Source organism: Cuculus canorus, chromosome 3, assembly GCF_017976375.1.
Source record: "Cuculus canorus isolate bCucCan1 chromosome 3, bCucCan1.pri, whole genome shotgun sequence".
Lineage (NCBI taxonomy): Eukaryota > Metazoa > Chordata > Aves > Cuculiformes > Cuculidae > Cuculus > Cuculus canorus.
The window spans coordinates 114,271,027-114,415,205 of record NC_071403.1 but is presented as its reverse complement, the minus strand read 5'-3'; the positions used below and the strand labels follow the sequence as shown (position 1 = coordinate 114,415,205).

The following is a 144,179-nucleotide window of genomic DNA, read 5'->3' as shown; positions in this document are numbered from 1 at the left end:
CCTTCAATGAAGAGTTTTCATGTCCCTCATGCAGAATATTTTGATTGATTTCTCATGTAAACAATAAAATATTTAAGGTATTAAAAAACTTCCTATTGTTCATAAACTAAATGGTAAATACAGATGAAATGAAGACAAAAAAGGGAAATAACAGTCCCATCGTGTGCTTGTGCTGTCATTTAATGTTTGCATTTATCTGCCTTTGGATAATAATAATAATATATTTCAGGTAAACTGTATGTTTTGGTGAGATAAAACAATACTGACACTATAAAAATCACAAATATTTTTTTTTTTAAATGGAGGAGGATACGTAAATAAGCATGGAGTAGAGATTTCATTTTTTAAAAGGATTGACATCCCTATTGAATGCTTCATCGCATCTTCCATTAACATTTGCACTTTTTCATTTTGTACAGTCTGCTGTGTAGGGTAAAACAGTGGTAACTCCTGATTTCTACCCAGAGCTCAGATATATTTTTCTCCATTTGTGCTGCCGCCGTCTGTCATTAGTTTGGCAGGCTCTGCCTCGGTGCCCTTTTCCCTTCCTGTTTTGTCTCTGACAGCAGCTGCAGCAAGGAGTCAAATCTGGCAGCTGCCCATTCCAGAGGCTAAATTCTTGGCTATTCAGCTCACTGGCAGTTTTTCTTTTTGAAATTGGCCTCACATGCAGGTCGATTTCTCGGCAAAATAGCTGTGGAGGTCCGATTGGTAGCTATGAGACTGTTAAGTTTTACCTTTTGAGTTATCACAGTTGAAACTGGATATTCAATGACTCTCCAGTACCTTTGGGTTACTTCACAACACAGAAGACCTGAAAGTGAATATAGCTGTTTGTCAAGATAAATGTGAAAATATTCAAGTCCATAAGAGAGTTCTCTTACAGATAAAATTAAAGTTTTAATGAAGACTTTCTTCAGAGACGGTCAATGACAATTTTTACAGTCCTTCCTTTGAAATTAGTGAGAGCAGACATGATAATACTACTCTAAACAATGCATGCAATAAACAAAATTAACTCTGTACGTTTTTGCCCATTCTCGAAGTGAGAAGGGAAAAAAAAAATTACAAAAACGATGAGAAGAAGCCACAGAAGTAATGATCAAACTGTTGCTGTTGAATATCACCGAGGATAACAGCCTAACAGAATGGTTATTATATTTACATTGATAATGATCACATGCACAATTAAAAGAGAAAGGCCCATATAGCAAAGGAATCAAAACCTTTCTGCTTCGGAGACTTAATCTGTACTGATTAAAAGAAAATTTACATTTGGACAAGCTATTCTGTAAGTACTCACTACAATCTTTCTTTCATCTGATTCTTGCATTGGAATTCGTCTCCTGTTTTGGATATTAAATCTCCTGGTTGAAGTAGTAGAACTATGTGAATGAGCTCCTGCTGAATTTTACAGTTGCTCCCCGTTGTCAGCATTAGGAATGATGTTTTCCTTTCTCTGGAAGGAAGCGGATCTCATATACATTCTTTTCTATAATTCATGTATATGAAAATCTTCATAACAGACTGTGTTACTAGACAAGAATTGCTGCATTTTGCTTTAGATAAATACATTTTCTCCTTATCTCTGAAAATATACTTTCTTGTGACTTTCTTTTTGGACTATGAATCCATATTCCTGAAAGCAATTTTTGTCTAAAAGCTGTAGCTTTCTTTGAATGAAAATAAGGGTGTACAACAGTCAAAGGAATAAATAGAAAAAAAAAAAAAAAGATTATTTTAAATGGCAGGTACAAATTCTCTCTGAAATTCATGTTCAGAGATTATCACCAGATGATAACTGACAATGCAAGATACCCCAGAACTGGGATATAGGAACATTGTGCATTTATAGGAACAGAGAATTTTCTAGGTTGTTTATTAACACCCGTGTTTTTCTATATGTCTATTTCTGTTATGTGGATGCACATTCAGTTACATAATGAACATATATCTTGGACCATAGGGAAGGATCTTGACAGAAAACAGACTATTCTTCTATATGTTATACTTCCCTCAAAATTTATTTACAAAGATAACAGTTACGGAATGCTGACAGATTCTATAGATAGTCGAAGATGAACAATATAAATTCAGATATAGATTAAGGTAGTCAATAACATATAGCTGAACACAATCCTGAAAACTGGATCTATAGTGAAAAGTACATCAAGCTCTTTTGAATAATATTTCCCTTCTTTTGAAGTAAGGGTGTGAAAAATAAAACAGGCAAAATTCAGTATAATGATTGTAACTGCTAAAAATTCAATAGGGCAGTAGCAAAACTGAAAACTGTTTAAATAACTGATCATGATGAAATGTGACCCAGTAATTATAATAATTACCTTCAAATCACAACTTGTGTCAGACAAATTCTGCTCTCAATTGGGAATGATGAACTCAGATAAGACCATTTGACCCATATGTGAAATCAACTGAAATGGAAAAGGAAGAGGGGGGAGGCTGTCAAAGCATTCATCAAACCTCATTAATTTAGGGAAAAAGTCAAATAGTATCAGCAGGTGAAACAGCAGAGTCAGAGGATTTTTCTTACTGGGAATGTGAGGATGAATAATACAAAGGCTGAGCCTGGAATCTGTGGAAACACATTCAGATGAAGCTGCCCCATAAATAAAACCATTTCATCATAATTTCACAGTTTCAATAAACCTAATTTGTTTTTCATTTATTTGATTGGTTGTTTGGCTATTTTGAGGCAGGAAAAAGTCTTAGAAAAGTTATTCCCCTCTTTCCCAGTTGGATGATGATGCACGTCCTTCCTTTTGAGGACTCTCTGGCTGCTTCTGTGGTCCTATTTTAAGTGACACAGAAACCACTCTTTGGTCCTGGGACTGAATAGGAAATGTCACTGGGCTTATGCTGCTACCCTCTTGTAGTCTCCAAAAGAATGTAACTGCACCCGAGGTGCTCACAGTGACCTGTCCTGTGGCCGTATCAGCTGCTGAGCTGTGTCAGGAACCACTCAGGGCAGTACATGTCAGTCTCTGGTGACAGCACTGAGGACAGGGCTGAAACACTCCTTGCTCCCATTCTATTCTTTGAAGACTTCTTTGTGACAAGGGTACAACAAGGCATCCACCAGCGAGAGCCTTATCAGACTGAGGAAGAGATGCTTGTCTGCAAAATTACAGCAAAAGTCCTGCAAAATAAAATGCTCCACAACCTGCTCTATGCCTCGTGGGAACTGCATCCTAAACGGGTGATACGTTCAGTGGATTTTGTTACACATAACAAGTAATTACTGGAAATGCTACTTTTTCTTGAATAGAGCTGTTTTGTATTTTATTGAGAAAAAAATGATGAGACTCAAATATAGGTTTCTAACTTCTTAAGAAAATGCATACCCATGAAGTGTGTCCTGACTTGATGGCTAAGATACAAGTAGAAGACTGAATGAGATGTACAGAGCTTTCAGAAGGTGAGGTTACACAGATCAAAAAGGAAAGTCTGTTTAATTTTTCTATTTTTTTTTAATTTTTTTAAAAAAAATTAAGAATAAATTATGTCCTCAATTTCAGAACAAAATGAAAAAATAGAAATATTCTTAAATTTAAGTTTACTTTCATTTATGAAACCTCATATGAGGGAAAAAAAAATCTCATAAGGCCTTGAAGTTACAATACAGCCATTGCACTTTATTTATTTGCATGTTTGCTTGCTTAATTATTTATTTATTTTTATTGAGGGTGGATTGCTACATACTTCAGGGAACCAACAATTTAATTAAAAAAGAAGAGCACGAGATAAACAGAATGAAGGGGAAGATTCCTCAATTATATGAGAGCTGGATAAGTGACTGGGTGGGTAGATGCATAAATTAGAAAAACCTGTGTGTTCACTGATGTTGCCACCAAAGTTTAGAAAACCTTGCTGTTGAAGCTGAAAATAATATCAGCACTGGAAAAGAAAATTATCTCTGCTTTTTCATTGTCCTGAAGCTATAAAGGACGTGTTTTTGTAAGGAAAAGAGTGACTTGTCTTTCGATTACACAGAGTGGAAGGAATGTAGCCAGCAGGAAGGTGAGCCTTCCCCTCTATTTGGCAATGATGAGGACAAATCTGTAGTGCTGCATTTAGATTTGGGATCTTTAGTAAAAGATAGATATTGATATTCTGCAAGGAGTGCAGCTGCGGCCACCACGCTGATCAGGAAGCTGCAAGGAGCATACTGAAAACAAGGAGAGACTGAAAGAGCTGGTTTAGTTAATCCTGGAGAAGAGAAGGCTCAGGGGAGACTTGAGCTCTTGATGACTACCTGCTGGGAGGACACAAAGAAAAAGGCTTGTGGAGAGGAGGGAGCTGGCCTCTTCTCCCAAGTGACTGAGGACAGGACAAGGGGGAATGGCCTGAAGCTAAGCCAGGGGAGGTTCAGGCTGGATATCAGAAAAAAATTCTTCACAGAAAGAGTCATTGAGCACTGGCAGAGGCTGCCCAGGGAGGTGGTCGAGTCACCTTCCATGGAGGTGTTTAAGGAATGGGTGGATGAAGTGCTTAGGGACATGGTTTAGGGAGTGTTAGGAATGGTTGGACTCGATGATCCAGTGGGTCCTTTCCAACCTGGTGATTCTATGATTCCATGATTCTGCTTAGACAGAAAAAAGAATATATTTACCATGAAGAGTGACCATGTTGGAAGGGAAACTCCCTGGGAGGTGTTCGAGTCTCTGAGAAATAGACTTGAAAAAACTTCTGGTTACTTCTGTTTTGAGTGTTGGGTGTGACTTGGTGACTTTTAGAGGTTTCTCTCTGCCTAAATTATTTCATGGTTGCAATATAAGTAAAATCAGAGCGCACTTGGTAGCAATGCAAGGTGGTACTCACAGTGCCACAGCAGATAAAAGTGCTGAAAGAGGGGGGAAATAAAACAAGAAGCATCTGAGACCTGAGAATTCCTACCATGCAAAGAGACAAGCTGTCCCATGTAAAACAACAGCTTACTCCCATTTACAGAGCTGAGTGATATTTGGGTCTGGTCACCTCGTGCAGCAGGAAATTGAGCCAAGATTCCATACAAAGGAACATCTGGCGTCTTCTGCTGCAGGGCAGATTGCCTGTGGCAGCAACAAGCACCTTGCTCCATGCGAGCAGGAACTGCTGAGCCAGCCTGCTCCGCAGCACCCACCGGACACAGGATTGCCTCCCTTGATGAAAACCATGGCGTTTTTACCAGGCAGTGGCTTCTGCTGAGGAATACATCCGCAGGTCACCAAAATGTCTCAGCCCAATAATATACAAGGGCATATATGTTATAAAGTGTCAGCTGGCTTTGGGTACTCCATTTCAGACAGATGTGAAGTGGAATTCACATAATCTTAGAAAATCATAAGGTACTGATTTATTGCTTAATTAATCATTTGTATGCCTTTTATATTCAATGAGAAGAAATAAGGGTAGGGGTTTTTTGGTTATATTTCCTATTGTACAGATTTTCCTCACTCATTTTAATATCAGCTTCACCATAGAATGAATTTCCCATTCTAGTGTTATTTCTCTTCATTGATAGGTGACTAAGTCAGTAGGTCTCTGTGCTGTAGCTGTTTAGATACGGCCAGAAAAATCTCACAAAATATGCTATAAAGTGCCCACAGTTCAAAGGGAATGCCTAGGAGTTACTGGTGTCTGATGCCCCCAAAAATCAAAGCTCCAAGTGTCACAACAGGACATTATTAGCGATTGGACAACTTACACTACAGCAAATAAAGAACAGGTGTTACAGCAGGAATGGGTACATGTGTGGATAAAATACACGAAGGATATCTTGATTCTGTGTACCACTTTACCATCTCTGTGCTCCTGCCTCGTATGGGAGAAGTGTTAGACTAATTTGTACTATACTTAAAAAGTGCAGGGGAAGAATTAGAGTTTCTTTTCTTCTGTTTTATTTTAAAGTACATATTTTTATCCTACAACAGCAGGGCACAGGACATCGTGCTACAGAGGATTGAATGAGGTCTGCGTCCCACTATTGCTGCTGCTGGCTTCACAGTACTGAAAGGTTCCCTGTGATTCTGACAGCTCTGCAGATTGGTGCAGTGTTCTCCGTGGCCTGTATGTAAAACACTGCTGCAAAAAAAAAAAATCTCTCCAATAAGAAAGAATTTCTTTTAACAGGTGTGGCAAAGCTTTTCACACTAACTGCACTGCTCCTTTATTATTTTTTGGTAGGAGTTGAACAGATACCTGAGAGGCTGTTTCAGCCTATAGGTTTCAAAAATCCTTAAAGCATTGTGTCCTTGAAAAGTCCTCAGTCTTGCCTATCCAATGGAAAACTTACAACTTATGAAAGCAGTTAGTGGTGTAGTACATCTGCAAATAAACATCTAGGCTGGTTGTCAGCCAACAGTCTGCGCTAGCAAGGTGCTGGGTGTCCTTTGATCCCATTTAGTTTCTATGGGAACTGAAGGTACTTAGCACTTTGCAAGATGTACCCAGCACCCTTCAAGATAAAATTATACGATTCTTAATTGTAAATTCTTACATCTTCACAGCTGGTGCAAGAAGAAGTTGCCAGAAATGCTTCCTTTCCATCCGTTTGAACATAGAAACTCATGCATGTTCGGGGTTAAAAAATAAAGAAGCTGGATGTTATTTTAAGATATGTTTTTTTTTCATACCCCATCATGATTGCGAAGCAAAGACAAATTGTCACGACTAACTTTAGTCTTGAACCATGGGCTGGATACTTCCATGGAAGGCAATAATAATTAACCCTTAAGATCCTAAATCAATACAGGTCTTTTGATACATTTCAGCAAGACTGGACTTTATTCGTAAAATAAACAACAATGAAGGCAATAAAAACCCCAATCTGCTGTTATGAAGCTGTCTTGACTGTCAGGGCATTAAATGCCAATGCAATATGCTATAGAAAACATTCAATATGAAGACCAGCACTCTGTTAAGAAATGACAGACCAGTTTAGAGTAATATAAGAACAATATCCTAATCGTCTTCCCATACTGCAACACCCAAACTCTTTTCTGAAAATTAAGCGTGTTGAGTATCTAATTGGAAACATCAAAACATTTATTAACACCTTATGGCAATCCTCAAACCAGCATGACATGCAATTCTCATAACAGTCCTTTCTTACTAGAATTTTGGGAAACTCACTGTTGCTTGATTTTGTTGCTTGATTATAGGGATTTGGGACAGTTCTTTGCCTTCCAGAAGGCGAAAGTGGCATGTGCCTTTGTGCACACAATCTCTCACAAACCCTATTTTGATAAAGTATGTTGTAATGTTATTTCTGGGGAAAAAAATGCAACAGAAAATCCTCAAGTCTCTTCCAAAAGGACATATTAAACTGTATAAGAAATCTCACAGGAACAAATGGTCTTTAGTCTAATCTTTACATTAAGAGATTTAGTGGAAACATTAATGTCCAGTTTTCAGTCAGCGCTTGTGTTCATTTTATTTTCATTATTCCTCGGTGAGTTCTTTTTGTATCCAAAACTTACTGCTTCATGAGGAAACCACCAGAAATGGAAGTGCAGACAGGAGCTATTAGTCAGGTATGGAAATTCAATTCCTCGGAGTGTGATCCTCCAGCTTAAATCAGATAATCGCAGACATTATGAAATTGCAGAAAAGGCAATTTCCAGAGATGCACTTTTTTTTTTTTTTGCAGGGTGAGCTGCCAAATAATTTCAAGAGGGAATTACAGTACCTGCAAGAATTAACTGCAGAGTCATGCAGGCTGCTAAGAGCGACGCAGTAGGCTGAGATAGAAACAGACTCTTACATAATTTAAATGCAGCAAAGGAGTGAGAAACAGCAAATGGTGAAGCTTTCCCACATTATCACCACACTGCGGGTGTTTTCTCCTTACCAGAGCTGCCAAAGCAACACAATTCAAGAACATAAATCCATTTTTCTATTAAAAGGATTCTCCTGTCTCTTGGCAGCTAAACTATTCGTACAAAAGGGGATGTTTGGGGTGAAACAGAGAGCCAAGCCAAATAACCTACCACAGATATGAAAGCATCTACAGTAATTGTTAGCAATAAAAAGCAATGGAGAAGTTGAATTAAGGCAGTTTGAGGACACTCACTAGATTTTTTTGGAATAGTTTTAAGGACTGGTGGCAGATTGTCTGGTGCATGAACACTGAGGCCCGAAGAGAAACACTTGACCAAAGCCAGAGCAGCTCCTGTCAGCTGATCAAAGCTGAAAGGCCGGCCTCTATTTCCCAAATCAAATAAACCAAGCCATGTACAACACCAGTGCCTTGGAAGAGGGAAAGAGAAAAGGCAAAGGCAAACATGAGAGTTCACTGCTGTTTTCCACTCTTGTTCATGGAAAGAAAATAACAGAAATTTATCCAAATCAAATACCACAACCACCTTAAAGGTGGGATGTAGATAGTCTGATCGGTGGTTGTTGTCTTGTGTTGTGTGACAGTTTGTTCTGCCTGAACAACCCAGTGGCCTTCTAAGATGGACTGTCTACATGAGCGGGCAAGGGAAGAGCTATGAATGTCATCTAGCTGGACTTCTCTAAGGCCTTTGACATGATCTCCCACTACATCCTCTCTAAATTAGAGAACTATGGATTTGATGGGTGGACTGTTTGGTGAATGAGGAACTGCCCTGAGGATTGCATCTGAAGAATAGTTGTCAGCACTCAATGTCTAGATGGAGAAGTGGTATCCCTCAGGCGTCCACACTGGGACCAGTACAGTTTAATATCTTCATCAATGACATAGACAGCAGGATCTAGTGCACCCTCCGCAATTTTGCAGATAATACCAAGCTGAGTGGTACAATTGACCCACCTGCAAGATGGGATGTGCTCTAGGTGTCCTTGCTCACTGCAGCTTTAGAGTAGATGATCTCTTAAGGTCCATTCCAACCCAAGATATTCTATGAATCTATGATTTTATGAAACACACCTTGACAAACTGTAGCTAACAGCACTTTTCGCAAGGTTGGTAGAATAAATTTTCTGTTTCCGTTCTGTGTTAAGAGATTTACATGACATTTTTATATAGGGTTAATGCAGCTGTGTTCTTAAGTCTAGTGTTGCCGTGCTCCATATCTTCTAAAGAGAGGCAGAGCAAATATCATCAACATGACCTGCTCTTCAAGTGTCACCCTTAGGGGTATCACTTAGTAACTAACAATTTCAGTAATAACAGTCACTCTCTGTATACAGGGGAGGTGACAGCAGTGAAGGACAATGAACACCCAGTAAGCTCCTCTACTCGAAAGCAGATGGAGGTGACACTACCACTTTTATCGCCACGTCTCAGTTCCCAACTTCCTAACACAGTTTCTGGCAGAGGGATATGCACGTTGCTTCTGCCTGCTCTCCTCCCACTACTTCCTCAGCAATATGTTGAATGATATTTTTAGGGTGAATGTGAATGGACTGCAACCATCCCACTCTGAATATCAGCATATGTTCCCCTAGGTGTAAGCTGACTTTTGTGTAATACTGTAGTCTCTCTGCTTCTCATATTTCTTCATTTTAAGGAGAGCCATTTTCACATATGGTACATTAGATAATTCCCCAGAAATCAGCAAAATTTTGTTTTGCTTTCACTTTTTAGGAAGCCCTCTGTGTAGATGAAGGATTGTGTCTTACAACTATGTCTGTAAGTAATCCTCTCTGTGCACATGGCAGCTTTCTAGGAGAAAAATGAAGTGAAGTGAGAGTGAATCCACAAAACAAAAGTTGTTTCTAAATTATGTAGATTTCAAAACACAAATGCACATCATATAATGCCAGTAGAAATCTTGATTAGGGGTTTATGTATCATTCAACAGAAGAAAAGAAAAAATATTTCATTTGTGTATAGAGAAGCATATTCCTGCCACAGGATAAATCTGGATTTTTAGAGGATCTTGAGTGATAGATTGGGGCATAATCTGATTTATTTTGAAATCTGGTCATCTTCCTGTCAGTCAAGCAGTTGACCAGTATTTTAGCGTGTTATGGATATTTTCCATTAATACTTTCTGCTCTTTTTCCTCCATTAAATTTTCCTTGAGGACCTTGAGGGTCCCCTTTTTGTTAATTAGCTGTAGTTTTTTATCTGTCACCACGAGTAGGCCACGTGGAGGTTGGTCAAAAGTTACAATGACAAAAGTACCTGAGCTAAAGTCTTTGAAAAACAGCTCTGGAAATGAGTCAGTTCCTTCTTAATGGGAATCCATATGTGGATAATCAAACCCATTGATGAATATGGTGTTCATCCATGTAAAGTAAGGACACAAATCGTGAACATGAGAGGAAGGCTCTGAATAGTTTACTGAAAGAGGGCAAATGCACTCTGGAGAACCAGCATGGAAGGAAACCGCATCATCAGTCACGGATGTTACGGGAGAGAGGTCACAGGAGCCAGCTAAAACGAGTTTTAAAATACAGTTTGATTAATTCCCATGCTATTACCAAAATTTCTGTCTCATCAAATCATGTCAGAAAGAACTGTATGTGGTGAAGACAAAAAGGTTGATGTCTGTGTTAATCACGGATTTGGCTTGTGATCCATTAAGGAATCTATTTAAATATTTTTTAGTATTCCTTAATTGCACATAATATCAAGTGATGGAAAAGACATTTAGGAGATTTTGTCAGAAGCATTACGAAGGTTTTGATAACTTATTAAGGAGGATTTTAATCTATTTTATTTCATATTATAGGCACATTTTTCATCCTTCAAGTGGGGAGGAGGGAAAAATCCTCATTTTTATTTAATTTCATAAAGGTCAGAGTAAAAGGTTGTGCTTCAGAAGATGAATCTTTCAGATGGGAAAGATATGAAAGAGAAGCAGAAAAGGATGTGACATATGGTTGCTTTAGCAATTATTTTATGCTTTATTTATTCTGTTTTCCTACAAGAGTTTGTTGTTCTTTTAAAATACTAGTAACCTTAGAAATCAGCATCAGTCAACCACAAGAAATAGGCTGTGGCAGAGCAAGGCTTTCCAGTACATGATGATACATCACCTATGTGAACCCTCAAATGACTGGTTTGCTTAGTAATTTCTTTCCATCTCTGCTGAATGTATAAAAGCATAAAGGCAGAAAATAAACCTGTGAAAGAGAGGAGGCAATAGCCAAAGCTTGAATTTCATGATACATTTTGTATGTTTTATTTCCATAACACTTATGTGAGCATGGGCTCCTTAAGATTTTTTTACCAAAGGTGATATAAGACCATCTTTGTTTCATCCAAGAAGTTGTAGTGATTTGATTAAATTTTGTATTTAATTTCTCAGAAATATTAATAAAGATGGTAGCTACAGTAGCATTTTCGGTGGCACTTTAATGGTTGTCCTGAGTGAAAGGTTCCTTTTATTTAGTAATATTTACTAATATGACCTCTGTAGCCACAAAAATTTTGTTTCTTAAGCAGTGGTTTCAGTTATAGCAACCTTAAAACTTCTTAATTAAAATGGAACCAACTTTTAGTCTCTATCACATTCTGAAAGGCAGGGAAAAGTGTCCATATTTTTCAGGACTGAGTTATTATTTCAGGAAAATATTAATATTTTTACTAATGCTAGAAAATAGAACCCTTCCTACATTTTCCCACTGTATCTGGCAATATTATTCCAGAGCAATAAATTACAGTAAATGGAAGTTTCATATTAAATTACTCGAAAAAACTGAGAGCAGCCAGTCATCAAGGGGAATATCATGTCTGCACGAGTGAGAATTTCTTCCCATGCAGAAGGAAACCAAGTCAGTATCAAGTTACAAAGTAGGCTATGTAAGAAACCCCGGCTGCAAAACCGTACAACAATTTTTTCTTCAAACAAAATACTTAGTTGACACAAGATGTGATTTCTGTAGCACATCACGACTTGCTACCTTTTTATTATTAACTGCTATTCTGCAGATGGACCCCTAGCCTGCTTCTTCAGTGCAACACCCATTACAAAGTGCAGAAAGTTGATTAAATTACATCTGTGAAATTGGACAGCATCTATGAAACTGGACAACATGAGACATATCATTGGTGTTTTGAACACCTTCAAAATGATAATGGTACAATTCTGTAATGAGATGATATATGTATTAACATCAGGAATACTGAGCTGCAACTGCAATAGAGAGAATGGAGAGAACCAAGCTGGCTGTGCAGATTCTCCATGGCAGAGTTAAAGCAACTCAAACGAGAACAAACTATCACACTGAAATAAAAAAAAAATCCCACTATTGCCCAAGTCCTGGGATGCATTAATAAGAGTTTGGATAGCAGATTGAGGGAGGTTGTCCTCCCCCTTTACTCACCCCTGGTGAGGCTGCATCTGGAGTACTGTGTCCAGTTCTGGGCTCCGCAGCTCAAGAAAAACAATGAACTGGATAAAATCCAGGAGAGGTCCACAAAGATGATTAGGGGACCGGAGCATGTCTCCTATGATGAGGAAAGGCAGAGATATGCTCTGCTTAGCCTGGAAAAGACTGAGAGGGAATCTTATCAACGCTTATAAGTGTTTAAAAGGTGAGTGTCAAGAGGATAGATCCAGACTCTTTTCAGTCATCTCCAGCAACAGGCCAAGAGGCATGGGCTTGGTAAATAAAGGTCCATCAGTTGCAGATCCTATCACCACAATTTCAATATGTTCAACTTGTCTTAGAGTGTCAAAGGTTTGCATCTGAAGAGCTGAAAATGAATCTTTTTTTTTTTTTTTGTCTAGGTTTATTTCCTGACATATTAATTATAGTGTAATTGGGTAGACCTTTAGTGACATTTTTTTTTGTCAGGTTGATAATGACATGAGTTTGTGTTTTAGTTTTATTAAGACTGGCTTGTGATAATCCTGATTAATTCAGTTGCTTCTGCCACTATATTAATATTTGTCACTTTTGATGCAGAAAAAGGTCCAGTTTGAGTCCATTTGAGTTCCGTATGTGCGATAAGGGATCTCAAAGCTTTGCTCTGGACTTGTATCCTCTATTTCTTACTTGCTGTTTGACTCACAAAATCTCAGTAACTTTTTTATTTTTTTAATTAAAAAATTGTTCTTTTTAAGGATGCAAAATCGCTTGAGCCAAAACAGGCAGTAACATTAGCCAAGGTTTTATTTCCAGGCTTCATTCAGCACAAGCACACAGGATAAACTCTGTAAAGATATGCCTCTTGGGAAACGTAAATGGGCAATTGGTTTACAGGACGTCAAGTACATACCTCTTGTGCTTATGGAACTGTGCTAAATTCCAGACCAAATTATGGGGCTCCCATTATGTTGGACTCATCTCATGTTTTTGTGGTTGTGATAACACCGTAGAGAATTGAAAGAGGTCTGCCTGTAACTTTTCCTTTAAGAGCAAAAGTGACAAAACTACTTTCCAGCAGCAAAGCTAAGTTTCATTAAAACAAGGTCATTTTCAAACTGAAAAAAATATTCTGTGTGAAAGAATACATTCAATCTTAAAAAGCACCTCATGCTTTCCTGGAGCTGTATTACCTAAAGTACTTCCCTCTGTACAGTCCTCTTCCCTTTAAGTAGCCACAAAATTTGCCTGTTTGATTCTAGATTCAAGTAAAATCTTCTTTATACAGATTTGGCTCAGTTTTATCTGGTTATCAAATCTGCTCTTCTCAAGCATCTCCCAGTGTCTCCTTGTGTTCCAGGTTCCAATTGCTCTGATTCTCTCTCTACAACTTGCCTTCTCTTAGAGGTTTTTCTAATGGAAGATGCAATCTCAACTTCTCTCTGCAGGTTTCTGCATGGCACAACGAAACATTCAGACCGATGTATCTCCTTGCTACCTGGACAGCCTTCAGCAACAGCATTAAACAAATGGTGAACAAACCAAAGAAACAGATTACAGGCATAATAACTGTGAATGCCCCCTGTAATAATTCAGGATATATTTTTAGGAGGAAAACTTACTAGGGTTTGTAGTCAGAACTAGGTTCTTTCTTACATTCCACAAACTTTCACTCACAGTTACTTCAATGTTGGCCATAATAGGTTCCAGTGTCCTGGAATACACTGATAAGAAATAATGATAATGATAATGGTAATGATAATGATACTACTACTACTACTACTAATAATAATAATAATGATGAATAAAAAGCTCTGTAGCAGCATGTTATTTTTTATTAACCATCCACCCTGAAAAGGTGCCCCAAGTATAAGATAAGGATTCCAACTTCAACCCATCACAAAGAGAATTTTCTGGTTCCTTCTAAAATACTAAGTTTTGATAATACGTCTGTTAGTTTGAGCTCTACTAATTTCAAGCACCGGAGTCTTTTCTTTCATATGGCTTGTATTAGTCTCCTGAAAGAGTTGCATATTCCATATTTTCCCTACCAAGTGGTGGATTCACTGTGCATATGCAATAAGATGGGTTTTGAGCAAAGTAATATGGGCCTCTGACTTTCACAGATAACTGTGGGCTTAATGTATGTATAAGACAGAACTCCAGTGCAAGCGTGCATCCAGTGTCTTCAAGAAGTAGACTTACAATGCCTGTTTAGCATTCAACTACTGTAGAGAAAATCTGGTGCACAGAAGTGGCAGATCTCCTTCCCACAGCCAGACTGATACATTCTTCTCATGTTTGTGCAGTGTGCGGCAGGGAAAGGGCACCAAGGAGGAAGACAACAAAAAAGAGATGCTGCTGTTCTTAAGGCAACTCCTCTGGACGTTGTATTTCACAAGCATTTCTGTGTTGCATCCAGAAAGAAGGTTGCCAGGGTAAGACAAGAGGTGATGCACACTGCTTCAGTGAATAGTAGACAGGTGTTCGACCACAGGCTCAGACTCTATCCTAAACTATCAGATAAAAAAAGTCACATAAAGCCATTGGAACTTCTTTCCTTTTTTTGACTGTTTTTGGATGAAACTTGACGGAAGTGATTCAGTAGTAATACTGCCAGATGCAATAAGAGAAGCTGTGATAATGGCCCATTTTTTTCTCTTGAGGAAAATTCCAAGTACTCAAAAGTCTGTGAAAATGAACCTCATGGCAGTAATAACTGAGATGTGCCACCATACCAAGAGCAACTCTGAGAAGCAATCACTCTACATCACATTCAGTAAAATTCCAACCTACAGCAGCTTTGTATTTGGATAGAAAAAGACCCAAATAAATGACTGCAGAAGTCAGAAGAAAACAGTATGAGATGGATAGATTTCTGGAAGTTTCCTAATACTCCTTAAAACTGGTATGAATACCACTAATCAGGCTGAATCAATCTACTAAGGAAGTGATGGTCCCACTGCACTTGGCACTGGCAAAACCACAACTCGAATTCTGTGTTCAGTATTGGGTCCCTCACTACGAGAAGAAAGACATCATGCTGCTGGAATGTTGCACAGAAGGGCTACAAAGCTGGTGAAGGGTCTGGAGAACAAGTCCTATGAGGAGAAGCTGAGAGAACTGGGCTTGTTTAGCCTGGAGTAAAGGAGACTGAGGGGAGACTTTATCAGTCTCTATAACTACCTGGAAGGAGGTTTTAGAGAGGTGAGTGTTGGTCTTTTCTCCCAAGTACCAAATGATAGGACAAGAGGAAACAGCCTCAAGTTGCAGCAGAGATTTATGCTAGATATTAGGGAAAATTTCTTTGCTGAAATCATTGTCAAGCATTGGAACAGGCTGCCCAGAGAAGTGGTTGAGTCACCATCCCTGAAGGTATTTAATAGATCTGTAGATGTAATACTTAGGGACACGGTTTGGTGGTAGAGGAGGTAATGCTATTTGAGTTTGATGATTTTAAAGGTCTTTTCCAATGTAAAGAATTAAATGTTTTGATGATTCTATTATTTGTCATGTTTAGTTGGGCCAGGACACAGAGCTCTTCCTCGATGTCCAGTTTGTCATGCTAATGTACTTCACTGAAGTTTGGAGACTGAATACCGTATGTTGCATAAAATTTTAATTTCCCTTTTTCTAATTGCATTTCTCTGTTTTTGCTTCTCAGACTATTTCCTATCTCTTACTCCCTAGCTTTTTCGTCTGTGATGATGTATGCAAAGATAAAGTTAGGTGATCTCGTAAGACATTCAAACTCAGAAAAGAAATTACGAAACTCTGCAAATGAGTTACTTAAAATAGCAATCCAAACTCATAACTTTGTATCTACATCGAGACTGCAAAGATATTGAGCATTATGCCATATGATCAGTTGATGTGACAGAATGTTGAAATTATTTCATCCAATTTTGTCAAAAGACAAAAATCCTTGAACCTACATGAAGCATAACACCTAAAGCATTTTGAGGCTATAAAGCTCAATAATAACATTTTAGTTTTGTCAGGGTTTTTTTTATTTTTAAAAATGTAGCTGTGGCCTAATTTTGCAAGCTGAACATTCTGAGTCTTGAGATGATTTCTCGTCTTTGACAAATGCATAATTCTTACTCACTTCATTGATTTTCAAAGAAATGTTTACCTATCATTTATTGATTTTTAACAAAACATTACTTTATGTTCATAGGGATTTTAAAATAAACAAAAAAGAATGCTTTTAGTCCTTGAGAAATGAATTGTAGTCACAACTAGTTTTATTATAGAAACTAGTATAACTTACCTGTAACTAATTACTGTCTGTGCTAAACAATAGTTAAAATTTTGTGACAAAAAGAAATTATTCTTCTCAAAACAATCCATAATGCTCTTGTGGAGATATTATTTCATTATTGCCAAGAGAGGGAGAGAAGGAAGGAAGGAAGGAAGGAAGGAAGGAAGGAAGGAAGGAAGGAAGGAAGGAAGGAAGGAAGGAAGGAAGGAAGGAAGGAAGGAAGGAAGGAAGGAAGGAAGGAAGGAAGGAAGGAAGACTGGTAGAATTTGTACGCTATTTGATTGCATAAACTTCATCAGATCACACCACGCTGACCTCCCTTGGAAACTCTAAGCAGACTCCTGTCCGACCAGCCGGTTCTCGGTGTTTTTTTACTGAAGCTGTAGCACTGAGCCAGATCTGGAGTAAAGAAATTAATAGATCCCTCTCTTCAAATATTCCTAAATTATGGGCTAAATAGAAACTGCAATTTTCTAATTTTTCTTCTTGCATCTTTATTTGAAACTGCCACATACTGTTAGGGATTGCTGAATCTGACAGCCTGATAGATGTGAAAAGCTCTATGCTCCTGCTTCAAACCAGCAGTGAGGGTGAGCTTCTATTCCTACACAAACACGTTTTTACGGCACATATAGACATACGTATACATACACAGATGAGCAGATAGAAACACTCTTTCAAACACAGATAGCACCAGTGGCCTTGTAGACTCCATGCACTGGTCACCCTCCTGTCACAGCCTTGGGTATTAGGATTTCCCTAATTTTTATTGCTCCTTTGTGCGTCTCTGTCTGTGTGGAGATAAGTTTTCAGTCACAAACCCAAACTGACTAAAACATTTTACATGGTAGAGAATCCACTGTAGAAATTGTGAAACTGGTGTTTATGCCTCTTATGTCATTTATACTCACAGGTAACACTGACATATTGTTTCTATATTAAACCTGTTTATATACTAAACTTACCTAGTGTGAATTTCCAGCCACTGGGTATATTAACTTGGTGAATTATACAATAGAAACTTCTGCTTTCACATGACTCATCCACAAGCAGCTACTTACAAAGACATCAAGCTGTGTCATATTTCCTGTTTCTTTAAATATACCAAATGTGTTTTAATGGAGTTTAAGCAATGTTTTGAAGGAAATCTCCTGTCATCCCCACTTATGACTCCTTGCTTCTCCTCATGAGAAGAGTCTAGATGAGCTGAAATCTGAACGAATATGTGCGTCAAAAGACTTTTCCATGTGGTCCTGACACTTATAAGCATGCAAACAACAGGATCAGACTAGAAGTAGTATTAGATAAAACTTTCATTCATTCATAGCATGGAAGTTTGGGGCTCAGCACTCACTGTATTATGTTACAAATTGTGTGTTAATATTCACCAGCACAATTCTGTCTCAATTTAAGACATTGTTACCTCATCATCATTGAGCTCTTCTGAATTAATTTCCAGTTTTCACTGTCCATGAAATGAGCACAACCATTTTTCTTAGTGGTATGTGCATCAAGTAAAATGCATTGTGCCTAAGAAGGACCTCACTGTCTCTTTCAGTCCAAAATGTAGTCCTGACTGATTGTATGCAAATGCTGGTTACTTGAGCTTTTAAATCATTCTCTAGAGCTTTCTTTCCAGAATAGTTTTCCATCCTTTAAAATAACTGGTTTTACAGGTAAGCAATAGAAATTGAACATTCTCTGTGCCTGTACTGAATAAAGCATACAATTTAGCTGCTGATCCTGATATGCTGTTTCTTCAGTAATACATTATCTTCATTGCTAATTAAAGCCTCGCCCTATGTGTCACCTCCAACTCTTTCACAGAATCACAGAATCACAGCATTACCAGGTTGGAAAGGACCCACTGGATCATCGAGTCCAACCATTCCTAACACTCCCTAAACCATGTCCCTCAGCACTTCATCAACCCGTTCCTTAAACACCTCCAGGGAAGGCGACTCGACCACCTCCCTGGGCAGCCTCTGCCAGTGCCCAATGACTCTTTCTGTGAAGAATTTTTTTCTGATATCCAACCTGAACCTCCCCTGACGGAGCTTCAGGCCATTCCCTCTTGTCCTGTCCCCTGTCACTTGGGAGAAGAGCCCAGCTCCCTCCTCTCCACAACCTCCTTTCAGGTAGTTGTAGAGAGTAATAAGGTCTCCCCTCAGCCTCCTCTTCTCAAGGCTAAACAACCCCAGCTCTCTCAGCCGCTCCTCATAAGACTTGTTCTCCAGCCCCCTCACCAGCTTCGTTGCTCTTCTCTGGACACGCTCCAGAGCCTCAACATCCTTCTTGTGGTGAGGGGTCCAGAACTGAACACAGTATTCGAGGTGCGGTCTCACCAGTGCAGAGTACAGAGGGAAAATAACCTCCCTGGACCTGCTGGTGACCCCATTTCTGATACAAGCCAAGATTCCATTGGCCTTCTTGGCCCCCTGGGCACACTGCTGGCTCATGTTCAGTTGGCTGTCAACCAGCACCCCCAGGTCCTTCTCTTCCGTGCAGCTCTCCAGCCATTCTTCCCCCAGTCTGTAGCGCTGCATAGGGTTGTTGTGCCCCAAGTGCAGGACCCGGCATTTGGCCTTGTTGAACCTCATGCCATTGGTCTCGGCCCAGCGGTCCAGCCTGTTCAGATCCCTTTGCAGAGCCTCCCTACCCTCCAGCAGATCCACACTTCCTCCCAGCTTAGTGTCATCTGCAAAATCATCACTTTACCAAAAGTGCTTTTCCACTCTAGTCCAAATCACTAGTAGACATACCAGACAGCACAGAATGAGGAACTGACTGCTAAAGGACACTATCGGAAAGAGATTTTATAAGAAAAAGCAAAAACAGATTCCCAGATTCCCTTCCCCCTCATAACACACTATTAATTAATCATTTGCCATTTATTGCGTACTGTATTTGTACAGTTTTATTCTGGCTTTTAAATTAAACAGCATGTAGTGCAATCCAGATGCCTCATAGAAGTCTGTTAATAGTTCTATTTCCTGTATGGTCAATAATTTACACTTTGCCTACTCTAATTCTTGTCAGACACTTGCTAAGTGCCTTGTGCAAAGAGTCCTGGCTCTGGACTGAGATGTTTCATGGTAGAAGTTTGGGAAGTCATGAACTTTCCATCCCATCCTTTTCATCATGGCTGCATATCCCTAAAGAACTGAGAACGAAATGTGTACTAACTGTAGTTGATTGCCAGAGTAAGGATAAAACTTAAGTGTTTATGTGTTGGACACTAGGTAATTCTAGGTTTTTTTCTCAGTGTTATATGAATTGTTAACACGAGAGTGCTTTTAATTCATCTATAAGGAAACACCTGTGCAGGTAGCACTTGTATCTGTGTCGCAGTTCAGAACTACTTCATGGGACAAATAGCAGAATATTCTGTCTGTGGGTAATGATTTTTTAAGAGTGATGGAGCTTTGCATTTTTTTTGTTCGAAAATAAACATTTTGGAGATCCTTAGGGCCTCTGCCCTTTGTTTTAAGCTTGTTATTCAAAATTTGCAGAAATCTATCAGGTTTTCCATTAAGAAGAAGGGCTTGACTGGCTTGTGAAATCCTAACAAGATATTAGAAGGTTAATAAATTTTTTTTTTGTTTGAAATTATTTGTAATTTTTGCAAGAGTGGCCGTGTATGTACACAGTTTTATTTTCCTTTTGGGCTTAATAGCATACAAACACACAAAACCATTTGACAGGAGGATTGGGAGCTGTTGCTTGGTTACAGTTTGTCCATGATGATACAGGATCATTTCTCCTCCATGGTTGGATGTATCTCCCCACCACTACTTCCCACTGAAAGTAATAGAAAGGTGAATCCACTTTTTAATGAGTCATCATGTCAAAAGCCCTACTTGGGATCAGAAAGAAATGGAAGAGAAAACAAATAAAGGAATTTTCCATTCCTTTTCTGGGTTTAGTAGTATTTAATCAGCCTGAAAATATTTTGTACTAGGTACAGAAATAACTCAATATTTAGGTTTTGTGGGGTTTGGGCTTTTTGTAGCATTGAAAAAATTAATTGCAAGAGAGGCCCAAGTTATGAAGGACCCAATCCATCCTGCTCGATTCTCTGCCAGTGGGTTGCTATAGGAACTTGGGAATGTGATCCGTTGGCATAACAATAAAATCCTATCCATATAAAACCTGTCATTACTGCTTGGTTTCTATGAACATTCAGGGAGCTAAAACAAAAGTTTCTTGGAGACTGAACACAAAAACCCAGACATCACAAAATTGAAGCAAAGACTTTTATATGATTTATTTAATTTTCTTTAGTTTTCATCCATGTCCATTCTTCAGATATACAGAGACTGAAGTGTTGAGGTTTCAAAACATAAGCACAGAAATATTGACTTGGCTTTCTGCCATGTTGCGTGAAAGTGAAATTCATGCTACCTAATTTCAATGATCTAAAAGACATACTGTGTAAGCAAGTGATCTAGCAAAAAGTGATAAGCACATTCAAAGGCAATTCATCCCACTCTTAAGATACGTGACCAAGACAGATGGGATGATTCATCCTCTGGTTTACCCTTTTTTCTCTGCTTACTTCAGTGGGAGCCTCAATAGATAATTGGACACTTGTCTTTATTTAGGTGAGGTGAATTCCATCCCAAATTTATGAATCATGATATGGAATTATATTTTCAAGTTTGTGTTAAAATAAGTTAAATCTATAAGATTTACATTATAAAAATTTATGTTATATCTAATGTTTACATTATAAAGTTTACAATTCTGGAAATCCATGTCTATGGTGCTGCAGAAATTACCGTCGACAGCCTGCAATGAGGAAAATGAGACTTTATTCTCGGTTCCTATCATTATCCCTAGGGAAATAAAGCCCATCTTAAAAGCTTTCCCTGAGATATGATGAAGAAATGCAGAAGTTAAAAATTGTTTACATTTAAGCTTCTTCACTTGCTTAGTAAGATCGAAAGGATTTTAAAGTAGATGTTTTAACAACAAATCTGATTTTTTTTAATTTTTTTTTTTTTTAATTGAAAAGGCCATGTTTGACTCTGGGTATTAGGTGGGACCCCAGTATCTCTAACAGTGTTGATAAAATAATGAATAAATAATTTGATTAACGTTTAGTTCAGGCTTGACGGTATTAATATCAGGAGATCAGGAGATTACATATATTGAAATTGGAGAAGGGAAATAAAGAGTAATGACAGTATATTCAATGAAGGAATTAAGTAAATCGAGATTAAGCACACATACAAATAGCAAAGGTGGTGAAATGTTATTACATGGGAAATAACAGACTCATAATTCATTTATACATGTACTTTCTTTTCATATCTATTTCTCTGAAGAGATTATGTAAGGATAGTACAGCTGAGTAACAACTAGTATCAGTTTTCTCATAGAGCTAGAAAAAAAACAATTTCAGAAACACGAAGCAAGCACATCTTTAGGTAAAGACTGATTTATGTTAGTGGTTAAGTTGAATGAGTTTTCACTGTTTCTACTTCTGCTGTGTTGATTCTGTTGATGAACAAAACAGCCTCATCTTCGTTTCACTTATTCCATGAATACTAACTTCATAGGAAATTTTTTTATACCTCTCATAAACAAATACTTTACAAAATAGTATGTTCATATTTTTCCCTTAGATTATAAGACCAATCTTAGTTGCATGATATAAAGATAATTTTCCAGAATGATAATGACAAAACTAGAGAAACCGTGGCAAATTCCGAAAAAACTGGCATTTTGCATTAAACTCTATGAGAGAAGAGACTGGCAGGAGAATAGATGCAGACTATGGCATTTCCAAGTACTGACTCATGCAAAATATCCCTTCTGCTCAGTTAATCAATCATATTCTGTTAGATGAACATATTATCCTTCCAAGGAACGAATGCAAATAACAGATGCCAAGGAGAAGGCTGAAATGCTTAATAAGATATTTTTCTGTGATCTTCTTTCTCGCTCTGTATATATATATAGACATATACCTGTTAAAAGAGTCGTAGAACACTTTGTGTAACAATTCCTTAGAAAGCTTAAAAGAAAAGGGAATGGCCATGATAGAGGAAAGTGAAGGTAAAGAATAAGATCATTGTTATGAATAACACTGAATGATGAACATTGTACAACTATAAGGGATACCGTTATTTTTCCAAAAATTCTCTGAGAAGTTACTGTAACACAAGAAGGAACTGTCTAAAGTAGTTCATTAATTGTCAGACATTTTCAGAAAAACATAGGGAAAAATATTCAGTGGAATATTCAGTAGCTATTTTTAAGAAAAAGGAATAGAGAAATAATGGTAGTGTTGGCGTTCCATTGGTTCACTAGGAATAACAGAGTTCATGTAATTAGGCTGAATATAATTATAAGGCAGTGCATTTAAATGTAATACCTTCTAACAGGGCAGAGAGGATTTGTGCATATCAAGGAAAATGAGGAATTAATAAAGCACAGCCAACATTTTAATTTTAAATTACTATGAATCAGTCAAAGCCAACTTAGCTTTGGTAGAAACATTGCTCTTTCCATTTTCATATTTGAATAACCTCTCAGAAAAGATTACACAAAGAGCACACAAAGAGTGTGGGATTGATCTTTGTCAGTTTGCTTCCATATGAAAACTAATGAATATTGGATGCTAAAATAGATCAAAATCCAGAGTATGAAATTATCGTAGTTAATAATTAACATGGCAAATTCTTTCAAGTGCAGTCTTTCAAAAATCAGTATTGAAGATTTCTTCCAATGTTTCAATGACAGTATATAACAATTGTGTGAACTGATATGAAGTCAAAAGAGACAATAAATACTCACCAGATTACAGTCTTGCAAACCTCAATGCATATAGAAATGGTAGAAAATGAGATTCAATGGGGACAAAGTGTTTTACCCAAGGAACAGCTCTACTCAGCTGTTTTTCACATCAGCCTCATTTCTATATATGTATATCCAGATTTCATTCTTATTCATAATTTTAGGCTGATACATTTTTCTAAGGCTGAGCAATTTTACAAAAGATTTACAAGTTTTTGTAAAATAGGCTTTAGGGTATAGATGTAGAAAATGCAAAATGATGAAGCATAAAGCTACGCTTCCACAGCCAATTAAGTTTTCCTCAAAAAATTAGTGATGGTTTCAACATTCATTAATAATCAACATCCTGAAAAAATCAGCAATTTCTCATTTTTGTGATATTTTTTCCTTTTAGACCTAGAATGTAAAATCAGACATATTTCTCAAGATGAAACCAAATGATTTGGCATCTCTGTGGACACTTCAGTTTGTTCAGGTTATCATCTGAATTTTTTAACTCTTTACTGATGCTTCCTACCATCTCATTTTCTATTGAACAGCGTACGTACTGTGCTTAAGTATCAGTAAAGCACAGCTGAGTGGATGTCCTCCAGAGCTGTTGTCAGTTTGAGAATTTGGAAGTGTTATGATGATACTTGTCCAGCCCACTGTATTAGCTTATAGGAGAATTGCAACAGCAATAAGGTGTGAGTAACTTTGGAAAGTGATGAGTTAGCTGAACCTGATCTCCCACCTGCTTGTAACAGCCTTCCTAGGACATTAAGCAAATTTTGTTTCTCCCAACTCATTGTTAGGACCATCACTATTAGCCAGTTTTGCATGTATATGCAAACAAAATCAGAACAAACAGGCAATTCTCAAGAGTAGTTACCTGGGAAGCCACACATCTTAATGGTTCCTTGAAAAAAAGACAGTGAAATGACTGTTCAAATTAGTTTAAGTGTGAAAAAAATGACAATGTGTAATAAAGAAGAATAAAAACTCATATAAATAGAATTCAACACATAATGAACGTTGGCTCTATCTTGCTGGGTTGAGTCCCACCAAAAAAAGTGAGGGGTATTCCTTGACATCCTTAGCGGAATAACTTTTACCATTGTGACTTGCCAGCATACGTTCATGAAATACAAATATGACAACTTCACTCATTCTGCTGTAAAGATCAGGAATAGTCAAGATTCTTTTGATCGTTGGTTCAGAAGTCATGAAAGCATAATAAATATTCAGATCTTTGCACACTTCCATTCGGATTAGCCAAATTTCCTGAAGAAATGTTCTCCAGCTATTACAGCCCTGGTAATAAGAAAGGACTATGTGGGAACCTTATCATTTCTTCCTGCGTGACAGAAGCACAGGCTTCCTAAAGGCCATCTCTGGAGCAAATTCTTTTTAAAAAAATGTAATCTGTATTTGTGTTCTGTACCACAGTCATATAAGGTATAAAATTGATTCATAACAACAGTTAAGCCATCCTAATTGGATCTTTACAGTATACTCCCACCTCCAGATTTTTATGTAAGTCCAGTGCATATGTACAGTACCTTGAAAACAAGAGAAAAGACTAAAATCTCCTACACGTGTAGGAGATGTGAAGGTGGTGTGATTTACGCTAGGTTTCCTGTGTTAACCTCTGTGACTGCAGAGGCTCTGAAAAGTAATGGGAAGAGGTAAAAACTTAACTGCAGTAACTTTGCTCCGCGTACTCTCTCAGACCATCATGCTACAACACTGCAAATCTGTAAGAAATTGGATTACTTAATTTTTTCTGGAAATGTAAGCAAAGAACCTCATATGTTTTCATTTGGTATCTGACCTCGCTTTGAAAGCACATCAGATTATACCTCCTTAGTTACAGCAGACTGTTTTTCTGGGGCTTTCTGTTTTATGAGATTCACTTCTGTATTTACCAATTACAGACTTGGCTTTTATCAAACTTCATTTACCAAAAAGGTTGATAAACCTCAAATGGTTCTACAAAAGTCTGCGGCAGGGGTATTATACTATGCAAAGAGCACCTTAAGTCTTTCTATTCATCATTTCAATTTCTTACATATTATAAAAAAAGATTGTTTTCCAGATCTTTTGCTGAGCTATTGGTCATTTCCTAACCCAATATTCTAATATGTTTTTCTATGTAATTTTTTATGTGTACTATTGCGCTTTGGTAAAGTCTTCAGTGACCGTACTAATAATACATCATTTGTTTCCTTCCCTTTTCAGATGACTCTTCTAGATGGGTTATTGTGCTGCTTCAAGAATGGTTTCTGCTGACACATCATAGAGAAATGCATCAGTATGATGAAGGGATTTAAACCGGTTAATCTGTCTATCTGTACTGCAGAACAGAATTAATTGCTTTCAGTTTGGAAATTCAAAATGCTATGAAAACCACTGAAGCCAAAATATGGCTTTGGGCGGGGGGGGGGGGGGGCCTGCAATCAGCAAATTTTGGAAATGAATTGGAAGTTGAAGGTGCTTTAATTCTTACTAATGCACGAAAGAGCGCAATTCTTGTTTATATGTTTTGATACCTTTGCTGTATCTCATGACAGTACCCCCCATAGCATACTGACATCTAACCTAATTTCTTCTTGTCCTGATGTCAGCGAGCAAGGAGGAAAAGTGTCCATCAGCTTTTATCTAATGATGGTTCATATATGGCATGTTGTGTCAGGTCAGGCTGTTCTTTTATAATCTACAAAGGACAGTCCCTTCAGCATGTTCTTGAGAGTTGTGTCTTCTGTATCTGTTATTCTTGTGGTCCCCTGAACTTTGCCTGATTTGTCTGAATTAATTTAAAAATGCAGCATCCAGACTGAACAGATTTTTTCAGACGAGACTTCCACCAGAGAAACGGAAAAATTGCCTCCTCTATCATATATAGAATACACATTAACATTGCAAATTAAGCAAAGTTAAGGTAATGTTATTTTCTTTACAGCTTAGTGCCCTGGCAGAACAGGTTTTTGACAACATGAAGGACGGTTCCAATCACAGTCCAGTTTTAACATATTTGGAAATAATTTTTAAACTTTTTAAAAAATGCCACTTTACTTCATTTTATTGCTCAGCAATTGTTCAGTCACTTTGAAAGCTGTTAGCTTTCAAACTATAAGCCTGATATGGATGATTTTCAGAAAAAAGAAATATATAAATGTATAAAAAAAAATGTATAATTTTTTGACTAACGACTCTAGCTAGAGGAAAATATTAATCATTAATACACTAAGAAAGAGTATTTGTAAGAGGAAAAAACTTTCAGGATCCCCAAGCTTTCTGTATCTTTAAACTAGTTTGATATAGTTTTTTTAATTCAGTTAAACATGTGTATGCAAACATGACTCAGGGTTCAGAAGTGGGAAGAAACAACATTTATGACCAATAGTGATGATTTGTTATTATCTGAGTTACTGTTCTTTCCTCTGACTCTTGCATCAGTGGAAACAATGGTAGTTTTTAATTCCAAAAAGAGGGGGAAAAAAAGGCAAGTATCATACACCTATATATCTACCCTATATATCTATCCAGTACAGTCACCATGCAGTAGATGGCAAGAACATGGCTACCAAAGAAAATATCAGGGGATTTGTTATTCAGGCATAACAAAACTATTAAAAAAAGTTAATTTTTCCACCTTTCCGCAGATTCAAGCTGTAGTAGGAATATTTCTCTACAGTTGTTTTCTGTAGAAATCACCATGAGCCCGCACAACAGAGAATTGAGGCTGTTCTACCGTGTACTTCAACAATTCAGCCTTTGTATTTATTTCTATTTTGAGATTGTTTTTCTAGAGAAAGAAAGTTTACATGACCTTGCTGGCTGTGTATGTTTGTGTCCTAGATAATTTCTAATCCTTTTTGGCAGTGTTAAAAAAAGTAGCACAGACCTCCAAATAGAAAATTTCCTATGATTTCTGGGAAAAGAGTAACTGGGAAGAAGACAGAGACCTCTTTAATAGCAAGTGTAATGAAAAGGCTGCAGCATGAGCCTGGAAGATTAATGACAGATTAAGTTATTAAATCAATAAGAAACCGCTTTGATTCTTCCCCTGTGCTACAGCCAATTTTTGGGTCTGTGGTTAACATGCACGGCAGCAAGAGGGAAAGGGATGCCGATTTGTCCATATGTAGTAACACAGATCTCTTCTACAGCACTGCAACACCATAAATGTATTTTGGTGAAGATTAGTGCAACAGGCATACGTAACTTGATTAGGACATACCTCTGCACAGCCAGACCCTTACCTGTCTTTGGAAGATACAGATCATTTCTCACAGTGGGTCTCCTTGTGTCTTCATATCCCACTGTGCTACTTAATGGATTATCCGCAATAATACATAGAAGAGCCGTGGTTTCCTGCTATTCAGTTGACTAAATTAGGTAGTAATTACCTTTATAAGGCACTTGCTGAATGAATGATATGAGAAAACACTACACATTTTAAAAGGTTTATCTATTGTTCTTACCTTTAAGAATCTCACATTGGATGTAGTTTTTCACAAGTACCTTATTAAAAAATTATGTTATTTAACTTTAATTTTTTTATCCGTTAATTCCTGTTTCCCATTTTCAGTGAGAAAAAATGCTAAATAATTTAAAAGTTAAAGATAAAGCAATCACAGATGACAAAAAAGTGATCACCTTATTAACTACCAACACAGAGCCTTATCTTTTCTGCTACATCTTATATCACTGCTTATTTGGAAATGTTCTGGTCTTTGAAGGACCAGCTATAAAGACAAGATTAAAATGTCATTCGTATCAATCATTGAGGTGCTGACTCTTTTATTCTGGTAACTATAATGCAAGTTTATTTTAGAAGAAAGGATAACGTGATTTGGGATCTTAAGGATCCCAATACTGCAAGTTAAAGGCAAAGAGAAACACCCAGATGATTCTGAAGGTGTTTGAGATACTAAATAAAAACTGGTCACAGACTATAAACACTAAAATTATAACACATATTAACATTATAAAGCATAGCTGAAAGGAGAAAGAATGACCTCACTTGAAGGGAAAAAAAAACAACAGATCTTGAAGGACTGGAGAAATGATTTACAGAGGCACTGCTCTGGCTTCTATAACAAGGTGAGTATGCTAATTAATTCCTTAGCACATCATACTTGCACTCTGCCTTATCTGCAAGGTAAAAGATGTTAAAGACAATGCTTATGATGTGCAACTGTGCTGTGAAACAAGGTAGTATTTTACATAGAGAAGCAGTACATAGATTAAACTACTTATCTTAATGTAGCAGAGTCAGTGAAACAGATGAGAGCAAACAAACAAACAGATAATTCCTGACTCCAGCTCCTAGGTGGTAATTACTTGGCAAAATAAATTCCCAGCTCTACAAAACTGTGATGAAATTATGTGGCACGTTTGCAACCAAATTATTTCATTATCTATATTTCCCTGATGAAACTTCAAATGCAGGGAACCTCCTACTTTGTAAGCACGTGGTATCTCATCTTTTGTCATCCTTATTTATGGATCCTATTTTTTCATATTAATTCCATATATAGGAAATGGCCTTTAGATGTGAAAGCGAGAAATTCCTAACCATCAAAAGTTCTTCTATAGTGATAAAAAAAATTCTAAGTATATAAAATGGTAGAAAAGTTATTGCATGAAAATGTAAATAAAACTGCATAAATTGTACATAGCTATGTATACATCAGTTATGTTCTCAGTATTTTCCATGATAATCATTGCCATTGGAAGTTCTGCAATGGTTTTCATGAAAATTTAGGGCACACATAGTAAGCACAACACAAGGCTATGTGGAAACATAATCCAAGGCCACAGCACAGTCTTTTCTGTCTGGCAAGATTTGAAAAATCAAACAGGGCAGCAAAGTGTAAATAAAAAAATAAAAAAAGAAAAGAATCATTCATCTTGGGGATTCTTGGTGGCCCCATTTTAGTTTCTAAATACTCCGGTTTACATACACAGTTGTTTCTCTTGGGAACAGCAAAAAAAAATTTGTAACACTATCGTTACACTGCCAGTCCTCTATGATAGTGCTGGGCATTCTTTTACTCCTATTTCTTTTTTTTTTTTCACATTTTCAATAAAAGTATTTTTTTCTCCTTAGGTAGGAATGGGAAGAATGTGTTAAATCTTTATATTGTTCACAAAAAGAAAAAGAAAAAAATATATCCATCAAGTTCTGTTCCCTTCATCAAGATGCTTTATTGCTATCTCTACTTCTTCACAATAAGATAACCTTAATACAATAGTGTAGTAATGACCACTTATTTTCTTTCATGCTTCAGTTCTGCTTGCCTGGCGCAATGCAAAGAAGTGCAGATAACAAAAGCATCTCTAATCAGTTGTCTCATGTTCTCAATGGGTTATTTAGTCAAGATGGATGGAGATGCCAATGCCTCTAATAAGGCTCAACTCAGTTCTGAGCACCTTGTGATGTACCTGGACTAGCCTGTATGAAGATCTGCATTATTACCTTGCTACAAAAGAAACATATTCTTTCTCCATCTCCTCAAATGTTGTTGTTAATGGAATGCAGTCTAAGAAAAATAATGTTTTATTCCCCTACAACTGTAGTTATAACAACTAAAATGTTAAGACTTATCTTGAAAATCTCTATGAGGCTCTGTTTACTTGAATGTTCTTAAAAGCCTTTGCCAGGATCAGGTACCCCTGCCATCCATTCTGAGAATCCACCATGCTCACTTCATCACTTGGCAAGTATTTCCTTTCTTTCCATGGTTATACCTATGAGGGAAGAATTCATAAATTGAACAGCAACTTACCAATGACAATTTTAATAAATTCTGCACCTTTAAGTTTTTCAAAGTAATTTCTTTCAGATGTCCTGCTGCTTTGAATAGATTAAAAATAAATGACAAGCAGCAGCAGAACTCATTTTCTTAACCATGCCAGATATTTTAATGATTTAAACAGGTTCTCTCCGAAGACTTCCCCTCATTAGTGTACTGTGATTTTTGTAGTTGGATCTCTCTGCTCTAGGACTCTGAAAGTAGAATTCTGTGCATTGTGTGTCTCAGAAATTTCATGCTGGCACGGTCAATAAAAATAAATAAATAATAAACTAATAAAAACTTCTCCAGATACTTCTATTGCTCAATCTCCTTCTCCTTTACTCAGAATTATGGCAATGTCACCACTTCTAATGCAAATGCTTGTTTTACTTCTCTTTATGCTTCCTGTCTTTCTTATGTTTTTTACGGCAACCTGTGTTATTCCAGCTCTTGTGAAAAAGGAACTGATTCTCTCTGCCTAAGGCTATGGACTGTAAATAATAGTTCTGTTTATTCCGATGGGCTCAGTTAAAAACAAATCCTAGATTCGACATTCATAGAAACAAGACTCATCCATGGGGGAGTGCTACATGGCAAACTTTCCTCGATGCCTCCATAGACAAGCACGTGCAGCATCTTCCTCCACTTACACTCTGCAGCTGAAGGAAAGAATCATAAAATGCTTTGAGTTGGAAAGCACCTTTATGGGTCATTTAGTCCAATCCCGCTGCAGGAGTAAGGACGTCTTTAACTAGATGATATTGCTCCAAGCCCCATCCAACCTCACCTTGGCTGTTTTCAGCAATGGAGTCTCCACTACCTCTATGGGCGACTTGTTCCAGTGTTTCAAAACCCTCATTGTAAAAAATCTCTTCTTTATATTCAGCCTAAATATACCCTCCCTTCGTTTAAAACCATTACTCCTTGAGAACCCCTTGCACAGCCTTCCCTCTCATGAAGAAAGCCAAGGAGAGATCAAACCTTCCAGCTGGGAGAAGGTCCATTTACACCAGCTTCACTGACTCCAACCTCTCTCCTGCTTCAGCTCTCTGAGATGCATGTCATGCTGTTTCAAAACCATTAAATTTCTTCACAAATCAAAAGACAGTAGCTGTCCCTTAAGACATCATCTCTATGAGTTAACCCCGAAGAAGCTCTAAGAGTCTTCCTCTGTGTGGAAGAAGAAATTTTCAAAAATTACTTTCCAAAAATTACTTTTAGTGCGTAACAAAAGGATTCCCTTTTCTGAAGCTTGTAGTTTTGTTAGCCTTTGTTACTGTTTACCCTGGGGAGTAAAGCCAGCTAATTTTCAGGCTAACCCCCTTCTCAAAATCTTTAGCGGAGTTTAATACTTCATGTCACTACAAGAACTACAGGATCTATGTTCAGAAATGATGTCACCAACCAAGACACTGAATTTCTGAATTGAAATATTTCCAAAGAAGCAGCTGCACAAGGATAAAAGTTATGTGGAACTTTCTTGCAGCATTTTTCATGGGAATCCTTGTAATTCTACATGGATTTAAAATAAACCCATAGAAATACAGCACTGTAACCCGTGAATGGTCAGGCTGTCAAACTTGGGTGGAAAACTTGGTAATGACCCTGAATGTAGGGAAAATGATGGATCTTATTGGAGACTTTGTAACTGCTCAGTGCAAGGGCACATAGATATGAATAAATCATGAATAGATTCACTCTTTCATCCACGTTAGACAGGGAAGTCACTCAATTGAATTTTCTGTCCATCATTTCTTTCCAGAAATGAGCCGAAGCCCTGTCTGGGGAGAGGAAAGCTTCTGCTCATCTGAGGCCTTATGTTGCTTGCTGTTTCACAGGACATCAAAGAAAGAAAAGGAAGGACAAGGGAAAGGTGGACTTCTAATTCATATAGACACTACCATGCACCCCCGTTAGATGATTTTGTACCAGAACTTGAAAGTCAACAGGAATTCAATCATCCATTGAATCTGAAAATAGAAACACTTCAGGACACGTGGAGGGGACTTCAGTTACAGAGAGGGATTTGATCGAGGGGGCGTGCTTAATTTATTTTGCATCAGAGATATTCTGAAATTTTCCATGCAGATTGCTGGAATATTACATCAAAAATGTTTGGTCCAGAGTTTCAGCTTTCAGGTGTAAAAGCCTAGCAGTACACTAGTTCTGAGGTGAAAAGTAATAAGATCAGAGGATGAAAAACATAATTCACTCTTATATGTCTCATAAACACATGAAAACCAGAGTTATTGTGAATACGCAGTCAACTTCAAGCATGATCTGCTTATTTTTTTTTCAGATTATTAACAATGTGTATTAAATTTTGTAAAATCTTCTAAAGATCTCAGTGATTTTTGCACATTAACCAAGAAATAATAAAGCCTCTTTTAGACATAGATGCCATTAAACTTGCACAAATGGAGAAGGACAAGTTATTTCAACAGATTCATCCAGCAATTAGGTAAAAAACGGGAAGATAGAAGCTTGGGCTATTGCTCTCCCTCCTAGGATATTCTAAGTATAAGAAAAAATAAAATACAGTCTTACAAGCAATCTATGTTCCTTTCTATCCTTAAGAAGGATCAAAATTAATGAGTTTCCTTATTGTTTTTGTTTGTTTTGTATAGTAATATCTGCTTTTATTTAGGTAAGATTATGAGATAACAAGTGCATTCTGCTGGGGAGAAAGTCATTGAGATCTCATGGCGAGAATACGAATCCCCATTCCCTACCTAAAAATACTAAACTGATCCTACCTGACAGTATTTCCTACTTAATAAATCCCAGCTTCATCTAGAAGTCTCCTGACTTCTCCTGCTTTTTGAGGTAGGATTTATGGATATTCAACATTAACCTCAGTGGGACCCTGTTTCGACACGCTTAGTTCACCAAAAGAAATCTCAGCTGGAAAACTGGTATAATATACAAATGCTCACCGGGTATAAGTGCAATTTTATTCATCGAGACAATATTATTTCTGGAATGCAGCAACAGAAATCTAAACACAGCAATGTAAACTGAGACAGTCACAACACTGGCAATTTTTGCTTGCTTTCTTTTGTCAAAACTTAACAAAAACCTTTAGCTAGCAGGTTCAACTTCTCTTATCAAACTGGGACACCTACTTAGAGTACTGATGTGGATATTTTATTGGAGGAAATTCCTGTCTCACTGAATGAGCTCAGTCGTGGAATATTGCTGAATGTGAGTCAAATATTTTCTTTCTTTAGTTCTCAGCTACTTTAAGAGCTTTTTTACATACGCTGAATTTGACATGAATTCTGAAAACTATAAGAACAGATTTTTGTTTGGTTAGCTGTTTGTTTTTAACATCAAGGTTAGAAAAATTGAAAGTACACTTTACTTCAGCCACAAAGAATAATACTTTATAGTGCCTTATGTTTTGCTTGTTAGTTATGTTTCTTGCATTCAAGTTATTTGACTGTACTTTCCTAGATTTCAGAAGGAAAGAACACAGCATTGAGAATCCTTTGTTTGATTTCATTTTTAAAATGAATTTCCCTCTGGCAAGACGAAGCTTGTGGCATCTATTCTGCTTATCCCAGCAGTCAGGAACATGGGCGTTCCTGCTTCATGACTGGAATATAAGTTCAGAAATCCTTTCAAAAGCAGCTGCTTTCCTGATGCAAGTTTTCTAAAGGCAGGCTATGAAAATACACAATGTTTTAAAATGACTACTACCATGAAAGAATTTCTGGACTAAAATTATGTGAGATGGATTCACTAAATAGATACTGGATACATTTTGTGGCTTTCATTCTTGTGGATGACACTTTGAAAAAGCAAAATCTGTTTATATTGCTTATGAATTTGGACTGGCTTTTAATAGCTAAATATTTAAGGATGTTAAGTATATTAGAGAAATATTATTGAAATATATGGAGAATAAATAAACTCCAATATGATAAAGATTCAATAATAATGATAAAAATTGCAAGGGCAGCATTGACTAAATATTTCTCTTTTCTGCTCGGAAAAGAATATATTTATGCCATTGTGTCAATCACAAAAGAGGAAAGTCTTAGCTATTGATCACAGATGGTTTGCTAATAACAGCTATAAAATTAAAAAAATATCATTTGATTTGACAAATTTAAAAGTGAGCAGACTAACTTTTTCAAGACTAAACAATATCTTCTTTAATGAAAAATGCATATCATATAGTTAGACTGTTAAGCAGGAAATATGCCTTATTTTTGTGGCACCTTGTGTCTATTTTTAGTCTGAGAGCATTCAGTGAGCAGTAAACAGAACAATTACTCACTGGAACAAATTGTTGGTCACCACATTGTAATAAATATCATGAGATACAGAACTTACTCTTTCACTTGAAGAATTTCGATCAAAATATTTGTTATTAAGAGGTTCCTACCTCAAATCACAGTCCTATGGTTTTGCTTGAAGTTACTTGAGATTGTCACTGTATTTCTGAGCTTTTCTCTATTCACACTCTGTGAATAAATGAACACATATGGCACATATGATGCAATATGGCTAAACTTTCATATGAAAGTAACTCATTGCAAACAAAAGGAATTAAATACTAGCAAGAGTAAAATTAGGAGTTTATGAGTCAGCGCTAACATCTCTCCTCATCTGATATGAGAAGTTATTAATTTTCAGGCTAGATTTATAAATAGAAATTCAATATAATACCATCAAAGAATATTTTGGCATTTTATGTCACAAATTAAAGAAAATTTGAGGATACCTTTATAACCATGGCAGGGTCATAACAACAATATTGTTTTCAATAGAGCAGGTCTTTAAGTTATGTTTTCTGCTCTGTAGTTAGAGAAATGATCCACAACACATCACTTGTTCAATTTTCTATTTCAGATATCTTCAAAATATTCATATCTCTTAAAAAAATCTCTTAAATGTATTTTTTTTAACCTTGGGAAATTATGAATTTCTATCTCCACTTTCACTACAGTACTACTTTCAAAACAATTCAGAAAGTCGGAACTTGAATTCTGAGCTTTATTAAATACTTCTGAATAGAGAAGCAGCAACTGGCATGTCTTCCTGGGGAAATTTGGGTTTATTGTGGATTCTGTCATTCATCTGATCAATGCCCTGGAATATACCTGAGCTTATTCACTTCTTTGCACTGATTATTTTGGCACTTTTAAAGCATATGTTCCTAGCAGCACAAATTTCTGTTTTTATTGTACCTGATGCTGTGCAAACTATTGCTGATATAGGAGAAGAATTACATTTTATCTGAGATTTTGAAAAAATTTCACCTCTCGTCCTTGCTTTAGTTTTCTGGATTAAAACGATATTTGGAAAAACTGGTGCCACAAAGAAAAAAAAAAGAGAAAAGAAAAAGTAGGAGAAAAAAAACCCCTTCTTTGAAGCTAATGCTTAATGCCTTTAAAAATATTGACAATGAGAATCCCAAGACTAACTGATTTTACTTTTTGAGAGACAGTTTGTTTTTGCAGTGTTATAAATCTAAAAAGTCTTTCTTCAGAGTGAAAAGAAATAATTCAAAAAAGCCAGACAAGCTGGTAACAGCACATGCATTCCCAAATGCTATTTCCCACCCTCCCTCCAAAGACATCTGAGAGATTGATTGTCTTCCTTTCTTTCTCCTTTGAGATCAATAACATCAATCACACCAACATGGAAACAAACCGAGAAATTCAAGTCTTTGAGCTGTCTCTCAGCAAATATCCAACATTTTTTAAAATTGGCCAGAAATTAGTTGGCAGAAATTACTGATTAACTCTAGGGCACTGAAAGAGCAGGTGGTTTGTTAAGTATTAAAGAATTCCATGACCTTTTGGAATGATGCAGCACAAAAATCTGTCTTCGATTAAGCTGTAAAATCAAAAAAGATGTACTGCCGAAAGCTTGGAAAAATTCTTGCACCTTCTATGTCACCACTCAAGGTATTTATTAATCAGTAGTTAGCAATCACCTCCACGTTGTAAGGTAAAAATTATGTTTTTTTCCCAGATTTCATTATAAATCTTCATGATTTACACACATAATGAAATTACATAAATACTCTCCTCCGATTTTTTTATTTTTAATTAGTAATCTAGCTTGCATTGCTTTGAAAATATACATGATTTCTGTTTTATAATTAGAATATTAAGGAGTTATTAGCTGGAAAAGGTGGTGAATGAGCTGAAATGAGCTGATTAGGAAATCCCGTTAAAGCTGGAAAATGAAAAGCTGAGTCAGATCTTCTGCAACTGCTCTACTGTGTGAAGGGGAACTCATTTTGTCTAACTGTAGGTAGCTAAAAGTCTGTTGTCTGTATCTGAGTTAATTACTGCAAATCTTATGCTGCATTTAGCAGAAAAAAAAAGAGGAATCTCTAAAATTTTCCTGCTGACCTGCTTTGTATATTCCCCTTAAAAATATCTCTGCTTTCCTTTCAAAGGCTAGAGTGTGAGACAAGTTTATTTGGATTTGGCAGTGGCTTTCTAGATGAATCTTTCTCCATTTATGCATAACAATTTACTAAAGCATCACACAGTTCTCATGGCCAAGGTCAGAGTGAAAACTGAGACATTTCAGTACATTCCATTTCCTGCACTCTGCCAAAAAAATAGTAGCATGTATTTACATTACATTACATGCAATAAGATCCAATTTGTTATGCCACCTGATAGCAAACCATTTTGACCTCTCTTTGTGTCATAAAGCTCCCAGGAGCCCAGCAATGTTTAGTGAATTCACATTTAATAAAAAAAAAACACTGACAAATTCAGATGTCCATGGAAGTCTGTCTTGAGAAAACACTTTACTGGGCTCAATTATATACCTCAGCCACGAGAAGAAAAAAGAAAAATACTCCAAGTTACTCTTAATGCTCAGGACTAGAAATTTTTGGCCAACTATGAAGCATAAACTAAAGAGAAGAGGATACAGGAATCAGGGAAGATTGCAGGGAAGAGATCAGGTCATACACAGAGAACATTAAAAGGAAGAAGCAGAGCTCAAAATCAATCTCATCACTGTTGTAGAAGACAACAAAAAGTGTTTCTACAAATACATTGACAGCAAAAAGAGAGCAAGGAGGTGCTCCATCCTTAATTAGATGGAGAGGAGGTAGGGGGAACACTGCCACCAAGGATGAAGAACAGACTGATGTACTTAATGCCTTCTTTGCATCAGTCTTTAACAGCCAGACCAGTTGTCTCCAGGGTATTCAGCCCCCTGAGCTGGAAGACAGGGATGCAGAGCAGAATAAACTCCCCCATAATCCAAGAGAATTAGTCTGTGGGCCAAATGGGATCCACGTGAGAATACTGAAGAAGCTGACAGAGGAACTTGCCAAGCCAGTCTCCATCATTTATCAACAGTCCTGGTTAGCAAGGGAAGCCCCAGACAACTGGAGGCTTGGCACTGTTACCAAAAAAGGGCTGGAAGCAGGATCCAGGGAATGGCCGGCCAGTCAGTCTGACCTCAGACCAACGAAGATTATTGAGGAGTTCATCTTGAGTGCCCTCATCAAGCACATGCAGGATGACCTGGGGCTCAGACCCAGCCAGTGTGGGTCATGAAAGGCTGGTCCTGCTTGACCAACTTGAGCTCCTTCTATCGCCAGGTGACTCTTCTAGTGGATGAGGGAAAGGCTGTGGGTGTTATCTATGTGGGCTTCAGTAGAGCCTTTGACACTGTCTCCCACAGCATTCTCCTAGAAAAGCTGGCTGCCCATGCCTTGGACAGGTGAAAAAATGGCTGGATATTCAAGCCATAAAATACACTGACCTGGGAGATTTAAATATCATTTTGTTTCTGTACAGAATTTTGAGTCACAGTTATATTTGCGTCTTTGCATCTTGGGATGATTTTTAGGTAGCAGCTGCTTCACTCCTATGCATAAATTGATTTGTGTCAGGAACCTCAAGCCATATAAATGAGAAAACAAATTCTGTGCAGTTTTTTAAAACTTGTAGTTCTCACAGGACTAGATTAATACTTGATATAGAGTTCATTTTTATAAACACTTCAATACATTATGAGAGACTGTATGTAGCAAAATATCTTAATGTGTTCCCTAAATTTCCCATTTGTAAGGCAGAAAATGTTCCAGAGTTATGGGCTTTTTAAGTTGTATGTAGTGTTTATTTAGTTTATTCCCACTTACAATTAACACAAATGAATTTATGTGTCCTTCTTTTTAAAGTTACAGGAACATACATTGATAAAGATTCTGTTTCAAACTTCATTTGAAAAGCAATTAAATCATTTTGCTTTGAATGAACATGACCGGGGCAAAATGGGTTGTGCAATGGAGGAAGCAATAACAGCTATCACAAATGCATTTTAACCATGTTATCGCAACTCACCAGCTCAAAAGGAAGCCCACAGAAACAGAGGTTAACCTGATGTAAATCGCCGACGTAAATACACTCAAGGCATAAAACATTCATACATTCATATCTGTCACTTAACCAGGTCTAATATTTTATTTTGAATTTTTTATTTTGAATTTTAACACACCAAGCTGAAAAAATAAAGGTTAAATTCTGCCCAGGGTGTCTAGAATGTTAAGAAGTTAGATGCCATACCAGGATTTTAGGGTGAGACTGAAAAAGAAATGAATTAGACGACCATAGATATGTGTATCGTATCTATAGACAGCAGCAGCTTCACAGTGAGAATTTCTGGGAGCATTTGCATGGCCGTGAATCCGAGAATGCGTGAAGCAGGGGATTCCTCTGTTTTCAATTTGACCAGTACTGAAAAGAGTGCTCCAAGGTCTAAGGTCACTCTCCAGAGCTAGTGGAAAGTTACCTTTTGTGACCTACGTGAGTAGACACAAAAGATGGTACTTCCAATGGGAATGGGCTTTCTGGCTTTCTGGATTGCTTTCATTTCCCCCATTTGTCCAGGTCAGGGTGTAGATGCAGACATAGTAGGATGCAATCATCATGGGAACACCGATTGCAAAGAGGTTGAGCAATGAAGCTCATGAAGGTTCTAGGGAACAAGTCTTATGAGGAGCAGCTGGGGGAACTGGGGCTCTTCAGTCAGGAGGAAAGAAGTCTGAGGGGAAACCTTATTGCACCTTAAAAGGACCTAAAAGGTAATTGTAGCAGGGTGGGTGTTGGTCTGTTCCCCAAGTAACAAGAGACAGGGTGAGAGGAAGCGCCCTTGAGTTGTGCCAGGGGAGATTTAAACTAGATGCTAAGAAATATTACTTCACTGAAAGGATTGTCAAGCGTTGGAACAGGCTGCCCGGGGATGCGGTTGAGTCACCATCCCTGGAGGTATTTAAAAGACATATAGATGTGGCGCTTAGAGACATGTTTATTGTTGGACTTGATGATCTTAAAAGTCTTTTCCAACCTAAACAATTCTGTAGAAGAAGACAGGCTCTTCTGCCCCTGCTCCGAGTGGGCATGCAGATGTTACCAGAGGGATACTTTATTAACTGGAGTGACCATTACAGGCACTGAATTGCCACCTCGCACTGTACATGTCCGACTTCAAGCAAGCAGATAACTCAGGAGTCATCTGTAGCTGTAATAAGTCGTTGGATTTATATTTCATATTGGCATGTGTAAATTCTAATGATTATAAAGAAAAAGAACGTTTCCCTTTTTCACAGTGCTATGGGCTTCCTGTGTCCCTTTATCAATCTTTCCTCAAAGCAGGAAAACTTCAAAATCTTCACAAGTAAAACATTAAAAAAAAAATATTTTTTTCTTTCATGACTTTTGCGTCCAGTTATTTTTCTTCTTTGGGCAAAATAGTAAAACCAAATCAGAGTGTAAAGGAGAAAGAAAACAAGGAACATATATTGAAAATTGTTTTTTTCAAGCCTCTGATTGGTTATCATGGGAGGAGAAAGATTTTTTACCTTCTATCAAATAAAAGCTGTCATTCTTTGTATTCTTTGAGTGAAGAAACTTAGCCTTGTTCTTTTTTTTTTCTTTTTGACAAAGAAAGAGAAAGAGACAGCTGATATACACACACATTGTCCCTATAGAATTAATGAATTCTCTGATATTGGATATATCATTATTACTTAATTGATTAAACTAACTATTTGAGATGCCCTTCACAGAGTGCTATTAATCGTATGAATAGGTTAAAAATTACATGAATTCTTTTACTCTGATATCTACCAATATCCTTTGTCTTTTGTCTCCATCATTTTAGTTAGAATTTGTGTACTGTTTATTCTCCTGCAGGTAACACAAAACCCCAGGAAGTATAAATCTTTCTCTCATGCAATGTGGTGTCTTACATTGTATGTGCTAAACTTCAGTAAACTCAAAACCTGTTTATCCTTATGAAACAGCTATTTTTTAGTGGCTCCATAGATTTAAGCGTATAGAAAGAGCTTTGTTGTACTTCAAGGACAAAATCCTGTACTGCTTCTCCCTATGACCTGTAGTAAACCAGCTTCCCTGGAGACAGACTGCCCAGGTAGCTTTCAAACACCAATTTAATATTCTGCCTCCTGGGTTATTCTTAAATCCTGTTAATTCCCACAAAACTTTGGGTCAAGTGGACCTGCCAAGAACAAGAGGCTGCCTTATGAGTTGCTTGGAAACTCTGCAATAGTCTGCTCTGCAACTTGTCTGATCCCAGTCAAGAGGCTCTCTGTTCTGGGAGTTGTGAGTTAACCTTAAGAATCGCCTTATTTCCTGCAGTTTTTACTCAGAATCAGTCTTACCCTAGAAAGGTAAATCTCTTACACTTTGGTTAAAAAATAAAAAATAAAAAAATTAAATGCTTGATACATAGAACAAACAAAGAACAATGCACTGTGGATGAGGGACAAGGAACACATGCATGTGATTTTCTTGGTCGTTAAAAAATGCATATACTATAAAGGGAGGTCTTTAGACTCTCTTCTGAAAATGTATTACAGATGATCAAGTCCAGTAGGAGCGAAAACTTTCCTAACCTACAAATTAGCTCAGTTCAGTTGGCCTTTCACAGAGATCATCTAGTGTGCTGAACCTAGTGTCTTGTTGCTCCTCCAGAACACCTTAGGTTTCCAACATGTCCCTTTTTACATCTTTTAGCAGCTTGTGGATATTTTTCAATATCTCAAATCATTTGGGTACCTGTACGTGGGCAGCTGAACGGACCCCTGTGAGAGGGATCCAACTCTGGACAAAGAATATTAAACAAAAGTGTCCAAGTGCCAGAAAAGATCTAAGAAGAGGACATTGTCTAGAAAACAATTAGCTGACTTCCTGCTAAATGCTTAAACTGGTTTCCTAAATATAGATGTCCAGTGCTATTTTTTATGGGTTTTCACACCTGAAAAATTTGCATGAAGCTGATGACACAGGACCTATGAAAGGCCTGAAGCATTCCAAAATAGTCAATGGAAACCACAAACCACACATGTTTCACAGGACACTGAACAGCTGAACTGTGCCTTAGGTGTTATGTGGTGAGTTGAATCCTTCTTTAGTTTCAATTGATTGTATCGATTTAATTGCCTGAGTAACACAATTCATACACCTAGGACATGTGTAGACACTTAAATACATCCTAACGTGGCCCTTCATCCCATGGTAGCAATTCTGTCAAGGTCTTCTGGCTTCTGCAAAGGGAAATGTGATCACAAATTTAATCAATAAGAATGCCATATTTTCAGTATTCCAATACATTATTTTACCTGTTAAGCCTATTTGTTGTAGTACACAAATCTGCTTTCTCCTTTTTGTTTCTGATATCTAATGGTTGTTCAAGTTTTTCTGTTGTTTTACTTCTTGGTAGCCTGAATTTGTCCATCTGCTGCAAAGATCAAACTTATGTGGACTACAATTCTATTCCTTACATATTTCTTTGTGCAAAACTAAGAAAACTTCATGCTCGGGGAACTGTTAGAATAGATCCAAATTTAAAAGGCCTGCGTGTCTAAAGGGAGTTTTTTAAAACTAGCCTCAAACTTGTAAAATGTGTTTCTTTCAAAAGAAAGAATAAGAAGTATTATTTCAGACAACTCAAGGATGTCATGCCCTGAAGCATCTATTAGAAGGCTTATAGAAAAGATGACCTTTGGAGACTTCACAATGTAAAGCTACTCATAGCTTAATGCTATTTCACAGATTCTGCTAAAGCATGAAAAAAGACTAAGAACTGGAGCACTGTAAAAGATGATTGAATGTGAAGAAATTGCTTGATTTCCTAATTGGACTTATTGTCAGGATCATTTCAAACAAAACAATAAGATGACATTTTTTATCTTCCAACATTTCAGATAGGTAATGTTATCAAATCCATGGGAAAAATCCTGTCATCTGAACCATATTCCTAACTCAATGCCATTGGAAGCAAGATTTCATCAGCAGGAAAATGCAGAACAAAACTTTCCCCCTGTTTAAGTCAAATTATTATGAACCAAGTACAGCCTCTTAAACGTCTCTTCAGTGGATCTGTCCAGAATATGCATTAATTGGAAATACAAAGGACATTTTACCAATATATATTTGAGTTTTTGATTGGGTGCAACAGTTCTCTGTAGTCGCGGCCATGCCCTTGAATTACATCATGGAAGGTAATTGCCATAACACAGTGATGCACTTCCTTCTGTAATCAATTAATCAATGAGTTCAATAAGAAAAGCTAACTGATGGCTTTCAACAAAGACAAGTAAACATAAGAAAACATAGGTCCTTGTTGTTGTTTCTTTCCTAACAGGGTTAAAACAAATACAACTAGTATAAGCGCAATGTGGTTATGTTTCACTGGCAGTGGTTGCACAGCAGTATCTCTTTCAATGCCCGTGTGTTGTTTAGGAAAAAATATAGAAACTTCTTTTTCTGATTGTTGCTGTCTTCCTCAAAAAACCAAGAGCTATCAAACAGAAAGTATAGTTGCATACTGACAGATATGAATAAGAGGAGACAAGAGAAGAGCAAAAAGTGTACAAGTGCGACTGAATGTGTGCTTTCTCTTAGATATTTCCATTTAGTCCTGTTGGTATTTTCTTTCTTCAATCACTAAGCAACAGCTCCCTTTCAGTCTTATTCTACTTTTGTTAATTACAGAGTGGTTTGTTACCCCAGTGTAAACTCTTGCTACTTTCATTTTTTGGTACAGTTCCTCTTTTTCTGAAGTTTTTTTTTTTTATACAGACAGTTAAAAGCATAAGTGCAAAAGTAACTTCTCTTTCCTTGCTGTCTAGTAAGTTAGGAAGTTTACCTATTTTCTCATACTTCATGTATCCAAATGAATTCAGTGCCTTGTTTTTCTTTTAAACAATCACCTACCGGATAAGAAATAGTATCTTTTCCATTACAGTACTGCAATGTTATTAAAATATGGCACAGTAGGGCAAACTTTTACGAGTTAGTCTTACAAGTAAGTATTGAGCTTCCTGGAGATCAGTGCTTGTGAATCTCTTCTGTTATCATCAGTGCTAAAAAGAAAGGTGGCACAGAAATAGTGTGAGAAATAAAAGCACTTTTTGTTTCTAGAGATAAGTACAAGATTACCATTTGAGACTCCTCGGAAGTACTCGGAGTAATCAGACACCAAAACCAGCACCGAGACAGTTTCCAATGCAAAAAAATGAAAGGGCCAAACCAGGAGGAAGACGAAGTGTAGAAACGTGTGTTCAGGAATGTTCACCACAGCAAGAGTCTAACTTCTTCTTGGTGACAGGATGCTTATGGTCTGTTTTCATTTACAAACATGGAAACTATTCTAAATGACTATAATTATTATTATAGTTATATAATTATATATTAATATATTTTTATATATTTATATATAATTATATATAATTATTATTATAGTTATATAATTATATATTATAATTATTATTAGAGTATTTGCTTACAAATTATTGTGCAACTGTGTTAAATTTCTTTAATCCCAGAAATCTTTCTGTTGCCATTTCAGATTATATTTTGCATCTGGGGAATTGAGATTAATATTCTCCTGCAAACTGGCAGTTTGCATGCAAGCAGGAAATTGTATTATTGTTTGACCCACTTATCAAATACATGGTAAAGGAAATTAGTGACGGGGAAAGAGAAATGGAAATGTCTAAGAAAAGATATGTAAGGTATAATCTAAAAGAAAATACCGAGAAATTCAGCATAGGACTCAGTGTACCCCAAAAGCAATGAAAAGGAAATTTTTGACATTTTGGGTTATATCCAAGGAATCTGTATTTATTTAGTTTAATGCAGCTGTCTGCACTTGAAAAGCTGAATCTCAATTTTCCCCTCTTGATCCCCGTTAGTTTTGATTCTCAGATTAATCACAGAATCATAGAATGCTTTGGGTTGGAAGGAAACCTTATAGGTCATCTGATCAACATAAAGAATCAGGAAGGACGAGCCTGTTGCAAATATTAAAAGATGTAAAAACCATAGATATATTTCAAGTGCTGAAAAGATAATTCTAACCAAGTGATTAATTAGCAGGGGAAACACCCATGGCAATCACTGGATGAATGGTCCCCAGGGTATCATGTCTCTCCACTGTGAAAAATGTAGAGAGAGATTTTAACAGAAATAAAGATAGACAAAATTGAAGTGGGAATAATAAACTTCTTTGCTCTGCTGTGGGAACAACTGAAGAACTGGAGTGTGATGGAGAAGCATGAGCTGTATGTCTCAAGGAGATCATTGGCCAACTTGGATCAGGGCACTATCCTGAAGATGTCTCAAGTTCTTTTTTCTCCTAACTTGAAGTAATCCACTGTAGGGGCCAAATATTCTTTTATTTAAGTGGATCAGGTTTAAATTCAGTTTTGAAGTACTGAATATGAAACAGCAAAGCCAAAGGGCCTCTCTGCACTTATATTAGGTGACAGACTACTTAAAATTTTGTGTAAACATTCTAAATCCTAAAGTAAGTTTTCCTTCAATCTTCATTTCATTGGCTACCTTCATTTTTCTGTTTTATTTTCTTCCTCTCTTTTTTTTCCAGTTCTGTTTTTATATTATAACAAGAACACAGAATAAGGAGTTTAGTCTTGACTTGCAAATTTACAATATTAAGTAGGATCAAAATCAGACAGCACAATTATTCCCAGCCCTCTCTGAAGTGACCCAACTGTGCAAATAAGGACCATTACTGTAGTGACATGCATTTATTCTTGTTTCTCTTTCTCTTTAGTTTGGAGGATCACTGGTCATGACTTGCAGAGTCATTTCCATTTGAACCTATGTATGATAATCATGCCCCAAATGTGTTTTTGTAGTTTGCAGAAAAATACATTCTGATCTCAGTGTTTCCCAAAATTGTTTTGTTTTTAATTTGTAAGTATTCTGAAAAGCCGATCTGGAGTACACCTCACTGATAATTGTTGCTTTTGGAAAGGACCATGCTTTCCGGTTGTCAGATCTGATTAAAATCATCATAAACTAGGCAAGTCAGAACTAAAAACCCGACATGTTAATACAGTGGACGCTTAAGCTCTTGACTGCAAACTAGAAAACTGAGGTAAGAAATACACACACAAAAAAAGAAACTATATTTCAATGTCTGAACCAAATTTCTGCCACCTGTTGTTTAGGATGTTTCTTAAAAGTACCTTCCTATAGATGCCTTAGTCTGTGCCACCATCATTGTAACTATTGTTGAGGATTATTAGAGTGCTAATGTAGCTTAAATTAACAAAATTTGCAGGTTTAGTAGTGTGTATTTACAATTCTGTACTAAAAAATAATCTAATAAAATAGACTATTCAGTTGAGCACAAATAGACACACAGCAACTCTAATAAGATTTCTTACACCGAGATCCTCTTTCTAGCAGGGAAAGGTGATGCACTTGAAATTCTTCTGACTGTCCTATATGCAGAAATTTTGTCATAACCCACAAGCATATTTAAAGCTTCCTGTTACTGGGCATTATAGCATTAGAAAAAATATCTACTATACAAAATTTTCATGCTTTTGTGATACAAAATAATTGATTTCTAGGAAGATATCATGAAGTAGAATACTACAACTTCAGAAGTGAACTTCACTGTCAGATAAGTACTTCACTTTCCTTCATTCACAATTTGGAGAAGTTAAGGCTCTCACACATTCCCTCTGACATCACACAGCAGTTTGGCTGCACAATGTTCCAAAAGGCCCTGATTTGCCTTCAAGTCCGCTCGACTGTAAGTTGTTGACACTATGTCTTTCTGCTATCCAAGACATTGACAAGATACTCTTCCCTTTGTAAACTCTAATTTATCAAATTTGAATTAGTGGTTTTATTGTTCTATAAGCATTTCAATAGAGAACATGGTTAAACAAATAAAACTTCTATTGCCAATGTCTACAATAGAATAATGTACCCATTACATGACAAAACCTGATGCTTGCAAAAGGTCAATGTTTTCCCTAAAAGCAATGAAAAAGAATACAAACCCCACACCCAATTTTTTTTTCCTTCCCTGTTTGGAATAACCCTTTCTAAACCTGCTGTAAGAAGCATTGACATAAAATTTAAATACATTGTCAGAACTGAATGATCTTCTTTTGCCTATTCAATTTGTTCAGCATGCTTATTTCTTGGCTGTTTGTTTTCTGTTTTGTGGGTTTGGTTTTTTTTTTTTGTTTTGTTTTACTGAATTCTGGAGTAATAGTATGCCAATCCTGTTAAGAAATTCTAGTTCTAGGCACTGGTCAGTTAATGCTGGCATCACCCGTAAGAGACCCTGTTGTGTTCCTCAGTCCTTCCTTTCCAGATATATCTTTAATGAACTGCTTCCCCTGCTCCTGGTTGGTATTATATTTGGAGACTTCACAATCAGACTTAACCTCTCTCAATGTTTCTATAACAAAATTTCCATGGGTCTTCTCTGGTCTTTCCAGATGTTTTTTAAAATAGAAATATTTAATGGAGGCAGGAGTCTACATTCATTTCACCAGTCTCCGGAAAATATTTCCTGTATGAATTAGTTCAAAATGTAAGAAGCTGAATCAGGAAACGCCCTACACTTGTCCTAGATCCTCTCTTAGCTTCTACGTTGTGATCCAAGGGGATGTGGCAGTATTTCTTGCTTATATCCAAGGTTTGTGATATTCAACATGCTAATTAGAGGACAACATCTGTCTTTGAACAACCTTTTAGATATCCCAGCTGACATATATCCAGGTCTCTTTTCCTAGACTTAGAGGCAACACTTAAGCATAGACAAAGTTGGATGAGCTAAATCTCACTTATAGTGGCCACAGGCCTGATACTTTACTGACTCCCTGTGAGATGCTTAGAAGATGAGATTTGCACTGCAGAGCTTCACTGCATTGCAAAATGCTTTATCTATACAGTTTGATAGTTTTAGTATCCCAGGTTTGTTGCTATTTTTCTATTATAAAACAAGCACTACGTACATCACTCCAAAGTCAGTAATTAGGACAACACAGGTTTCTCCTCTTGCCTGTTATCACAGTAGCCCCTAATTAAACCCACGCTGTTTGAACCTACTGAGCGCTGTCCTGTATCATTTGATCATCTAGTCACTTGTGGCTTCTTATCAGTTTTGTGGTCACCCGTTCTCTTGATCTGCTGCTCCTCTTAACCTTTTTTAGTTTTAAAGCGGGCTAAAAGACTCAAGGATAACTAATTTAAGACCCAATTAACTCTAGCTTCCTTCAGTTCCTGTGGAGTACCGATCTCTCATTAATCTCTCTTTCATCTTGACCTTTATTCCTCTCCTAGGTGTTGACCCAGAAAAGGGGTCTTTGGGCAGAGATGTTTAGGCCCGAGTGGATTCTGCAGTGAAAGGTAACAAACACTGTTGCACTGGAAATATAAAGCTAGAACACTATGTCATGCACAGGTACTTGCACAAAAGTCTGAGCTAGTACAATAATAAAGGAGATATTATTTTCTTGAGGAACAGAAACGGTGGGAAGAAAGTTCAGGCACCATAGTAGGAAATGTTCTTTAAGGTAATTTTTGTCCTCTGCGGCCATAGGCTGTCTTAAAAAGCCTTAGAAACTCCATAATCCTGTAACACATTATTGAATCATGTATCATCTGCAATAGAAAAAACTCTATCATATATCTATAACATTTGATTTCTGTGTCAACTGAATAGCAAAACTATGAAGAGCTGTCTCTGCCATGACATGGAGATCATTGGCCAACTTGGATCAGGGCACTATCCTGATGATGTTCACCATCATTAATTCAGATGTAGTAAGATTGTGTGCCAGACCTCAGTAATTGGAATTTAATGGTGAAAGAAAGTGCTGACGGCATGTATAAAAGTATGTATAGCATACAACTTTTTAAACTGCCTATGCACTAGAAAACAGTAAACATTCTGGATGTGCTGACATATCTGCTGACATGTGATATCTTTGCAACATGATCTGGCACCAAACAATTCCTCAAAAATTATTTAATTATTTTGCAACCGTCATCCTAAAACTTCATCTGCCAATCTTCTGACAAAACAAAAAAAATTGAACAAACTAGGCAGTTCCTCTGGGGAAAGGGACGTGTTCTCAGAAAATTCAATTTGCGGTCACACACACCTTTTGACAAACAATTACAGGGAATAATAGATGAAAACACACAGTGGAAGCGTGATAGTAGCTGTGTATGCTGATGATTCAAAGCTATTTTTGATCTGAAAATCACATACTGTCTTTTAAATATAAGTCCTAATGAGAGGGAAGAATTCTCTTATGCGGAGGGTGAGATGATGTTATATAGTCAGTGTTACTAATTAAATAAATTCAATTCTTTTAAAATTTAATTATTCATTTCAAAGGCAAGACACCTGAGGTAAGAAATTAATGTGTGGTTGCACAGAGGAGCTTAAAGTGGATCTGATCACAGACATTTTATAAATGATGCAGGTTTGGAATTAAAAATTACCATACAGTGTGTATGCAGTATTACAGTATGTATATTTAATACTCTTTACATTAGCATTCAGAATGTGATTATTGAGTAGTTGACAAATACTAAGCAACAATAAAGATTATCAACTAATCAATATTGAGGACAGGTTGTACAAATGTGAGATAATTTTCTGTCAACCTCTTATGTCAAATTTAATTTCATACCCCAAACTGTGTTTCAAATTGTTATTCTTGCTCAAGGTTAAGTAATTTTATCACACTAATCCCTCAATTTCAGATGATAGAGTCTACTTCCCAGAAATCAGACAACTTTTTCAGTGTCTTCTTATTAGTTTTCACTAATAGTTAACACTATTAAGGCTTACAGCCTCTGGTTCCGTGATCTGAGCCTGCAGTTAAGATTACAAAACTGTATTTTTAGAAGTAGTGGAATAAAATTATTTCCTAAAGCCTTTATCTATAAAGACTGGAAAAAGCATAGCATCCAGGACCAACAAAATCTGGTTACATTTTCCTGGTTGGGTGAAACTGATCTTAACAAACAAAGAAGCTATGTAGTACAGTACATTATAAAACAAGATATGGGGTTGAGAAAGAACTCTTCACTCACATAAGGTAATGGACATAAAGTTAACGATAATATAGAAAGGCTCACAACACCACGTTACCTTCAGGAAAAGGCAAAGCAGTTAGTAAAGGCAGTTTCACTCTTTCAAGAAGCATAAAGTACTGTTTGGGTGATAACTTAAGTGCACCTCAACAGTGTTCTATAATAATTTCAATAAACTCATTGGGAAATCTTTTTTTGTTATGTGAATATGAAAAAAATACATTTACATTAAGAATGGGCAGCTTAATGAATAAGAAGCAAAATGGAATTTGAGCATTTAGTTGCTAATGACATTTTACTGTGGTAATTATTTTTTCCCAGTGCCCTTGGTTTTGTTTAGCACTGTCGAAGATCTCTCTATACATTTGAAGGTCCTATGGCATAATTAAGAAAGATGTTGTCCATCAATTTTACCAGACAGTATATCATTTCAAAAAGCTGTTCAATTGGTTTAAAAAAAAAAAAACAAAAACTGCTCTGCATGTAAATCTAACAAGTTCTAAACAGATCAAAGGCTATATTGAGAGCATTTTGTTGTGAATGTTTTTATGTTCTTCAGAGACTCAAGAACCTTGAGATCTTCTGGAGAGATACAAAACGTTCTGAAATGAATGTCACTCATTCTCAGTACCTGAAAATTAAACTTCATGTTTGACCAATTAAAAATAAAAGGAAGGGAGTTAATGAAACTGCCTTTTCTGGAGTCATACAAGACTCAAGGTCAGGAGCTGAAGTATGAACAGTTCAGCCACTTCTATTGATTACTAATTGGTGTCTTTATTAGCAAATATTTTTGTAGTTCAATGTCTAATGAGATCTGAAGTTACTATAGAAAATACTAGAGAAATAAAAAGTATTTTCCTTACCATTATGGCTATAATATAGCTTAAATATAGCAAAAATATTTTAATGGTTAACTATGGAATGCTTTAAGGTCATAATTCATCTTTTCTCTCTAGCAGCAGTTTTCCACCTGTCATTCCCTGACTCTTCAATCTCTCTCTTTGTTCATGTTACAAGATAAAACTCTGATTATCTGAGCTAATTGAGTGCCTTTTTCCGGCAATACCTCACATGTGATGTAACATTCACCAACTCAATAGAGTACTATTGTTTCACATTATCATCAAGATATTAATTGGTAGTTTCTATACGCAAGTTGGGACATTGCTATGGGGGACTTCTGTGTTGTAGAGACTTGCATGGCTTAGGTCGCGCAACCTGATGGAGTTGTCTAGATTTCTTTCATTGGTTGCTACTAAAGGTTCCTATGTCACTGGAGGAGAGACTTAGGGATTTTTTTCCGGTGGTCCGATACATCACAAACTTTTCTACAACACCCCATAGATTCCTGAGGTTCTTTTGTGGTCAGCTGATTGCCAGAACCACTTAGACACCTGTTGTAAATTCTCTGGATCTACTGACCTTGTTTGCAGCACAGTGAATTTATCTTCTAAGTTTGTTCTGTTGGCAAATCTTATATATTGATTCCATGTCCATGAAGATTCTCATTTTCTTACAAAAAGTAGATGTTTCCTTTAATGGCAGAAATATGTTGTTTCAGTAATAAACTGGAGACTCATTAAATAGCCTGGAATTTCTAGGTTACTTTCAAATTCAGTATTTGTCTGTAATGACAGACTTACACAGATGGCTTTATTTTCATAGAACTCTTTCAGCTTCTTACCAAATTTAGTCACAGAGCTCGGACTGTTTTAACACTTTTATTTAATCTCTCTCATCATTTTATTTCTCACCTTAGTAATATAATGGGACCTCTAAGACACTGAGAAAGTAAACAATACTGGTTTTATTAGGCACTCAGAAGAGCTTTTGCAGTTCTCCTGGCTTTCGCCTCTCCCAGTTAAAGACTTTCTGAAGGCGCTGAGTAGACTGCAGATAAAATCGCAGATATAGGTTGCTTTGATCGTTCTCACAGTCACTGCATTCCTCCTCAAATCAAAGTCGTAACATGATGGAACTTAACATAAACTTTATGCCTAGGTTTAGTGTTAAATAATATTTCTGAGCTTAAATAAGCTTTTTGAGCTTGAAAATATATTTCAAGATGTTTTCCATGGTTGTCCAGTTGAAAACAATGATTTAGAAAATGTTGAACTCTGTAAAACAAGTCATTCATTGGGTTTAAATATAGCTATGATCACTACATATACAAAGGTTTTGTGATCTAGACAGCTATTCACATTTTACAGTCTTATTCCCAGCATTAGAAAATAACAAGCACAACATCAAGATATGAGCTTATCACCACCTTCTGCAGCTGAAGCGAATAGAAATAAAAGTGAAGGAAGGAGAATGGTCACTGCTGTTGAAGTGCATACAAGATAAAGAAAGCACAAAAACATTCTGAGGAGTAATAACAAGGATTTTAGGAAGGCCTTTGAATTATTTCCCGTTAGAAGAAAATTCTGAAATCCTCAGCAAAGTGTAAAGCTATCAGAACATTTTATTTAAAAATGAAAAAGAATTTATATCAAAACTCCAGAAATAGCTTCCCTAAGAATAAAGGTATAATATCCTATGAAGAAAAGGAGCCCTCGTAAGACAAAAAACAACTCTATGGGTGACAGTCGTCAGAAGTCAGGGGGAAAAACTGGAGAGAGATAAACAAGGTACTGTATTCTCTTCTGCTTTACTACTTACCAGCCATTTCTTGTGGCCTCAGCAGTTGGTTTTAGGCTTTTGTTTATTATAGTTTTGAAGAAATGTTTTTTGAAATAAAATTATTTGAAATCTACTAAATCAACAGAAGTAAAAATGTAAATTCTCCTTCATTAAACTGGAAAATGTAATTAGTTGACTTAATGTTTTTGATCTGAGTAACATTGACTTTGGGTGTCTACAAATGACAGTTACAACAAAGACATAGAAGAGACGTAAGCAGACTCTTGTTTACACTATAAAATATTTCTCACTTGTTTTTATTGAGGAGATTATGGCAAGACACAAAAAGCACATTTGGGACATGTTTTAAGTAGTTGGTATGGTGAACAGTAAGAATAACATTCTTACTGAATATGCAGATAAACTTATATATTCCTTACATGTGTATAAATAAATTGTAAAACGTGATAATTGTAATTTGACACGTAATAAAATCAGCAAAGTATTTTAACAGCCAACAAATTTTAATGTTTCTCACCTGTGTAATAAGCGACTAGCAAGGCTTTCTACAATTTTTTGTCGAATATGAAAATGGATATCCAACTCAAAACCATGAACTGTCATTGAGTGTCAAGGGCTGAAAACTCTAATACAAGGAAATGTGATTTAAAACTAATTATAGCAAATATAAAAATCAAGAGGGACACAAAGAGCTTCTCAATAGATAGAAGGGAAAATATTGTTTGAGAAAGAATAATGTAACAGTCAGAAAGGAATTAATGAATAGGGCAGGTACATGCATGCCTAGAAATAGCTATTAATACCACAGAATTATACACTACTCAGTCATTAACATCATATTGCACCTGGCAGTTTAACAGGCAGATTTTGGTTCTTTGAGGAAAGAAATTAAGGGCTTAATTATGGATCCGAGCCATGCTGAGAAGAGAGGAAGATTAATATTGTTTCATAGCATGCTGGAAAGCCATATGCCCATAGAAAGTACACTAAAAGTAGTGTGTCTCTACACCTGCAAGAAATAATCCATGCTGATGGAACAGCCATGGAAAAATGTGTTTGTGGAAACATATGTTTTTTGGAGAAAGTCATCAAAAATCATTCTGAGTGTAAGGAAATGATCCAAGTGAAGTTGCAGTGTAAATTCACCATGGGAGTGATGAGGCACTGGCACAAGTTGCTCAGGGAAGCTGTGGATGCCCCATTCCTGGAGGTCTTCAAAGCCAGGTTGGATGAAGCCTTGGGGAGCCTGATTTAGTGAGATGATTTTATGATTCTATGAGTCTATGAAATTAAGTGAGGTTGAGAACCAAAGATTCAAGTGAGCATCCCTAGAGTGCTACAGGAGGCAAATATATGTCTGGTTTTAGTCCAGTGGTGTCTGAGCTGGACATTTGGAGGCAGTGGTTTGCCTGGAAGAATAGGCAGATTTGGTGTTTTTATTAGACCACATCATTCATTGTCTTCAAAAAGGTTTTTCTTAGGCTGGTCACACGGAAAATATATCCCTGATTCTAGTAGTCAACTCCACACTATATATCCATATATCCTAACATCTGTGTTATCAAACTTATTTTTCTGTTTACTTCTTATAGATACTTGTACTGATACCATAATGTCAGTTCTTAAACACTAGAATTATTTTTCTTTATTATTACCTATATTATATACGTAATGAAGTGCTATTTAACCAATTCTGTATTATCTGTCTATGTAATTTTTTCTTCCTTTCTTTTACTCACTTTTCCAGCTTTGAGAAATTTACCTTTCTAAAGTACTGAGAACGCATATATTAATTCACAAAACATATTTTTGCACATAATAAATACATTTTTTTCATGATCACATACACTGACCTTATTATTATTATAATTACCTGTTGATTTTATCTGTAGGAAATACAACTTTAGTAAGTAAAAATACTTCAGAAATATCAAATCTTTCTATTTTAATGCTACTACCTATCTGAGATGTTTTAGTCAGGGATGTTTTAGTAGTGATGACACAGGACTTCAGAGTAAATTTTTCATTTTATGCGTTGGAAAGAGCTGCTTCTGATTTTCTTTCCTTGTGACTGATCCATATTAGTCACTTGTGCTATAACTCACCAGCCAGGAAATAAATCTCTAAATATTACAAGATCTAGTTTTCTGAAACATCAATAACTCAGAAAACAAGCTATGACATTTGTGGAGTACATCGTCCCCATTTCCAAAATAGGGAATATCCATAATATAACAAGTGTTGTGAGAGGGTCTGCAAATTATGGTTGATATCTAAACATTATTATATTTCCTGAAGAATAAATTATGTGGCAATCCCAGAGCTAAGTGAAAACAGCGACTTTTACATTTACACCAGAACTATAATTGTGTCTGCATTGCTATTCATAATTAGTATTAGCAATTAAATTTCTTGATTTGGAAAACCTTTCCACTACCAAGCCCTCTATAGTCTTAATTGTAGCATCATCACACTGATTTTTGATTTTGCTTCAATGTATTACTTCTGAATAAGTGAGTTTTCCCTGGTAGAAAACAGGACATACACATTTTATCCTCAGAAAATTTCAGATTTTCCTATGAGTTCACCAGCCCCTCCTTGTAGATATCAAAGTCTATATCCTCAAAACCCTAGTTCAGTAGTGATATAATGCTGGGTGATCCCCCCAAAATAGTAGCAAATGTCTGTAAATTTCCAATATTTGCTTTTTGACATACTGAGAAACGGTCAGAGCTTGACCGCATTGAGCAGTAAGACGTGCTGAACACTCACCTGTGTAGATCCTTCCTTACTGCAATCCTAGGGCACAACCACCGTATCAACCCCTGTGAAGAGGACTCCTATAGGCACACTTTTAATCCAGAAACTCCATGTTATCAGCATTTGCATAGGAGATGAAGACCCACATTTTTCTCCTGCCTTTAGGGGAAAGACAAGCTCCATCTCCCACTTCTCACATGGATGTTACTTAGCAAAGGGGTACTATTTTGGAGTCTTCTAAATTCCAGGCTCAGGATTTGCTAACTTGTTTTTAACACTGCTCCCCTTTACAAAAACACACATGTATATTCTTGAACAAGGGGAAGAAGGGCATAGGTCTATCACCTGGCCGGTATCATATTTAACCTGGAAGACCCACATGCAGTTTCTTTGGCCAACAAAGATTTATATCTGGAGCTCCTAAATGATGGGTATGCTGTGCGACGGGATAGGTGAAAATTGTTATTGTTTGACTTCTGATTTCTTAGAAAAAATGACTTGGACATTCTGTTGCAGAGGAAGATTCAGGGTGATGAACTGAACACAGATTGGATTTTATTTTATTTTATTTTTTTATTTTATTTTATCTTATTTTATTTTTTCATAAAAAGGCACTAAAGTTACAGCAATAGTCACATTTTACCCAAAGTTTTGCTTGAGCATTTTCTATCAGCTAGCTTACGTAGTCCTCTAGTTCCAGTGACTTATTACCCATATACACTGCCTACAAAGTAGAAATCAGCATGAGTTTGGAAGTATCTAAGTACCTTCATAAGAGAAAATGTGTCTGTACAAGATCTAATAGAGATACTAGCTCAGGCTCCCCTACAGCCGTGTAGCCATTCCATATGGTGCTGCTTTCACGCAAACTAACCACATTTACAATTACTTTAGTTTTGGAGCTCAAACATCATTTCATTTCAAAGGAAGAAACTACCGAGAATCACCCTATATATCATTCACAGAGTCCGGGCACCTAATGAGGCCTAAAGCTTACATCAGGCAGAAAACTATCTAAAAATTCTGCACAGCAATTTTGACAAATTAAGGTATCTTTGTCCTTCCATGGGTCTTGCTTCAAAATTTCTTTAGAATGGCAGGTGAGACTGTATGAAATGTAGTTGAGGTGGGTGGGAAGCTGGAGAAAATGGGCTGTTTTTCTCTCAAAGAGTTCAAAAGACAGCCTTATACGTCAGACTACATTGCAGGGATCACAATTTGCAAATTCTTTGCAGAGAAAGAAAAATCTTTCCGAGAATCTGAACAACAAGATTGAATAGATATATAATTTAAAAGCCTCACTGGAGTTTACAAATTCTAAGAAAAATCCCCAAAATCTTGCAAAACTATTTTGGTAACTGAGGAATTCCGTCCCTGTTCACAATTATTTTGACAACAGTCCTTATTTGGGGATATTTTCTAGATCATTTTTTACCAATGACTATAAATACACTGCAAAAACATTTTTAGGAGGCAGTTAAATGAAATGAGAGAATTCATAATCTATATAAAATGATACTGGGTTTAAATTAAACTATTTGAAAATGTCATAAAAGCTTGAAGATAGTGATTTCAATGGTTGAATGCTTTTAACAATTGCCATCAATGTAGTTAACTTGCTGAGACGATTGCTGTTTCTCAACAGTAAAAGAATACTTTGTTGGATTCCTATCCCTGAACTTTTGTTGTACAAGAATTTCTCATTTAAGCTCAGTTACTTGTCTGTTTTTCTTCTCTAGAAAATAGAAAGTTGCCATTGTGGGATGATTTATCTTTTCCTAAAATGACAGTACAGGAAGGTGCATCATCCCCTATAGGATGTGGATTTTTCTTCTTTGACAGGCGGAGGTGTGAGGTCTAAAAGGAAGATTTCAGGCATAGATTTTTCTTCAGCAGTCAAAACAGCAGCATGCAGAACATCACTGTGGGCTTTCAAGTCATCTCACTGATCTGTGTAGAGAGCAAACTTCTGCTGTTTTGGTGTCTAAGTTATCCAACGAGTCTCAGCTTAAGTGGCAAATATGATGCACAAAAAGCAGAACTTTACTAAGTTCAACTGCATTTGCCTGCAGTTTTTTCTGTAAAGTGATTTTCTCTATGTCGCCTTTACTACTTCTGTAAAGGTAGCAGAATCCCTGTTGTGAAAGCATGAGGCAATTATACAGAGTTATGGTATCCCTAAGCTACAGAAACATTAAAATTATTTACCAACACACACGATTTGATTGGTCCAGTCCTAGTCCATGTCATCAATGGGAAAATTGGTAGTGCTATAGATAAATCTTCCTCTGACACGATCAGCAAACATATGAATGAGATGACAAAAGACATTTAAAGACCTGTTTTGACTAAAGCAGCTTTATTTTCTGAGCTTCATTTGAGCCAAAATTAAGTGGACCTACATACACATCTTTAACTGTCTGATGCACTAATTCATTTATTTGACAAATGATTTTATTCCCTGGTTAAAAATGTTGCATGACAGAATTAAAGTCTAATGTACTGAAAACAGAACCGACAGCACAGGAGGTATGCAATTTTTAAGCTAATTTTTTTTTCTGATTTAGCCAACTTCTACACACAGGCATAAATCAACAGGGGTGCATGCAAATGAGGAAATGTCCAATATTTACTGAGTTGAGAGTTCACTTTTGAGGATGATCTAAGAAAGAAAAGCCCATTAATTTCAAATATCCTTTTCATAGGAACCTTTGTTGTCCAATGCCTCCGATCGGCATTTGCAGACGTTGCATGCAGTTGATGAAATAATTGATCATAGCTATTCTGTAGTACCTGCTACTGTCTACCAAATCAGTTGTACATTAAAAGAACAGTATTAGATGAACATCTCTCAAGACTGATACTACTATTTACTTAGAGCCAGACCTAGCGTCAAACCCAGAGCATGGAAAAATTTAAGCTTTCTTACTTAATCAGATCTCTTAGGATAACCTCTGCTTGGGAACAATCTTGTGAGCAAGTTAACATAAGTTATTATACTACTAAGTAATTGTGGGTGAATCTCGGATCCTTTCTTTACTTGTCTATGAATATACTCTATCCCTTCACTAAGTGCATGGTAAGTCATTCATTAGTGAAAAGACACAAGTTATTTCAGAGACTTTGCAGAGGAACAAGTGTTTGAACACTGGAAGTTACCAGGGGAACCAACTTACTGAAAGCTTTTAGCCTAGCTGATAGTACATTAACTTGACGTAGTGTTCCTTAAACAATAATAAAAATAATACCAGACTCCAGTAAGCCTTCTTTCTTGCTTCTGGTAGGTTTCCTTTCATGTTTCTGCTCTGACTTTTGCTTTCTTGAAGGATCGGTACTGTCTCGCTCTCTTCACCTTTGATTTTATTGAGACTTCAGCAGGCTCTACAACTCCAACTGTTCTTGCATAGAAAAGGGAAATTTAGATCAGATGTAAAGATGGTTTACAGGGATTTTGATGCTATGTCAATGGAAGAAAATAAAAAATCGCTCTGAAATCTGTGTCTACTTTTATGCTTTGTTAGATTTCGCTATTTGAATCTCTTTTCTATTCAGATACACTTCAGCTACAAAAGAAGTATGGTAGTGCTTCAGCTATGGAATATGTGGATGTCACCATAACCCACCTGGTATTCTATTCAAATTTTTCAGCTATGAGAATTTGCTACTGCAAATCTACCTCACTCAAAACCTCTGTGTCAAAGCATAACATTCTCATTTGATGCTCTTGAATCTTTGTTCTGCAGCATGTTCACTGTAAAGCTTCTGGCTTTTGTGCCCTTCTCTTGCTTCATCTCTTTTGTTATTAACATTTGCTTTCTACTTCAAGCTTTCATCCTTGGCACCATGGTGAACTGGAAAAAGCACCCTACAAAATAGTTCCACCCTCATAGCTAGGAATAAATAGTGCTAGAGGACTAGCTAAACAGCTGACAAGTCCTGACCATTGCTTTTTATGTTATTTATGAACTGCCCCTCGTGTTCTGCTCCTCATCTAATATCTATTTGCCACTATTTTATGCTGAGTGTCAGCCTTGGGGTCAGGGACCACTTTTCCTTATGTGTGCTTCGCAGAATACAATATGAGCGAGATTGTGTACTGCAAGTAAACAGCACTTTGATGGAAGTGTGTATAGCAAAAGCACTAGCTTTTCCCATTAGGAAAGCTGCTGCTGTGGTCCTTATTTCCACACAGTCAGATTGCACGCTGCTTGCTTTGGGAGCAGTCCGCTCTCAAGTGTTTGCTTTGTTTAAAGACAGAGATCTAGAGCTGAACTCAGCGCAGCAGAGAAAGATTTTATTTCCCCATTTATTGCCTTTAAAAGACCAGGACAGAAGCATAAGCACCATTTCTGTACTCTTTTCACAAGGAAAAGGAGCTCATTTGTCTGAAAATGGGCCCCCAGTGTTTTGCCTTTGCTTCTGGCAAGCAAAGACCTTCAAGCCTCCTAGATGTAGGATGCTTTCTAGCAGGAGCTGCCAGTTCACAGGCTCTGATAAGGCTTCTCTCCCAGTTTTATTGGATGAAAGGGATATGTGCATCATTTTCAGTAAAATACATACAAGTCTTGTTTTCTTGGACATGTGTAGGAAGATGAATCCCAGTCTACATTTCACACTTCTGTTGGTCTTAAGATCTTGTGCAGCTGTTCTGTTAGCGGACCCATCTAACATCATATGTTATAGCAGTTAAACTTTTTTCTAGCAATACTTATCATGTATGAGCAAATATAAGGCTCATCGACAGAGTGTAGTCTGATAGATACACACGTTACGGTGGAAAACTTAATCACTGCTGAGCTATAAAGTTAAATAATGAGAAAACAGACTTCTTTTTTAAGTAAGTTTGAAGGATCAAAGAAATCTAAGTACATAATAATACATGAAATCACTTGCTGTTTCCAAGGCTCCTGAATATGACCATGCGTGTCAAGCAAAGTTAACAGATTCAAAAAATAATTATGGCTGAAGGAAACAGGGCTATTAAGAAATATTATCTTTAACCATTTTATCTAAGGTTTAGGAGAAGTTTTACTTCATTAGGTTTGTTGGCATTTTCTCTGCCATTTTCTTTCATGAATACATGGCTTAGCTGAACAACATAATCTCTGCCTTGTTTTTTTCCCATCAGAAACATGAAGAAACCACATATCTGAATGGAGACAGAAACCGTTAAAGGAATGACTTAGGAGTATGTAGCATCTGTTCTATACATGGGAATGTATTCCACATTGCTATATTAGCTCCTCTGAAATGAAGGACTTTATGATAGCAAGGGATGGCTCTGGAAGAAGTTCTGCTTCATGGATGGTTTGTATTCTGCGAACAACAGAATTTTCCCTGTTGTGGAATTAGTATGTGTTACCTTTTAGTATTCATATGTGCCTGCCCAGGAGACCTGAGGCATTTGTCGAAACACAGTTTTCATGCCACGTTTGGAAGTGATTGAGGTTTCTAGGTGTTCTTGCCCACTTGCCCATTACACTTCTGGCAAAAAGATCACAGAGGACTGAGCTGGGTTAAACTCAGTTCTTTACTTGGTTCAGACTCTGAAACTCGGTTTCCCAAGGTACTGTGAACAGCCAAGACATAAGGTATCATTTTTTCTTAAAAGATAATTGTTACACTTCCACAAATATATTAAAGTTAAAATTGCATTGAAAGTAAAAAGTATTAATACACTCTGCTATCAAAAGTGTCACTGGCATGGGGTCTGCCTTTCAGAGTGCACTGTGATTTGTGCCTTATCACCAATATTTCCTGTCTAATTTCTAACTCTCTCTTTTCACAGCTTTCCTTTTCATTACTTTTCCTAAGTTCCAAGTTCCTAATGCTAACACTATTTTTTCCTTTTCTGCTGTTTTTTTTCTCCTTAGTTTTCCTACTCATATTTCTTACTGTTAATACTGTTTCAAATATCCCATCTTGCTACTAGTGCTCTGCAGGGTCCTGCTGTGCAAATTAGCACTTTAAGTGCAGGAGCTTCATGTAAGCGACTAATAGCCACCCCTGGTGAGGTACTTAAAGAAACAATAGCACTAAACCGCACCTCTTTCTTTGAAGAATAATTAGACAGAAGGGAAAGAACTCCAGCTAACAGGTTATAATTCAAGTTTCATAGAAAGTATGAAACTGTGTAAAGTCTTACAGACCTGTAAAACTGCAAGAAGCTGTTCACAGTTAAAGGGAAAATTTAAACCTTTACTTGGGAACCAAGACTCAAAGTCAGTGAAGATCCCCAGTGTTATTAAAATTTAAGAACTCCTAGGATATCTGCCTTGTCATCATTAAAGATACCATATACTCACTGAGTTTCTATCCTGTTCTATTTTATTTGGAGTAGCCATTAAAGTCATTTTAATTTTGATATTTTTGTGTTTTTATCTCCCAAGACAGACAACAGAATTGTTACGTTTCTCATTCTGGATTATTCATGGTTGCCTGGGATATTTTTGAAAAAAAAAATAACCAAAACAAAACATTTTTCATTAGCAAAGATCAGTTTGAAACACTTGAGACTGATGTTATTTTTTTCAGAAAAAAAATTAATTTCATTTCTGTTAAGATCAGGTTCTTGCAGACACTTTATTATTTCACATCTAAATGAAGAACTATCCTGTAGTTCAGCGAGTAGGATCGTTGCCTGCAATGTTCAGTGGCTGATAATCAAATCCATTTTCTGAAATCAACAAGGTTATTTTGTGATGACCCGATGCCTTGTTGTGTTCTTTTGATTTCTATGTATTTATTTTGTTTTTCAGAACACCCTGCTATAGAATTAGATAATATTCTTTGTATATGGCTCAGAAATTAGAGTACTTTCTTAACCTAATTCCAGTCTCCCATTTTGTCTATGTTTGGTAGGATCACAGCTATAGACAGTCTCCCAGGGAAGACAATCAATTATTGTAGCGTGAAAGGAAGATCTTCTTGTGTCTTGGAAGTTACTGAGTGTCTTATCCCTTCTTTGCCTTCTTACTTAGTATTCTGGACCCTTAGTAAACATAAGCACAGACTTCGCAGCTTGGGATATTTCCTTAAGGTCGGCAGAGTATGGCCATTGTTTTCTTTAGTTTTATATCTACAAGGATAGATATTTCTTCTTAAGCATTTGAATTTGTATACATTAAGAGTCTAAGGACAATGCTATTGAACTGTCCAGTTCTTATCCTTGAGGTTAATTCACTTACCTAATTAAAGCCATTCAGTCAGAATGAAAATGAGGTTTACCTCCTCTGAGGTAAAATCTTAGTTCCATGGAAATCTGTAGAGAACGCTTTTACAGACTTAAGCAGAGCTATGATTTCACACCTAAATAAAAAGTGCTATTTCAAAACTACATAGTAGGTTTTTTTGTTGGGGGCAGACAAATACGAACTTTCCCTGAATAGAATTAGTAGCCAGTAGCCAAATCAGCAAACTGGATAAATAGTCATTTTGTTTTTAAGTTTTAATATAATATTTTACATTATATGTATAATGTATTTGTTCCATGACTCTATGAATACAAAGATAAAATTTGGGGTTTACCCTTGATTTCAAAGAAATAGAACAAATACTTTTCTTTGCAGCATTGTGTGCCAACTAATCATCAACTGGCAATCTGTTTACAGTGTTTTCTATCTATATAAAGTTCATGCAATTTTTCCATTCCATTCCTAGTATAAAAATAAGGGTGAAAAAAGCATATTAAGGGAGAAAACCGAGAATAAAAGACAGGTTATACTAATTAAGAGCAACTTCCTAGCAATATAGCAAATATTCTCTGATCTACATGGCTGAAGGTTATGTACACTTTCAATATTTCTCATTATATTATGAGGATCATGGCCTGTTTAGCTGTTGCAATTTCAGTAATTGCACAGGGCTAGGGTAAAACTTATTTCTCTGACTCATCCTGGAGGTAAAGTCATGAATAAATGACCATCCTGACATCACAGAAGTGCTGTTGTATCCTTTCTTTATAAACAGGAACCCAAACTCATTTTTGTTCAGAGTGACTCATTTTCCGTCTAAACTAAACCCAAGATTCTGCACAACTTTCAAAATTCACATCTAAGTAGCACATAGTAGGCAGATCACAATCCATGAGGAAACTAGCTAATTTGCATGTTTTTACTTTATTTGGTTTGTTTTACATTATTTATTTATTTATATTCATCAATACTTCTTTATAAACTTGGAAGTGGCCTTTTGAAAGAGGTGAAGCAGGGTTTATTTAAGCCATAAAGTTTTATGCTGAATTCCTTGCTTACTTTAAGATTTGTTGATCTGAAGTTGAAAAATAGAACGCAAATATGCTGCCTATTCATTATAATAAAAATATTTTTATTAGAATACCATTTTAGGAAAAAAATCCTCCAATAATAAAAATAGTTATATTAAATTTTACATATTATTTTCTAGCATTTGACTGACATAACTGAAGCTCAGACGAAAAAAAGTGTAATTAGAGAAAAGCTAGGAAAATAAGCATGCCATAATGATATGTGATAGTGACATTAAAAGATATCATAAAGGAGAAGCTTAGTTGGTATTTCAAGTTTTGTTGCATATTACATAAGAGATTAAAATCTTTGATTTAATAAGAATGATAAAATAAATAACATTCTAAGGAAGATAATGTGGGCATTAAATAAGAAGATTTCTTCTTAAATTCCAATTCAAAACCTGATTTGGCAAAAGCAAATAAAACTTCAGTCAAACTAGGATGTGCTTCCAGCTCAAGTAATGAAATATTAAGCTCAGACTATTTCAAAGTTGCTGCTTGTCAAAAAGGGTCAAAAATATGAGTATCAGAACAGAGGTGACTTTTTGAAGGCAGATTGGGGAGCATTGAGGACCACGACCCACTTTGAATTGATTGCAGGATGTGGTATGCTGCCAACCAGCTCCATCAGTTGGCTTCTGTATCACTAATGTGCACAGAACACATCCAGATTTTCAATTTTATTGCCTTCGGAAGGCAAATTTTCCTCTAAGATGGGTGTTTGTACACTGCCATTTCTAACTACAGGTATTTTTAACATTTCCACCTCCCTAGCATGTAGCTTAGAAGAAGCCACTGTAAGACAATCTGTTAGAATCAGTTTATCTTTAATAGAGAATTAAGAGTCGCAGGTATCTTTCTCTGGTACAAAGGTTCACTGACAAATGCCGAGCATGTTAAAATGCAAAGGGAAATTATCATGCATTAAGCAAGTCCAATCATTTCCTGAAAACTCCTGTGAATGTCAGGAGCCGTTAGTATACTTTTAATTCACAGAATTGTCCGTCGTTATGTTGAACTCCTGGAGACCTGAACGATGTACGAGGGTTGTTCAAAGAGCAGGAGCTCAGTTCTTCAGCGTAGGGAGGTGTATCTAACAAAGCATTGGTGTCACCGTGCCGTCATTCACTGAGGTCCTCTGTTTGGGCCAAAGATCCAGCCTGTAAACCTCTGCCTGGGAAATCAACAAAACTCCTTCTGCAATGGGGAGTGATGGTGAACGGGAGAGGAAGAGGCAAGACCAACACTGAAATTAGGTTGCGTGAGCATGATTTGTACTGGCAAAGGCTTTCACGAATTTTGAGTTTCAGCAAGTGAGAATAATATCAAACTTTGTAAGCGCAAATGCTACCCATAATGATTTTTTTTGTTGCTGTACTGTGCTGGGCAGCAATATCAGCCTGACAACAGGTATCTGGTGCGGTGCTGTGCTTGCTTCTAGTGCAGGAAAGGAACAGCCAGCTCATGACCTGCATTCCAACACAGGTTCCTGTTTTCTCCTCTAAAGTCTGCTAAAGGAGGTTGAAACTGTTTGCCTGGCCCTGAGATTAAGCCCTAAATTGAAGTAATGTGAAAGCACTGACTTAACAGGTTGTTGACATTTAAAACGTTATATTTTTTTGCAATAAAAATATGTCATAACTCTCTTGGCACTGTTGTTGCAATGTGCTTGGCTGACTACATGTTCCAGCAACTTTCAAAATCAAGTAACTCAAAGAGAGTTCAAGCTGTGTACTCTGATTTCTACTTCTTTTCATCCTAAATTTCAGTTTCTTGCAAAAAAATTGCTTCTAAACAGTTCCATTAGCCTAAATGGAATGGATGCTTACAGGATAAATCACAGATGAACACAGGATCAAAAGCAGTGAATATTAGTAGGAGAAAGAATCAGCAAAGAAATACAGTGATGGAACTTCCCAGTCAGATGAGATACAAAAGGAAGAATGGGTGTCATTTTCTTTTGTATCCAGGAAACAAACTCAGAGGAATTAAATTGATTCTGCAGCATTTCTTTATGTTTTCAAAAACCAGAACTATGTACTTAGTTATTCTTTTACTCTTAGTGTCTGTTTCCTGTCGCAGTCCGTTCATTATAGGTACTGTAACTGAAAATTTGGAGACCGCAGTTCCTTCATTAGAACTGTCTGATGTGCCCTCTTCTCAGGTGGTGGAGAAGCTTCCATTCTTCCTGCAGGCATGCAGGGATTGTGTCTAGCTCTGCAAAACAAACAACAAAACCAAGTAAAAATAGATAGATAGATCGATAGATAGATAGATAGATAGATAGATAGATAGACAGACAGACATAGACAGATAAATACATACTACAGTCATGCATACATACATACCTGCTTATATATATATATGTAAATAAATTCAGATAGCAGAAGGGTTAACGGTATCATGTTTTCTTTTAGCTGTGGATTTTTTGATACTTGAGCCCTAAAAGCCTCTAGAAACTGAGCTGCCTTGTTATCTATTTCATTTCAAGAAAAATATACTTTCTCTAAAGAATATGTAATGTATAGTACTGATGAAAAATCCCTCTGAAGAACATATATTTTTTTGTAATTCAATTGCAACCAGAGAGAATCAAGTCCCAGTTAAGTGCAGATCAGTAAATTATAGCAGAGCATGACTAATTTTTTTTTCTGTAGATGGAAATCAGTTGTTGGATAATAATAATTATGAATAGATTTATGTTTAACAGCTCTATTAAGGCAATATCAATCCTCTCAATTCCTCTACTTTGGAGTGTGTAAGTGCTGGTGTCAGATTACAGTTCAGTAAAAAAGAAACAGAGAGCAGTGGATAACTGTGCTGTGGTAGCACAGCATTTAACATGAGGATTAAAACTGAAGATGTCTCAACTTTGCAATCTTGGCCAATCCTGATTTCTTATTCACTGAGTATGGAATATGCAAACAGCAGTTGTCAACTAAAATATAACCAGATATAAAAATCTTCAACAGAGGCCCAGAGGTGGGTATAAACTCTCTATAAACTGTATGGTAGGAGATAATGACCCAAAAATGTCATAAAAGACAGTCAGCACAAGTGGTTAGAGTCAGAAGTCTCCTAAGAGGGCAAAACTGTGGTAAAAGGTCATAATGCATTTTCAAAGAGAATCCTTTCCTTTTCCTTTAGGTGCTCTGGCCCTGCCTTTCAAAGCCCTACAGTTCCAGTCAGAGCAAAGAGGAGGTAATGATGATTATCACTTTATCTAGTGGTTCAGGAGTTAAAAGGTGCATAGGGTTAAAACACATTTTCATACAAGAACAGAAAATTAACACCACAATATCTGTTGGAGACAGCTCGAGAATTGCAGCCTGTTTGCTATTTGCAGGTATGCTCAAAAGCCATTGACTATCAGATATCGCTCTTCAGCTTAGTTGTCTGTGCTTAAATAGATATTTCCAAAGAAATAGAAATTTTCACTATAGATTATATAGAAATTTTACCATTTCCAGAACAGACAACAGCTGATCAGATTTTACAACCGTAACAGTTTTGACCCTAAGCTCCTAAAGTGTGAGAAAAAAAGAAAATAAAAATGAAACAGCACTTTTGCACTGTCATTTATAAATGGATGGAGCTGACATTTTAGCACTTATTTTAAAGCGCTGTCTGAAGCTCTGCACTCCACACCAGTTGCAGACATAACTGAGAGGAACTGAACAGAGCTCGAAGTGATTTCAGTGATGACAATTGCTTTACAATCAGAGCAGCTTTCCTTCAGTTACCTAAATGCCTGCTCCAATATTAAATTTCCATAGGAACCGGAGCAAATCTCAGGTTCATGATGTGATTATGACCTAGAACCTTTCATTTTTATTATTTCTTTTCCTTAGTAAGTAACAGCCCTTTCTGCTTTTTGCCTTTGTGCTGCACCTTTCTCCTGGTCTGCTGGTGAGAAGTCTGCTCCCATTTTCTGGGATGCTGACTTTGAATTACAAGGATCAGAATTGATTGTATCAGAGGGCTTTATATGAGCTTATTCTTGCACAAAGCCCACACATAAGCCACAAATAAAAGGTTTCCCAATCCACTAATTCTACACCATTCATCATCCATGAATATGAGAAAGCAACGTAGAACTGAACTTACAGAAAATACTTGGTTTCCTCTTTTTAAAACTTTCCAAAGTAAAAGGTTTCAAAAAGAATATATTTTAAAAATATCTTGGAATTTTCAAAATTTCAGAATATATTTCAAAAATATCTCAGAAGAAAGATGTTACTTTTACAGTCATGAGTTCCACACACTCTATCACTCTGAAATGACTCGCACAGCATCTGCTGTCCTGGCACAGGCTGTGAATCAGATGCTTTCAGTCAGGCATATGCTGGTAGAAAAGCCCACACCTGCAAGAAGATACTCATGATTGTGTTAGGTTACCACAGGGATGATGAAAGAAATATGAACTCTATGTGAGTATTAATAAAGTCCTCCTAACTATCACCTAAAGCTGGAATAATTCTCTTTATTCTTAAACATACATCTTGGTAAGATTGTTTTAGCTCATTTCAGTGCTGCAATGGCAGTACTTTATGGTCAACTATGAAAAGAAAATAATAAAAACCCCCATGTAGAGCACCAAAGTAACTTTGTTAATAATGAAAGTGAGTTAACACTTTTGCCGAAAGACCTAACCTAACTGCATTCAGAATGTAAGAGAATAATTGGTATTCAATGGTTCAAAAAAACTTTCTCTGTTTTGTTGACTGCAAAAAAAATTATAGGAAATCAAAACAAAAAGAATCTCCCCAACTGGAAAATACACAAATAAACAAAATTCAAAGCAATATTCAAACAGATTCTGCTTTCACGAGTATGACTAATACTCTAGGATTTGAATCAACATATCCTGGAGAGAATCAGGTTTCTGTATTGGATAACTGATTTTGTGACATTGACCACGCAGCTCCCTCCTACATATCAGCATGTGCTAAGATGCTGGTTTTAGCCTGATACTTTTAGCCTGATACAATTTTTACATTGTTTTGTGTTACACTTCAAAATTGGACTATATTTTTATTTAGACTATCATTCTAGTATTAAAGTATATTTTGACTTCTATTAATGCCTCTCAAAGAACTTTTTATATTTATTTAATGGCAGCCCAGTAATGGGCACAGTTGCACAGCAGTTCAGAAGAGCACCCCAGGGGCTCACGCCACTGACTCACAACAAAGTCCAGACCACATCAACCAAGGTGTTGTTCACAATCCAAACAAGTAAGAAAGATGTAGCATGCTGTGTTGCAAACATATGGCTTGTATTCATTCTGTTGGTATCTCTTACTGAAAATTAACTTAACTAATAATAAGCTTTCCATAACTCTTCTGTTTACTTTCCTTGCAGTGGAGAGTGAATAATTTTAGCCAGGAACTTTTCAGCCTACGAAAAATAAAAGCCTCTAACAGAACTCTCTCCAGAAAATTCCTCTTGCTTTAATATTTTTTTTTCAGCTTTTCTCTGAAATAACTCCAATTTTCATGCTAATTGCAGCTAGCAGCTCATTATTTTCAGGAGTGTTAAAAATAGGCTTCTGTTACATAAAAGGGTCATTTCGAAGGAGGTATCTTCTACACTCTCTGCCTCCCTACTCCCAATTATTTTGTTGTCATTCTAATTGGTTATTAATCAGAGATAAAAAAATTGCTACTGTTTGATCTTTTGCTTGTTTGAATCTATTCTGTGTTTCAGGTGCTGTAAAAATGATTGAAAGCATCCAGAGATCAGGAGAGACTTCCTGTGTTGTCTGTTGCTGTTGGCAGCTCTGCAAAGCACAGGCAATCACCTCCCAGGTTCAGAGGCGACTCGGGCTTTCACTACCACAGCTATAGCTGTCATCCATCTCCAATTCATTAATTCTGCTTGAGACTGGATTTTGACTCTCTCCAGATGCCTAGGTGAAGATATGAGGAGAAAATTCTTTTTAATTTATTCAGTCCTCATCTAAACTCTGTGTGCAGGGTTGTAGATGTTGTATGATCCTTTATTCTGTGCCTTCTGTGAGTGGCAAAATAGTGAAAATGGGTGAGCATTTAATGCCAAAGAAGAGAATGTACTGGAAGTAGCTCAACAGCAACCTTTTGGAGCAACACAGGGTCAGACTAACTGTTTCTTTCCAGAAAAGGACTACAACTTTGAGATAGGCTTTTTTTAAGTCAATCTGCTTTCCTGACATTTACAGAAAAGTTGAGTTTCTAATTGCTGCTCTTTTCAACCTCTTATATTTGGTTTAAACTTTAGCGAGGTGAACACAATGAAATGCTTTCCTACCCAGTTACTCATTTCCAGTAATAACATTGTACTACAGTAACATTATAATCCTGAATTTTCTTACAGAGATAACTGCTTAAAACAGAACATCAAATTTCAAAGCTGACTTAACTGAGAAATGCCTTACATTCATTGTCAGGTTTTATGTCATTAAAGTACATATGGACAGCAGGAGTACAAGCGTGGCGAGCAGAATGAAACTGAAATGAGAGGAACTGTACAGCTTGGATGAGAGGGAGCTGCAAGATAGTGCCTATTGACAAGGCATTATGCGACTAATTCTTGCAGCTCTCCCATGGACATAAGTGGACCTCGTTGACAACAGCCAATAATAAATGCACCTATTAAGACAGAGTGGGAGTGGACCACCTGCATGTCTTTTGTGGTGGCACAGTGGTGACAGCAAAGTTAAGACTTCAAACATAAATTGGGAACTATTTCTTTAAAATTAGCCTTATTATTTTTCATTAAGAGAGAAAATAGGGTCTTGGGAGTGGAAGGTAAGAAGACAAACAACTTTTTAAGAGGAAATTATTCTGAGTGACTAGTTACAGAGTCAGAGGAGTCCTGGATCAGGCAGAAGATGGAGAAACCTGTGGTGGTCCCTGTTCTCCTCTAGGGGAAAAATATTATTGAAGGAAGGAGAGAGTAGGAGTGTGCAGCAACTTTTCTGAACAAAACCATCCAACCAATCTTCCTTTTTGAGTGAGGTTACAAGTAACTACAAAGTGGATACACAGTCTTGGTCTTCCTACCATAAAGGCACTTTGGGACTTTCAACCACTTTACGAAAAGAAAAAAAGACAACAAATTTTGCAAATGTAGTTGGTCACCAAATATCTAATTTAAGTTCATGGTCACAAGTGATGCAGAATGCAATGCTAAATCAGACAAACTGAGACTCCTTCCGACTACTGCAGGTAAATGTGAAATGGTCATTTTCTCTATTCAAATGTCTGACAGCTACTCAATGTCACCATATGTTTCCAAACATGTTTTCCAAATAATTCTGCAGCAGTGTATTGTAAAAATGTGCTGTGAATTAGAACAAAGAATTGTAATAATAAAGAAACCTCTACTTTTTAATCCTGGATCTTCGGAAGTCTCTTCATGTTTTTATCACAGACAGCATGCTCTTTCCCTTGGGAAGTGATATTATAAGGGTGCCAAAGATTTCCTTTTGCTATATTGAGAGTCTTTAAACAAGTATTTATGATTCTCTGCCTTCATTTCCTCTAACCTGAATAGTTTTTGTCAAATGACTTAAAATCTGATGGACTTACTCTTAGAGGAGGACCACTGATATGTCAAGCCTCCAAAATCTGATTAAACACTGGCAGAATTGACAAAGCTTTCAGAAAACTTACTGAGGTTGTATCAAACAATGTGACCGAGCACATACAACAGCTGCTTGTGACAAACCTGATATAATAGTAAAAGTGTTAGAAAGATTTGACTGGCATCATGTTAAACTGCAGCAATTCAATAGATGTTTTCTTATTTCCTTAGACCACAGTGCTGGTGTGCAAAATTTCTTAAAAATGCCATATCTTTGCTCATGTCTCTGACTGCTAACAAGTTTCTAGGTAGTCAAGAGCACTATTGACATTTTCCAGGTATCTGAAAAATTATTTGATTTATAACTAGGCACTTCTCATGAAAATGTAATAATAGCAATAGCAAAAAAATATAGTAACAGCTGCCCTGAAATGGATATCAGCTTTATGTCATGCTGCTTTTGTGACTGTATTCCTGAAACCGTAGAAGAAAGCGAGAGTCTGCCTTTTGAATAGCACTGCTTTTCAACACCTCTATTGTGTCCTGCTTTGCTCCATGTAAAGAGACATGAATTCACTTCTGCCACTTTCCACAGCTATTCTGTATTATTTCAATCATTATTTGAGCTCTGTTTGCAGGAAAAATTGGAGCCTCTTACTCCTTGAGTGAACGGTATAGTGACCACAGCATGAGATGTGTTGAGTTTTGTGTCCTTGGCTGAAAGTCCTTCAAACTTGTTGGATAAGTTTCTTACTATTCTTCAGTCTGAGCAGTTAAGGCTTTAATCTTTCAGGCTAAATATTTTCAGTCCCTGGTCTAGACAATAAGAGGGACTTAACGTAAACCAGAATAACATGAAGAATAAGGTGCTAGACCATTAGGTGCTCAGTAGGAGACCTTGTTTCATTTTCCTCCAGCAGACAAGAGATTTTAGCTAGGAGTCCCAATACAATAGCTTTAGCCCCTAAACTTCGTCAGCTCTATGAGTTTCCTTCATTCCTATCTTCTGTTTAGCTATGAGTCAACTGACACTTCCATTCAGAAAATGTTATTCTGGAATTTACTTTCATAAACAATGGAACCCTCAATTCTAGCTAAACTAAAGGTTTGGGTTTTTTTTGTTTGTATGTTTTATTTCACTTCTTGGCTGCCTGATCCCTTCTAACCAACCAACCCCCAAAACAACTGACATTTTTTCCTTCTCCATCATTAATGATTCTATGATTCTGTGATAATATTTTAGTCACAGTAGATGTCAGGTCTGTACACATCACATCCAGACTAAAGTGCCCCAAGATGATGTAGCTGTGACCATAACACATAAAATCTAGAAACATTGACTGACTAAGGTTGGATTAATTTGCTCACATTAGGGTGGCTCATGGCGCTGCTAGAAGGTAAAGTGACCTCTCCCTTGTTGCAGCTTGGTGCATCCTGTAACTTAATCCTGGCTCATCTCCCTGTATTAAGAACTGCTCTTACCTCAGTAACATTAATTTAGTCTTTCTACTAAGTTTTCTGGAACTTGCTATGACAAAGAATCTCACTTTAAGAGTCATGCATATTGTACAACAAATGGGAGTGCTGAGAAACAGGTCCATACTCTCAGAGCAACGCTTGACCCCAGGAAATGGAGAAAAGAGAAACCTAAACATGTTATAAAGGATATTCTCTAGCAGTATATTTAAAAGGTGTTCCAAGGCACTAAATTGTGTTGGTAAGGAAGAAACAGTTCCTGTGGTCACCTCTATATAACTCTGTAGCTGAACCAACATGGTCCTGCCAAATAACCCGTACAATGCAAGGGGCCTTCGTCCCTTTTTGGCTCTGTTGTTTGACTTGTGCTCACAGCTATATAGCTTTTTGTGTCAGCAGTGATTTCCAAAAGCCTCCAGGGCAGTATTTTCCCCTTGTTTTGCACTGTTCTTCTCACGCTCTTATTTCTCACTGCTTTACACTTACATGTCCAGATATCTTTGCTCCAACAGGCTTTCATAAGAAATTAACACCAGCGTGCGAATCACTCCTTCTCCACACCCACCTCATCTTGTAGCTTTAAGTTTGTTAAAAAAAGTCTAAAAGTTAGTTTATAACAATATAGATAGTATGGTTGAAATAATTATAAAGTACTACCCAATAATATAGATGCACAAAAGCTTAGCAACCAGCCAACATGAAATGCCTGTGTTTGATTAAACTTACTCAGTCCACATCATAAATGGGAAGAACTAACAGTGATTTTGAGCAACTCAAGTGGAAAGTGCATACTGCTAGGGAAAACACATGGCAAAAATGATCATGGTAGTCATCTCCATTTTCTTCACCTGCTGTGATGGAAGTGCCTCATTCAGAAGAGAATGCTTATCTGTAGACCTCACCATTGCTCTATCTGCTTGACCTTTCCTTCCCTCTACCGCCAAGTCTCTGTTTATCTTCGAAGGTAACTTTGAAGTCAATGCTAACTATTACCTGCAGAACCTAACAAAAAAAACCCCATTGTGCATATAAACCTTTCTCAGTTTTGTCAAGAGGTCATCAGCAATAGGGAGCTGCTTGCTGTAGTAAGCTGATGCCTGTAACTAAGGCTTTGGGCTTATCCCATCCCTGGGTATGCTGAGTCTCACAAGGCACAGCCTAAGCTGGAGTTGGGAATACATTGAAACAAAATCTCTCTCCAAGGAAGGGAGGGGGAGCAAAAAGAAGAAAAACAAAAGGGTTTTGTTCTTCAAGTAACTCATTGACTTCATTTAATGTGAATATTGTTTTATGTTTTGACATCAGACTCATTGTTTTATGCCACCTGAATTCCAGGTAATCTAGGGTGTCTTACATGACTCTAGAAACCTGCCGGCACTTTAACTTGAGCAGGTCTATACTTTAGCTGGGAACATGGATCCTTTCACAAGCCCTACCAGCCGCACCTAACGCAATGTGAATGCAATCTCTCAACATGTTTGTAGACATCTTCAGATAGAAAACTTTGAGAGATTGAAATGTGGACTGGATCCCACCTGCAGTACAGCATTCAGTTCCCTAAAAACAGGCACCCAGTGCCTCTGAGGCACAGCAATGTATCTGAAAAACCTGCCTGAAGTGACAATTCTGACACCGTGTGGAAAGGGTGGCTTAAGTCCACGTGGCAGCCTTGCACAATTCTCATGAGATGCGTACATTTAAACAATCAAATAGGTTTTACGTTGTGTAAGCTTGAAACAGGAATTCAGCTTCATCTTCTATGATGGACACTTTCTACCTGGTTGATCAGCCAGTTAGTGGATTTCATTAATCTCTCTCTTTCCCATTCCGTATATATTTCCATTTTTTTTTAGTCCATGTATTCCATAGCCCTTCTTATCCCTTTACCTCTGTACTCTGTTGGGTAGTGCTTAGCCAGTGGGGATTTTTTCCTCCATGACTTATACTGTCACTAACTCATTTGTAAATATAATAATTTGCTATAACTTACATGAACAGCTCACAGCTGTCTCTTAGTACCATCTAACTGTCTTTCTGCTCAAATTAAAATTGTAATGTCTTTGATGTTTTCTCATCATGTAGGTAGAACCTCAGACACAAAAAAAATTTGTTTCTTCTTCCAAGCATTATTCTACTTTTTTTTCTTAAAAGTGTACAAGTTACTGAACTGAGTGCTTACACAGTCTAGTAATTTGAGCATCCTATTCTGCTCTGAGTTTAACGTTTTTAGATGCAAACTATATTTGTATTTTGCATAATTTCTATACAAAATATCTCTTAGATACAGTTTTTAATCTCCATCTATGCATACATCTATACACACTCTCACATTTTATTAGAACAGCCTTTTCTTTGAACTTAGCAGATGCTATACAGTGGTTATAGTCATCCTTCTGATATCCAGCTCATGTGAGCTTGTTATCTCTTTCTTTAACTGACTGCTCTATATCTCTCTCACACTTCACATGTGATTACAGAAACTGCCTTTTCAAGGCCTCCGTGTCACACCCATCACCTCCTAATCACAATTGGAAAGTGGACTCTTGCCTCTGGTAGGTCTGCGATGTCAGGCTCCCCTGCCTATTGTTTACATTTTCAGACAAGTGTCATCACATTTTTTATCACTTTCACAGCTAGGAGGATTTCTCTGTAAGCATCAACAGAGATAGCTACCTTCAAAGATGCGGTTGAAAAAATATCCATTACTGTGATGCCTGCAAAAATCTCCAACAATAAGAGGTTGCTATGGTGCCACTGCCAGGGCTGACTATGCCTACTGCTATCATCTCATGGTTTCTTTGTGCTTCTTATCTGTGTCTATACTTGCTGAGAAACGTAAGTTCTTTACAGCAGGCACCATCTCCTTGTGGTTTTAAAAAATGTCCTGATCCACAGTAACTCTATCCTTACACAAATAATAACTACAATACGTGAGTCGAGGTGTCTTAGAGACATTCCAAAGCTTCCTCTGTCCTCGTGTTGAACTGTAGCAGACTGCAATGTGTTTCCCTACTGCAAGGTAGGTGGTTGTGCAAGCATAGGAGTAAAATGCTATTTAGTTCTGTTTCACTCAGGGATCTAGCAATGGAATGCTATCCAGGCAATTATTCTAATTGGAGATAATCTCTTGGGAAATGGATGGATGAATTAATCAATTCCAGTTAATTGGGATAATGACATTATTTATGCTGGTCACCTTTTTTTACCACCATCTGTAGGAAGCTTTCCAATGCAAAGCCAAATTCTTCCATGATACAGATCCACTGAGGCTGCTGCATTTAAAGCAGGAATGAATCTGGTGCATTGAAAGTACAGAATAAATTGCCTCACTTACTTATTTTTGGAGAAACCATGTGTGCAGCTGACCTGAGAATACTACCAATTACTCTCTTTATTCCACTGTTGCTATCCTGTCATTAGTAATGTTGCAACAGGAGGTGTTCTTGGCACTTGTTCTAACACAAATATATAACTTTTGTTTTGTTTGCATACTTATGCAGCTCATTACTATGTGAAAAACAATCTGCAGCTTAGAATTTGCTAATGGGATATGGAACAAGGAAACAGCAGATGGAGTATTGGGATACTGAATGCATAATAAGTTTGATCCTGAAAGTCCTTGTGTGAGTTTTCAGCTCAAGATGGTTGTTAAATTCCAGTGCAAAGCTAGCAGAAACCACGCCTGTATTCAAGCAGTGAGGGCACCGTCCTCCACGCTAAATGGACATAAGGGTTGAGCATTCTCTGTACCTGATAACCTCTTAAGAGGAAGCAAAAGACAAGATTTTGCTTTGTGACTAATTCTTCAGTTTCTTTCACTGTTCAGAGAGATCTGAAAATAGGATGGCTCATTCTCCGTCAAGTGATTGAAGATAATCTTTGCTGTGATGTTGTCCTACGTATATCTGTCTTCAACTGGAGAGAAATAAGAGTTCCGAATGTCATCCTCTGCTCACCTGTTTGTCTAATGCTGACTGGTGCCCGTGAGATTCACCAACCTGATGATGAGTAAGCAGGGCTATAACCACTTTGCACTATGATGCCTCTTCATTTAACACGCTATAATGCTTTTGCATCTCTCAGAATAAGATCTTGGGACAAAATGATTTCTATATTTTCTGTTTGTCCATCTTCATTTCCATAACAGACTGAGTAGCACTTCAGGTCTGATGGAATAGACCCAAATGTTTTGTCCTGAAAAAAATCAAGATCATATAATTCTGTGACACTCATTGGATCAGGATACATTGAGCTGCAGGTACAGCAGCGTGGATTAGATATACCTGCCAGGCTGCAGTTAACTAGCTCAAATTTTAAGAGCCTTTTCTGCAGCAGAATCACTCTCTGGCTTATCCAACATAGACTTGTTTAATAAATCACAACCTTTCAACTTATAGAAATACCAAAAAGTGGCAAAGTCTTAGGATCATTACAAGCAAATCTTAAGTAGCTATAATGCAGTTTGCTGCAAACGTTGCATAACATGAGAACATCACAACTGAGAAATCTTCATGTTTTCAGCAACAAGTGAAAGTAGTGCTCTAGCAAACTGGAGTTCTTTGGGGGGAAAAAGTTTGAGAAATGTTAAGGCAGATATCTCATTTCTCAAAGGCTTTTGGTACCTTCATTAAAGGAGACCCATGAATTCAAGCATGGTGTGTTGTGTGACCACAAAGGGGAAAGCATTGTCTGTGAAAAGTTCACTCCTTGGGGTTCCCCTGTTTTTCGCATGAGGATCAATTAAACCCTCCTGCCTCCCTCAGAGACCTTCCATTAAAGACAACCGCTGTGACCCATGGCATGAGCAGCTCTGAAGGGAGACAATGTTTTCAGTTAACTGGGAACCAACAGGCTCCTGTGTCTGTGACTTCTGTTTTCATATTCATGACGACTCTCCAACCAGCAGTGCACAGGGACAGGACATTGTAAGGAGCCACCTGAGCCACTGCATGCAGCTCCTAACCTCCTAACAAACAGATAACATCTGGGTCAGCAGGACTGCACAACATAATCCCATATATCTTCAAGTGCCATAGGCCAGGAAATGACTCCTTACACCTACCAAAAACTATGATGTGCTACAGGAAGAAAGCAGGAGGAAGTGAGGGCATCTTCTGCACATCAGATTCCTGGATCTTTGTCAATAAAATTCCCAGATGATGGTATCCCAGCCTGTAAAAAAAGAAAAAATCTCCTTCTGCAGAAATTCACTCTAATTAGGAGAAAAAATTCCTCTAGACTATGTCTGATGATTAGTTTAACACTTGTTGAGCTGGATGAGCAGCTGACACACACAAGTATTTAATATTAATAAGAACTAAGTAGAATTAAGTCCTACAAATCATTATAATTTTGAAGTTATTAGAAGTTATTTTTTATTTATAAATAATCATTAAAACTCATCTTAATCTGTGCTTGACCAAACTACACAAATCAAACTCATTCAGTTTTTCATAATACATTCCCAAAATCATCTCAGTGCTCTGTTTTCATATTTTTCCAGTTTTAGTTCATGTCAGTGATGGTGACTAGAAATTTAGAATTATTTAAATTGTAGTTTTATCAGTATTTTCTATAGCAATATTAATAATTTTCTGGGTTTGCTAAAAAATACTTTAAAGAAACCAAGATATAGTTTTAACATTGGCTTCAATGAGGTCAGGATTTCACTCGTATATGTGTAAAAAACCTCGGTTTTTACCTAGTTGTTCTATGGGAGGCACATCCTAGAGCTTAGTGTCAAACTTTTCTCCTAGGTGCATCTTGTTCCAATAAATGTTGCAGAATGAGGCATGGTTTGGATATCACAACCAAACAGAAAACTCAATACCTGCAGCTTGAAACAAAATACATTTCCATTGGCTTTTCCTTTTTTCAGTTCATTAACCTTGATGAAGCAAACATATACATTCAAATGGAAAAATTCCTGAAAAATTCAATCCAAATAAAGCGTACAAAAATTTTCAAACATAATTATACATTTCAAACCCCATTCTGTGACTGAGAGGATACTTCACTAGCAAAGGTGCTTACATAAACCACTCACATTCTGATATTCCATGAAGCATCTTTTTAATTCTAAATGTCAAGGAGTGAACGAGTTAAAGTAATTTCATGTTAAAGAAGACAGTATTTGTTCGATTTTAGATCTATAAATACATATATCTGAAATGCAATTCAAGCCCAGACTCAGAAAACAGGATCTCAACTGTGCCTGGATTTCAAGTTTCCTCAGTCTTCACTGGAATATTGTGAAATTTCTGTGAAATGTTCATGCATTCGTTTCTTTGTCTGCTTCCCCTTTGTGTAGTTTAAAGAGCCTTAAGTTTTCTTTAGGAAATAAGCAGTTAATTTCTAGCAAAATGCGACTCCTAAAGAAGGGAATCGCCTTTGTTGCACGCTCCATCAACCACACAAGTAAACACGGTACCCACGCAAGGACTGTAACAGGCATCTCGGCTGCGGAGCTGAGCTATGCCCTGTCTCCATGGAAACATTTCAGCAGACGCGGTACCTACTGGCGACCGAACAAAGATTTTCCTATTGCTTTGCAGAAGAGGCAAAATGTAAGCTGCAGTGAATATAGCATCTCTCCTTGACCCTGGATCTGTAAGCATTGGCAGGCCAGAGGCATCATGTCAGTCTTCTATTTTTTTCCCCCTGAAAAACAAGCAACAATTAGAGAAGAAAGGGGTTACATAGTTTTTTTTTAACGATATATATATATTTTTCCAGCAGGATGCAAAATCACAAAGTGAAATTCAAAGTCATAGCTCTTTTCTAGAAAAAAAAAAAAAAAAGAGAATTAAATTAGCCACTCATAGAGTTCAGAGAAGGGTGTTTCAAATTGCATCAGTGTGCTTGCAGAAACCACGATTGTAAGAGAAAGAAATAAGAATCAAGAATATATTGTTATATAAAAAACCAGTAACCTCCACTTTCATTTCAGCTACTTTAAGCCGAATTATTGTAGAGCCAAGCAAAAGTCTTTTTCCAACATTAAAGTGACAGAAGCATTTAGCACTTTTGAACAGTGTGTTCAGTTCAAGATAACATAGAGCTGCACTAGAAGAGTAGGAAGAAATAGTCTATATCAGATCAAGAAAAGTACAGGAAGAAAGAGGTCAGCCAAAATAATCTTGTCTTTTGTTCCAAGTTACAAAGCAAAGAAGTCAGACTTAAAGCATACTTAGTTTAGCCTTTGGGATGATTCCTTTAAAGACATGGGAGTTTGAATGAGATTAAACTAATTTATAACCAGGATTTTCTGCACATTCCTTTCAAAGCCCTGTGCTGATCACATGGGTTGGAGCATTAATTCTCTGTTTTCCTGTATCTCCTACTCATATGAAAAGCATAAGCAATCAAAAGAAGAATTCCAAATTTACACTGATAAATAAGATGGGCAAATATATCTGTCTTAAGTTTCTGAATACTGTTTGAACGGGGAAATGATGACAGTGATTTCACCCTTCTGTACAGAAAGGATATCAATATCATCTGTATTCAGATATAGATGCCAGTAATGTGCCTACTGTGGTACCTTTATTTTTTCACTAACGCAAAATAAACCTTACTAAGTGGCAAGGACAAATCATTAGTTTGATTGCAACTAACAGTCTGCAATTTCTGCATATAAAAACATCCCTCAATTAAATTTGTTGAGCATGACAGAACATGTTTTATTTATTTTTAAAAATAATTATCACACTGATATTGTCAGTATTGTTTACTACAACATTGGTATTTTAGCAATTTATGATGATTATAATTTCTTCTGATTATAACAGTGGTTTTATTTAAAGTTCTCTGCTCAAATAATTTAGAGTAAAAGCTGATGTAGATTGTAGCTGATGTCAGGTTGTTCTCATCAACAGGCGTAAAACCGTAGTGCTGATACTCTTTCTGAAGAGCTTGTGTTGTCTTATTTTTTCCTTAGGAGACTTGAATAATATCAGACTTTCGGAACTACATTATAATAAAGATATGACTATAAAATCTTGATGAGCCTGTGCTCAGGAGCCAGCTCAGAGCTGCACTGATGGTGATGGTGATGCATTATCAAGTCCTGCTGAAGGGCTTCTTAGCTGCAATTTAATGCCAGAGGTGCCATGACTTTGCACCCAACTTCTATCCTATGCCTGGTCATTTCAGAGCACAGATTTGAGAGCACCAGCTTGCAGAAGAGCACGTCAGTGGAGGTGGGTACAAAAGCACAGTCAGCTGCTTCACACACCTAAGCAGGAAAAGGAAATCCTTTAAAATTCCAAATCAAAGCATGTTTCTTAGTATGCCTCGCCTTGCCCGGGAACTTGATGAAAATGAGATTTGGTTAAAGCCAGAGTTAAGAGAGGATGCTCACCTTTGGCTTTTAAGTAGAACCGGTGATAGTATTCAGCTTTTTAATGGAAAAGGACGTAACTCTCTCATAACAGATTTCCAGCTGTGTTTTGCTGCATCTCTGTTAGGAGGGCATTTCTTTCAAGAATGACTTCATTATACTTCCTGACCTCGTGGTGGATTTGTTGCTGCCTTCATGAGCTGGAAAATACATTGCATTAATTTCCTTGACCAGAGTCATCCCTACTTTCTGCTTTCTATTGAAAGGTAGGAATGAATAAGAAAACCTGCAGCTTAAAGCAATCTCACAATCGATGACTAAATACATCACGTATTTTTAAGAGCAGAATAACCATTTTCATTAGCATTGCATGAATTTTCTTTTTTTTTTTTTGCCTACACAACCATCACTAATTATTGTTAGTGATAATTAAGTTCTTTTCTTGTCTTCTCCCAAATATGGTTTAATTCTTAAAGATGCCATGCCTGCCATTACAACCATATGAATAATTTCAGATCCCTGTATTTTGCTGCAATCCAATGGAGAAAAACTGAGAACAAAAAAGGATTCCACTGCCCCCACTTCTGGAACTTTCATAGAAAATGTTTGCCTTTTTTCTGAATAGGAGTTATTTTCAAGGCATTTAAAATAGCATCAAAAGGGGAATATGCTTGAAAAATATGAATCTGAAAGAAAAATAATGAATTTAGTATTCTATGGTTAGCATTTCAATTTGAAAATCAATTTCTTACTGATACTGCAGGTAGGATATCATAGACACAAGAGGACTTTTCTTTTGAAAACTGTGCCCATGTCAAAAACTGAGATTTTCAATTTCATTGGGCAGCTGTATTTTGAAAAAATCAAATACAATTTCTCTTCTGTCTATGGGAAAAAAAAATAAAGAAATATGTCTTTCTGCAATTCCATTTTCATATATTCGGGTTTTGGGGGCTTTTTTTTCAGTTCAGTGGAAAAATCTAGAAAGGCAAATGCAGGAAGAGTTTGAATTTGAAAGTAAAGTGCAATTATAAATCAAAATGACAGAAAATTTAAGTATGTTCATTTGAAACTTCATTTTAAAGGCAAAATCAATTGACTATTTTCTTAAATTTATTTTATATTGAAATTATTCAACTTCTGGAGAAATGCTGTTTTGTTTTTTTTTTTAACAGGAATTACATGTAGCATTGATCAGAAAATAAAAATACCGCTACATGAATGCATTAAAGTTCTATTGGATTCCAGTGGATGTGTACACATACAACTATAAATAGACAGCATCTTATATTTATCTGAGAGAAGCAGACATCATGTATTGTCAGCAGGGCAGAGAAAGCTCTTTTCTAGCCCCTTGCTCTAGAGGAAGCTATGATCTCATTGGCCTGTAAATCTGTTCAGCCACCTACTACAAACACTGGTATATTTTTGTATTTGCCTTATTTTTCAGTGACAAACACTATTTCATATGCAAGCATGGAGTACAGAAAAGTTTAAGTAAGTCGTTGATTACAGCGTCATCATCAATTTATGGGTGATTATGGCAAAAATGTGAGACAGATGATTTGGAGAAGACGTGCAAGGGATTTTTGGCTGATGGGAAGCTAGACTATACATAGTTATTGCACATGAGACTTTGAACAATGTTGATGTACCTAAAGTAAATTTAAAAGCTTTTTCTAAAAATGTATCAAACAGAAAATAATTAAATGATTAATTGATGCAGTAGCTTTCAAAGATGCTGTACCTGAGTTTGGAGATGAAGGCTAGTCTGGATTTAAGTTACCCAGCAGAATGCTATTGGCTTCCAGAATACCTTGGCTACTCAGGTTAGGGTTCTGCAAGGTTTTGAATGTTTCTTTTTTACAGTGGAAAAATACCGTCTTTCTACTGTTGATTTGTTGTCACTGAGCCGTTAGAATGGCACGGAAAACCTTAGTGTTCAAAAAGTATTTGCTGATAAAGATGGAAATTTCTATCTGCTAGTAATCTGGAATTTAAGTTAAATAAATATTTCACTGCTACTTTTTTTCCGGTTTTCCTTTTCTTTTTTTTTTTAAAAAAAAAAAAAAGAGGCAGACAAAATGTAATTATATTCCTTGGTTTTCAAAGTTCTTAAATCTACAGTTCTTCACTTCTGAAGAACACTGAAATTTAGTTTCCTCTTCCATTTGCTATTTTAGAATTTCTTTTGAAATGAAACTTGGTACATTTTATCTTTTCATCTCCATCCTGAGCTGAAGTAATTTGAGGCATAAGTGAGCACTATCCTAAAATAAACAAGTGTTCTTCTTAACATCTCTTTCATTCTCTGCCTCTTTATTTCACTGATCCTGGAAACAATCATGTGTGAATGAGATACAGTTGAATAAATCTGTACTTTTAGGCCCCAGAATTAAAAAGAATGGAAGAACACGAGTTAAGGCAGTTCAAAAATGAGATTGGGACATACACTGTAAAGAAGCAAAGACTGCTCTGTCTTTTTTTTTTTGTAGACTCTTTGCTCTGTTGATTGATTTCAAGAATGCGTTGCTTAAATCCCAGAATTATTTCATGGAAATTCTTTCATTACATGATCCACTGTTACTGTTATCTGAGTAGTTACTTCTTTTTTTCTCTTCTGATCAATGACTCTAAGAATTTGCAATTGAGCTGATCCTGTATTGTCTAACTTAACCTTTATCAAATGGAGCCACCTTCAGGAAGGCCTGTGGATCTGTGAATGTTTACCATTCCACACGTCCAGAAAAGAACCCTGGCATGATCGGTTGTGAGAAAGAGTCAGGTTCTTAAGGAAAAAGAAAACAATGAGACACTGTTCCCAATGCATAACAATATTTCAGCATTTTGTATATCATAACTCGGTGTTTATAGGCATTACAGGACTTTTTAAGTAAAATTCCACACATTTTGTTAATCTTCATTATCCAGGCTTTGCTTTTACAAACATAAATACAAATTCTTGGAGGAAATGAGATAAAATACAAGTCTTACACAAAAGGAAATTAAAAAAATGTAAATTCTTAAATGAGATCTCAAGATTGTTTTTTACAGTAAGATCTTTTACATTTTTATAGACAGATACATTGAAATGGCATTCCACCTCTGTATAAATAATATGCAGAAAATATTATGTTGATGGAGACAGAGTTATTTAACTATTTAATAGATTAACTTCTCTATGCAGTCCATCACAGAACAATCTGAATACTTAGGTAGATGTTGCCGAAATGATTAATTGTCATTAGTACTTCCTTAAGGGTTAGCTGTGAGTAACTTGTGCCCCTGATTATCATCACTGGAGAATGACTAATGACTATCACATAAAAATTTTCCCTGATCGCATGGAACAAATGATTACTTAATGAAAACCTCTCATATTTTTATTTCCAAGAAAACTTGATTGGAATTAGGAAAAGGACTGTTCCACTAAGAAGAAGCTGAGAAATACTGACAGAAAAATACATGGTAACCCTCCTTATCTTCAAGAATTTCATTATTTTTCTGTAGTTAAAGGAAAAATAACTTCTTTATTTTTACCCCCAAAAAGACTGCGACTACATTTATACAGATCTAAATTCCAAACAGAAAAACATCTTATATGTCTTTTGATAGATTTAATCCTGTATTTGATACCTGTATGTTGTGAGTTGGTGTAAATTGGCACAAGTTGGCATAATGTAAGAAAGAACAGGAAAATACAAGAAGAACAAGAATGGGGAGAGAAAGTATCTAACCATAGATGGGGGAAAACCGGTATCTCAGCCATTGTAAATGTATCAGTTAGTGGAAGATTGAAAGCAATCCTCTAAATTACAGACCATCAGTGTAGTTTGATTTCTTTTAACAGCAGTGAAGTGGGGAAAGAAAAGAAATCATCATGAATTTCTCAACACTGTAAAACTGATGGTATTAAGAACACAGGAATATGGGAGAAATGTCTCATTTTAAGAGAATGAAGACCAGAGAACAGAGAGGAAATTTGGAGTGACTTTCCAGAAATCATGGCCGAAAGGAATACCTGCTTGATATTCTCTGCGATTCTTTGTATTTCTGTGTTTTATGGGGGTGTTTCAATGGCAAGACCTCATTGTGTTAATCCCTACATAAAAGGAACAAAAAGAAGATACATACCTCTGGGTGCTTACCAACAAAATGTATCTGAAAAACAAGGAGTAAATGCAAATAATAAGCTGAATGAGTCCAGTGATACACTGAAATGAAGTTAATCAGAAATAAACAACAAAAAGGACAATGACCTGCGCAGAACTTGGATTGCCTATTGCTATATGATCCGGCCATATATTCTCTGCAGATATATATTGTATGAAATTTGATACGAGATCCTTTAGCAGTCATTTTCTATTGAGGTGGTCAAATTGAGAGCAAAGACCACTAAAGTCAACAGCGTCTGGCTTCCATATCAATTAAAAGTAAATAGAAAGGAAGAGAAATATTTCTCAAAATCTTTCTTTAATTGATCAGAGAACAGCAGAGAGATCTGAAAGCAGCATCTCCTTGTAGAGACAAGAGGATACCAGAAAACAGGATAAAAATTGAACAGATAGGCACAAAAGTGCCATTGGTACCTGAATGGGAGAAGTATAATCAAAATATTTCATGATTACTTTGCTATTAGACTGAAGTGCTCATACAGTGCCAAATGAAGAGATAGATAACATAGCTGAAACAATTACAAATATAAATGCCTAAGTACTTCAGAAAGTTATTTTCTGTCTGTACAAAATTGATTGGAAACTTTGTGTCATCTCTTTGTCACGCAGTATGAGAAATATTCCAAAGGGTTATGGAATAAGAACCAGTAAAAGTCTCTTCATTCTTTAAAAATGTTCTGTTCTTACAATTCCTTCCATGTCAAATATTTCCATTTCATTATCTTTGTATGATTCATACAGATAGATCTCTTGAAATGTTTACGAGCTTTATTATAGGTTTTAATAACTCGTTTCCATACCTGTTTCCATTATCTAAGGAAAGAAGTAACAGTAATTGTTCCACGACAGTTCCATCAAATACTGCCAACCTCTTAGCAGAGGTCAGGATGACAAAGTGAACATGGATGTAATCCAATTCAGAAAGTAAGAAAAGCTCATGGCACTGTGTCACAAATATCAGTCTAAAATGGACAGTGAATTAGCTTGTCTTGTGTGTCTTCTATGCCTTGTTAAGTATTTAATTTTGTGCTAAGTTATTCTTTAGCTTTCTTCCTGAGATACACTATCAAAATATTTTATTCCATTGGCAGAACATGATTTTCTCCTGTTATTTGCACTTGAACAGTACAAGTACTTTAATTAACCTCTTGCTAAGTAGAGATGCTTTTCTTCCCTGAACAAAATTTTGTCTTCTGCCCACAAAAGGTAAGGAAAAATTCTGACTTTAAAAACTGTTGGTCTGATTATTGATAAGTAAAAGAGAAACATTAAAACAGTAGATTTTTTTTTCAGTTCACACTGTTTTGTATGCTTTCTTCTTTACATCTTCCAACAAGTCATTGAAGGACATTCCCATGTTTTATCATACAGCTACCAAGAATTTCATATAACACATTATATAACAGAATAACATAGTCTATATGTTATTCTTATTAAATATCATAAGATAATATTATATTATCTTATTATATATCAGAATAACATAGTTATTCTGATGAGGTTTTTTTGAGCAAGTGTTTTGCCCATGAACGGTGACTGACTGAAAAGAAAGTACAGCCAGATGAAAAAAAAAGCAGCAATGAATTCAAGAGAATTCATCCAAGAAACAACTTCAGAAAAAAGCAGCACATATAACTTGTCACACTTTATGTTCCAGGACAACACATCACACGTTACTGGAGTCTTAATTCTTATATAAAAAGAATGTACTTCCACGAATCTTTTCTCCAATAGAAAGTAAATCTGTTCATGTATCACACTGACTTCAAACTTAAGCTTGTTTTATAAGCAGAATTCTGTCCATCTGCCTCAATGGGCCACTGTAATTCAGGATGGTCTCTAGATGGTTTATTTTCAATCCTATTAGACTGACATCACAGGGTTGGGTCCATTCATTACACTTAAATAAATTAAAGACATTTTAAGCTTCACAGGCTCTTTAATATATTACAGTTTTCCCTGTCACACTCACAGACAACTTCCCAGGGGGCTAAGTTCAAAACGGTCATGAATAAGAGCAAACTGACTCACTTAGTACATCTTGTACTGTGCCTTAGTAAAAGTAAATCTATTTGCCAAAGTTTCTGCTGTCAAGATGTGTGGAAGTATTCCACCTAAAGGCTCTTTGTACTTTGTACTTCAATCAGCTTTTTGCAGATGAGATCAAGATATATTAAAAGGACTGATGGTGAAGTTCCACCTGCCTCTTTCCCTCCACATCATTTGTTCAAGCTCCAAAGCATTGCAATTCAAGAACAAGTGAATCTTCGTTAGCAATTCCTTTAGAGCCAAGTCGCAAAAATGTACATAAGTCTGGAAGAGGATCTTATTGCTTCCTGACTTTGGCTTTGACACCCAAATTCTGGCCAGGATACAGTTCAGCATGAAAATGTTTTTTGTGCATCTGGCCCATGTGTGCTTTTTTATAGAGCTGTCAGTGCTTCAGCTGGAAAGCAACTGGAATTTTGAGATGACTGACGAGGTGATAAAATGCATTTTGCAGTTTACCGGCTTAGAAATTAATCAATTTCTTGCAAAAACAAAATCATATAACTTTCTGTGTACGACTTGCAGTTAAACAGGAAATACAGAAGTTATGGGAAACTGTCCAGCTGGAAATTGTATAAACAGTACTAAAAGTTAGCCATGCTGCTTTCAAAACAAAGGTAACTGCTTACCTTGACTGAAGAGCCTGTAACTAATAAAAAGCTAGTAAGGTGAAACATAATGGGCTAAAGACAATAAATAAAATAGTGTTCTCCATTATGGATGATGGAAGTTGCTTGTCTGGTTGAGAATACACAGTATCTACCTCCTGCTTCTACACCTTTCTGCCCTTGTTGCTGCTGAAGAACACAAGAAAGGGAAGGGCATAAATAAATAAGAGAAATCTTATTTATCAGATGCCTGATTTGGGCAGACTAGATGTCTTCCTTGGTCACAGCTGAAATTTTGAGGTAAATCCTGAGGGTTAATTGACTATTAAGACGAAATAACTGATTTGTTCTACAGTTAATTCTGTTGGGAGAAGTCATGAGAATTCTGGAAATCTTTTAATTACGAAATCTTAGAAATAATATGGCATACAGTTTTTATGGAATCAGTATTTCAAATGAGATATCTGCCTTATATTTTTCAAGGTATTGGTCATATTCCCTGAGTTTTTTCATTTGGGTCCCTCATAAAATGCCATGTACTCTCCTGCACTCCTATATTTGCTGTTCCCCAGCCTTAGGCACATCATGTCCTTCATCTCTCTCTGGATGTATGTTTATTCTACACCAATCAATCAAAGAATCAAGTAATAACATCTTTCATAACCCCTCAGAATATTAGTAGAAAAGTCCCCCAAAAAGCCTCACTAGAAAAAAAATGAATAGGTGTAATTTCTCTACCTGACAAGCTATTTAACTAGCCTGAACTTTATTAGAAGTAAATGATCATAAAACCTAGAGGAAGCCTGAAAAAAAGGTAATTAAAAAAATCAAGCAGAGTTTGTGGAAAGTAACACCTTCTCTGCTGAAGTTATCACTAGTTTCAGATGTTTTTTTTTTCCTCTGTAAACCATCTGAAATGAAGAAGTATGGGAAAATGCACTATTTGGCAAATAGATTATTAACAGTCCTGAAAGGTCAGGGTTTTATAGTTCTGTGTATTTTAGGTTCTAACAAGGAGATAGTTCGGTATAGTATATCTGTAATAGTATTGCTAATACTTATCACCCGTAATCCTAAGTGCAAAAGTATCTTTTCTTACCATAAACTTCCTACGAGGGTTGGGGAAAGGGAAAATGAAGTGATCAACCTGAATCATTCATTACACAAAGCTGAATAATTTTTTATACTTCATTCAAAAACAACACATGAAATAAAATGAAAGCTAAGAACTATGTAGGACACTAAATTTTTGTTAATTGTTTCCTGCCATGCAAAACTGAATGGCTATCACTAGGCTTGCCGTTATTGACTCTTTGACTAGAATAAAGATAAGTTTCACTACATTAGATTTATTTTCCTTGTTCCTCTATTTTGAGCTATTTATTATTTTACTTTAGGTTAGGAGAAGCCAATTAAAAGGAAGCCACATAAATTTATATCAAAGTATGACAATGTTGTATGGCTAAAGATTGAAGGGAAAAATCTCAAAAGAGTAAACCCTTTAACAGTCTATAATGTTCACAGCAGTGGGAGTGTTTCTGAAAAAGAGGTACCAGTTAAACGTTCATTTTAGCTACTGAGTTAAGTTCAGATGCACTTACTGATGTTTGATGAATGAATGGCTCTCTTCACATAAGTGATTATGCTAAACTATTAGAAATAATATAAACACATTTTGCTAATATTGTCACTAGTGGCTAATTTTATCCCCATAAAGAAAAAGATTAAGTTCACAAGAAGGCATTTTATTTCAATAGAGGAACAAAAATTTAACATAATATTTAGCAAAGTCCTATGAGATTAACAGGAGAAACAGTTTTTTCTAGGTAGTGTACATGAAAGCAGATCAAACCATGCACAGCCAAGTAGAATCAAACCCCATCATCTGCAAGAGACCAGGCCAAAATGCAGGTGATGGAGAAGGAAGGACGACATAAATTCAAGAGAGGTGATTTGCAGACATTTGTCTGTGAAGTCATGAAAGGGCTCACGCTGTCAGAACAATATCTCCCAGGCAACCACTCCTTAGACAGAAATGGCAGAAAATACAAGATGATGATGCTTTCTATGGCACACTGATAACATCTTATTCCTTTATTAATTTGCTTGGCTAAAATATATATTCCTGCTGGAAGTATGAACATGGTGTCTAGTTGTCAGTAATTAAGTATCTGGATATTAGAGTGCATATAGAGATCAACCAACTCTATGCAATTTACATCTTCATATTATAATTCCCCTAGAATACTGCTATCCAGTCCAAAATGTAAATGGGAGAAAAGAGTAAAGTTCATACACATATATGGAAAAATTATTATAATGAATATGTATGTGTGTACATATATAAGTCTATGCCAAAGATATAGATCTATCTGAGATACAGGCTTATATATATATATTTCACTTATGTACATGCTCATTTATGTTAATCCTGTGTGTGTATCTGTTCACATGGGTGCACACACACACGTATAGATATATACACACACAATTATATATACTTACCACATAATCACTAAATATTTGAGGATGGAACCAAGGTCAGCTTTTACAACTCTGCTGCTCAAGCAGGATGTCCCAGAGCCAATTGATTAAGATCGCCTCCAAGGATGGAGAATCCACCAGTATATGCAGTATTTTTTCTCTTCTTGAGATATAAGATTCTTTGGTATGCCCTTATGGTTCTCAAAGTGCCAGTTGTCGTGTAGAGATAGATATACTCAGGTTTTATTCCATCAATTTTTTACTCACTGACAGTATGAAGATTAATAGCAGCTTTAATATTCAGCTTCAATAAAACAGGCTAAAATATCCTTTGGGGAAAGGAAATCTAAAGGGAATAGTATGTAAGTATCAAATTTTCAATCTTGCTTGAACGTGGAACTCAGCCCAGATTTAGACTGATTAATTCTATGAATCTAAAAGTGCCTGAATTTCATTTTAGCTAAAATTAAGGATTCATATTCTCAGTGGCACTTAAGAGCTCCTATCCAGTTTAAATTAAACCTAAATGGGATTAGGAGTTTAAGAGACTTTCTGGGCCTGTGTATAGGTACATAACAGAGACGAAAATGGTGAAATCCCTGCCTATTTGTCTAAATGTGCCAGCACCAAAGATTCTTGGTAGTCAGAAGGAAAGTGTCAGTACCAAATCCCACCAGGCTGCAAACAGCACTTTACAACACAGACGTGTGGAAGATAAACGAATTCCAGGACCACAGACTTGCTCATACTTGGCCATAGCCCCACATTCCCTTGACATATTGTGTAAATTATGTATTTAACAGGCCAAAAACCAGGTCAGATCTCTGGCTGTCATCAATATCATCTTCTTAAGACAATGGGCAATGGGAAAAAGCCTCTTGAATGTTACCCTTTCAAGATAAAAGAGGGGCAGGGGGAGGGGTTTGAATATCACAAGCTCACCAGGACTTTCCAGCCTGGTTTAGTGGCCATCAGTAGGTGTACTAATAGAAGCTGGAATCGAATGTAGGGGCCTCAAAAATAGTCTATTTAATCAGTTATTAAATAAGGGGTATTTCAATACCTTAAATACCCTGAGTGATTCATAAGAGTAAGTCTACTCACACACAATCGTGTAGCTGCAGTAACCAAAGTAGCAACAGTAAAATAGCAGCAGAATGCTAGAGATGCAGAGTAATACCGTTCCTGGCATGTCTTGAGTCAGTATAAGCGTTCTGGAAAGCAACATTTCTGCTCCTGTAAAAGGACAATGCAGACCTCTGGCTACATCTGAACTTCAATCAGTCCATAAACAGAATTTGCTTTCCATTCCCCTGTTCTGCAACAACATGAAGCCATGGTTGTTCCTTTAGCTTTGCTCCTTCCCTTCATGCACAACGCAGTTGGCTCTCACTTTTGGTTCCCAGAACAGCAAATTTCATCTTGGTCTGCAGGGTTAAGAAGATTAACGTGCTGGTGATCCCTGCCCTCCCCCTCCACTGCCACCACAACTGAGTCTAATACAATACTTCTTTTATTCACTGCACAACACTTTTATCTTTTTTCCCTTTTTTCTTTTTCTTTTTTTGTCATAAAACATAGCAGCTTTGACAACCACATAATATATCTAAGTGTTTAAAAGTGTTCATTACAGACTCCCTTTGGGAACTAGGAAGTTTTATTCTTACTAGTCACTTACTGCCTTTAAATATTCAGTGGCTTTTGATAAAGAGAGTCTTTGAGATAATGGGAGAAAAAAAGTCTCTCCAGCTTAAATTGCAGCTTTCTCCAATTCATCAATACACCATTACAAGTCTTCACTTTAAATGCTTGAAATTGTTTCTTTCTGCCACCAGAAATAAAAAACAAGGTTTCAAGCTACTAAACTCTACAAATGTGATCAACAGTTCCAAAATAGGACCTTTATTTTTAAACCTTTATTTTTGGGAGACTTAGAAGAATGAGCTTCTCGCACGTCCTATGTATCTCCTCCCAATCATTTCAGTGACCATTCACTGGGCTCTATAGTTTCTCAGTATCTATTTTGTAGTCAGAGAGCCAAGGACAAAGTTGGACATTTTTCCAGGTACACCCATAAAATGAAGGGAAAAAAGTGTCCTTGGACCATCTGTCTGCCTACAACTTCGCTAGTTCGGCTCATTACAAGTCTACTCCCAGAGCAGACGGCTCATTCGTGTCTGGCTTCTTGTCCACCAGGACTCAGACCCTTTTCTGCACATTGGGCGCTAAGCCAGTGAGCTCCCAGTCTGGGTCAGGGTGGTCCCAGCCTGGGTCAAGGTGGTTCCAGCCCAGGCACAGGACTTTATTTCTGGCTTTGTTGAATTTTATGCGGTTCTTGCTGGCCCCTTCCTTCCGCTTGCTGAGGTTCCTCTGGATGGCACCCATGTCCCCCAGTGTATCATTTCCCAGGAAGCGATGCTGGAAATGACTTCTCACTTGTTCAAAAAAGGCCAGGTTTTTAATATTCAGGGCAGAAGATACTGTTTGTCTCTATAGGCAGGGCTTCTCTTATAAGGTGATTAATAGGTAGCTTCATTGAATAACACTTTTCCTGTGTGTGATTTGTTCACACATTAATTTTGCAAAATTCAGAAGTGAGGACTGCTAAGAACAGCCAAATCAACAGACTTTAAGACCCACTGGTATTCCTCCCCACCTGGCACGGTAGATGTGAGATGGATGCTTTTCCCCATTCCCAAATGTAGCCAACGGTTATACTGGTAACACATTTCAAGGATGTAAATATTCTTTTTAAAGCTTTACCCAAGGACTGACCTATCTGTGCCTTTCAGTGGATATCAGAGTAGAGATCTGCAGAACTAGCCGGTGCATTTGCAGAACAAGCATGGCACCGTGCTTGCAGTCCTACGAGCATCAGCTTTCCAGTGATAATTAATCAGCTGGTGTTGCTGAAAAAAACATTGCTGTTTCTACAGTGATGAACAGGCACAGCTAGTTAAAGGATCCCTATGCTACCTACTGTATTGTGCCTGTCGCCTTACATTGTCTACTTACATCTACTGGAAATGTCAAGCATCCATTTCTGCAACGTGCTTTTGCTTTTGTGCCAATCATTTAACTATTAACACTTATAAACCTACTGCTTAAAATACTTTAGGATTCAGTCCTTTAAAATGTCCCACTGAAAATAAACGGTCATTTACAAGCTTGAAGTAATCTCATTGAAAGCAGTGACAAGAGGACTTAACTTTAGACAGGAATTTGGTTGCTTTCCAAAGCAAAAGAAATTTTATCTTCCATCTATAGGCACAATTGAAATGACACATCATCCCAGCTTAAATGTTATTGACTGTCTTTAAGAAGCACACTTGGAAAGTGGTTGTGGCCCTTTTGATATTTTAAATATATGAAAATATAAGATAATTTAAGTTTAAGCAGAAAAAAATGTAGACAAATTATATTGCATAACATGTAAATATGAACAAACTGCAGGAATGCATGCATTAGAGGTCTTATAATATCAAAAGGAATTTTTGACAAATGGTTCTTTGATATTTTTAAGCAATAGTTTTAGCAATACTTACATTTAACACCTGTTAGTCATTTTATTTTGCCATCTTAAACAAGTTATGTGTGTAAAACAGAAAGCAAACAGGCAGTAAGGCTTTGCTTTTCAGGAGCAGCAAAAATAACTATTTTTGCCACTCATTCAGTGAAATCAATCTCGCAGCTTGGATTGAAGAATACTTTTCCCAGTAACCAAAAATAAATGGTATTTATGAAGCTTAGTCAAACTTAGAAGATGCTTTTGATTCAGTGGCTTGATTCTGTTCATACTGATTAATTACCAAATTTTGTTAATGGAGATTACTTGAGTTATCTGAGTAAACCCCCTAATACTTTAGCAAAACATTTCAACAAAGAATTAATCAGGGAACTGGTTAATTGAAATCATTAACAACTAAATAGCATTAAGATAAATACAAAGGGGTTTCCGTATGTGAAAATAACTAATGTACCATCTTAGTGCACCTCTTAACAGTAACGCACACATTGCTTCCTCATCCTAGTTCTTCAGAGACCACTCAACAGCCCCTGTCAGTCATAAGCCTTCATAGAGTTATTTTTTAGGAATTATACAGGTTAAAGTAATGTAGAAACGTAGAATCATAGTATATCTGATTGGAAGGGACCTCGAGGATCATCAAGTCCAACCTTTCTTGGCAAAACAAGGTTGACAAGACAGCCCAGCACCCTGTCTGGCTGTACCTTAAAAGTACAATCAACTGTTTCATCTATAGTGGCACTTAGTAAAACATGGGTTTATTTAAGCTCCATTTTCTGCAGCGCAGCCTGTCAATCATGTTCGATTGTGGTACTCTTGGAAATGTCAAACAGAAATTTGAATACGCCTGAAGCATGTCACATGTTAAAAGGTTTCTATCAGGAGCCTTTCATAATAGCTGGGTTTTTTTTTCTTTCAACAAGCTTTAACTATTATTTTAAATCTTCAAATTGCCCTTTTGAATCCTGAATTGATAGATATTCAGCTGTGCCATAGCTGTACATTCCTTCTCCCCTTCTGAGGGCAAATGAATATAAAAATGAACATATCGTATAAGTAATTTCCTTTTTTCTCTGAAAGCACTGTTTATTTCTTCATGTGAAATGGAGTGCAAGCATCAGTTTGCATTGTCACTTCGTATTATCTCACATTCATTGACTCATTATAATCTGATGAACTGTGGTATACAATACCCAACATGTGCAAAGCTATTGCTCTTATTTAAGACACTGCCTGCTCAGTTCTCATACAGGAAATACATTGCTTCTATTGTCAGTACATCTTGACAGTTGTACAAATAAGTCAGATGAGTTTCGGGAACTTTTTGTTCAATCATTTTCCTTTTGCAGAATCTTTGAAAGCTCTTGGGTATCTGTAATGTAGGAGCCAAACCTCTTGGCTGGATTTAGAAGAAGAAAGCTCAGCTATTACCACAGCCTGCTGGAATTTCCATGCTCTCACAGGCTCAGGAGTAGACTGCAGGTGCTCAGATCTGTTTTATTAGAGCTAAGAGAGTTAAAAAACAGCTCCCAAGGCATCTGGTAAAAAGTACTTAGCTATGTGCAGTTCCTGACAGTGTTTCTGTTCCTAAGTGCTGTGTCACTACGACTAGCATGTGCTTCTGCAGGATCGTTGGTGGTCTCTCTATACCTACTCCTTCAGATGTGTTTGGCTGTTCTGCAGAGCAGTCCCTTAGCAACTCAACCAACTGGGCCAAGAAGTTCTTTCTTACCAAGTAAATGCCTAAGTAAGAGACAGAATTTCCATGTTATAATTTAACAGAATAATTAAACGTTCATTTAGCTGTAAGTAAGTGGTGGATCCTGATCTTCATTGTAGATAAATCTTGATTTCTGTGTTTTCTGAATACAGGAGAATCCCAGAAATGGGGTATTTGTGTTCCAGGGTATGGTAGCAGTCTTCCAAAGGATTTTAATGGAACTTTTTTTATTATCTCAGGTATGTGTTTGGAAATCTATCATATCCCTGAAATCCTGGAATGAAGACCTCCTTTTCATTCAACTTAAAGATGATCTAGTTCCAAACACCCGCCATGGGCAGGGACACTTGCAACTACATCAGGTTGCCCAAAGCCTCCTCCAACCTAGCCTTGAACACCTCCAGGTGGGGGGCTTCGTGTATCCTGTTCCACTGCCTCACCACCATCACAGTAAAAAGTTTTATTCCTAATATCTAATGTAAATCTACTCTTTTTCAGCTTAAAACCATCACTCCTCATCCTATCACTACCTTCCCTTATAAATTGGCCTCTTCCATCTTTCCTCTGGATCCCCCTTCTGTACTGGAAGCTGCTTTAAGGTCTCCTCAGAGCCTTCTCTTCTCTAGGCTAAACAACCTCACCTCTCTCAGCCTGTTCCTGTATGGGAGGTTCTCCAGCCCACTGTTCATCTTCGTGGCCCTCCTCTGGCCTCACTCCAACAGATCCATGTCCTTCCTCTGCTGGAGTCCTGTTCCAGAACTGAACACAAGACTCCAGGTGAGGTCTGACAGGAGCAGAGTAGGCAGGCGGAATCAGCTCCCTTGACCTACTGGTCACACTTCTTTTGATGCAGATCAGGATAAGGTTGGTTTTCTGGGCTACAAGTGCACATTGCCGGCTCAGGTTGAGTTTCTTATCCACCAGCATCCAAGACCTTCTCTTCTGGGCTACTCTAGATCCATTCTCCACCCAGTCCGTATTTGTTCTTGGGATTGCTCCAACCCAGGTGTGGAACCTTGCATTTAGTCTTGTTGAATTTCATGAGGTTTGCATAGGCGCACCACTAAAGCCTGTCAGGGGCCCTCTGGATGGCGATCTTTTCATCCCTGAACGTTTAAGTAGGAAAAATAAATTAGGTCCTTATGTATGCCTCCTATTAAACAAGTGCTTTAAATATTTCAAACACTGTGTATTCAATTTGGTCTCTCGGAGAAGTATCATGACAAGAAAATCTACACTACTTACAATGTTCACTAATTTTCTAAACCTCTTGCTTAGATTCACTCCCATGGGTAAAAGGAAAATAGCCAGTGAGTGTTCTGGTCTATATAGACCCAGCAAGGTTTCTCCCAAATCAGTATGGATGAAATCTTGTCTGGGTGTTTTTAATGACAGTCTTTTTATATATCTTCATGCCATTTAATCAGTTTGTTTATCTTTTGGTTGCATGTAGCTTTCTCTTTCCTTCTTTCACATCACTCCAATGAACAGTATGAAGGCTAGTCTTTATTTTCATACATCTCAGCATGAAAACTAGTCTTCATTTACATTTATTTTGTTGTGCTTTATTCATGCAGGAAAACATCTGTCAAAACTGAAGTGTGTCTCAGTCACAGTTCTGATGCTTGAGCAAAGAGCTTAAGAAAGAGACAGTCTTTTGGTAGGAAGGTTGCATTTTTATAGTCAGTCTGAATGAAGGCAGGGAAAAGAAAATGTGTGTAACTGTTCAAGTTGTGAGATAGTGCAACTCTGACCACACTGAAGTGGGCCGTGTTGTAGCAATAAAAAGATAACTTAGAGTGGAAAAAAAAACTAGTAGAGAGGCAAATTTGAGAGTGTCTCAAATCCAAAGTCTAATTATGAGAAGATAAAAGCTAACTTTATGTTACAAATAACATAAAACAATAGATTGTGTATTATGCATCATTATAGATCTTGAACCTGTCACTGCAGGAAAAGAAGACAAGAGAGTAAAAGATGACACTTGAGGTCTTGTATTTCAAAAATCTTTGCTAAAAATTTATATCTGGGGGAGAGCGGGGGGAGGCACAAATAAAGTCTTGATGTGCTGGAGGAAACAAGTGATATCGTGCTACAGAAGTGAAAGCTATTCAGAAAACAATTTGTATTTGAGATGCTTATCTCATTTTCACAAAGCAGCCTAAGCTCAGTGTAGGTGCACATAAAATCAAACATTAACATTTATTTTCCCCTTGATGGAAATGAAAAATTCAAAACACCCTTAACAGTTACTGTCTTTTAAGTCTGCAATACCTCAACAAGACTCTTAACTAAGCTGATATATAAAAATATTGATCAGTAATGTAAAAGATTCATTTATCACTTTGTTATTTCTCAAATAATAACTGCATCTCTTAAAGCTTCCTTATGTTTGGTATTAAACATCATCAGATCATGGACTTTCATTCTTCCCTCTGCACTGCTTTACTATATAAAATTCTAAAGCCAGCCAGATCCAGGAAGGAGTGTAGGTGTCTCAGAAGGTTCCTGGTGGAGTTCGTGCACTTCTGTGTACAGTTCTTGCTACCACCAACATATATGAGACTTATATCTGAGCTATTTAGATGCTTTCTTGCACCTGAGGTTGGTGTCCTTGGACTCTGTGGATTGTGCAATGTAGACATCAACATCCAGGGTAAGGACCTGAGGTTCTTATAAAGTAAATAAACATTTTGAAGGTGCTATTCTTCAGAAATTATAAACATGTCTTAAACTCGGTTTGTGAGATGAGATGAATCACCGTCTTCCTATTTGTCTACACCGACTGTAGAAAGTGCCTGGACGACTTCAAGTAGAGGATGATTTTTAAAGTTAAATTTGGATACAATAAACCCAAACCTTGCAGTTTTCTCTTTATCTTATCTTTATCCAAGAGGCAAGGTATCCACCCCCTAACTTGAATCCCACTTTCTTCTACAAACTAGGTACAACTATGTGACTTTTTAAAATACCTTAAGATCCTTGGATGAAAGCACTACAGAACAGCAAAGCTGCTATCATTTTTAACTGCACCTCTGCAGCTCCTTAAAACATACTTGCCAAGTTAATATTTCTAATGTTATTGGCCTTTTATACTTAGATGACATATTTGATGTTAATGTGATCTGCTCTTGAATGCTGTTTTACTTAATATGCGTGTCTCTGTTCTACCTATTAAAAATAGTTGATTAATTTCATGCTACTCTTTGATCAATGTTTTTTTGTCAAGAGTTAAACTATTAACTTCCTCAAGCCGACTAATTTTACTAGAAATATTTTTCTAAATTCTTTCTGCATGCTTATCTGTGTTGACCTATTAAGACAAGTTATATCACCATCAAAGTATATTCTGAAAAGTCTGTCATGACTTCAGGCTAGGTAGGGACAGAAGTTACGGTGAACAGAAACAGACTTTCAATGTATCTTCCACTAAATATTTCAACTTAACTTTCTAACGGAATTGATGCCAAATAAGATAAAAAGGCTTAACGTATTGAAATAATTTCAGTACACAAAAAATGTTCTGTAAGGACAGAGTACTCTCTTCAATATTTTGTCCTAGTGTTCATTTCTCATAACATTTACTATTTTTATGTAACTTTTAAATTATCCTCATAGTAAGTGATATTTGAAAGCTTAAAAAGTGACAGTTTTATCCAAACATATCAGTAATTTCTAGTATTTTTAATGCATGGGACTCTAACTTTTTTTCAGGCAAGCTATAAGTTCTATAGAGATTCAATGTACAGAGGATGTTATATAGCACGTTATTTTTTTTCTTTTTGATATTAGTTATGAACTCCATAAAATTATTTCCCAAAATGTCAAGGATACATAAAACTAAAGCTGTAAATGACAAGTTGTATGTATGATTTTTAAGACTTTTGTAATATGCATCTCTGCCCAGTAGTGGATAGAAAATTTTTAGAGAATTACTTAAGAGTTAAATAAGGATGTTTTTAAGCATTTATTTTATCCCTGACAAGGATGCCACAGCAATGCTATTTAATATATTGTTATCCTTTAGCACAGATTGTTAGAGTTTGCTGGAATATAGGATTTCTATTCAGAATAATTGGATTTTATTTTTAATCGCCTGTGTGTTTAAAATTGAAACAAAGAGTCAAATTAAATGAAAAGAAAAAAATAAAAGGAGGGGGCAGGAGACATAAAGACAATTCCATTTTTTTTTAGCTTGAATTTGTCTGCCAGCTGCCCAACCTCCATGTGCTTGTAAAGGCAAGCAGCAGGGAGAGGTGAATGTTTGAGATGCCAGGAAACTCCTGAATGACTGCTCTGGCATACTGCTTCATTCCCAAAGGGCTGGAAAGCTGGTCAGTGAGGTAGGTCGCTGTAGGGAGACATAGCCACGATGGCCAAGGAGAAGGTCAACCAACAAGCTAACCTGGTTTCAATCAAGATTCCAAAATATATGTGCATTCCTGTAGGATCCTTTAATTCTATTATACTATTATTATACCGCATTACAGTGGAAAATGTTTCATGAGTATTGGGTTTTTATGTTTGAAAGTGGGAGAGCTTTATGATTTCTGAAATGAGAGAGATCAGTTCCATCCTTTTTTTCACTATGAAAACCATAAAATTCTTTACCAGCCATGGAGACATGAAAAAACTCATTATTCACATAGTCTGATACTTATATCATGCCCAAAGTAATCATCCAAACCTAACCTGAAGACACATTACTCGTGTCTTACCATGTGTAAGTAACTAGATCGAGTAATGGAATGTGCCTCAGTTGCAGGACTGGTTATCATTTCAGATGAAATAGTTACAAATATATTATGAGTAGATGAGTGAAGGCTGAAATCTATTGGCCCATCCATCTGCTGGGCCCCAGGATGATTCATTGTCAAAAAAAATCCTGCTGTCCAATACAGAAATATTTATTCTAGGAAATAAAGTAACAACTAGGTAAAATGAAAATGCAAAATTTTGGGTACTGCTTATGTTCTAAAATACAGTACACAGTAGGGTCATCCAAATTTATGATGTTAATTGTGGTTTATCATACAAGATTGTAACACTGGGTTAAGTAAACCAGGTTTTCATTCCCATTATTGAATTCATATCTACATATACAGGTATAAACTGAAGAGGGGCAGATGTAGATTAGATATTAGGAAGAACTTCTTCACCATGAGGGTGGTGAGGCATTGGAACAGGTTGCCCAGGGAAGCTGTGGCTGCCCCATCCCTGGAGGTGTTCAAGGCCAGGTTGGATGTGGCTTTGAGAGCCTGGTCCAGCGGGAGGTGTCCCTGCCCATGGCAGGGGGGTTGGAACTGGATGATCTTGAAGGTCCCTTCCAACCCTGACTATTCTATGATTCTATGATTGTATATCACATAGTTACCTATGCTCCATATACAGCACACAGAAAAAGACAAAGTCAGAGAAGGTCGATTCAAAAATATCGAAGGTTTGTGAGGAACTGCCAAGAAACAATGAAGATGCATAAAACCACAGGAGAGGAGATGGTGATGGTACCATCACAACACAAAAATCAGAGACTGTGTCTACGTTCCCAGCTTGAAAAGACTGAAGCCCATGTCCTTTTCTTCCTGGAGGAACATCCTGTCCATCAGGATACAGAAATAGTGGAGGGAGGGGGAGAGTCTGGGAAAAGGGAGCTTCATGCAGCTTCTTGTGTCTTGGAGTCAGCCAAAAGCCAAGCCAGGAAAAGCTTGATGGATGCCAGAAGAGGAAATACAAACAAGGGTCTCAGTAGCTTAGTGAGTGCACTGCAGCTCCATCAGAGATCATTTGCTGACATTGATCAAAACTGATGGGTGGGAAAGGGTTTCTTCTCCTCCAGTTGTCCTCCAGAATACTGCATAATTTTATTAATTAAACCAGAGTCCAAAATAAGACTCTGCAATGCAGAATTAAGCTAATAGAATAGGGGCATAGGGACCTTCTCATACTTCTGATACGCAGCAGCCATTTTTCAATGCTCTCAAACCACAGAGTAGCGAGTCATGAAGAACGGAAGATTGGCAGCATTTGCCAATATTGTGTCTTATGTTTGATTTATGTTTCCTTCACTTCAAAAATAAAAGGAATTTAACAGTGATAAATGGTGACAATATATCAAGGTCTGATTTTTTTCTCCTGGAGTTCTGTTTTTTTCTGTAGAATATTGTGAGAGAAAAATGCAATTATACAGGTTTTAAACCTTGCCCGCAGTGAACAGCCTTTTTGAATATTAATGAGAACACACACATAAAATAAAATTTCAGGCAGAAGATATAATTGGGCTAAAACGAAAGAAAATAATTCTTTTGCTACAAACAATGAACAAGCTGATCATCTTCACAGCTTATGATAAATAAATCAAATAAGAAAATGACTAAATGACTGATTAAAAACATATTATTTAGGAATAATAAGAAAACAATAAGTTTATAATATGTAAACGGATATATTAAGCCAACTAGAAAAATAAACGAAAAGAAAGTGTTTACTGTGAAAAACAGATTCATATGCTAAGCAGCATCATGACATTGAATCAGAACAGCAACGGAACATTGCACATAATGGCAAACTTGCTTGTAGTAGCGTCAAAGGTTAGGGCAGCTACATGAGCTACCCCAGCTCATTTAGTCTCTTTACTTTTCCTACCACTATAGAACCTGGGATTCCAAGTGATTATTTGATGAAACTATCAAGAATATCAATTTCACAGAGTTGCTGCAGACAGCCCCGGGATTGCAATTCCTTTCAGAAGAGCTGGAATTATTTTTTTTTAGGGAAATTTCATAATTTTTTATTTCAGTCTGATTTAGACTGGACAGGTAGTCCTGCTTTTTGGGAAGCAACAGCCTATAATGACACTTTGGAATACATCAATATTTTCTTTACCTTTTACCAATACAGGCAAGATAGATTTTTGAAGGATATGAAGGATAATGCAGGTTAAACAGATTATTCCGCTGCAATTTATTCAATAATGACCTGTAAAAAAAAAGAGGTTTCATTTATTATAGATATACTGTGCAGTCTTATGAATTTATTTTATTTATATTATTTTGTTAATCCTTGGCTAATATGCATGAAAACGAAAGGTAGTTTGGGCATCTGTATTTTCATGTTGACATGATTATATGTGACTACAGTGAGTGAAGTCAAGGGAAAAATGTTGTTGATATTAAACAAAAGAGAAATTCCTCTAGCAACATCTGGGATAAAGTGAAGATTGCATAACTTAGAGCTGCCCACGGTCACATTGAATTTTCATTTTGTCTGCTAAAAACTCTTGATCACCCTGTAGTGAAGTCTGTGAATCCTGCTGGGGTCTTTAATGTCACTGCAGAAATATTTAGACATTTGTCAGCACGCTTCATGGAACCCAAGATCTAAATGCTACAACAGAGACCTCCTCACACCGTGGATACCATCTTCTACAACTCATCGTAATACATGCAACCAGATATTTTTTGTTACTTCATGTTGCTTTAATAATTCTGATGCAGTTTCACGAAGTATATCCCTGCAGAGGTCGATTGCTGTACTGAAATTTGGCTTTCTAGAGCACAGACATTTATATTTTGCAGTACTAAATGGTACTTCCCTGGTCTTGGCTCAATAAGTTGTGGTTTTATAGGGAAAAATCTCATTTTCCTGTATTCTCTTTTCCACCAAGGATCCGTTTTATAAGAGTACACAGTTTCTGAAAATGTTACTGTATCACAAAATTAAAAGAAAAAGTATCATGGAGGGGAAAATAAATATTTCATTTGATGAAAACACATGAAGTTCTGAATAATCGCCTTTCGCTTTGAGAAAGAATCCTTGAAAATAAATCTAAGCCAACTACTTTCCAAGGTAAAACCATGTACTTTATTGTTGCTATTAAACCTTCCACAATCCTTGATTGAAGAGTTAAATTCGTGTCTTTCCAGGGAACAGTGAGCAACAGGGTAGAAAGGAAGGATGGAGAGGGACAAAATTCAGTGATGCAAAGCATGCTTTGCATAATGCTTTATACTCTGCTGAGTTGTGTATCTTGTCTCTCTATGACATGAGGGCAAAACTGAATCCCTCAGTGGACACTGGAGAGAAGTTACTCCTTTTATATGTTTCTGTAAAACAGTTTGAGAGAAAAAAACCCCAGAGAGATACTACAAGGGCCACCAAAGTTAATTATGAGAACTGTATGAATAGTCATTTTGCTCAAATGACCTCTCTGCATCCAGAAAGAACTACTCCTACATGGAGATGAGGACTCCATAAAGGGAATCTTCACACTGTTATTCTTTCCCTCACATTAGTGGAGAGGAGATGGACAGCCTTTGAGATGAATAAAGGTGTGAAGAGACATCAGGTTTTCACAGAGAGGAAGGAGAGAAGTCCCAGGAGGGTTGCTGGATGGTTTTAATTGTGGGGTGGTTTTACTTACTCTAACATGAAATTGGGATAGTTGAAGCTGGAGGTGCTTCTGCAAAGTCAGTTTGCCGAAAAAGGAAAAGAAGTACTAGTAACTGTAGTCCATGAGGTAATGTTTTCATAGTTGATTTGGTTCTCTCCATATGTACCATAAAACATGCCTCAAATCACTCTTTTCTTGAAAAAACACAAACTTGTTGAACTCTAATTATATATTCTAACCTTGGGGCTTGGAAACGTCAAATAACAAACGGGTCAGGTGCCACTTAGCAAGAACATTTCAGAAATAACCTGTTGCCTCAGTGCCCAGTTTCTTCAAGTAGTTATTCATAGCCAAGGAACCAGTTTTGTGCAGTGTCTGATCAGCAATATGCAGATGTAAGTCTTCTGTATTACAAGTGAACTGGTTTTTCACTGGTCTCAGTACACAGGTACACTTCTAGCGGCTAAAAAAGGAGAACTAGAAGCAGGCAAGATAAATCTTACTCTTCTTAGATGGAAGGTGGAAGACATTAGAGTCAATCTGTTAACCCACATGCTATCTCAGGAGCTCTAGAGCATCTGAAATGGCCCTCAGTGCCTTCATGTGGCATCAATCTCCTCTCCAGACATGGCACATTTGTAAACACCAACAATTAGACACCTCTGGTTAGCTAAACTTCCTCCTTCAACAGAGGTTGCCATCATAAATATTTGACAGCATCTGTCCCAGCCCTCAGCAGCCTCCCAGTAGAATTCAGGACCTCTACACATCCAGCCTCAAGGATGTGAATATTTTGCAGCATATGAAGGCTGCCCAGGGAGGTGGTCGAGTCGCCTTCCCTGGAGGTGTTTAAGGAAAGGGTGGATGAAGTGCTTAGGGACATGGTTTAGGGAGTGTTAGGAATGGTTGGACTCGATGATCCAGTGGGTCCTTTCCAACCTGGTGATTCTGTGATTCTGTGATTCTGTGAATTGAGCCTTTTGAAGTTGATTGATGGAAATAATCACTGACCCCATTAACCGTATTGACCAATCACCCGTGAACGCTGATACCTTTTCCTAGTTGTACAAACACATCTGTAACTCCACATGAAATGCCCTAGAGTGCGAGAGCTATCTATATAGGACTGGTATATATGACACAGGACTTGTGGGAAATCAGCTCGAAGACAAATGAGATACCGGATATACAGCAAGTGACCTGACACAATCGTGTATGGGCTGATGAAGAATGCTTTCAGGTGGCTTCATGGGGTTCTAAACCCTATGAGACTTGGCAAGGAAGAAAACAATGACATTTTTATTTAAACACCTCTTTGTGTCCTTTCATGGTTATTGGAAAATTAGACTTTGATCAACAGCTTGTGAAAGGATCCTCATTTTAGATGCATAGTTTGGTACAAAAGATTGGTATCCCTGAGTAGGAAAGCATTTTGCAAGAAACTACGTGAACTTTTCTTTGAAATTTTTAGTTCCCATTGTTGTTAGCTTGAATGGATTCTCTCTAAAAATATATTTTAGAGTTTCTAGAATTGCTTATTCAGAATGGCAAAATTAATGAGATCAGAAATACATACTGCAGGATGGAAAATCTTTAATTGAAATGAAGAGTAATCATTTTTCTTTTCAAGTATGTGTTTGAGAAAATCTTTCACTTACTTACTCCATTTGCATATATCAGCTCACCAGAAAGCAGAATAGCCTTGGATCAAAAACTCTAGGTCAAATCCAACACAGAATGTTATATAAAAAGGTAATATTCACTTATTCTTATTCCTTCTTTACCCTGTAGTTCACCTACAAATTTCCCAGAGGCCTGATCTAGATCTTTTTTGAATCTGTATTTAGATGAGACTACTATGATATTTTAATTATTATCATTTTGAAATAAGATGCGTTGTTCAGATAAATTGAGTTGTTTTTCTGTTTAGCATTTCAAGTTTAGGTTTTGTTTGTTTTTTTGGTTTTTTTTTTTTTTTTAATGTTCTCAAAGCCCTCCAGGCACTGGAACAAATTGATGAAGAGTAAATTATTAACGTACTTTCAGTCAGGCATATCTAATCAGCCTAATTTAAAGTCATTATGTCTTATATAAACAAGTACTCTATATATTTAAATATTTACCATAACAGTTTATGGAGTGACTAGGATGCAGAACCTGGCTTATATTAAAGAGTCTCTGAAACGATGTATAACACTCCATTAGCTATCAGCTCTGGGTCTATAGAAAGGGGAAAATGAACAGGTGGAGGATGGATTTATTTATGGTAAATTGGTTTGTTGTGGCTGAAAAGGGTCATAATTATCTGTTGTGATGATGACTTTAAAAAGCTCATTCCTGAGAAAATCATTGATCTTTCATGTAATTTTGTTTCTAATTTGAACCCTACCAACCCCTGCTTCCAAAATATTCTTAATGAGTAGGTGAGAAACTAGAGAGCATGCAAGAGGTTTTCCTTATTTGTTAAGTTTGCTTGTGACTAACACTGGGTTGAATAAATAGAAAGAAATTGACTGGGTGATAGGATTGTGGAAAGATGCCTGTATTCTAACATTTGGCAACAATTTCTCATGGATATACTCTAGGAAAGTGTATCAGTGCCAAAAGTTTTTCCTTAGAATGATATTGCGAAGAAACATGAATACAGATGTAAAACTGATAATACTTTCTTTGAAGTCTTCTTCTGAAACCATGTATTTTTCAGAAGAAGAGGTTTAAACCCATAGTAGAAAGGATTTTATGCCAATAAGATCTTCCAGGGAAGGAAATAAGAGTTAATAGAACCTGCAAGAAGTCAATGGCACAATCTCCTGTTTCTCTCTGTGAAATTCATTACTTCAAAAGCATTTTTTAAACTGTTGGTTACATTTTTTAGTGAAGAGTTTCATGATTTTTTTCTTGGCCAAGCAGAGTTAGACTCCCCTGTGTTCTGTCACACCTACAAGAGGTTTGAGACTTGAAAGAAGATATTGTTCAGTTTTGGACCACTTGGTACAAGGAAGATACTGAGCTGCTGGGTTGTATACAAAGAAGATCTACAAAGCCAGTGAAACATCCAGAGAACAAGTCATGAAGAGTGGCTGAGGGAACTGGGATTGTTTTATCTGGAGAAAAGGAGGCTGAGAGGAGACTTCATCACTCTCTACAACTACATGAAAAGAAGTTGGAGCGAGGCGGATGTTGGACTCATCTCCCAAGTAACAAGAGAGAGGATGAGAGGAAATGGCTTCAACTTGTTCCAGGGGAGGTTTAGGCCAGATATTAGGAAATATTATTCTCTGAAGGCTTGTCAAGCATTGGAACAGGCTGCCCAGGGAAGTGGTTGAGTTGCCATCCTGGAGGTGTTTGAAAGACGTGTAGATGTGGTACTTAGGGACATGGTTTAGTGGTGGAGTTGGCAGTGTTAGGTTTATGATTGGACTCAATAATCTTAAAGGTCTTTTCAAACCTAAGTTATTCTGTGATTCTGTGATTTGAAAGGGAAAATCTCAATCACTACTAAAGCCAGACCAGGTAGCAGGAAAGCATAAAGGGAGACAGACTTTGGAGATGTCTCGTAAGTCTTTTAACTGTAAAATTTTCTCATTAACCTAGACAGCTCAACTTGAATAAGTAAACAGCTACGCTGAAAGCTTTCAAAGATGAGTATATCTCTTGAGTAACAGTAAAATTACATTAAACTAGACACCAAAAGTTTACGTATTACAGACCTAGGAGAGCTGACTGGGTCCCACCTGCGATTTCCTGCAAACTCATGGTGTTACAAACTACCCAAAAATCACAGATCAGAAGCAGAGTAAGTGTTAGATCTGTTTGCTTTCCAAATGAGGTATCTGAGAGACAGACGTGACATAAGGCTTGACAGTAAACATTTCAGAGTAAGTCATTTCTGCTAGACCAAGTAGGCTGTGTGCCTGTGGAATAATAAAAAGTGCTGCAGTTTCTCTCCTCATATTCCTGGCTCCTGTTTTATTAAGAAAACATGAGAAAGAATTAAACATTAAATTGGCAAAACTGAGTTTCTAATTGCCTTGAGAGTTTATGCCTCAGTCTTTTACCAAGAGAATTATTATAATCTCATGCAATTCTCTCAGGTTGCTTGGACAGGAGATTCAATGTCTTAAAAACAAGTTACTCTGACATGTACTGTGAAATGAAAAACTAAACAAAAATAAGCAACATTGCTGAGGGGAAAAATGTAATTTTATAATTTCAAATTTAAAGCATCATTTCATTCGACTGGAAAAAGAGAGGTCTGTGAGTCCTTAATGGATGAAACAAACAACAACAAAAAGCTGATATTACAAGTCCTTTGGAAAGCCAAAGACCAGTTTAGATTAAACCCCAAAGCTTTATTATTTAGGCAGAGTCTAAGAAAATATGATCCAAGTAAGTCTTACTTTAAAAATTCACTCCTTATCCTATTTTCTCTCCTAGAACAAACAATTAAACTTATTCTTGTAACCTAGCTACCGGGAGGCCACCTGCCGAAAATATTTGAGCAAATCTGACAGGAGAGGTAAGAAAGTGTTTTTATCTATGGGTTATATTGAGTTTTCATTCCTTCTGCATTACTGAAAGGAGTGTTTGGAGGTTTCTGCCTTGGAAGATCAGAAAGCTGACAGTGAAAGCGGAGGCAGTGCATTCATTACCATATTTTTGTGAGGTCGTTTGCTCTTGTATTCTTCCTGCGGTTCTTGAGGCACACAGATGAAAACACTGATACGATTCTCTGTTCATCCATATCCTTTTGCAGTGCCAGCCCTGGAGGAATATGCAAAAAACCTTCTCACAGCTGTTGTACGTATCAGGTTGCAGTAGCTCTATTTATTCCTGATTCCTTATATTATACCCCTCATAAAAGGTGGGGGAATAGAAAAGAAAGACAGGAGAACTAGGGGTGAGGGGGAATATATGCTTTTCCATACATACTGTAAACTTGCATTAAAACTGAGAAGAATTAGGTCTTACAGTAGTAATCCTTCCAGCTATACAATAAAAACACAATCTAGTATCTGGGCTCTGAAAGGATTGCCATTTCTACATATTTAACATGAAAATAATGAACATTTTTTAGACCCAAAAGATTTTTAATCATTAGAGTTGAATAAAACATACTAACATTTGATCTCACTCCAAGTTACTTGGAAAAAGAATTATTCATCCGATGGCTTCAGCTGAGATACAGACTAGAAGGTCATAACTCACGCTGGTAAAATAGGTTGTATATTTCCTTAGGGGGTTAACTGATAGTTTCTAGTGAGCTAAAGAACAGATCCTAAAGGAGGCCTGAAGTCATATTAAGTTCCTCTGTTCGTAATAGAGAATGAGGGTGCACAGAGCCTTTGGCTAAACAGAAGAGGAGACTTTATGCAGAAATTATGTGGGGCCTTATTCTGTGCCAGTTAGTACTAATATGACAGTTTGTTTTGCCCAGAAAATTTGTAGCTCACCTTCCCAGGGCACCAGATTTGAATTTTAAAAACTAATTTTAGGGCTCTAGTTCCTTTGGATCTCCAGTAAGCTCCCAGTGCAGAAGAGCGTAAAGCAAACTGCTCATTCAGAGCTTGGTCTTCCCTGGCAGGAAAGGGACATTGTTGCCAAAAAGTAAAATGAATAAATGTCAAATAGTGAATGCTCAGAGAACATAAGCCTCTCCCCCGCCTTGTGCACCTGCTGTTTCCCCTAGAACAACTGTCTCACATTCTGACAGATAAAATTTTCTAAATAAAAGAGAAAAAAATGTTAGTAAATTATCTGAAAAGTATATTTCCTTTTTTTTTATTTTTTTTTAATATTTTCACAGAAATATTCCTTAACTGTATTCCCTTTTCAAAATACCTGAATACCTACACTTATAGCAGGGCTTGCGTGCTATTAGTTGAAGGAAAAATTAATCATTCAACCAGTCCTTGCTAATTCTAATACAGTGGGATTTGCATCATCCACCATTGGAGATGGTAATAACCTCCAAAACCATAAGCAGAGATAAATTTCTCCCTAATCTTTCTGCTATAGTCACAAAACTTCCAAAATTTGCTATACAAAATTAATAGTTCTTTTTTAATTAAAGAGGACTATGCAAATGTTCTTTCCTTGCTGTGGAAGCTTTGTCCCATGTTATCTTGTTTTTGAGTGTGAGAAAGCAATCAATCAAAAATTAATCTCTTACAGCAACAGAGTAGTGGAGGCAAATTAGATGAAAATAAGTTGTCTTTTGAGTGGAGAAAACTGCTAAAAATGCAGCTTCTCAGGCAGAACAAGAAACATTAGTATTTGGCATTATTCTCATTTTAAGATAATACATTGTAAAATTTTTGAGAAGTCTAGCAATTATTTTCTTTTATATTAACATGAGAACACATGCTATGGGATGTAGTGCAAAGTAATGGGATGTAATACCTCAGTAAATCTATCATCAGTGTCAGAATTTGGTATAAATGTGAACGCTGGAGCATTGTCATCTTTGTAGTTATTATTATGACAAGATTTCAATACAGAAGGTCTATATATAAAATTGGCAAAATATGTACTATTTTTGCTTCCTAGATGTAATTCTTTTCAAGGACTTTTATCTTTCCAGAACACCTTGCAAGACAGTCAGTGGTTTCCTGATGAGGCGCGGAAGAGTTCAACATTTTCAACAAATGTTCATACTTTTAGATTCAGTTTATAAATACTTCATGATAAATACAGTATTTGAAGTCAATCAACAAATAAAACCTTATAAATACTAACTCATGCTAAAAAATGTATTTTTATTATGAAGAAAAAGAAGTGGATAGTCTCTTATTGTTCTTTAACTTTCCTGTTGCCCCTTCTTACTGATCTAGGTGACGTGGCAAGATTTAAGACACATTTTCGAACAGTCCTTAAAGCATTCTACACTTTTGTTTTTTGCTTCAGTGTTTAATAATACTGATAAACTGTGAGCTGCTCAGTTCTCTGACTTGGAGGACCATGACTCTAGGAACAATAATTTTTCATTTGTGAACACTGAATTTGCAATCGTATCAGTTGAAAGTTCATAACTCCATGTGACTGCATCTCAGAGTACTGAATTAGCAGAAGTTACAGCACAATCCCTCTCATTCAACTACCAAAGACATTGGGAGTCTGGGGAGGTCTGCAGGTGCATTCCGGGATGCGTTAAACACAGTATAACCAGCTGGTAAGGAGAAGTGATTATTCAGCTGTATTTAGTGTTAGTGTGACCTTACCTTGAGTGCTGTGTGTAGCTCGGAGCCACATAGCTTCAGAATGTGAAGGTAATTGAACATGTTCAGAGGAGGACAACAAAGCTGGTGGAAAGATTGGAAGGAAAATCCCATGAGGAGCTGCTAAGGATTTTGGACTTGTCTAGTTTGGAGAAACAGAGGCTGAGGATTGACTTCATTGCTTTCTACAGCTTTCTGAGAAAAGGAAGATGAAAGGGAGGTGCTGATTTCTTCTCCCTAGTATCCAGGGAGAGGATGCATGGAAGTGGTTCAAAGATTCTTCAGAGGACTTTTAGACTGGAGATTAGGAAGAATTTCTTTACTGAAAGGGTGGTCAAACACTGGAATAGGCTTCCTAGATAGGTGGTCAATGCCCCATCCCTGTCAGTGCTTAAGAGACATTTGGACAACTACTTTAAAATCATACTTTAACTTTTGGTCAGCCCTGGAGTAGTCAGGCAGTTAGTTGGACTAGATGATCATTGTAGGTCACCTACAACTGAAATATTCCACTCTACTTTACTCTACTCACTCATGTTTGCCAATTGGCCTTTTCCAGAAACAAGATGATTGTAAGAATTCTTTCTAGGAACAGGGACATTTCGAATTATACACCTTTGCCAGAGAAGAAGGATCTTCTTCAGTCTTTGAGACAGAGTTATTCCATTAGACATGCTGTTCTGGTGCACATTGAATTACAGAAACTGTAGGATATGTAATTTTAGGGAAAAATTAAGGTTGTCTGTCTATTTCTTCTCAGAAAAAAATAGCATGTTACGTCATGAGAGCAACTGTATTTTATCAACACATACCAACCATGTGGAATCTTAAAATTATCATAGGCAATTCTTAGATACAAAAAGGAGCATAAAATTGAATTATTCTTGCATGTTGATAAGTTTACAAATTGGTAGAAAACAGTACTTCCTTTATGCAGTACTGGAGCATGGGTTTTTTTTCCAGAAACATTTTATCTGTAGAATCTCCAAGACCCAAGAAGCAGAACTTCAAAGACATTTAGGTACTGAATCAACCAGTCAGCTGTCTGAGAGAGGCAGAAGCTCTTAGATCTTCCTCTCACTGAAAGTTAAGTATTTAAAAAGTTAACATCTAGTTTAAGCAAGCCATGACACGCCTTTCCATTGTTAATTGAGGTAATGAGGCAACCTTGGAGGGCTGTACATCTTACCTGTTGGACAGACCTTTCTCAGTATAGAAGGAGTCTTCCTGTGATATCTTTTATTTTTCCCTTTCATTGACTATACAGGAAATATTTTAGCAGGTAGATCAACTGACTCAAACCTTGAACCAGCCTCATAAATGCCAGGTCTCACCAAATTAAATGTTTCGTCCTATTCCTAGGTGTCTTGGAAAAAAATAAAAGCCTCCACTTTGATGTCAGTCTACAAGCTGTGCATGGAACCCATTGACTACCAAAGTTATATTTTCTCATAGAGGGAGGCAGGTGTTGCCAGCTCAAACCAGGAATTAAGAGAAGAGCAAAATGATACGGATTTGGTAAATATGCAGCTAATAGTGTCTGAAAAGTTAACATCTCTTTTGACCTCTGCTCACAATATTTTGCTTTTTGTCAATACCCTGATCATTCTAAGACCTGCTTTGCTCTTAACGAGGAACAACAAAGCCATTAACATGACCCTGTCGAGGCAGCTGTAATAGGTGTATTCGGTTCTGGCAAGATCTATGCATAGCCTGAAAATTAAGTCTACAAGTTCACGTTTTCCGAGGTAATCGATTAATTACCCTGTGTCCCATTGGTATTTTTGAAAAATAACCTGTTATTTCTTACTTTCCTAGTTTTCCTCCATGTGGTCTCAGATTTTATTAAGAGGGACCAATTTAATCAAAAACTAATCTCTTAAAGCAGCAGAAAAGAGCAAGCAAATAAGAGGCATGTCAAATATATTCAAGAAATGTGAATTCTACTGATATTAAATTTGTCCTTAACAGCAAGAGATCTCTTCATTAAATTACATTTTTCCCATATTTAAAAATAATCTATGCATAAATTAGTTTTGATTACATTCAGGAAAAAAAAGATGCATTTTGTTACATCTTTAATAACGTTCCTGGTAATTTCACAGTATCATATTATTGTAAGCAGCACAGAAATGCAATTCAGAACAGGGTGTCCAGAGACATTGTGGAATTTCCTTCCCTGCAGATATTCAAAACCCACCTGGATGCATACTTGTGTACCTGCTTTAGGCAAATCTGCTTTAGCAACATGTTAGACTAGATGATCTCCAGAGGTCCCTTCCAACCTGGACTACTCAGGGGTGACTTAGGAGTCAAGATGAAAGAAAAATCTGTGTGTATGTATTTAATAACTGAAGGATAAGTGGAATAGGTGAGAAGAAAACAAAACAAAACAAAAGATGCAAAGGCAATCACTCACTACCTTCTATGGGTAGATCAATTTACAGCCAGTTCCTCAGCAAAAGATGTCTGAACCTCCAGAAACCCTCTCTTTTCTCTTTTATTGCTGATCATAAGGCTATGTAGTAGGTCATATCCCTCTGGTTAGCTATGGTCATGAGCTGCTATAAAGAAAAAGAGCAGCCAGGTCCAGTACAACAGGCAAACTGTCAATATAGCTTCTTAAATGTATGTACTCAGCATTTAGGACTACTCTATATGATAATGACTTCGAAAAAATGATAATACAATGCAATAGAAGACGTCATCCAGGAATTAATTCAGTATAAGAATAACACTACTTGTGATCTGCTTAATAACATGCAAACTGGTTCCCAAAGCAACAATATTAACAGGTCAATTGAAATGACATTACAAAGAATGTAGAGTATCTGTTATAAAAGACCTCACAATCAGTCAAAAATGCTATTTTCACCTGCCACTTGGAACTTAAAATTATGAAAAAGTGTGTTTTTAATCTAAAAAATATAGTCATTCTTTGAAGGATGAAAAAGTACCCCAGTTTGGTTAAGAGTAACAGTGATCTGTGTCTGACAACATTTAGAGCAAACTATAATTATCAAGAAAATTTGGCAAGTTTTTAGGGTATCTCTAAGATTTCTCTGACATCATGTAAAAGTTTTGTGTTTGTGTTTTGCAGCAGAAATAGACTCTTTAAAAGACTTCTGGGTTAGGTGCATACAAATATTTTCCCACAGAAAATTTTGACATCTAACATGATGAAAATTGCCAGGACAAATATGTTCTTCCCCATATGGAAAAAAATCTCCTATAGCAGAAATGAAGGAAAACTACTTATCTCTGGTACCATCAAAATAAGTTGTTGGATGCTTTCTGGAGCAAAGAAATCCACATCTGTGTTGGATTCCAGCCTCAGAGTTGACTACTGTTGAATTGTGAGCTTACCACTGAAGTTTCCAAAGTCTGAGACATTTAGAAAGCATCTATTCAAGGGTTCATGTGGATAATCTGAAGTTTATCGTGGAATCATAGAATAGTTTGGGTTGGAAGGGAAATTAAAGATCATCTAGTTCCAGCTCCCATCTAGTGGGAATTAATTCACACTGGAGACAGCATAACACATTTACTAGGAAAATTGACTGTGTCTCAGCCAAATACACCTAACATAGTATCAAGAGGGCAAACACAAGTACAATACAATTCCTAAACTAAGTTAAATGTTGCTTTGCCTCTCTACGTTCAGAATAAGATGTCTAAAATTTCCTAAAGCCTAAGTCTTTCATTAGCTTTATATAAACTGTACCAAGTGGCAAACAGCAGACCGAGAAGGCATCCAGGAGAAAATGGGCTTATCTATTCTAATTTATGCATCTAAAAGTTAGATATATAAATTAGCACTAGCTGTTTAAGCTTCCTCTATAGTCAGTAGAGAAAAATAAGTATTTCTGGATGGCAATTTATTTTTTCCAAAGATAAGTGTCTGTGACAGATATAAGGCCTACTAAAATCAGCAGAAAAAAAAAAGGGAGATCTGGATTCTTCTGTCTTTCACTCTGTTAACACATAGATTAAAATTATTTGAGACCCAGAATGGAGAGAAATAAATGTATCTTGCTGTCTTTTGAGTTTTCATTGCTATATACAGTTATTTGAGTAAAAGCAAAGAAACAATACAAAAATGTTGCAGGTGTATCTTCAGAACTAAGAATGTAGTCATACACAAAATAGGAATCAGTGAGAAAGCTTTTCTGATACTCATTAAGCCTGTGTTTTAGATAACTGCAGACAATGGGTTGGTTAACATAGCACTTGTAACTATTACAGTAACACATATCCTGCAAAGTACAAAGAAAGTGTCATACTGAATGACAAAAGCAACACGATCTCTCTGTTGGGATTTAATACCTTTAAAACAGATATAATTTATTTATTCCTCCTTCACTCAAGGTTTTGTGTTTTGAAAAACATGTTAGATTCTGACATTTGCATTAAAATCAAAAAGGTGATCCTGTGACTAAGTCAGTTGAATAGTCAACCTGACAGAAATGCAATAAACCCTGTGTGGTTGTTGTCAGGTTGGGAAAAGTACAATTTACAATCTCAGCAAAGTTATGAACACAACTAAGGTCTATTATTTGTCTTCACTAAAATGGTGGCAGATCTAACAGGGGCTATGTTGGGGTTACTAAATGACTTCCTTATATTTAAGCCAACATAATCAATCATATTATTTTCTATTATGCATCTATAACTGATAAGACAAGTCACAGGATTTGGAAGTGTCATTTCAGATCTGGCAGTAAAATGACTGCTGATAAAAAATGAAGTATGTAGTCTACGAATAACTTCATAATAAGTATCTACATACTAGATAGGTAATACTTATTATGAAGTTAGTTGCATATTGAAGGGAACTAAATAAACATGCTATAACACATTATTAGATACATCTCTGACCAGACACTGGAAAATCTGTTGTGGAAGTCTCAGGCTTACTGGAATAGAAAGACAGATATGAGTTACCTTTACCTAAACAGGTACATTATATGGCTATAGACAAAAGTGCTTAGCGACTTCTGCATTGTCACAGTCTGGCCAAGTGGATGTCTTGGTATCAATGACTTAGGGAATGCAGCAGGCATAGCTTCCCCTGCATCTTTTCCATCTTATTTTACCTATTTTTCATATTTATTTATTTGAAATTTCCCAGTCCAGAAATATTTAACTAATTAAGGTGCTGAATATTCATATCCTATGTTAGAGGTCTGGACTTAGATGAACTCTAGAGATTCCATCCCACCCACACCATTCTATGATTCTGTGATTCTATTTTAGACCAATTTATTTATTTATCTTCTGTTTTCTTACTGCTTCTTAACACACTCATAGACGTAACCTTTTTTTTTACTAAACTAAAAGCTTTTCTAGAAAAAGATTCAAACTTCCTAAATTAATTAATCTTTTTTTTTCTAACCAGCACAGTTTTTCTCTAAGGTATGAATGCAACTCTCAGCATCCGTTTACCCGTACATTTATATACGTGTGTCAAGAAAAATTTTCCTCCTTATTTCACAAAACTGAAGTGTCAAAAGCATCAACAATAGCAGAGTCATTCTAGGGCATCTCTGCATGTTTTGCCAATGGTAATTAAGCTGTCCTGCTTCAATCTGTATTTTCTTCTGACAATGTTTCACTTGATTTTCCACAGAAAACTATATCTGACAAACTGCTTGGAAGGAACACTCCCTTAGGTGTAACACCCTTCTCTATTCCCATAAACTCACAGGAAAAGCAGAAGAAGCCTTGAAGACTCTGGACAGGCATCTGGACATTTGTTCTACAGATTACATATGCTGATGGCCTCCAAAAAACTCTCTATGTATTTTAGGTATAAATCTCCAGACTAAATCAGAAATCCTTCAAGTTTGCCCTTGACTACTAAGTAGGGAGGCACAAAACATCTAAGTGCTGAAAGGTTCTATTTTCTCATAACTTTTTGCTTTTCTTAATGATTATAACCCATATTAAAATAAAGTACCTCATTTGATTGCCTATTTTAAATATCTTCTGATGTTGACATCCTGCAGTTATTTGTGTGGTATTAACAGAAAAAAAAGCAACTTACTGAATATTTAAAACTAGAAAATGAAAAAAATAAATCTATGAAAGAAAGGGTAAATGAAAGTCTCATCCTGGAATTTTTATCCTTGCAAGCTAACTTTTCTATCTTTATAGTCCTTTTGAGATGCAGATAGGGTTTTCTAAGATCTGATAAAAGATAATGGGTTGGGCAAAGTGAAAAAGGCAGTAAAAGGAGATTTTTGCACTACCTGGAATGCGACACTCGATGACTGGATCTTTTCAGCTTGGTATAGAGCAAAGTCAAGCTGTCCAGTTGCCTAACAGACACAGAAATAGTCTATATTATGTTTTATATTTGATAAACAGTGTTCACAGTTTGCTAATGAAATGAAACTGCTAACAGTTATTACAACCTAGGAGAGGCAAAGGTCTTCTGAATCAACGAGGTATGTGCCTGTCCAAATTAGTTCATTAACACAGAGGAACATAGGAGTGTATGATGATTTGTAATGCTTACACACTGGTTAAAGTTAAAAATTAACAGCTATACTTTCATTACATTTGGATATAAACACATAGAACTGTTGTTACGCATGTAAGGGAAAAGAATAAACATACATATAAACTATTATAAACATGTATATTAAAATACATTTATGGTCTACAAATATATACATATATGCATAACTAAATTACAGAATTCACAAATTCATGCTAATGCTGTCATGTTGTTGCTGGACCGGATTTGCAGCATCACTGATCGTGAAAAATTAAGGCACTAACACGGTAAACCTTGGTTTTGAGGATCATATCATTGGAGATTGTCGTAAACTCTGCAACATTATTTTGATTGTTTCATTTTATGTGCATCAAGGCTTGAATAACTGAAGGTGTAAAATAAAGTCTGTTGTAGGATAAGGAGCAGAGGACAAAATAAACCTCAGGGCTGTCCTAACTATTACAGCATCTTTACACAATTACAAGTGGCATAAGAGGCTGTTAGGAAATGTCAGCCTGCCTTCTGGGCAGCAAATGGTTCTTCTTGACTGATTCAATAATTAAATAATTGTTTGAGTGCAGTGGATATCACAGACATTTTTATGAGCTATATGGCTATCAGACAACAAATAAAACTTTAAAATGTATTGATCAAATAAATTTACATCCTCCCAGAGGTTTGGTTATGCTTCTTTTCACCTTTATTTCAGACTGACTGATCTGAGTATGAGTAGTATTGGGGTTGCCTCACTAATAAACTATTTGCTAACATTCCTTTAATGGATGCTGTAGTTCATTTCAGCTGGTGTTTGCTAATTACCAGTGTCAAATAGAAATGTTCTGTCATCCCAGACCTGCAGCTACTGCAGCAGAAGGAAAGCAGATTCTTCAGAAGACCTGTAAAATTCACATCTCAACTACTTTAAACCCTACATGTCCTACAAAATTCCCCCAAGCACAGAGATGCCTTGGCTTATTGTCCAGCTGAGCTGCAAACATGTAATGAGATTTATCCTAATTTAAATTCCTCTATAGCCACAGTCTGCTATGTACAGCAACGTCTTTGCCTACAGAGTATAAAACCAATAATATTTTTATTTTTATAAAATAATCGTTTAAATCTAGTATTATGCATGAACTTCAGGTCAGGTAGATTTTCAGCAAGGGAAACAATGTTTATGTTTAAGATGTTGTCAATATTCCCTATTCATTTAGCAGCAATTTTCCAGCTTATTGTAAGGCCCCCAGTTTTTCTGGCCCCCTTTTTTCTCCTTCAGGAAAATACTTAGACACGTGGTCAGGTACAACCAACTTAAGCATAGTTAAAAGCATTTTAGCACTGTTCAGAGATGTATTTGCATTGTAGCTGTAAACAGAAGGCAGATGGATAAATGTGCATTACAGTAAATTATTGCATTAAAGGTAATTGCAGTTAACAAAACCCAGCACTGACTTCAAGCAAAGCATTCTACGATTCTAAACCAAAAACCTGGAGGAAATGCTAAATACACTACAAAATGTTTGAAATAAGTTCTAAGCCTGCAGACTGCATAATGATAAAGCATCAAAACTTGGCATTAATTACAAATACCTGACTTTTGCTTTTAATACTTTCGCCTTCGCCTCTCCCAAGCTCCCCCAAAAATGAGCTTCAATTTTGCCCATCATTAACTCAATACTATAAAAAAACCCTCATCTTTTCCTCAGTGCTTTTTCACGAATGTATAAGAAACCAAGGAAATTGCTCTCATTTGTAAAGGGCATAGTGTTAGACGAGCACAACACAAATCCATACTTATCAATGCTCTGACATGTCCTATTTTCACAAACGGAGTCTGTTTTGCCTATGACAGTAATAGCTGTATGATAAGGACTCTCCCTGCCCTTATCTTGACCCATGAGCTTTTTTACCATATTTTCTCCCCCTCATCCTGCTGAGGAGGGGAGTGCTAGAGCAGCTTGGTGGGCACCTGGCAATCAGCTGAGGTAGAGCCACTACAATAAAATTACCTCTATCTTCACACATTTATTTCCTAAGGGCATAGTGTTAGATGAGCACAACACAAATCCAAACTTATCAATGGTCTGACTTTTCTGGTCATAAATTACACTAATTTCCCAAATGGAGTCTGTTTTACTATGACAGTAATAGCTGAGTGATGAGGACTCTCCCTGTCCTTATATCAACCCACGAGCTTTTGCCTTCTATTTTCTTCCTCTCATCCTGCTGCGGAGGGGAGTGCTGGAGCAGCTTGGTGGGCACCTGGGCGTAGTTTTAGATGAGCACAACACAAATCCATACTTATTACTGGTCTGACTTTGCTCATCATAAGTTAAACTACTTTCCTAAAAGGAGTCTGTTTTGTCTATGACAGTAATAGCTGAATGATAGAAGACCCTCCCTGTCCTTATCTCGACCCACAAGCTTTTTGCTATATTTTCTCCCCCTCATTCTGCTGAGTAGATGAGTTGTGGAGCTGCTTAGCCAGCTCCTCTACCTCAGTATATATTCCAGGATCCATTCCAACTAATGAACAATGAAGACAAAGACAAGCAAAGATTTTCTTCAAAGTCTCAAACCCTTTTGAGACCAGTCTTCTGCCGATTAAATGTGATCCAATTTTGCCATCTTAAACTACACTCATAATTGCTGTCTACTAGTTTAGAAGTATAGCAATTTATCACTGAGAGATTTTTCATGAAATTCAAGAGTATGATACACAGCTGGTGTTTAGAAGTGGCAGTTGTTTTGTTCTGTCTGATCATGTATAATACAACACATTGCATACATAGGAGAAAAAATCTTTAAGACATTTTACTGACATGAGGTGTACAGGACAGTGGTTTTTGAGTCTGCAATTCAAATTCAATCAAAAACCTGCAGTCTTTATCTTTTCTCCTTCACAGTACAACCATACATTTGCCACTTGACAGGCACATTAAGAAAAATACCTCATTTTTATGCTTTAGCAAGTGTATGCAAGCCTCTGGCCTGTCTCAGAGTAACAGAAAATTGAATCTTGACTGCTGTGATCACAACAGAAAAACAACAAGCTGCAGCCTGGTCTAATGTCATAGCATCAGGAAATGTTTAATTCCATAGACTTTAAGCACCTGTGGTGCTGTAGGAAGCTATTAAAGCCTTTTCATTACTGTTGACTACATTCAGCAAACTTTCAAGTGTCCATAGATAATCTCACTCAAACGCAGACAGGAACTACAGACCTTTGTGCGATGGATAAAGAGGAGGCAGCTATTTATAAAGAAAAGCGATCAATGGCATAGGCAACACAGGTATTAGAGTAACAGCTGGAGAGAACAGAATTCACCTGAAAGAAGAACATGCTACTGCTTTCAGTACTGTGGAAGACTATATAAAAAAGAAGAAACTCTTTTGTTTATCTGTTTGTTGGTTTTTTTTTTTAATAAAACACAGGAATCTTCCTACCTTCAGTCCGAATAAAGAATATTCACCACATAAATATATCTAAAGAAGAATTTAGGTAATTACAGCTTTTTTTTTAGAAAGGCTGCTATCTTGTAGGCAGAGATAGATAGGATTTCATACGGGATGCAAAACTGTACATATAAAAATTATTAAGGCAATTTAAGTCTCCACTAAGATGTCATTAACAGAGTTAATGAAACGATTGCCTGCTTAGCTTCCTTCTCTGTTGGCCCATTTGTGTGCAATCTCGTACAGAGATCCCTTTGCCCTGCCCTTCCTCTCCAGACGAGGCTGCTGTGACCCACATACAGACTTCTGCGTAAGCGTGCCGTGCTTGTCACTTCATTCTAACTTTACAAGGCAGATGAACAGAAGAGAGAAAGCTATTGTTGTCTTCCTACACAGGAATCAAACTGATACACAGAAATATTAAGAAGTTAATGCAAGATTTCACAAGAAAACTCGAGCTGGCAGGGACTAAATACAGATCACACACCCTGACACCCCAGCTTCCCTGCAGGACCATCCTCTCTGCTGATCCTCATAAATTCTAAGATGCTTTGATGTGCTCCTCTTGCTAAGGGAAATAACAAAACGACATTAGTATACATTAAATAGATTTATTCTGGGTTCAGTGAGGTTCAAGCATGAAATAAACTTCCATAGGAGTTCAGATCTGAATCCAGTGAAGCTTTTATACTAGCCTACAAGGATCACCAAAGAAAAGAAGTCTTTCCTACTGGAATGACTGGCCTTTTGAAGATCTTACTTTTTTTTCCCGTTTCCATTGTTTCCAAAAAGTCATATAATGAGGTCTCTGATCAAAGTAATCAAGGCTTCTAATTAATAGGGGAGAATCACATTCATATGTTTACTCCCGATCTCAATTAACTTCTCAAGATAAGAGTTCATTCCAAATTCTCTTCCTCACAAGCTGTAAATGTCTTTAATAATTAGTTATTTTTTCAAACATGATATCCAGACAGAAGAAGAGAATTGGCATTATTCTATCATCAGATAGCGAATGAAATTTAAAGGAAAAATATGTACACGTGACAAATCTTTCACATCTGTGAGTGAGTTTATCAATAACAATTCTGTCATTTTTCACACAATTCTTGAACTGAGAACATGCATCTGCTCCAGCAAATCACAACATTTTGCCCTGATATAGATTTGTGACCCCATAAGGGACCCACGCTAGACTACTCTGTCCCCAAAGGACTGCACCCTGTGGAAAGGGCCCATGCTGGAGCAGTTTGTGAAGAAATGTCTCCTGTGGTAGACACTCACATTGGAGAAGTTGGTGGACTGTCTCCCATTGGAAAGACTCCACGCTGGAGCAGGGGAAGAATGTGAGGAGTCTTCTCCCTGAGGAGGAAGGAGCAGCAGAAACAATATGTGATGAACTGACTGCCATCCCCATTTCCTGTCCTCCTGTGCCACTTGTTGGGAGGAGGTAGAGAATTTGGGAGTAAAGTTAAGCCTAGAAAGAAATGAGGAATGGGAGAAAGCTGTTTGAAGATTTGGTTTTATTTCTAATTATCCTACTCTGACTTTTCTGGTCATAAATTAAACTACTTACCCAAATGGAGTCTGTTTTGCCTATGAGAGTAACAGCTGAGTGATAAGGGCTCTCCCTGTTCTTATCTCAATCCATGAGCTTTTCCTTCTATTTTCTCCCTCTCATCCTGCTGAAGAGGAGAGTGCTAGAGCAGCTTGGTGGGCACCTGGCATTCAGTCAAGGTAGAGCCACTACAATATATTTACCTCTATCTTCACACGTTTATTGGCTATGAGGTCCCTGGAAACATTCTAAAACCATTTCCCCTAAAAAAATAGGATCACATCTCTGCCTTCACAAGAAGTTGATTCTAAATATGACATACTCATATTTTGAAGGATCATCCTTTCTGCGTAACACAAACGAATGTGTGACATGAGAAGATGAATTTGTTACTGGTTTTGGTTATTTTTTCAGTAAGAAAAAAAAAATATCCCCCCACCAATCATAAATCCCTCTGTGTATTTAGGGAATCCTTATTCATGGGCAGAATTTCACTGAGAGGCAGATCAATGTAATAAATACACTTTTCTGGTACTGCTTATTTAAGAGTAACAGACTCATTCACGTAACTTAGGTTCAGGGCTTGCAATTAACCATATTTGATTGAAGTCCCATTGTTTTCTAGCTGTGCAATTCCTCAAAGAAAGACTGATTAATGCTGATCTGTGATATATTTTTACTTCTGATTCATGTTCAGCCCAGGATAAAATTCACTAGAAGCTATTAATAAACAATGGTTGTAGAAGACTGAGTAGAAGTTAAGGATCTGTCTGCTTTTAAAACTCTCACAAAGCATCAATTACATCCCTGACACCTGAATATTCTTTGATAATCTGCCCTTAAGCATGTAAGTCTACTCTGATTAACAGGCTACAACTTGTTTTCTGATCTAAGATAATCATCTTAAATTGCACCATAGTCAGTAGTGAGAACAGGATATCACCTAAAATGAGATTAAACTACCACTGCCCTATTTAGGTTAAAGGAGGCTTGTGTGGCCAGTTTAGGCTTTGGCCCTTAAATTACATAAGATAAATTTTGATTTGAGACTACATCTGCTCCGCTACTGTATCCATAATCCAAATAATGCCAGCCATCTGGGCTGTTTAATTATTACAATAGTCCCTGGCACAGCATCATCCCTGGGCAAATCTCACTTTCCCAAATGGTTCCTTGAAAGATCCTCATTTACGATGGGCCAGGAACCATCCTTAATAGAAATAATGATTGTGGCATATCTTGTTTGGGAGTGTAAAATACTTTAGTAATGTGGATGTGGCCTGCTTATGTCAACTGGCTCAGGGAATGGGTCCCAGCGCTACTCAGCTCCCTATGGATGAGTATGGATGTAGCCTGAGTCGACAGGACAGAAGGACTTACACAAGCTGAGTAGCACAGCAATGACCTCCCTTGGCCTGCTCGTGACATCTTTCCTCGCGCACCCCAAGATGTGGTGTTCTTTGCCACAAGATCACACTGCTTGGTTCTTGGTCACCACCTTGTCAATCATGATTTCCGAATCCTTTTCTGGAAAGCTGCTTTCCAACTGGTTGGCGCCCAGCCTGTCGTAGTGCCTGGGATTATTCTTTCCTAGATGAAGGATTTTGCACCTCCCTTTATTTCACGAGATTCCAGTTTGCCTAACTCTCTAGCCTGTCAAGATCCCTCTGAATGGCAGGAAAACCCTCCTGTGTGCCAACAACTCCTCTGAGTTTTGTATTATTTTAAAAATCACTGATGTACATTCTGTCCCAACCTCCAAGTCATTAATGAAGACGTTAACTAGCACTGGCTTCAGCGTTGATCCCTCAGGTGCACTGCTAGTGACTAGATGCTAGATGGACTTTCTACTGTTGATCACAACCCTCTTAGCCCAGTAGTTCAGTGTGCCTCACTGTCCACTTACCCAGTCTGCACTTCATGAGTTTGTCTGTGAGGATTTTATGGGAAACAGCATTAAAAGCCTTGATACAGTCAAGATAAAACATACTCTTCTTTCCCCTCTCCACCAAGCCAGTCATTTCATCACAGAGGTCTATCAGTTTGTTTAACATGATTTCCCTTTCACATGTCCATTCTGACTACTCTGTCAGATACCAGTCCCCTTTATATCTGCCTCATCACATTCTCATGGATCAGTTTGGGGTAGATTAGCTTGTGGTTCCCTGGATAGCGTTCAAAAAAATTTTGCTTCTGGGTGAACACTCACTCCCTGTGAAAAGGGACCTTTCATTTGGATCATTCTCATGTCATCTATCTATCTGCCTACTCGTCAAAACTTCACAGCAATTTTTAAAACTGATTTTGGCACAGCTGATGAAAGGGTAGTAATCCACAACATGTTAACTTATTAAAATTTGCATGGCAATCTGCTTTATTAATGTCTGTGTTTAAAGAATTGCTACCAAGGCCGGCAGAACTTGACTCATCAGTCAAAACCTTGTTGTACCAAAGTAGTGATGGCATACGCCAAATAAAAGAATCATAGAATCACGAGGTTGGAAAAGACCTCTTGGATCATCGAGTCTAACCATTCTGATCTGCCACTAAACCGTGGTCCTGAGCATCTCATCTACCTGTCTTTTAAATCCTTCAGGGATAGTAACCAATAGCAGGCAGCAAACTGGAGAAGGTAGGCAGCAACTAAGGGGAAAACAGATATATTATGAGAATAAATCATAAGAAAGAATTTGTCATTAGAATTTCAGAGAAATTTGGGTTACAGCAGTGAGGAATATGGAGTACATAAGGGACAGTTGCCATGCATATGGGCCATTAAACACCCCTGGATTTGCTTCTCACAGAACAAACTGTTGTGATAAAAGTGGACAAAGTGCTCATTTTGTAGTGAATGTTACCACTTGCTCAGTACAATCCCTTCAGCGCACAAAAGCATCACACTTCTCAGTTCCTAAGTCTCGGCTGGTTTGCTGCCTTACTACAGAGCTGGGTGATTTTGAGCATGGCTAGATGTAAAACTAGCTATGAAAGTGGCCTTTCAACTCTAACAGTGAGATGTTTTGAGAGTTCGCACGTATCCAAGTTTAGGAATTCACGTAAAAAAAGTCCCTGCAATATAAACTTGGGCACAGAAACGTAACATTCACTTAAGTTTTATTGTACATGCCCCACTGCAATTTCATTAATCACAATAGATTGGTACTTTGAATAAAAATGTCCACTAAATAGATTTGAAAATGCATTTCAAAAACTTCACGCCACTGACATCCATTTAAAATTGTTCAAAAAAAAGAGCCTGACTAAACCCATTAGACTTTAGCAAATATATTGTAATAGGAAAGAAAGACATTTGGAAAGCTTTATTTTCCTTTCATAAAGGCATACACAAATTAAAGAACAACTTTTAAAATTGTAATTCAGTTCTTCTAGTTGTCCATTAGTTAAAATTTGATTGATGGACATATCAGTTTAATATCTTTTAAATTTTCAATATCTCTCACAAGGAATGAAATCTTCCTCCCCTCAAAGTAAAGAGCTTTTATATCCATTTGCAAACATGCTTCCTAAAATAGGGAGGTTTGAGCTGCATTATGCCATACTATAAGCCACTTAGGGACAATAAATCAGTACAGACAATTCAAGGGACTGCATTATATCTACGTATCTTCTACTACATCTACTAAGAATCTACTTTCTGCCAGGCTTGTACAGTTCTGTTTCTGAACTGGAAATTTTCAGCATGCAAAATATTTGTTATGATCCAAGAAAGTTCTGCCTCATCAGGCCCTGATAAGGACAGAGGATAATAATACATCATGATAACATGTTATATATGGAACAGTAGTCTTGTACATAGTTATATACTATAGCTATAGTAACTAATTCAGACCATATTTATAACAGTCTCTGAAGCAAAGATTAAAGTGCAGTTTTGATAATGGCCAAGTTCTAGGCATGCAATTCCATGGTACTCTGGAACTTTTAAGCTCACATACAGTTAATAATTTTAAATTTCTGGCACTTACTTTCTTTGATGTATAGATTTTTGAGAATAAGAGGAGGAAGAGGACTACCTTTACTTTTCTCTTCAGCAATGTGCTCTGTCTCTCTGCCTTTTTTTATTTCATACATTCTTGCTGGCTTTTTAGACTTGGTTCACTGCACCTGACAATGTTCCTCAGGATGATGTTGTCAGCTGGAAAAAAAAGGCAAATCACATTTGTTTGCATGGCTTGTAAAATGTGAATGACCTTGTTTTCCTTGTCTGTAAGCCTTGGAAATTGAAAAGGAAGACATGAATGTGGCAAAGTGAAGGAGGAAAAACTTGTGGGTTACAAGAGTAACTAATCAAAGATCCTATCTATGGCCGATACTAGCTGGCAATAATAGAAATGCCGTTTAGAGCACTAAAGATTTGGAAAAGTCTGATAATTATGCGGATATACAAGCTACTTCTTAGTAGTTGGAGAAAATTTCTGATGAAGAACAAGAACGTACCTAATCAGTCTTGCAACTAAAGGATGCCAGGGGACAAATTGACCCAGTAGAGGGTATGGAAATGTCTCTGTGTAAGGGTGCAGTCTTGGGATCAAAAGTAAAAAATAGCCTGTTATCAGAGGGTGCAGAACAGCCTATCTTAAACCACAGAATTTTTAAATCAATTATATTAGAACATCTGTCCCAGAATTTATTTTTTCATACATTGTCTGTAAATGGGCACGTGTTTTGTCCAGCAACAGGAATCATCATCTCTTACATTTGTTTTACACTGTTTAACTAAAGTAATTGGAAAATATTATCTACCATATGCTACTTCATTTCAGTGAATTATAAAATATACAGAAGCACAGGTGTAGCAATGATTAACAGTTAGCCTTGTTTCAAAGAACACAGATTCTGGCATGCTGGAATAGAATGATATCAATGCTGCCTGGCTGCGATCCCTTACATCATTAACATCAGTGGGAGAGGAGGATGTTATTAACGCTTCAGAGGAGGAACTAGATTTCTTTTTTGGTAGTAGAGGCTATCCTGAAATAAATTCTCTTTATTTACCAGCATATGTACATCTAGCTGTTTATCTTAGAAACATGTAGTACCCTTGGCCTTTTTTCATGCTGAATTTTAATGATTATCTACCATGGCCTCTTCACAGCAATTCTGTAACCTGCATCTTTATTTTAACATGGATATTCTGAGGCATTTGACTATTGTCCAGTTTACAACTGATAAAAGCTGTCTTTATATCTGCGTTTTTTCGCATCAAGAGTCAGTGGCCCACAAGACTTTATCCTATCTTTATCAGGCATTGTCCGATGCTCCCTTTCAATTCATTTGTAATAAAGAAGTTTGACTGACAACCAACACCTATACTGCCTTTAAGAAGCATATGATATGGATGTAGAGCAGTCTCTTTCCCACTATATTTTGAGTTCTAGTAGTTGCCCAGTTATTTATCAGTTTCTGATTTATATATTTGCTTTCATATCATGTTAACCTAATTTGAATGCTGTGTGATTGTTTAGCAGAAGTGCAGGTGTGTCTGACCATCTCCACTCCTCATCCCATCTGGGAGCACATTGTTCGTTGTTCGGTTAATGAAGTCAACCAAATTTCAGTTTTGTTTTGAAGTCAACAAAAACAGACACGTGTTTAGGAAGACTATGAAACAGTGCTTATATCTAAATATAATATGAAAAGTATAGATTAAAACTTCAAAAGAAAAAAAAAATCCATTTACATATAGAAAAATAATGGTAGTTCATCATTTGCCCAACCGCAACTGGAACCTGGATCTTCTGGCACCTATTTGTAATCTGATCTACACAATCAGAACTGAAGGCATCCAGCACAATGCAGTTCTACTGTTAAATATCCATTTTGGTATAAATAATTATCTGTGTTTATGTATTTGTATATAATAAGTATAATTAAAATAATCTGCATAATATCCTTTACAAAAAACTGGCCAATTATTTTACTTTTCTTCATCGGATTCTTCAAAAGAAAAGAACAGAGCAGCTCTTTCTTCTTTCTTGAGCCCCTTTCTTCTATCCATTTCAAGTCAGATACATTATTTACCCTTCCCCTAAGAAGGTTTTACAACCTTGTCTCCCTTAATAAAGCAAAACAAAAGACATTACCAGAGCAAACTGGAAAGACTGAGCAGTGAGGCTGATAGCTGGTCACTGTCCAATTTTAATGCTGCTATACCAGCAACTTTTTCAGTCACAGACGATGTATCCTTTGTGTTGGGTTGCAGTGAAAAGCTAGCAGACGAAAAGTGGTAGATGAAAAGTAGGAAACAGCCAGACGCAAATAGAGGAATACCAGTTGATTCCTCAGGATCCAAACAAGTAAAATCCTTCTCTCCAGCCTTAAAACACAGGGAAAATTGAAACAAGGATTTTATTCCTCTTTTATGCAACTACTAACCAAAATACTCTTCTGTAATTGCCTTAAAAAATATCTGCTGTCTTGTTAGTTTGAAAGAGAATAAACTCTTTCAGAGCCGTCTGCCCTCTTCCTTTTTTTATAGTTTGTTTTATTTTTACACCTATAATGGCAAACCAAGTGATGTGAAATACGTGACTCTGAAAGTGACAGGGGAATAATTTCTTTGGTGTTTGGCTTTGGAGAGGAAAAAAAGAAGCACATTGAAAATCAAGGCTAGCTCTCTGTTTCAGGGGAGTACTTTTCCCTGTAGTACAAGCAGTATTTCTATGAGCTTTAATTCTTCCCCAGGAGAGTACCAAAGGTCAGCAGAAACCAGTAGCTAATGTCAAATTGCATTTCAAAGTCTTAAGCTTCCTGTGCTAAAGATTCATCATTTCTGCAGAAACTTTGGACCACTCTGGTAACATTATACATCAGTGGCTAACACTGCAGCAAACTGCCAAAGATCTTGAACAGATGCAGCATCAAGAGTGCTGTGTATTCACACCTTTTGCTATGGGGGAAATCAGTGCTGACAACTCTTCATTCACAGGCCAGAAATTCCTCTGAAAACACTCTCGGTGTAGGTCTCCAAAGACCATGCGATTGTTTATATGTTTGGTAGATTTGGGAGATGCATATTGTATCAGAAATGGGGTCACCAGCAGGTCCAGGGAGGTTATTCTCCCTCTGTACTCGGCACTGGTGAGACCGCACCTCGAGTACTGTGTTCAGTTCTGGACCCCTCACCACAAGAAGGATGTTGAGGCTCTGGAGCGTGTCCAGAGAAGAGCAACAAAGCTGGTGAGGGGGCTGGAGAACAAGTCTTATGAGGAGCGGCTGAGAGAACTGGGGTTGTTTAGCCTGGAGAAGAGGAGGCTGAGGGGAGACCTTATTACTCTCTACAACTACCTGAAAGGAGATTGTGGAGAGGAGGGAGCTGGCCTCTTCTCCCAAGGGACAGGGGACAGGACAAGAGGGAATGGCCTGAAGCTCCGCCAGGGGAGATTCAGTTTGGATATCAGAAAAAAATTCTTCACAGTAAGAGTCATTGGGTACTGGAACAGCTGCCCAGGGAGGTGGTCGAGTTGCTTCCCTGGAGGTGTTTAAGGAACGGGTGGATGAAGTGCTGAGGGACATGGTTTAGGGAGTGTTAGGAATGGTTGGACTCGATGATCCAATGGGTCCTTTCCAACCTTGTGTGTGTGATTCTGTGATATTCCTACTAGCAGGGCAGGAGAGGAAGCAAAGCTATATTTTCTAGGGTAATTGTTGACAGTGTACTGATTGCTTCGGATCACACAAGGAGACACAGGATCCATATGTGACACTATTTAGCAACAAACAAAGAGATATGACCATGTATCCCCAGAAAAGTAAACTCTCCACACACATACATGCACTCACCACCTATATTGCAGCTACAGATCTGAAGAAGAAAGAGATGATTAAGAGAAGCATAGGAGTTAGCGGTCTTCAGACTAATTCTGACTCACATTTCCACAGAATGAACGTTAGGCGAATAAGAGTAAAGCTGGACTGGGATGTCAGAGAGTTCAGCTTCATGGGCAGAGTGGTGGAGCCATGAACACCCCTCTAGCTTCAGGCTTCTTGTGCCAGCTTCTCTGATCTTTCTGCATAGAAGCACCGGGACTGGAAGTATGAGTTCAAATAAGAAAATATCACATCACCATTCCTTGCACGCCAAGAATGTGTTCGGGGATTTGCCATTTTGTATCATGCCTTGGTATAAGAATATCTCCAACTATGAAACAGCAGTGGAGTCTCTGTGACTGATTTGGATGACTGTATATTTCAGCTGATCGTTTTTTCTCTTGTGATTTCTAAGTCGCATCTTGATATCCCTTTGGCAGCCCTGTTCTTTCTATCCAGTATGATTTTATGCAGGCTTTTATAGACGCATGGTCTTCTACACCTGATCTCTGGTGATTAACCATGCCTTCATTAGCATTTTACTTGTAACAGGACGATGTGTGAATTTCTACTTTGTCCAAATAAGATTACGAAATTGTGCAGTACCAGAGAGATGATGTAGTCTGTTAATGATGTGTGTGTACCATGAGTGGGGAGGGTATTAAGCTAAATTCTCCCTGTGGAAAAGGGGTCATAATTGTGAGGCATTTTGTTGATCTCTTATTGTTTTCTCATCTTTCTTTGCTAGACTAGAAGTGGCAAAAAGCAAATTAACAAACGTGAAACATTTGTCATTCTCTTGCAGTTTCTGGTTGAAACTGGCAAATTTTAAGAGATAAATGATCTAATTTTGGAAAGATTCAGACTATTAAACAGGCCTTTTACTGTACAGAAAGAACTTCTGAATGCTCTAGGAAACAGCAAAAATTAGAGGAAACAATATAAGGAAATAAATGTGTGTATATTACATGGCTGCATATGTATAAGTATATGGTGTACATACCTTATATACCTTTTTCAAACCCATAAACTATGCTTTGGTTCTGATTCAGATCCTGGTACTTTCTGTTTCAATCAATAATGGAGATACTAATGATACTGAATATTAATGGTATAAATTTTATTGGAAAACAGCCTGGTTTAAGCAGATATTGTTGTTTTCCAAGAGTATAAGCATCTATTAATTCATGAATAAATGTTGCTTTTCAGTTCATTATCATGATCTCTTCTTAATTATTGAGACTCTGGTCAATCCAGCTAATTGCCCATGGGCGTGTTTTTCCAAAAAGGTAAATATAATGTTGCCATAGGATTTTACCCATGTGTCCTTGGGATTTTACTAAGTCTCTTTTCTGTTCCTATTCAGTCTCACCCAGCTATGAAGGATGTAGGTGATCTTAACAGATAAAGATGCTTCCTCAGTGGCATCAATTATTGAGCCACTGTAATCCCTGGAGTTGCATTTGCTTTTTTTTGCTGACTGACATTTGGCTTGCTTTAGCCTCTTGATTTCTAGATCATAAATCTGAGTACTCCCGGCATCATGGGCCTGTACCTAGTTATTAGAGGTACACAGCAGTGACAACTGCAAGAAATATATCCACCTAATAAGGATGAGTACACACAGAACTGCACAAACAGATGCAAGGAGTAATCTGAAGAAGGTTCTAGTGATTGCTTGTAGCTATCGTCTTCTTCTTCTCCCACTCTGCAGCAGGTAATGTGAGTTTATTCATGTTCCAAGCAAATAATAAAGATTGTGAAAATAGTTGAACTGGAAGAGATTTACTTATATATTTTCTTTTAAATTAAAGGGTTTTGCAAAGGTCCTTCCGCCTGCAAATCAGTCGTGAAGTCCCTATGTGTGCATGTTATTTACAGTTCATTTTTTACAAGAAGTAAAAAGTTTATATTGCTGTATAAGTAAATCCTAAGATACTGAGTGCTATTCATCACAAATATGTGCTGTCAAGAAAAGTGTCTCAACACAAAGGAAGGGAAGCAGTTGTACTAAATCTTTGTGGTACCTGTACATCCTGTCATTTGTTATGAAGAAATAATTACAGCATAAAAGTGCAACTCTAGCAGACAGTGATGAACTGTCAAGGTTGAAGATGCTGCGAATGAATGAACTCCCACTTGTTTTCTGGAGTTAGTTCTGTGTACACCTTTACACTAGTTTGGCTGAACAAACCTGACATAAAGATTGATGTAACTTTCTGGCCGCAAGTTCCTCTGAAAGGCTGTTCTCAGACTCTTTCGGGAGGAAGTTTGCGTTTCAGTCCATAGCTCCATATATTTGGTGAGGTGTCACACCCATTTTATTGAGGTCTGATGCACATCTGCAAGTTTCTCTAGATTCATTCCTTCAATGTCTTTTTTTTCAGAATGACTTCATTTTATTTGCTGTTCAAAGTCCTCGAGATCAAAGAAACGTACAGCCTGGTTCTTTACGTGTATACTCGTTTTAAAAATGAGAATAATTTCCTTTGCCTTCAATGGTGCTATTCAAACGTCTAATGTTAAATGTACTCTTGCACATCTTTTTGTGAGCGCTCTTCAATTTTATATTACATTTGATAAAGCTTTGGATAAAGCCGTACAAATACATACAAGGAAATTAAAGTCTACTAATTGCAAAGCTTTCAAAGTACCGTACATAGTGCTCTTACAGCTGATCTACTTCAAGGAAATTATCAATCTCAGTAAATTTATGTTAAAAGCTTGGTACAAATAATGAGTCAAACAATAGGATTTTTACCTGAGGAAAGAGTGTGGAATTAAGTCTACATTCCCCATCTCTGGGAGAAAAAAAATCAAATATGTGTCTCAAATTGCCTGAAAAACTGGAGATATTTAAACTGTGACTCATTCGTCAGATCTGAAAAGAGATTAATCTTATTAAGTTTTGATTGATATTACAGTAGTCAGTTCATCTCAGATTAGTTTTGCTGAGTTAGAAAATCCACACTTTGCAGCTTGATTTTATTATCAGTGCAACACCACAGGGCAGTCATCTTTTATACTGACATTATTAAAAAATGGAATGTGATGAATTGTACCGAATATAGTGATTAGGATATTTTTCAAAAAAAAACTCCCACATTTTTATTGTTTTAATAAATAAATTAACCATAATTCAGATATCTACATGTAATAAAACAGTTTTTCACATGATGGTAGATAACTCTACAAATTAAGTCAATATTATAATTGTTTAGATCAATTTTTGGTTAAAGAGAAATTGGAAAACATTGCTTTTGAATGCCAATATGCATTTTCCAGCCTAAATTCAACTTCCATTTAAAAAAAAAAAATGTTCTTGATTTATAGAGAGTTTATTTTACTTGTAAAGAATTCAGACAAGGACTTTTCTGTATCTTTCCCAGGAACAAAATTTTTCATTTTTAGGTAAGACTAATACTTCATTTCAAGTTTAAAGGTAGTGAAAAGGTGTTATTTTTTCATAAAGGAAGAATCTATAAAAAACATATGTAAAATAAAGTACCAGAATAATTTTTCTTTTAAAACATATATATAATAGCTTTTTTTCTAGTTTGACTACTTAATTTATAGCATCTTGGAAAAATCTTACTTTTGCAGGGGAATTTGTCTAAGCTGTGCTACACACTTCAAATCTCTTAAAATGATGTTTTTCGTTACAATGTTTTTGCATTCGTTCCATGTACCATCTGAGGAAGCTGGAATGAAATATACCGTCCTTGTAAAGTATTTATTACATTTTTTTTAAATAAAAAGATATATTAATAAGTATTTGTTTCCTTTAGATTTAGAGTTATGAAGTCACTTATAGTTTTTGATCATGTATTTTACTCCTGGAGTCAACAAATATTTTAAGATATTTTTTTATTAACAATGTGGTTGTGAAATTGTAATACTTACAAATACTATTGTATATTTCTATTTGACTTCAAGAATTGTGAATGAAGAGAATTTGTAATTACTTTGATTTATTTGGATCCATTTATTCAGACTTATCTGGCTGCTTGTGGAATTGTAAACCAGTCAAGTACATGAACGCAGAAATATAAAGAAAATATTGAAATAAATAATTGATAATATGGTGAAAGAAGAGAAATCTGAAAAGCAGACTTGACAAAGACATATATTGCAAAAGTTCATAGCTCCTTATACCTTGAAAAAGGCCTTGAAAAAGGACAATATTTGCAATTACTTGAAGAGATATAAAAGAGAAATCTGCTAACATATGAAAACACGCTACAAACAAAATTTTTTCTTAACGTTATATTAAATACATGAGAAGGAGACAATAAGTGGTTGAAATAATCAAGCCAGACCTAAGCAAAGGGAACGAGCAAAGGTTTCTCTAGAAAAAGACAAACAATCTCAGACATTCCGTAGTAGGAAAATACTGTGTGGTGTCAATGCTTATCAAGGAAGACCCAGTTACTCTTGCCTCGTAACACATTTGGAAACCAAACTACCATAATTCAGAAGCTCTTTTAGTAATGTGTACTCATTTTAGCAACACACCTTGTTCACTCAATCTACAATTGTTTTGTTCACTCAGTCTACAATTGAAGGAACCATTTTATGAATGTTACTGTTGTGAAATTTTAATATTTAGGCAGCGGTAGTGAAATGTGGGCACTTGTTATTACAGGTATTTAATATTGTGTCTCAGCAATTTTAGATATAGAGTTCGTTCCAACCCAAAAATCCCAAGACTGAGCCTGTAACTCTTTTTACTTAACAACTTAAGAGAGTCAACTACAATCACACTCAAAATAGTTCCCTTCTGAACACACACAACTGCATACAACGCTGCCAATGTTCAAAGAAATTCCACAGAAAATTTCCTGAAAGGCTGTCGAGGATCACAGTTATTTTCACCTTCACATCTTCTACTGACAAAAAAAAAAGAGTTCCTTTGAGCATCAACTTGATCTTTGGGAAGAGGTAGAAATCACACGGAGCCAGATCTGGCAAATAGGGTGAATGTGAATAAGCTTTGAATAATAAATAGATGCCCTAAAATACAATAATTAAGTCCTCTATGCATTGAAGATTTTACAAAATGCCTACTTATATCGTAAAAATAGGGTAAGCATTCTTGTAAGGACTGAAGACTCACAAACGTGCTCATAAAGATGTAAAAGAGACAGTTTGGGGAAAGGCGGAAAAGAAGACCCTACTGTAACTGAAGAAGATGGATGTGACAATCGAAAGATGTGCAGATAACATGGACTGAGTGAAAATAGTGGCTGTTTTGGGTAGCAGATATTATAATACATTACATGCTCCAGGGGACAAAATCACATAATAATATGATATTAGCAAGAAAACAAATTTAAGCTTATAAATTCCTAAGACAAATCTTAAACGGAGAGAGGGGGGAAATTTGAAACAGAAAAAATATAGAATCATAGAATCATTTAGGTTGGGCGAGACCCTTAAGGTCATCGAGTCCAATTGTTAATATAAGGTTTCTGGAAGGCATAATGCTGGCATTTGAAAAATAACGAAAGAGACAAAAAATGGACTCTCTCAAGCTTAGTGTAGAAAATACAGGTATAACAGTGAGGTGAAATGGAGTCACTGAATACATGAATCAGAACATGCAGCCTAAAAAGTTAATATTAAAGGAATAGAAACATCGAAACCTTCATAGATGGCAAAGAATAATATCACTACCATCAAAAGGAATATGACAATATGCTTACAGTCATGATTAATACACAAAATAAGTATTTTTTCAAGAAAATATGAATAAATCAGGATTATCTTTATAGATATTGTATTAGTCTCCAAATCTTTTTATCTGCAAAGAATTAAGCCCTACAAAGAAAACTGCAAATGCTACTAAATAGGTGAATTAACCTGCTATTTTGTGCAACAAACATTAATATTAATAAAAAAATAAAAACAATAAAAGGTAATAAAAATTGATAAAAATTAATGAAAATGAATCAAGTGTCACAAACTTTTAAAGGTGACCAAAATATGACTGTCTAGACCATTTCCAAAATAATGCTTGAGAAGAAGAGAAAGTAAATACAGTGATTTTAAGTGTCTAACTGCTGAAGAAAAAATACTCATCAAACTGCAATTACTGTCACAGCACAGCTTTATTGACAGTACCAAAGAATTCTTAGACACATTACTGTCCACAGTGGCAGAAACTGAATACAAGAAATAAAAATTTGAAGTATGACATTTAAGAGAAGGAAGACTGTATATTTTGAATCCTATAGAAAATTTGGGAATAAGATGTTAGTCACCATTAACTGTACTTATTTTAATATTTTAAAGATCATCATTAGAACAATTTATGGAAAGATAATGGAGAACCTCAGAAGAAAGTACAGATTTTTTTTAGAAATAGAGAATACAGCAGAATGGCAACACTTTACATTTGTTAGTACATGAATATTATGTAAAATTTTCCAAATAACATGTACAGTAGATTGAAATGGCAATAGAAGAAAAATAGTAACGTTATGCGCTATTGTTGCTGTTAAGACTGGCTTTGGATTGACTCACAGAAGAGGAGAAACTTTGGAATTTGGAGTGATAATAGAAAGGTCAAAGATTTGTGGACAGTACACCTCCTCAGTTTCATTAATTTGAACAACCTCAAAAAATAATAGAATCCCACAATAGAGATATCATACCTATTAGAAAATCAAAACTGAAATAGATGCTGAAGAATTTGTTTGTAGCTGTGGTGTTTAAGAAAGAAAAGTTTGCAAGAAGAGGTATTTGATTGTCTTAATGACAATAACTGATATAACTGAAATAAATTTTGTGCTATTAGCACAAAAGCCTTTGTTCAGATCAATTTAACTATATGGATTATCTCTACCATTGTGCCATGAAAGAACTACAAAAATGGAATGATATAATGAATGGGGGAAGCAACAGAAAATAGACATTATTTTTGTTTAAATCTTATTATTTTAAAATATGACGATAAGCACGGAATTAAAAATACGTAACTTCATCAAACACTATGTACTACACAAATGATATAAAAAATAGATGTTTATGCTACATACTGTTTGCAAAAAAAATTAAACAATAAAATTCACTGGTGAATGAGCTGAGTTCTGAAAAGGGAGCTGCTCCCATTTATTCCAGTCACAAATAAGACACCAAGGAATCTAGAATAAAGCATGAACTAATGATGATAAAGACCAACTAAATTATGACAGTACCTCTTCAGCAAAGCTGTAAGAGTATGGGTGATTATCTCATAAAAGCAAAAGAATGTTGGATGTGATATTTTTGGAAAATCATCCTGTGCCCCAGTGTTCAGGAACAAAAAAAAGAAATTGCATGAAAGGTGAAGCCCACCTCCAGGTAGAAAGCCCTCACAATGTCGTGGTGCACTTCAAGCCCTAACCTCAGACGCTAAGGCTGTGTCTCGCTCAAGATTGAGTTTCATTCTGACATAGTTTGTTGCAGACTGTGAGCAGGAACTGCTGAGGCATGAAAATTGACATTTAATTTATTTATTGTAAATGGTTCTTGCCTGCAAGCCATCTAAAAAGGAGTCGTAAAGCCCAAACGTGATGAAGAGGGAAAGAACAATTTGTTTTCTGAAAGCTAATTTTACAGTCCAACTAAACAGACCAAGAAAAGTAGGGAGATATGAAAAATAGGCAGTACACCAAAGAGTACATTAGAATACTGGTTTATCTACATGACATGACATAGCATAGATGTACCACTAAAGGTATATCATGTAGATGCTCATAACCATGATGATGAAAAATATCAAACCAATGAACAGGTAGTCAGGGTTGTCAAAAATCAAAGTGGCTCAGCTGAACCTAAATTGGGAGCATAAGAGTGAGCTTTTTGTAGCTCAATAGATGCACAAAACATCAGGACATCTAAGGAGAGATGCAACTTCTAGATGAGAATGTGATCGAGGTGTGGACCTCACTTCAGAGACCAACACGCAGGTGAACCATGAATGTGAAACAGGTGCCACAGTCAAGTGAGCTACACAAGCCCCTGGAACAGAGGGCAGTGGCCAGGTTTTCAACATGGCAAGGCCTGCCACGTTGACTGCATTAGACCATGGTCATGAACACACCAAGGGAAGCACTACATACCCACCATGGTGGAAGCAGCTACAGGTTGGCTAGAAACGTTTCCTGTAAACCCTGCCATTGTCTGAATAACCATCTTAGGCCCTGAATGTCAAATTTGTTGAAACGTGGTATCCCAGAAAGAATTGAGTCAGATAACGGGACTAATTTCCGAAAAAGGCTCATAACCTCCTGGGCCACAAACCATGGCACTGACGGGGTGTATCACATCCCCTGTCACCCACAAGTCTCTGGAAACATTAAGACATATGATGGCCAGTTAAAGTCTATGTTGAAAGCATTATTCAATGGGACATGGGAGCACTCGTACATAAACTTATCTGCAGCCACGTGGCTGGTTAACATCAGAGGATCTACTAACCATCCTGGTCCTGCCCAGACAATACCCCTACATACTGCTGGATGAGATGAGGTTCCCACCATGCTATCATGATTTAACCCCAATAGGCAGCTCAGCCCCAGACTGCTGCTTGTTTATTACCCTGTGGTGGATGGCAGAGAGAGTATTGCGGCAGTGAGGAGTGTAAAAAATAGATAGCCAATGTTTTCCCTCCCTCCTATCAGTCAACATGCTCTCTTCCAGAATGACTTTTACCAGTCATTGAATATATTTTCTCAAATGGAACAATTTATCTGTTGCTTGCATGCTGATTAAAGAAAATTAGAAACACTTTGCATATAACACTTACCCCCTACAGATTTGTTTGAGATGTATTTTGGCAATTTAGTCTTAGTTTGATAAATGTGTAGCCATTAGTATATTACAAAGGTCACCAATAAATCATGCATGCACTGAGTAATTTAAGTGCTTTCTCTCTTTTCTACATTATACCACAGCTAAAATCCTTTTTTTCTGGCTTGACAAACTGCTTCTGAATACAGGAATTGCTCATTCATATCTTTTTTTTCAGTACAATTCTACCAAGCACCAAGTTGCAAGAGGGAAAGAAAGGCTAAAAGGATTACATACTAAAATTCAAGCTATGCCAAATATTGATCTGTGAAGAATTAAAAACTAGTTTCATTCTGGAAAGAAGCTAATATTCTTAGGAAAACCTCATCTATTCAGGTTCCTGTGCATCCTTTATATAAAACTACAGGCATACTTCAAAGACATGAAAAGAAGTAGTTCATTAGAAGTTTCCTTGGGATTTTTCTCCTAACCAACAGAAGAATTTAAATTAGAAAAGGTATTTATTTTTAATTCTTCAGTTCTAGATATGTAAATACAACTCAGAATAATTTTCATAAAAGGATAGTTGGGCATATTAATGAATCGATTTTGCAAGTACAACAAAGAATATTGTATAGCTGTAAACATGCTATGAAGAGCTCGACTGGGAATAACGCTTCACCGATCTGGGGAGGGAAAATAATACTAAATGGCTTCTTCAGTGTTTAATTTCCATGACATAAAAATACTAAACCAAACTAAACTATGTAATTGGTCTATCAACAAATGAAAAGTTGAAGCAGATACAAGAAAACACACTTATACTGTGCAATAGTCCAACACTGCAAAACCTCCCTAATATACAGGATTTGTAGAAGGGAGGGGCATCTAAGAACAATGGCCATAAATCCAGCACTGTGAGTATGGAACCATCTCAACAGGGCTCAAGAGATATTTAGCAAGATAAGTGCTAAGTTTTAAGTATCATCTTTAGTGCTGCGAGAGGAAGCAGTGGTTGGTGATCTCTCAGGAATGGGTGATGGGAGTTTGAATCCCACCTGGTTCAAGACGGAAACAGGGCAAGATCTCTGACATTCTTCATGAGTGGTTTAATCATTGAGTATAATGGACAATACAGTTCACCTTCACTCCAGTCGTGTGTGGAGCCTATAAGCCATGGGTGCTCTGAGAACCTTTCTGCACTGAGTCTGTCAGCAAATTTGGGCAGTAAAAATACCAGTGTTTGTAATTTTGAAGAGACAGGCATAAAGCTGATGTACACCATCAAATGCAAGGTATGTACATGGCTTCCATCTAGTGTTTGGAAGCTGCAGATCTTCTGCTGCTTCTGGAATCAAATAGTGGCTGAAAAAGATTTTGTGTATTTAAGTTATATATACAGAAGCAAATTTCAACTTAGATACTTCAACTTTGAAGTGAATTCTGCAGTTAAAGCCTGATGCTGAACATGAGTGTAAAGGATATCATTTAGATACCATCTTGCAGACAAAATCTTTTCTTTTTAAGAAGAATGTTGCTATAACCCTTTTTTTTTTCCCTAAGCCTATAAAGACTGTACCTATCCAATGGAAACGACAAGAGTTGTATGAGACTAAAACATTACACATGAAATTCAAATTATCTGCCTGCGAGAAGAAGGAAATAATTATTAAACACGTGTTCATTCCTATCTGATGTAGAAATAAAAAGGAATACTTAATGAAGTGATGATTCAGCTAAATTTAGTCAACTTTATTCATGCCAGCATAAATACAGTGGAGTTTCCATTGACCTAAATGCATGTGAGCACATCAGTTATTCACTAGGGATCACACTGCAGTCTTTTTTCTGTCTCTGAATCCTGAAATATTGCACTGTCCTGGTTTCAAATGAGTTTTTCTTTTCAGTAGTTGGTACAGTGCGATGTTTTGGATTTACTAGAAGAGTAATATTGATAACACACTGATTTTTTCGTTGTTACTAAGCAGAGCTTACACTAAGTCAAAGAATTTTCAGCTTCTCATGCCCTGCCAGTGGGAAGTGAGGTGCACAAGAAGTTGGGAGGGTGCACAGCCAAGACCCAAACTGCCCTGGGGGATATGCCGCACGATGTGACATCATGCTCAGTATATAAACTGGGGTGAGTTGGTTGAGGGCAATAATCACTGCTTGCAGATTGGCTGGGCATCAGTCAGTGGGTGGTAAGCAATTGTTTTCCATTTGCATCACTTGTTTTTCTTGGCTTTATGTCTCTCTTTTTTGTTATTTTTCATTTCAGTAGACTTTTTAAAAAATATTGGTTTATTTTCATTTTACTTCGATCATTAAACTGTTTTTATCTGATCCCACTAATCTTCTTGATTCTACCCTTCCTATACTTTCCCCCATCCCACTGGGGATGTGGGGGTGTGAGATGTTGCACAGTGCTTAGTTGCCAACTTGGGTTAAACCACAATACGCATAAATTAAAAAAGAAACCCAACCAAACATGTGCTGAAGGGTTCTTTAGTTAAGACTGTCTTTAAAAATTTTGACTGATTTGTCAGGCTCACAAGACAAAATATACACGCCTTTCCATCCTAATCCGTTTGCTCTTATTTCATAATCAGTGTGTAAGGGAAGGAGAGCTTTGAGATGATGCACACTAGTCCTGAGAAGACGATTTTGATATATGGCAGTCATTTGCGCTGCTGTCATCTCTTTGACTTTCTAAATTCCTAGATTATGCCATTTTTACGGGTTGAATTTGGGCAGTCACAGTCTTGTATTTATATTGTATTTCAGTAGACTCATGAAGCATTTCAAAAAGGAATGAACAATTTTTGGTAGCAATTACTTTTGATTTTGTCTGATGCAGAGAAGATAGGTGCAGTTTACAGACATAGATGCATTTTATGTGTATGGTGATTACAAAGTAAATAATTCATATGGGAGATTGTATTGGTAAATAATACTAACGCAGAGTAAACTAAAAAATGAAAATGCATGAATTTTGTGATTGTTATTTCTGAAGATTTTGAAGAGGCCAGAAATAGAAATAGTGATAATCAGAATATCCTTCTACACTGGCAAAGACTTATATATGGACAAAATTTTCAAAATGTCTTCAACATTTTAAGGTAAAGAGTTCTTGGAAAATTGTGTGTGAAAATTAGTAAACAGAATGTTCCTCATGTTGATAAGAGTTTATTTTAATTCCTTGTAAGAATTTTATGTATCATATTTCATGATATCAGCATCATGACAGAGAGGACTACTTGTTTTTATTAGGTTATGTGATTAAAAAGCTAATCACAGTGAAAACCAAAACTCAGCAAGTATCCAAGGAAATATTATAGGCCAAGGTAACCACCAAGGAGCCTGATCAGTGAATATAAAACATGTCAAGTCAGCTACTCCTCAGTCTGTTGAAGAGCAATTAGATCATCGTTCATCGTCCCATGAGTGAAGATGATTCAAGAAAAGAAGTAATTTTCCTGGATTATCATGTGAACTGGGGGGCACTATTTTCCAAAGGGATACAAGACGTATTTTGGGATGCAGGCAGAAGAGGATTTTGAGGTGGAGTAAGGAGAATTTGAAGATAGTATCAAACTATGGGGTGTCTTCAGACAACTGTGTGAATGTGCAAAAGCAGATGAAAGGAGGGAGCAAGTAGGGTCAGGACGGAAAAAAAGGGAAAAAATCAGCAAGTAGGGAAAAGCCTGGTGTTGGACTACCACAGCTTGTTGCAACTTCTTATTAAATCCGTTCTAATGATTTTCTGTGGGGGTCACTCCCTGCGCCTGTATGTGCAAACTGCTCTTGAACTTAATGTTGGAGCAGTGGTGAGTAGGGAGATGTCTGTACAGAGAAACATCCAAAGCCTCAGTCTGTGTGTAAGAATGAGCCACAGATGTTGGATGGATTTTAAATCAGCGGGAATACGTATTAACATCACTATTGGCACAAAGAGAACGCAGACCTGCAGCAGCCTCCCTTCTATCATGCTGGGATGAGAGGGACCCCAGAAGAGTTCACATAACCATACAACTACAATATGTGACCAAATACCACACATTATTTGTCTACTCCCACAAGATGCTGTGTAGTCTCAGCTCCATTGTTTTAATCTTAAGTACAACATTTAACCTCACCTAGAAATGAAATGAAAAGAACTTACATGTAGGGAAGTCATAGTATCTCAAAGCTAGATCAGCTCAAACTGAAGGTATTAATCCTTTCCATTTCCGAGACGAGCATGATTAAATAGTGAATCAGGACATTTCACTGCCAAGGATATTGTCAATGAATAGGCATTGAAGGAATGAGAGATAGTCAAGTGGATTTAATGGTCACCCAACACACGACCATGTGCTGATTACTTAGATGAATAATACAAGTTGTTGGAGAGTGAAAGACTTGAGAGGCAGCCTGAATGAGAGAACTTGTGCCTCTCTGCAGATATTTCTCTGATGGATCTCCATTTTCGTTTAAAAATCACTATGCTTTTCATGCTGCAAAGAGGATAAGGATGAAAAAAATCAGGGTGTCATCATCACTGCATCACTGAAACAAGATTGTAGAGGGATGTTCTGTGCACAGACTGATCAGGCAGAATAAACCCTATTATTCCATTACACATCTGTTACTATCTCCAGAAAAAGAGTATCCATCTCAGCAGCTCACACCACTGCAATGAAGGCTCTAAATTCTTTGTAAAAGTCCATCATCAACATATTGTCTTATCCCATTCCTGCTTAACTGGGGCAACCATATGGTATCCTATGTTTCAGATATTCCTGGCATGTGCAGTGCTGCCAGAATTAACAAATGCATGCCATTTCTGCAGTTACACTGTTGACAGAAAGCTGACACCCTTGCTAGAGACATTGCAGAAAATGCTCTTGGAATTAGTTTATAGACAGATATCTATCAATTAAAAACAGCAAGAGCAATATGTCAGAAAGTGGTGTGCTGCTGACAGTGTAGTACATGAGCTTTAATTGAGAAAAGAACTCAGTGTAGCTTTGCAGTGTACATAGTCAGCAGGTTAGAAGAAGCCATATAAAGTAATCCTATTCCTTTGATCTACTTTGCTACTTGCACACATTTTTTGTTGTTTTGGAGGAGCAGCTTAGTTTAATGTGAATTTCTTCTACTTCACCACTCAAAAGGCCATATGTTACTTATTTTATGGTTTTCCCCTGGGAATTCATTTCCTTTATGTTTTTTCCTGAGCTTTAATACATCTCCTGCAAAAATTACCACTGTTGATCACTCTGAGTAAGTAAATTATAGGATTCTTTATTAAGCATCTACCAGACACCTTTTTTCCCCTCAGACTTCAGCAT

At 36.8% G+C, this 144,179-nt stretch overlaps 2 long non-coding RNA genes across 2 annotated transcripts; both read right to left on the bottom strand.

Moving 5' to 3' along the window:
- Positions 1-63,165: 63,165 nt before the first annotated feature.
- Positions 63,166-78,875, bottom strand: LOC128851847 (uncharacterized). The gene is made up of 3 exons (XR_008449352.1): positions 77,918-78,875; positions 77,279-77,388; positions 63,166-65,391 (listed from the first exon to the last, which is right to left on the bottom strand). It is a non-coding gene; the product is annotated as an uncharacterized LOC128851847 (long non-coding RNA).
- Positions 78,876-84,399: 5,524 nt separating this feature from the next.
- Positions 84,400-113,256, bottom strand: LOC128851849 (uncharacterized). Its single transcript, XR_008449355.1, has 3 exons — positions 113,148-113,256; positions 108,161-108,272; positions 84,400-84,718 (listed from the first exon to the last, which is right to left on the bottom strand). It is a non-coding gene; the product is annotated as an uncharacterized LOC128851849 (long non-coding RNA).
- Positions 113,257-144,179: the final 30,923 nt, after the last annotated feature.